Consider the following 144179-nt stretch of genomic DNA (forward strand, 5'->3'; position numbering starts at 1 on the left):
GAGGATTTTTGTATCTATATTCATCAGTGATATTTGTCTGTAATTTTCTTTTTTTGTAATATCTTTGTCTGGTTTTGGTATCAGGGTGATGGTGGCCTCTTAGAATGAGTTTGGGGGTGTTATTTCCTCTGCAAATTTTTGGAAGAGTTTGAGAAGGATGGCTGTTAGCTCTTCTGTAAATGTTTGATAGAATTCACCTGTGAAGCCATCTGGTCCTGGACTTTTGTTTGCTGGAAGATTTTTAATCACAGGTTCAATTTCATTACTTGTGATTTGTCTGTTCATATTTTCTACTTCTTCCTGGTTCAGTGTTGGAAGGTTATACCTTTCTAAGAATTTGTCCATTTCTTCCAGGTTGTCCATTTTATTGGCACAGAGTTGTTTGTAGTAGTCTCTTAGGATGCTTTGTGTTTTTGCAGTGTCTGTTGTAACTTCTCCTTTTTCATTTCTAATTTTATTGATTTGAGTCCTCTCCCTCTTTTTCTTGATGAGTCTAGCTAAAGGTTTATCAATTTTGTTTACCTTCTCAAAAACCAGCTTTAGTTTTATTGATCGTTGCTATTGCTTTCTTTGTTTCTATTTCATTTATTTCTGCTCTGATCTTTATGATTTCTTTCCTTCTACTAACTTTGGGTTTTGTTTGTTCTTCTTTCTCTAGTTCCTTTAGGTGTAAGGTTAGATTGCTTATTTGATATTTTTCTTGTTTCCTGAGGTAGGATTGTATTGCTATAAACTTCCCTCTTAGAACTGCTTTTGCTGCATCCCATAGGTTTTGGGTTGTTGTGTTTTCATTGTTATTTGTCTCTAGGTATTTTTTGGTTTCTTTGATTTCTTCAGTGATCTCTTGGTTATTTAGTAGTTATTGTTTAGCCTCCATGTGTTTGTGTTTTTTTTCAGTTTTTTTCCTGTAATTGATTTCTAATCTCATAGTGTTGTGGTCAGAAAAGATGCTTGATATGATTTCAATTTTCTTAAATTTACTGAGGCTTGATTTGTGACTGAAGATGTGATCTATCCTCAGAATGTTCCATGTGCACTTGAGAAGAAAGTGTAATCTGCTGTTTTTGGAAGAATGTCCTATAAATACCAATTAAATTTATCTGGTCTATTGTGTCATTTAAATCTTGTGTTTCCTTATTAATTTTCTGTCTGGATGATCTGTCCACTGCTCTAAGTGAGGTATTATAGTCCCCCACTATTATTGTGTTACTGTTGATTCCCCCTTTTATAGCTGTTAGCATTTGCTTTATGTATTGAGGTGCTCCTACATTGGGTGCATATATATTTACAATTGTTATATCTTCTTCTTGGATTGATCCCTTGATCATTATGTAGTGTCCTTCCTTGTCTGTTGTAACATTCTTTATTTTAAATTCTATTTTATCTGTTATGAGTATTGCTACTCCAGCTTTCTTTTGATTTCCATTTGCATGGAATAACTTTTTCCTTCCCTTCACTTTCAGTCTGTATGTGTCCCTAGGTCTGAAGTGGGTCTCTTGTAGACAGTATATATATGGATCTTGTTTCTGTATCCATTCAGCAAGCCTATGTCTTTTGGTTGGAGCATTTAATCCATTCACATTTAAGTTAATTATCGATATGTATGTTCCTATTACCATTTTCTTAATTGTTTTGGGTTTGTTTTTGTAGGTCCTTTCTTTCTCTTGTGTTTCCCCATTAGAGAAGTTCCTTTAGCGTTTGTTGTAGAGCTGGTTTTGTGGTGCTGAATTCTCTTAGCTTTTGCTTGTCTGTAAAGTTTTTGATGTCTCCATTGAATCTGAGTGAGAACCTTGATGGGTAGAGTAATCTTGGTTGTAGGTTTTTCCCTTTCATCACATTAAATATATTCTACCACTCCCTTCTGGCCTGCAGAGTTTCTGCTGAAAAATCAGCTGATAACCTTATGGGTATTCACTTGTATGTTATTTGTTGCTTTCCCCTTGCTTCTTTTAATATTTTTTCTTTGAATTTAATTTTTGATTGTTTGATTAATATGTGTCTTGGCATGGTTCTCCCTGGGTTTATCCTGTATGGGACTCTCTGTGCTTCCTGGACTTGATTGACTATTTCCTTACCCATATTAGGGAAGTTTTCAACTATGATCTCTTCAAATATTTTCTCAGTCCCTTTTTAAAAATCTTCTTCTTCTGGGACCCCTATAATTTGAACGTTTGTGTGTTTAATGTTGTCCTAGAGGTCTCTGAGACTGTCCTCCATTCTGTTCATTCTTTTTTCTTTACTCTGCTCTGTGGCAGTTATTTCCACCATTCTGTCTTCCACCTCACTTATCCATTCTTCTGCCTCAGTTATTCTGCTATCGATTCCTTCAAGTGTATTTTTAATTTCAGTTATTGTGGTGTTCATCACTGTTTGTTTGCTCTTTAGTTCTTCTAGGTCCTTGTTCAATGTTTCTTTTATTTTCTCCATTCTATTTCTGAGATTTTGGATCATCTTTATTCTCATTACTCTGAATTCTTTTTCAGGTAGACTGCCTATTTCCTTTTCATTCGTTTAGTCTTGTGGGTTTTTACCTTGCTCCTTCATCTGCTGCATATTTCTCTGTCTTCTCCTTTTGTTTAACTTACTGTGTTTGGGGTCTCCTTTCCGCAGGCTGCAGGGTCATAGTACCCCTTACTTCTGGTGTCTGTCCCTAGTGGGTGAGATTGGTCCAGAGGCTTGTGTACACTTCCTGGTGCCTGTGTTCTGGTAGGTGGGGCTGGATCTTGCCCCTCTGATGGGCAGGGCCACATCTGGTGGTGTGTTTTGGCTTGTCTGTGAGCTTAGTATGACTTTAGGCAGCCTGTCTGCTAATGGGTGGGGTTGTGTGTCTGTCTTGCTAGTTGTTTGGTATGCCCACGTGAAGTTACAACAGCCCGAGGCACGCCGTGCATTCTCCCAGGGAAGTTGGCCCAGGAACGTGGGATCCTCAGCAGTGGTGGGCTGCACAGGCTCCCAGGAAGGTGTGGGCAGTAACCTGCATGTGCTCATAGGACCCTTGGTGGCAGCAGCAGCTGTTGCACCCGCCTCTGGGGACCGAGATAACAGCCGTGGCTCGTGCCCACCTCTGGAGCTCGAGTAGGCAGTGCCCTGCTGTCTGTGAGCACTCGGAGCAAGAAGCTCCTATGGCGGGCCCGCACTTCTCCTTGCGCACCCACAATGGTCTCTTGCCTCTACACCAGGTCCAGACTTTTTCCCGGACTCCCTCCCGGCTAGCTGTGGCACACTAGCCCCTTCAGGCTGTCTTCATGCAGCCAACCCCAGTCCTCTCCCTGGGATCCGAACTCCAAAGCCCGAGCCTCAGCTCCCAGCACCCACCCACCCCGGCGGGTGAGCAGACAAGCGTCTCAGGCTGGTGAGCACTGGTCGGCACCGATCCTCTGTGCAGGATTTTAAGAGAGAAAATCTTGAAGTTCTCATCACAAGAAAAGAAAAATTGTAACTATGTGAGGGGATGGATGTTAACTAAACTTATTGTGGTAATCATTTTGCAATATAAACATAAATCCTCATGTTGTACATCTAAAATGAATACAATGTTATATGTCAATTATATTTCAATAAAACTTGGAACTATTATTTCACTATGTGCTGTTCTAAACTACATGTCACAACTCCTGAATCCAATTAGGTGATACGCAATTTACTTTGTCCCATTATTGATGATGATAACTTTGATTATGTGATCACAGTGGGGGCTGCTAGGCTCTGCTGGAAAAGTTACTCTTTCCCCCTTAAAAATTAAAAGGGTTTCATGAGAAAGTAATTCAAAACTATATCTGTGTCCTTAGCAAAATTTTAATTTTCTCATTTATTATGTCTGTAAGGACACATGGTGTCCTACTTTACTTAATGGTAATAATCTCATAAAAATATTTTGATGTTCAAATTGTCCTTAATTTTGCTGGTTGGAGCTCTTTCAAATTCATTCTTTGAACACACCACCATCATTCCTTGAGCACCTTCTTGATCTTCCATAAGTTGTTCAAGGCTTATCTTGTACTTTTCCTGGCTTCAACTCTGGGATCAACCATTTCTCAAAGAGCCCAGTTCAGGTAGAGAATGGCACTTAGAAGCCAAGAGCTAGGACTTGGGGGGCAGAATAATGACCTGAGATGTGATGATTTTCTTTTGTTCTTTTCAGAGTGAGAAGGACAGGCAAAGGGAACTCCTGTTCTGAATGAGTCCATGACCCCACGTCTCTAAGTCACATCATCCTGAGGGACAGAACCTCTGAAGTGGTAAGGTCTCTACACAAAGGCAGGCATAGGAAATGGGGTGCAAGGACACAATACTTTTATAGGATTTCTTTTTGTTCCTCATACTTTGATCCTTTAAATATCTGTGATTAAACAGTGCTGAATTGATTGAACCTTATTGATGAGGTAAGTAAAAATGAACTAGACTGTGGGAATATCATGGATTTTAAGGCACAGAAACCATTCTACTAAGGCCTAACAATGTCTCCCCTAGTGCAGATATATAATAATTGTTTTGTGAATAAATAATCATAGATAGGTATTTTCATGAATTTTTCTGATATATGATAAATTCATTCAACTAGAAGAGTACAGTCTGTTCTGACTGGAAATAAGTTTTCTTACTTATAAAAATTATTCTCTTGGTTCCATCTGATTTCTCCTTCTGGAATTCTGGTTGTACATAAATTGAAGTTGATATATCTATTCCTCAAAAATCATCTTTTCTCTCTGCACTTTGTTAGACTTCCTGGAGAATTTCTAAAATCTGTCTTCTTATTGTGTTATCTTTCTTCCATCATATGGATGATATGATGTGGTCATCATACTTTTCAACCTCGCTAACATTTTGCCACATCAAAATGTTCCCATTTCTCTATTGCCTGTTCCAGGAACAAATACATATGCAACATTCCCTGAAATCTCACTGAGATTACAAATTAAGATATTTATTGTAATTCCTGGTATTTTTCTCATTTAAATTTCTAATCTTTCATATTTGATCATTTTTCTCTTTATAAATATTTAATGAGAAGGTATTTGTCTAATATTTGAACTTAAATGGGTCCTGCAGATAGTGTGTGGTTTTCTGCTTAACTTTTCCTTGCACAGTTGAAGATAGAAGGAATTGCTCAGATTATCTGCAGTTTTACTTTGTATAATCAGAGACCCTGTGTCCCATGCAAGGAAAGGGGAGGAGGAAGCTGGGGAGGAAGGGGTGGGGGGAAATGAAAGCAAGATGCAGCTGTCACAGAGATAATGTCAGTATCCCTAACCTCTTTTTGGGTTGGTTGTGGTACCTGACAGCTGGCTTGGAAAGCCCTCCCCTTCTCTAAACTGGTATAACTAATGCCACTACGATCCAGCTGTGCAGGTACCTCACTTTACCTGGCATGCTGTCTGTACCAACTCTAAACTGAATGTGAATACCTCTGTTACATCTTATCGTTGTATTCTGGCATGTAGTGAATTATTTAGGCTAATGAAAGGTAGTCTGGACATCACTTTTCCTGCAGTTTCCCCGCAATCCCAATGTTCTCAGCATTAGCAGCTAGTGGTGTTGGAGTTCTGCTGCAGAAGAAAGGCAGTTTCTCCCATAAGCTCTTATTTCTTAAACACATGTCCTTTGCATGATGTAAATTGTGGGTTGGATATCTCACTCAATTCAATTTTCTCTACAAAACAGAGTTTAAAAATTCCTTTAACTTTCTGACAGATAGAAATGCTAGCTTCCAATACTGGTATTGATTTTACTAATGGTATCATATGCTTTTGCTCCTTTTAAAGAGATTTGAAAGAGAATGAAAGATACAGACTTCAGAATACCACCTGAACTGCTTGTTCACTGATTGTTTAAAAAAATCAAATATGCAAGGAAATATATCAATAATTTAAAAACCGGTTATTTGATTATTGGTACATTTAACACTAGGCCTATACTGAAGTTTATACCCTGCAAAGGAATATGTATATTCTATTAACACCTAGAGTAATATCAAGGTTACTGTGTTCTATAAACAATAGGATATAGGAACTAACTATTCCATGTGTAAATGGTTACTTCAAAAATTATAACAATACCCCAGTTTTAGAGTGAGTTTTTAAAATGTGTCCTTCTTTGGGACAGAATCAAAATCAAAACCATCAAAAATGGTAATTTACTGTCTTGTCAATATGAAGATTTTACTTACACTAGCAGATTAATTTATCAAAAAGTTAAATATAGTGTGGATTCCTGAATATAAAACAAACACATTTTACTTTTCCTTGATATCCATATTGAGTATTATTTGAACATAATTGTAAAGGATACTGAAATTATGTTAATGTTAACTCTTGAATATACAGTATTTGTAAAATAACATGAGTTGTTACATATGAAATAACTAGATTTAACAAAGTATAATTTTACATTATAATTCCTTTAATAAGTCATTAATTTTTGCTATAAAAATGGAAAATAAATCAGAGTATAATTTAAAATGGCTTTTCATAAGAAGTTTCATGTCTAACGGTAAAAGTCCTATGCATTTCTCCCAAATACAGAGCAAACATTCAAAGAAAATGTATAAAACATTTGTAGCCAGTGAACAGAAAATGAACCATAGTTTCAAAGTGAAATAACATTCTGGGACTATAGGCATTACAGAGTATTTCACATATGGTACAATGACTTTCAAGAGAAAAAAATGATGAGTTTTTCTTTTATACAGTCCCAATCAGTATAGACATCAAATTTTCTGATACTTTCATTAATCTGCTACCATGTTCCTGCTGTCAAAAGCTGAATGCAGCCATTGTTATCATAAAACATGAAATCCTAGATAAAAGCAAAAATACAGAAATGAATTTTCAACAGCAGAACAGAGATAATTCTGATGCAGAGATGCTGAGGGATCTGATAAAATACAGTAATATATCTATTAAACAAGAAACAAAAAACTGTAAAAAGTAAACCTGGAGCTAGTCTATAGCTGTATAAGCTCTACGTGCAACTTTCAATTTTAATAGCAATTAAATACTACAATTCTATTCATTTGTTGATAACTGCATGACTTTGATTAATCTTCTGGTAATTTCTCCATATTTCACTTTTTAAAAATCCCCCTTGGGATCCTTCTCTTTCAATCTTTCTCCTCTATGTTTTGTAGTCCTTCTCTCTCCTAACTTGTGATTAGAGTTCCATGTGCAATTTTTAGATTTGTTTTCCACAAGAATGACAGCCATCTCAAGAGTCAGAATGCACCTTAGAAATTTTTGTGTCGGTTTCATGATTTGTCTTCCAAATTTGCTCACTGTGTTCCCCAGCTTGTTCCATTTCATCATTGTGTATCCAGATGCCCTCCCCTATGACATTAGCTAAACCCTATAGAATGTTTCTCTCACATCTATTATTTTCCTTTATCCCTTCAACAGAAATAATTTAATCCTAATTGCTAATCACTTGCAGTTGCACTATTGCAATTTTACCTCTCAAATTCATTTCTTTCTAATAGACACCAGAATCTATCTTTCTAAAATTTATATTTATAATTTTTATATACATCTAGTTTGAAACTAACCAATTAACAAAAATTTTTTTAATGAATTACCAACAAAAAGTTGCCTAATCTTTAAAGGACTTTTAGAAGAAGGCTAAAGTCATTTCTAAATAACCCCACCATCACCCCCAGTCTCATTTCCCATCTATCCAGATACCCCAAATTGCCTCTCTTCCCTAAACACACCATATCTTTCACATTACTCTGCCTTTTGTTGAACCCTTCCCTTAAGGTTAAGGTTAGATTTTGCTTTTTATTTGAAATGAATACTTATTGAAAACACAATTTTTACACAGAACTCTGGTTATATTAAAAGTTATTTAGAAAATATTATGCATATCCCAAATTAGACAGAATTGTATAACATTGTCCCAAAAACCCCTCACCCTGCTTCAATAATTATTAACATGACCAATCTTGGTTCAGCAATTACTACATCCCCTAGACTCCCTGGCTTCACCTCCATTATTTTAGAGCAAAAACCCTGACAACATACCACATTATACTGAAATACATCAGTGTTTGCAGCTAAAAGATATGGACAGTGTTTTGCTTTTACATAACCCCTATTATCATCATCAGAGCTTAAAAAACCTTAATTAGTCATTATATCATCAAATAGCCAGTCAATGTTCAAATTCCCTGAATGTCTTGTTAATGTGTTTTTACACTGATTTGTTCAATATGCAAACATGGTCCACAAACTGGGTAAAGTTGATGTCTCTCTCCTTTTTTCATTTTATTTTTCTTTTTATCTTCCTTGACATTTATTTGTTGAAGGAACTGGGTCCTCTTTGCTGTATATCATCTCACCTTTTAGTTTTTTCTGATTGCATCTTCAAATGAATGTTTAAGGTAGTTATCTAATGATTGCAAATCTTGTTTGCATATTGGAATCACCTGGGAGCCCTAACCAGCTTAAAGACTTGGTCCCAGTTCCAGAGATTTTGGTTTACTAGATCTGGGTGCAGTCTTGACATAGGGAGTGTGAAAAGCTACCCAGGTGTTTCTACCCAGGTGTTTCTACTGTGCAGCTAAGGTTGAAAATCATTGTTCTGTCCCAGATGTCTTTGACTTTAGCTGCGTATAGAATCATCTGGGGAGTTACACAAACTTCTGATTCTGAGCTTCCGATTTAATTGAACTGGGGTATGATTTGGTACTTGTAGTTTTTGAAATCTCTCTAGGCAATAATGTGAAGACAAGTTCAGGATCATTGCTCTATTCCATGTATTTCCTCTCAACTGGCAGTTCGATCCAATGGCTTGATTGGGTATATACTCTTATTGCAGATTATACTCTTGTAATAGATGATTTAATTTAATAGTGAATCAAGAGGAAATCTACCTGTTTCACTGAGTTTTATCCTATGTAAGCCCATATTTAAAGTATTCCCCAAAGCACCAATTTTGATTTTTTAATACAAGCCCCAAAGACTAGGGCCCCTCCTTAACACCTAATGTCCTTCTATTGACATGTGAAACTAAGTAGACTTTCCAGAGAGAACTAGTCACCTATGAATCCACAGTATCAGGAGAAACTGGAATTTCAGAGCTAGGATTAAATAAACCCTTTTGAACAAAACCTATACATTTAAGAAGGTCATTCTAAAATATACAATTTACTGAATAATTTAAGCATGATACTAGAGAAACCATCTATACCCAAGATTAGTAAGAATAGACTTACAATGAGTAAACACATGCCAAGTATCACAGCTTTCATTTTCACATCAATGTCTGCAGGGAACTGGATGACAAAGTTACTGTAATGTGTAAATATTTCTCTCATAAGCCTAGTAAACTGCTTGGAAATCTTGCCAAGCACATTTTTTCCATCAAGAGATTTAATCTAAATTGAAAAAAAGGAGACAGGCTTAAAGAATTCTAGAAATTTTTAATTTACTTTCAAAGTTGGATTAAAATGAAACAAATATACTCTTAAAATTATGTGCCAGATGGAACTATGAACGTTATATGATTCAGTAGATGCATACAAATACCTGCATCTATCTATAGATACGTGAAAAAATTATTTCTTTGCCTTATGTAAAAGTTGTTTTGCTGAAATATTTAACATTTTTTATTCTACATTAAGATAGACTTAATAAATGAGTTGAATTGATCCAAAATAAAAGTTAAGTAGAAAAAGATACAAATATGAAATATTTCTTTGATGAAATTTCTAGAAGCCATGGGGGGGTGTAGTAAATGAAACACCCATCTGAATTCTGCTTTAAGACAAGCACAGAGAGTTTATATAGGTCTAGTGTTTAAAGGTGATGGGAAGCCCCATTATCACCCACTGTCAGTAGGAAAATGTGAAATGCCAAGAGCCTGGAGAAGAGGACTGGAAGTTTTGAGTGAAGTAAAGTAACCAATAAGTAACTTGATGGGATGCTCCAGGTCAAGGCTTGGGGTAAGGCTTGACAACAGAATGGGGCTGAACAACAAAGGAGGAAGCATGTATGAAACAAAAGAGCTCCAAAGTAAAATTTTTCTAATTTTACAATTCTGACTAAGGAAAGCTCAGGGCCATTATAAAGAGTTGAACAGATTGTGGCTGGATAAATGCACCTCACCAAGTGGACATGTGGGTCTGAATGTAGCCCACACTCACCAAAGTATGTGCAGGCAGGGTGTATGAAACCAGGAAGAGAAGTGTCCTTTTTGAATGTGTATAAGATACAATACGTGCTGCCAACAACCTTATGTTGACAATAACATAAATGTGGAGAAACTAAAAACAGTTGACCCATTTTGTTTGGATGTGGATGGTTAAATTATTGGGTTGCCAAAAAGTTCGTTTGGGTTTTTCCATAAGATGTTACAGGAAAACCCAAACGAACTCTTTGGCCAACTTTATATTAAAAAACCTGAAATAAACTTTTAATATGAACACTGTAATAGCATATATTACTGTTCATCAAATAGTCATTTCAATCCCCTCCCTCTGTAAGCCCAGTATACTTCCCCGCACATTGAAATTAGGATTGACCAGTGCCTTGTTTGACCAATGGAGTGTTAGTGGATGTGACACGAGCGGAGACCTTAAACATGGATGAGCAGTTTAGCCATGGTCTTGCTCTCCTGTGATCAGCCACTAGAAAAGCGTGATCCAGGCAGCTGCTGTTGCTACAGCTCTGGAATGAACATACGTGAAGCAGACCTGAGGGCAATTTACAGCCTAAATCAGAGCCATCTGTCTAAGCCTAGGTATATCCCCCAGACACTGTTGACCTACAGACCCATAAGCATGAAAATCAAATGCCTGTTGTTTTAAGCTACGGAGCTTTAGGGGTTGTTATGCATCGTTATTGTGGCAAAAACAGACACAAATCTCTTGTACAGTTTAGTGTTCCATCTTCTAATAGCTGCCATTTAAGCATTTGTACCCAGTAAGGAAATCTTATTTTATTTTTAAAATTTATTTTTAATTTAAAAATATTTTTTAAAATAAAAAATACAGAAGATAATTTACCAACCACCATAATCCTACCACTGGACATAACAGATAGTAACATTTCCCCATTTTGATTCCTATAGCAAGAAATTTTAAACTTCACCAAAAGTCATTCAAAAAGTAAAAATTATAATTCTTTATGGAAAGCTTCAAATATGAACAATGACTTACAACTGAAAAGTTATCAGGACTAGGTAATACTTACCTAAATTTCAGATAACCTTTTAAAAAGAGAAAATCCCTATAATAAAGTTCTTTCAACTTTGAAAAAATTAATTGGTATTTGTGACTCAAGAAGAAATATATATTTAGTTTTTCTGTCTGATTCCTGACATAGAGCTCTAAAACTCTTATAACTTTCTTAGTGATAGGAATTGTAGGAGAGTTTTAAAATTATAACATGTGATTTTTGTCCCAGGTTCCTGGCATACAGACGCTAAAAGCTTTGGAAACTTCTGAGTGATAAATCTTTTGTGGGCTTATGAGATGACTGGCTGTGGGCCACTGATTGATAGCTTCAGGATTGGGGCCGGTCACCAGAAAGTCCAAGCCAAGGATTAGAGACTTGGCAAGTGGAAGGGGAGTGGGGCTTGTGGGGGAGAAGCTGGGGAGAGGCTAGAGATTGACCGAATAACCAATGGCCAATGATTTAGTCAATCAAACTAAATGATGGGGTTCAGAGATCTTCCAGGGTGGTGAATGCATCCATATTCTTAGAGGCTGGTGCATCCCAGCACCATGAAGACAAATGTTCTTGTGTTCAGTACCATTTCAGACCTCACCCTATATACATGCATGCCTTGGGTATATTGCAGGTTTGGTTCCAGACCACTGCAATAAAGTGCATATCACAATAAAGTAAGTCACGTGAAATTGTGGCTTTCCAGTACATATAAAAGTTATTTGTAAATTATATTGTAGCCTATTAAGTGTGCAATAGCATTATGTCTTAAAAAACAATGTACTACCTTAATTAAATATACTTTATTGCTAAAAAATGCTAACTACATTCCAGCCATCAGTAAGTCATAATCTTTTTGCTGGTGGAGGGTTTGAAATATTGTAAGAATTACCAGTTTGTGACACAGAGACATGAAGTGAGTAAATGCTGTTGGAAAAATGGTGCTGATAGACTTGCTTCACTCAAGGTTTCCATGAATCTTCTATTTGTAAAAAGTGCAATATCTGCAAAGTGCAATAAAGTGAAATGCAAATAAAAGAGGTATGCCTGTACTTCATCTTGCTGTTCATCTGTATCCTGATAATATCCTTTATAAAACCCATTATCATGAATAAAATGTGTTTCTGAGTTCTGTGATCCATTCCAGCAAATTATTGCCTCTGAGAATGGAGTTGTGAGAACCGCTGCTTTATAGAAGGTTGGTCAGAAGTGCAGGAGTTCTGGGACTTGTGATTAGCATCTGAAGTAGGGGCAGTCTAGTGAGACTGAGTCCTTAACCTGTGGGGTATGCATCAGCCCCAATTAGTGTTGGAATTGAATCAAATTGTAGGACAACCAGTTGGTGCCTGGAGAGTTGGAGAATTGTTTGGTGTGAGAAAAAAATTCATACATTTGGTGTCAGAACTGTGGGTTAAAAATAGCATTATATATATTACATTTGAATTGAATTCACAAATCCATAAATTTAATACCAATAACTATTAAGATATTCTAAAAAGAAAACTATAGACTCACATAATATAAATATAAATGCAAAAATCCCAATAGAAAACTAGCACATAAAGCTAGGTAAGTATCAAAAGAATATACTATCATAAGTGTGAAATGCTAGAAAATTGATACAATTAAAAACAAATGATCATATCAGTGGTTGCTGAAAAGATATTATTTGCTAATTAAGCATTTATATAACATTTAGTATATGGATGGCATACAAAGGCTTTACAATTGTTAGGTAACTTAATGTACATAATAACCTTGCATGTTACATACTATTATTATATACATTTTCCATATATAAAAACTGAAGCAAAGAAAGGTTATTTGTCTAATGTTACACAGATAAGAAATTGTAGTCATGGGTTTCAAACCAAGGCATTCTGTCTCCAGGGTCTGCACCCTTGATCGTTATAACATTCTTCCTTTTAAAAAGTTGATACTTAACTTTTAAAATTCCTAATAAAAATCTTAGTCAGGAAGTAGCAAACAATGGTCAGTGGGCCACATCTGCCTGCCTTCTGTTTTTGTAAATAAAGTTTAATGGTACACAAACATGACCATTCATTTATATATTGCCTATGACTATTTTTATGCTACAACAGTAGAATTGAGTAGTTGTGACAATGAATACATGACCCACATAACCTTAAATATTTTCTATCTGGCCCTCTACAAAAAAATTTTTTTTTTCATTCCTGCCTTAGGTAGATAGGAATAGGAAAAATGGTATGAAAACAATAGTAATATCTTTCTAAATTATTAAATATTTGTTACTATTTCAACTGAAATAGTCAAATTGGTAGGTATTCCCACTATTGTCATCATCATTATTATTATTATTGATGTGTAGGTAGGCTGGAAAAAAATGAACAAACTGGTACATAAACATTAGAGGAGCTACCATCTCATTTGTGCTGTGATTTTATACCCAGAAAAACTAAGTAAATAAAGCAAAAACACCTAAATTTAATATTAGAATACAGTCATATGACTGGATGACGGTAAAGAAAAATATCTTTTCTCATCATTTAAAATAAGCACCTCAAAATGTAAATATTCCTTCTTAATAATGAGAATGGCTATACATTACTTAGGAATAACGTAACAGAAAAGGCAGAGGTTCTGTATGAAGAAAACTATATGGCCTTATGAAGAATACAAAATAAGATATGAATTAAAAGATATAACACTACTGGGATGGGACAGGTTTAGCATATCATACATGCTAATTTTAAAAAATGATGAACAGATTTTACACAATACTGATTAGATTGTAACCTCTGAAAAAGTGAATGAAAAGGTCTTACTGTTCATATAAAAGGAAATATCAGATAATTCAAGAAAATATGATAAAGAAGAATAATGAGTGATCATTTTGCTATGACTAGACAGAGGACATATCATTAAGGCATCATAAGCATATCATAAGGCATTGCTGTGAAAAGAGATAGGTCACTGCAACAGAGCATAGACTCTCTAATAAAATTGCTGGTGAGTTAAAGATTTAAATATAAAATATTTAAAAACATTAGATAAAACATAAGGTTTGAGATGTACCTTTATAATTAAGACAAGAGAACCAGAAGCTATGAAAATAGCCATACTTAACCACATTAAGTAAATTGATACAGCCACTATGGAGAACAGTATGGAGGTTCCTTAAAAAACTAAAAATAGAACTACCATACGACCCAGCAATCCCACTACTGGGCATATACCCTGAGAAAACCATAATGCAAAAAGATACATGCACCCCAGTGTTCATTGCAGCACTATTTACAATAGCCAGGACAAGGAAGCAACCTAAATGTCCATCAACAGAGTAATGGATAAAGGAGATGTGGTACATATATACAGTGGAATATTACTCAGCCATAAAAAGGAACAAAACTGTGCCATTTGCAAACGCGTGGATGGACCTAGAGACTGTCATACAGAGTGAAGTAAGTCAGAAAGAGAAAAACAAATATCGTATAATATCGCTTGTATATGGAATCTAGAAAAATGATACAGATGAGCATATCTGCAAAGCAGACATAGAGACACAGATGTAGAGAACAAATGTATGGACACCAAGGGGGGTAAGGGGGAGTGGGATGATTGGGAGATTGGGATTGACATATACACTACTATGTATAAAATAGATAACTAATGAGAACCTACTTATAGCACAGGGAACTCTACTCAATGCTCTGTGGTGACCTAAATGGGAAGGAAATCCAAAAGAGAGGGGATATATGTATATGTATAGCTGATTCTCTTTTCTGTACAGCAGAAACTAACACAACATTGTAAAGCAACTATACTCCAATAAAAATTAATTAAAAAATAAAAATAAAAAATAAAATTTCTGTATGGCAAATATATAAAAATAAAGTATGAAAACAAAGGGTAGATTTTTTGAAAAATTTGAAAATCAGAGAAGAGATGCAGGATCAATGTCTCCAATGCACAAATTATTTTTGTAAATTGACAATAAAATGTAAACAACCCAATAGATAAATGGATATTAATACACAATGCAAAAAGAGCAAATACAAGTAGCTAGTAAAGGTAGAGTAAAATGCTCAAAATCTTAATTGTAGGTATTACATGTTAAAGTAGAGATAACTTTCCCCCTTGTCACTTGCTGATTTTAGATTTCCATTTTTAGTTTGAAGTTTGCTGTTTATTTAAGCTGTACCTGAGTGTCATTTCTTTTTCTTACCCAGAACTTCTGGCAGTCTCTGAATTGGAGCATCATAGCATAAGGTCTGAAAGAATCTTAGCAATTTATCTCTTTAAATATTATTTAAGCACATTCTCTGTCTTGTCTTTCTTTGTATCTCCTCTTTGGCATATGCACAAGCATTTTTCTAGCTTCTATGTCCCTTCAATTTTATTTTTGTCTCTTCAAATTGATGTCTTTTTCCCACCTCCTCTTTATTTTCTTCATATGGATCATCCAGTTCACTAATTCTCTCTTTACTTGTATCTAATTTTAGCTCAACCTTTCTAATGCATTGTTGTTGTTGTTTTTTTTAATCAGTGACTGTTCCTTATTTCTGAAGGTTCTTCTGGCTTGTTTTCAAACTCTTTTCATTCTCCTCTTGTGATCTTCCTTGTTTCTTCTTTAGTCTCTTTAATATTTATTTAGGTATTTCTTATATGATTGATTGCTGACTGTTCTATTATATGCAGTTTATTCCTGGTGGATTAGTTCCTAGAGCAGTATGTAATTTTTGAATCTGCTCATGTGAAGATAGGCTTTTTCTGTAGGAATAGAGGTGCTGTTGATGAAAATCTTTTAGTGTGCTTTGCATCCAATCCTGACATCTGTATCACCACTCCAGGTCAATTTCTATGTTTTGAGATTCCTGAACTAAAATGGAGGTATGTATTCAGACTTCAAAGTCACAGAGGGTGCTGGATTGGTTTCAGTTTCATGTAGGCATATTTTTTCCCCCGCCAAGAGTCCTGGAAGAAGACAGATTTGCCTATCATCTCCATGGGACAGAAAGTCTACTTGGCTTTCTTCTACTCATTCTTGGGATAATCTTCTCATGGGTTTAACTACCATATGTGTGCTGAAAACTTCCCAACCTTCTCCTCTACATACCTAAAATCCAACATGACACAAATACAAATCATTAGCTTCCCACAGATCAACTGTTTCTCCTCCAATGTTCTTTTTTTAAAAAAATTATTTTATTTATTTTTATTTATTTTATTTTTGGCTGCACTGGGTCTTCATTGCTGTGCATGGGCTTTTCTCTGGTTGCAGTGAGCAGGGGCTACTCTTCATTGCAGTGCGCGGGCTTCTCATTGCGGTGGCTTCCCTTGTGGAGCATGGGCTCTAGCCACGTGGGCTTCAGTAGTTGTGGCACACAGGCTCAGTAGTTGTGGCTTGTGGGCTCTAGAGTGCAGGCTCAGTAGTTGTGGCTCATGGGCTTAGTTGCTCTGCGGCATGTGGGATCTTCCTGTACCAGGGCTCGAACCTGTGTCCCCTGCACTGGCAGGCAGATTCTTAAACACTGTGCCACCAGGGAAGCCCTCCTCCAATGTTCTTAGCTTGGCCAATGGTTCATTATTCATTCAGCTTCTCAAACATGAGACATCAGAATCATCTCCAAATTTTTTTCTTCCTCAAATGACATCAAATCTATGAATCAGTTTCACTCAGTTCACTTATGAAATATCTCTGAATTATTTTCTCCTTTAGAATAACACCTGCTCCTTCATGTTCAGGCTCTTATCCCTTTCTACTTCAACTTTCACAGACCATTGATACCATGATGGAGTCTATGTTCCATAGTGGTCCCTCATACTGATAAATCCAGCCTTAAGGTGTCAAACTTTCCATCAGAAATTGATTCAAGTCACTATTTCTGAATTCTCTGAAAGAATACCTAGTTAGCATCATTCTAGAAGTACAGGAGAGAAGTTAATTCATTACATTTAATGTATATTTTAAGGCATTCATTGGAAAGGATTGCTGGATGAAATCTAAATTTCTCAGCATTAAATATCAGAGTTTCAAAATGTTTTCTGTGTTTTCACTTATTTCCACCAAATAAACTATCTGTTAATACTGTTCCTTGAATGAATAATTATCTTTCCACTGCTCTGAATCTTTGATAGACATACCATCCTCTACATGGAGAACTGATATTATATATACTTCTATAAAGTCCGTTTACATACATATCACACACACATTATATGTATCTTTTTAAAAGAGCCTTTATAAAGTCCCTTTATACAATATTAGTTGTTGTTCTCTTAGGATTGCCCATCTCTGTCATTAGACTAGGAAGTCCATGTGAAGTGATTCATCTTTAAATAACCAGAGTCTAACACAGGAATTGAAAACTACTAGGGAAGCTAAGCAGATAATGTAAAAGAAACACGCTGGATAGTGGAAAATCTTAGGCAGTTAGGGGACAGTGGCAGAGTTCCCACATCTTATCATAAGGGGACAGTCCTGCTCAGTGTTAGGAGATTTTTGTCCGTTCTGTGGAAATGTCGATGTAGTTGAACAGATTTTATGATTTTCTAATAGAATCATGATATTAAGATTGAGTCATAAGACACCCAAACTTTATACATTTGCATCTAAATAATATAAAGGCTATAAGGCTAGACCACCTGTTGGAAAACTGCTGTGATGGAATTTCTTCATGTAGTAAATACACAGATATATTGTGATTTACAGTGACTCAATTAATGCAAAGACCAGGGCCATAGGGAAGCATATTTGCACAGTACGTCTTACACCATTTTTCTTAAAATTCTCTTTGTGTAAGTGAGCTTTTCATAGGAACTCAAAGATGTCAGAGCTTCTGAAGAGGGTCTAGAACACTGGCAGTCTGTGTTTCAGACTAAGGAAATACCATGTGCTTTGGCATTCAGATTTAGTGACAAGGTTAACGTTCTTTTTAAAATGATAATATCCAGTGCCTCCATACAAAACCCACAATATTTAAATGTTAGATGCTTTGCTTATGTTTTTTTGACTATAAGGCTCTGCTTCTCTTTTTCCCGTTTAATATAATCAACACTGACATTTAATCAGAGCAATAACTACCTCTGATCAAAGTTAAAAACATGAGCACATTATCTTCCTCTTGAGATATTGGTTTACAAATATTTATTTAATATATTTGTAACATTCTACAAAATTATATTCTCCTTATATTAGGAAAGCAAATCCTATAAATATATCACATCTCTTACCTTAAATTCAACATTTCCACAAGTGTTGCACACAAAATATGGGCCTATAATTCTTAGAACATCCTTTTTATTCTAATTTTGAATTGTAAACTTTGGCAGATATGGGTGCCAGGTCTGAATAACATAACCTATTGGTATACCAGGAGGAGCATAGATTTCTATCTACAAAAACAAAAGAGTATAGGTAATATGTAATCATCATCATCATCATAACAATGTCTGATAATAGCTCTCATTTACTGAATACTTTTTTTTCAATTAGTAATATTCTTTTCTCCCATCTTTACTGAGGTACAGTTCACATACAAAATTGTAGTATGTTTAAAGTGTACAATGTGATGATCTGGTATACATACACATTGTGGAAAGATTACCACTTTTAAGTTAAATGAAACAACCATCACATCATATAGGTAACTTTTTTTTTTTTTTTTGGTACGAACACATGAGATCTGTCTCTTAGCAAATTTCAATTTTACAGTATAGTATTATTAACTGTAGTCCCCACGCTGCACATTAGATCCTCAGAACTTATTCATCTTATCACTGAAAGTTTGGAGTGTTTGACTAGCATACCCCAATTCTCCCACCACCCAGCCCCTGGCAATTACCATTATACTCTCTGTATCTATGAGTTAGACATTTTTTTTCAGATTCAACTTATACGTGATACCATACAGTATTTGTCTTTTCTATCTGGCTTATTTCAGTTAGCATAATGCTTTCAGGTGCATGTATATTGTCACAAATGGCAAGATTTTCTTCTGTTTTTTGGCTGAATAATATTTTATGTGTGTATATATATATATACACGCATTTATATATACATACATATATATAAAGTTATTTATATATATCCACGCACACACACATCTCACATTTTCTTTATCCATTCATCAGTCAATAGACACTAAGGATGTTTCCATATTGTGGCTACTAAATACGTTCAATAAACACATGAGTGCAGAAACTTCTATGAAACCTGATTTTATTTCCTTAGGATATATACTGAAAAGTTGGATTGCTGGCTCATATGGTAGTTCTATTGTTAATTATCTGAGGAGACATGATACTTTTTTCCATAATGGCTATACCAATTTACATTCCCACCAACAGTGTACAGAAGTTCCCTTTTTTCTACATCCTTGCCAACATATGTCTTCTCTTTGTGATAACAGACATTCTAACAGGTGTGATGTGATATGTCATTGTGGTTTTGATTTTCATTTTTCTGATCATTAGTGATTTTGAGCAGCTTTTCATATATATCTTTTGGCCATTTGTATGTTTTCTTTGAAAAAGACATTTCTTTAATGTCTATTTAGATCCTTTGCTCATTTTCTAAGTGCAAAATACTGTTCTATGCACCACTTAATTCATAATACATTCTTAGCAGGTTGGTACTATTATTCCTATTTATAGAGGAACAGAGAGGTAAATTAATTTGTGTTAAGATTCCCCAGCTGCAAAGTGGAAGGGAAGAGACACAAACTGCATACACAGTCTCCACTCTGAAGTACTGCTCTACTGGCCTCCTATATTTTAAAATTTTCTCGTTTATTCATACTTATGAAAAATATCTAAATTATTAAAAACTCTTTTCTTAAACTCCTTTAAAAACAGTGGTTTAGATGTACGGACAGAGCTCTGATCACTGGGGCAATTTTCAAATATGAATGGTAATTGTGCTAGGATGGAAAGAAAATGGGGCCTGGAATCTTGGCTCTGCACCTTAGCTGGGTGACCTTGAGAGCATCTCAGCATGTTCATCTGTAAATAAGGACTTCTTAGGTCTATTTTTTTTAAGACCAAAAGTATAATGTATGCTAATGTGCTCTATAAGTTGTAGAGAATATTCCATCCAACTCTCAGTTTTTCCTCAGCTATTCTTAAGAATATTATTACATGTAAAGCAAGTGACATGGAAAACAAAATTTAGTATGAATAAGGTCAGTTATCCTTTCAAAATAAGTGCAGTATTAGACATCAAATCTCTATGTGCTTGTATCTCTGTGTGCCCTGCTCTCACAGCTACCCGTATGGATGGATGACTGAGTGACCCAGGCAGCGCTGGTCTCAGGCCAATGGAGATATAGGCAAAGGCCGACTTCCTATAAACATTCTGTGCCCTGGCATCTCCCCTGAGATCCATGTTCTCTCTCAGAGGGCTGTCAAGTACTATGAAAGAGACACCTGGTCTTCATGGAGCTCAAGGATCTAAGATCTTACCCCCACGGGGCACACTGCTCAGGGACATGGGGCTAACTGCTGAGTCTTTTCCACCTGCCTTTCTTCCTACAATTTATCCTCAAGCATAAACCAATAGCTGGCAGACCACTTTTCCTTTAAATCTCATTTGATTATATAAATTCAACGATAGGGTAAAAATTCTTACTGAACTACTTTACAAAGTAGCCAGGTAATTGCTCACCGACCTCCTGCAGGCAGCAGGGAAAACAACAGCTGGTACACCTTAGTGGTCTCTTCAGAGTTATGACTTCTTGGCCCTTAAGATCATGAATCCTCATGATAAAAGGCCTATAAGATCCATAGCAAAATCGCATGCACAAAGCAGTATCCTCTGCTGCATAGTATATCCTCTGTCCAAGGCTGTTCTTAATTTCATATTTGTTATTGGTTTCATAACTTATTATGACTAAAAACATAGAAGAGGAAACCATAATCACCAGTATGTTAAAACTATCTAGAATCTAAATATTTTAGACTTACATATTTTTGGACATTACTTTAGATTATATTTACCGAATAGATAGAAAAGGAAAGGTGTTTAGAGATGATCTTGACAGAGAAAAAAAGGCAAAGAAAAAAAGGAGGAAATGGTATTAAGGTACTGAGAAATTAAGAGCAGCAAAAATTGAAGTTATTTAAGGTTACTTTTAGTCAAAAGCATTGTACCACTGAAGATCTTAAATATATTCCCTCTAAAATGCTCTTTATGAGAATGGTGGGCGTGGAAACCATATTTTAGTGGTTTGCAGAATAAAAGGGAAAGCAGTGAAATTCAGACAATGTGTTTTGGATTTTAAAAAAAGTACCTATAATTCAAGCTTACTGAAAAGTAATTATAAGCATTTATCAAGATCACTAACCATGGAGATATAATTTAAAAAAAAGGGAATCACTTCATCAAAATCTATTAAACTAAACATTTATTAATAGACAACATAAGCTCTCCTGGAGTTATAAGGGATAACAAGAAAAGAGACACTTATTTAATAACACTATAAGAAAAATTTGAAGCTGTGTTAACCGAAGAACCTAATATTCAAATCTATTTGGCAAGGTAATATGTAGACTTAGTGGCATATATAAAAATAGCAAACTAATTTTACAGATTATAGTTGAGTGTTTTTATAAATTATCTGTTGTCTAATTACAAAGTAATAATACATAATTTGGTGAAATATGTAAGTAAAAAATATGCAAAAATACTAATAACTCTGCTGCAAATCAATGATCACTATATCACAACATATTTGTTCCCAGTCTTTTCTGTATGTGCACGTGTATTTGTATTTTTTTAATAAAATGAGATTCAGACTATTGATACAATTTAATATTGCTTTTAATTAATATATAGCAATTATTCTGAAAAATCTATTAAAAGTGTTGTATAATATTTCATCTAATAATCATACTATAATTTATTTAAACATTATTATGTATGTAATACTGTGAACAGCTTTGTACATCAAACCTGTAAACCTCTAGAATGTTTTGGGGGGGCTAGAGTCCTAGGTTTGAAATTATTAGGTTATCAGTGATATTTATTGTTGACAACAAGTACTTGCAAAAAACAGGACTAGTCTACATGCAGAATAAATATTCAGGCATTTGGTTTTGCATTATTTGATTGTAGATAAAATGTAGGAGGAAATATGCAGCAAGAAAAGCCTTTCTTATTTCAGCAGTTAGTTGGGCAGTAACGCTAATTTCAGGTAAAGTGTTGTACGGCATAGAGGGCTGGTAGTTAGCAGTTACATGCCTTCATGAAAGCTGTACTGATAGGTTGGACATTTATATTAGATTTTTACTGCTGCTATAACAAACTACTACAAATTTAACAGCTTAAAATTATACAAGTTTGTCATCTCACAATTCTGTAAGTCAGAAGTCTGTGTTAGCTTGGCTGCATTCTCTGTTCTGGGTCTCACAAGGCTGAATCAAGGTCTTGGCCCACTGGGGCACTTATCTGGAATCTCTGGAAAGAACCCACCTCCAAACTCATTCAGGTTGTTGGAAGAATCTGTTTCATTGTGGTTGTAGAGTGAGGTCCTAGAGACCAGAGACAGAGCTTGTGTGTTAAATCCTCCTCTCTCTGACCTTCATCTCTGCTGCATCTTTCTTACTGCCTCTTCTATCTTCCTCTTCTGCTTTTTAGGCCTCATGTGATTGCATTGGGCCCACCTGGATAATCCAGAAGACTATCCCTATCTTAAGGTCAGCTGATTAGTAACCTTAATAACTTTCACAGCAATACCTAGACAAATGTTTGATTAACTAACCAGGGGATGGAAAACTGAGGGAGAAATCTATAATTCTATCCATCCGAGCATCTATTCTGATTGCATCGGTCCTATGCCATACCAGTTATACGTTTGATTGTCATTCCTGAATATAATCTAATGCTGATAGCAGTGAGATGTGTCAGATCTTTGGTTGTCAGCCCTATTATTCTATTCACTATTCCTCATTGAGCTAGCACCACTTATTCCCCTGGCATGATGGGGTGGGGTGCATCCTTGCATTTACAGCTGTTTTATCATGTGGACCAGTCCTGATTCACTCTCAGTCCTCTACCAGAAGTTCTGCAAGGCTCACTCCCTCTCTGGGGGGCCAGCCTTTCAGGGATCATTCAAGTTAAACTTTACCATTTGTTGTGCCTATAAAAAATGTTTGCTATAAGTTTTGAGATTTGGAAAAATGCTGCTGCTTTTTTTAGGGCTTAACTTTGGCATCATAGATAATACATAGATACAAATCTGCGGTAACTCCAAGTGACACCAAAAGCTCTCAGTATGGTGTGTTATGGAGAGTCCTATTTTGAATTAGAGTTTATGAAAATTTAGGATCCATTCTTTGGAGAAGAACCGAGGCCTTGAATAACCATAGTACTGATATTTGGCTCAGTGAATAGGGATATGGAGCGATCTCTCAAAATAAGAGCACTGTGTCCTAATATGATGAATTGAGCCATTCTTTGCAAAATGATATTTTGAGGACTCTCCCACAAATTGTCTACAAGTCTTCAAAGAAGAGATGGACCATTTTATTTAAAAAAGAGTATTCATGAGCTGTGACACAGACAGCATAGATTCAGGAGACATGCTTCAGTTATTCCCTTCCCTTCACCCTCCCTTGCTCCTTGGAAAACAAACACACATACCCCATCCAGGTTAGTTTCCTCTGGACCAGAGCACCCTGGTGTTGCAGTGAGTCAAATGCTGGTAGCAAACGTTCCTTCTCTTTTGCATGCCCAAGGTAAACCTGAGTTCCTCTCCTAAGAGGGTGTTCAGATTCACATTTCTCTTTTATTCCCATTCTCTCCATGCACTCTTCCCCCTCTCATTCTCTTTCTTCTCTAGTTTCTGCCTCTGAATTTTTTGTTTAAAATTCTGAGAGAATATCTCATTTGGTATTTCATATCTTAGTTTAAAATTTTACTATCCTATTTTTAGCTCCTGTCCTCCCCAGATGTTCTTTCTTATACATACTTTCCTATTGTTGTTCTGTAGATTGTGTTTTTAGTCTGAAGTATTTTATGGGGTGGGGCGGCTCTTCAGTTTTCTCTGCTACCAGTAATTTCTCTGTTTTTCACATGTTTAGCTTTTCTTTTGTTGATTATTGTCTCTTTGCCTGAGACCTTGCTTAAGTGTCTGGTGATTCCTAGATAGTCTATTTGTATATATGCCAGAGGCAGTAGAATAGCAGATTTCAGCAGCAGGCCTTGTTGATTGGTTTGCCTCACTGTATGGTTAATGGGGAGAAAGCTGCATTTTTTTCCCTCCAGGTACCCCAAAATCTGGAGGTTTTTAAAAAAATTTGACTATCCAGTTTCTCCAGGGAACAATTTTCCGACCACCTGTATGGAAGTTGTTGTGAAAGTATTGTCACTTTGTGCATCTCGGATGAGAGAAAGTAATTAGAAAGCTCAATGTATTTATCATATGAGACAGAGAGAGGAAGGGAGAGAGAGAGGCTGAGAGAGGGAAGAAAGAATGAAAATGAAAAAGAAAAGTGAACTTGAACAACCTATTAGTAGAGGTACACAGGTTTACCTTGTTCATTAAAAAAGGAGGTAACCATTGCAACCAATGTTAGACTCATGGACACACTGGTCTATCTAGTCTAGAGGGAATGGAATTATGCATCTCAGGTTACTAACCTCTTTCTTCAGGAAGCAGTTAAAAGTGGCTAATAACTAACTTCCATGCAGTGTCTAATCATTGAAATCACAGCCAATAGAGCTGCCCAGAAACACACCCTCAGTCACACAGTGCTTTGTCCTGTGTTGGCACTTCTGATTGAAATCCTCTCCTTTCCTAGGATAGGTATCTCCAATACAAGCTTTTGTCAGACATTTACTAGGTCCAGGGTTATTTAAAATGAAGACAGCCATAGAATCTCTCTCCAACATCTGGCTAGCATAACAGGATTTTTAGAGAGCTGTCACTCCACGAACAGTCTCAATTTGTATTGCATACTCCTACAAATACTCTCCTCTGAGTATAAGGAAAACACATCCTTCTCTTCCAGTTTAAAAGGATTCCACAGATTCTGTTTCAGGGTTTAAACTTTACATCAGGACTAACTTGAAAGCTAATAACAGACACAAACAGAAATAATAGGACACTATATTTTTATTCTAATGTCATACTTTTATAAGTCTCTAGACAGCAAGTTCTTGGATCTAGCTGAGTGAACAGACAGAGTCTTTACAAAGGTTAAGAGATTAGACATGCCATTAAGAAACAAGTCTGCATATTTTTATGGATAAAACAGCAGTTGAACACTTCTTGTATGCCAGGCCTTGAGTGCTTCCTGTATTGAATATAAAAATACTCACTTAATTCTCTGTGCTTTAGGTTAAAATTTATCCCAACTCTGTGATGAATGTTTTCACAGAGTTAGGGAATGTGACCACAGCTGATAGAATTGAAGCCAGGCAGTATACCAACAGGGTTAGTATTCTTTTATCTTTTTGTTTTAAAGATTTATTTATTATTTATTTATTTTATTTATTTTTGGCTGCGTCAGGTCTTAGTTGTGGCGTGGAGGATCTTCGTTGAGACATGCGGGATCTTTCGTTGCGGTGTGCGGGCTCTTTGTTGTGCGCGGGCTTCTCTCTAGTTGTGGCCTGCGGGTTTTCTCTTCTCTAGTTGTGGTGTGCTGGATCCAGGGCACGTGGGCTCTGTAGCTGTGGCACGCGGGTTCCAGAACGCATGGGCTCTGTAGTTTGAGGCACGCAGGCTCTCTAATTGAGGCATGCGAGCTCAGTAGTTGTGGCGCATGGGCTTAGTTGCCCCATGGCATGTGGGATCTTAGTTCCTTGACCAGGGATTGAACTGGCGTCCCCTTCATTGTAAGGTGGATTCTTTACCACTGGACCACCAGGGAAGTCCCCAGGGTTAGTATTCTTAGGCATTATGATATTTTGCTTCTTAGCTTGGATGATATCAAATTTATCCATTTAGAGATTTAGCAGCTCAACTTTCCCCTTGTTTTACTAAGGAAAGTAGCTATGATTCCAACACATGAAATTCTTGATTTAATTGGGGTTTTGTATGTGTTCACTTGAAAGGCTCATTCTCCAACAAAATATTAGAACTCTTCTTTATGATACCACACTATGAGAGATAAATTTCTGTATGAGATACATGTAGTCCACCTTCTTGGCACAGCTGCTTTGCCTTTTCCTTAGCCACATGGGGGCATGTCATGGAGAAAAGGAAAGGAAAGGCTGAGGGCAGATCAGTCAGTGGATGCCTTAATCTCTATAATGCCACCAGGAACGAGATGGCATCATCAGTGCTTCTCCACCCTCATTCTTGAAAACAAAACAAAACAAACAAACAAAAACTTTCTAAGTTGAAAAACCCCATACATACATGAGTACACACTCATGCACATATATGTTTTGATGTATGTATATTTACAGCTACATTCACTGAACTAATTGGTCAGTGGGCCATGACAACATTTTAAACTTCTTAACATTCACTGGTTGTTCACGTACAACTAGTATAAGGCGTGGGCATGACTGACACAGTGCTGACTCAATTGTAAACTCCACAAAGATGCTGTGTGCTATCTCCACCACTCTGCACACTTTCCTCATCTGCTGCCTCATCTCTAAAGTGGAGATAATATACAAATATTAGAGTCAAATAAGTTAATATATAGTCTTAGTACATGTCTTATATGTACTAAATGCTCAACATATGTTAGGTATTGTAATCGTTATTACCTACAAGGTGTAGATAATATGCTTTGATTTATTGCTAATGTATTCTTTTTTTCTCACCCTTTTACATTTTTTTATTAAGCTATACCTTAGCATAAGATTTGGCAGATTAAATGAGAAGTTTATATCAGTGGGAGGACTTATAGTTAACCAGACAAACTAGAAGATTAATTTATCACCTTGGGGAGATGAACACTATGCACTAACTAGCTACATTTCTTACATAGAATTTAAATTATACTACCTGCAATCTTTATTTAGGGCTGAAAATATCATATTTACAATTGGAAGGTGCTTTTCATTTCCACCAGTTAAAAATCTGAAAGATTTGGGAAGTTTATATGTGAAGTCAGGTTGCTCTTTGATGTTAATCTATTTCTGTTTATTTACTGCCTGTACCCTCTGGGATATCTTAATTTATTTATTGATTTCATTAAAACTGGCCACTGTAAAGACAAACATGAATGCTATTTATTTATTTATATTTTGCTGTTACTGTTTCTTTGAATTTAGTTGCTAAGAAATTAACTTTAATCAAGCAAGGCTAACAGGCTAGAAATTTTCTAAATTGCCTCTATATAAGTCTTGAAGAATTAACTTGAGATAATATATACGTAACTCTTATAGGTATAGCTCTGTTAAATCATAACAGCAAAATTTATTCATAGGTATTCAGAGTTAGATGAGGATTACCAAATATATATATATCCACTATTATATAATCCAGATAAATATATCTGTGGGATTTATTCCATCTGTATTCACAATGGGTAAATACAATATAATGAGAAATTTGGCACATATGTTCTGAGTTGGAGGTTAAGATTGACTTTCATTCAGTAAATATTTATCAGGCTTCTATGATATCAAGTACTGTGCTTTGCACTAGGGAAGGTAAATTGAACAGACTGTGTTTTTCTTTTTAAAGATTTTTTTTTTTGATGTGGACCATTTTTAAAAGTCTATAGAATTTGTTACAATATTGCTTCTGTTTTATGTTTTGGTTTTTTGGCCTCGAGGCATGTGGGATCTTAGCTCCCTGACCAGTGATCGAACCCACACCCCCTGTGTTGGAAGGCAAAATCTCAACCACTGGACCACCAGGGGCATCCTAAGACTGTTTTTCTGAAAGTAGTACAGTCTAGTCACCCAAGTTGTATGTCTGTAATGGCTATGAAATGTATATTATTATTTTAAAGTCTTACTAACTTTTAAAAATGTGTGTAAGTTAGTATTTTTGTTTTGTTTGTTTTTCAGTATGAGAAATGTAGCCTTCTAAATTAGCTACATCTTTAGAGCTTTGAAATTATAAATGTATATTTATTATTTCAAGCAGAATTTATAAAAGAAGTTGTTTTCTTTTACATGTTTTAGCAAAACCTCATCTAAGCTTCCACCTTGGGAAATTAAAAAGGAAGAGCAGATTAAAGTAACCAGAAGAAGAGAAATAATAGGAATTAGAGCAGAAATCAATGAAATTGAAAGCAGAAAATCAATAGAGAAAAATCAATGAAACCAAAAGCTGGTTCTTTGGATACATCAATAAAATCAATATGCCTGTAGATGGCTAACTAAGGAAAGAAAGAAGAGAGGACATAAATGACTAATATTAGAAATGAAAGAGGGAACACAGATCCCATGGACATTAAATGCATTATAAAGAACATTCTGAACTATTCTATGCCCATACATTTGATAACATAGATGAAATGGACCAATCCTTTGAAAGACACAGTCTACCAAAATTCACACAAGAAGAAATAGCCAATCTAAATAGAACTATATCAATTAAAGAAATTGAACCATAAATTAATAAGCTTTCAAAACAGGAAGCACCAGACCCAGATGGGTTCACTAGTGATTTCTATCAAATATTTAAGGAGGAAATTATACCAATTCTCTACAACCTCTTGCAGAGGATAAAAGCAGGGAAAATATTTCCTAACTCATTCTATTAGGCCAGTATTACCCTAACACCAAAACCAGGCGAAGACATTAGAAGAAGAGAAAACTACAGATCAATATCACTTACGAATATATATGAGAAATCCTCAACAAAATATTAATAAAATGAATCTAACAACATATGAAAAGAATTACACACCATGCCCAAGTGGGATTTATCCCAGGTATGCAAATCTGGTTCAACATTTGAAATCAATTAACATAATTCAGCACATCAGCGGGTTAAAAAAGAAAACTCACATGATCATATAAATACGTGTAGAAAGAGCATATGACAAAATCCACCATCCATTTATGATTAGGGGAAAAAAACTCTTAGTAAACTAGGAGTAGAGGGGAAGTTCCTCAAATTGATAAAAAAAAAAGTCTACAAAAAATGAGAAAGAATCACAACAAAAACATACTGGAACTAATAAGCAAGTATTAATGTTGTAGGACATAAGATTAATATACAAAAGTCAGTCATTTTCTTATACCAGCAATGAACAAGTGGAATTTGAAATGAAAAGCATAGTACCATTTATACTGGCACCCCTCAAAATGAAGTATTGTGATATAAATCTAACAAAGTATGTATAAGGTCTAAGTCTATTATCAGTAAAAGTACAACAAACGTCTGATGAATGAAATCAAAGAACTAAATAAATGGATGGATAATACATGTTCATGGACAGGAATAGTCATTATTGTCATGATGCCAGTTCTTCCAAACTTGATCTATAGATTCAACTCAATCCCAATTAAAATTCCAGGAAGGTATTTTATAGATACTGACAAACTGATTTTAAAGTTTATATGGGGAGACAAAGACCCAGAATAGATGACACAGTATTGGCGGAGAAGAACAAAGTTGAAATACTGGCAGTACTCGACATCAAGACTTACTGTAAAGGTACAGTAATCAAGACAGTATAATATTGGTGAAAGAGTAGACAGATAGATGGATAAAACAGGATAGAGAGCCCAGAAATAGACCCACATACACATAATCTGTCATTTTGTTTGCTTTTTGTATACCTGTTTTTCTGTTATCTCTCCTCTTACCAGAGTAGGCCTGGGAGTTCATGTATGAAGAATGCTTACCTCCTTTAGGGTATGTAGAGGGGAAACCACTCCTTGGATGCTAAAATGGGGAAACCTTTACTCTGTTTCACTGAAAGCCATTCCAGCAACTTTAGAAATCTTAATTATGCACATGCAGTTAATTAAAATTATTTAGGAGTGCTATTTTTGGGTGCCTAGAGCTAGTGCTGGGCTGTTTATGCCTAATGTGCATGGGGAAAAGGAATGGATTAGAAGTGGGCTGAGTGTGGGGCAATCTGACTGGCACAATATTTCAGCAGACAGATTTTCAATTAACTCTGTCTTTAAACATTCCTCCTACTCCCACTTTGCATGACATTGCTATCTTTGAGCCAGTTACCACCAAGGGATAAAGGCTTTTCTCCATTTTAGACTGTTCATGTGTGTTTTGGACTGCCTTTGCTGGTTCTGATTTATCCATCAATATCTTCACTTACTATGATTTTATTATAGACTTAGCAGATAGGAGAACTATGTTTTGAACTGGAAGAAACATTTGAGACACTTGTTTTAAAAAGTCAGTGTATTGAAAAAAATGTAGACATTTTTCCAAAGAAGACATACAGATGTCCAACAGGCACATGAAATGATGCTCAGCATTACTAACATCAAGGAAATGCAAGTCAAAACCACAATGAGCTATCTCCTCACACCTGTCAGAATGTCTGTTATCAAAAAAGACAATAAATAGGTGTTGGTAAGTATGTGGAGAAAAGGAAACCTTCATGCACTGCTGATGGGAATGTAAATTGGTGCGGTTATTATGGAAAACAGTATGGAGATTCCTCAAAAAATTAAAAATAGAGCTACCACATGATCCAGCAATTCCACTCCTGGGTATTTATCCAGAGAAAATGAAAACATTGCTTTGAAAATAAAGCACTAATCTGAAAATGAACCCCTATGTTCATTGCCTCATTATTTACAATAGTCAAGATATGGAAGCAACCTAAGTGCCCATCAATAGATAAACAGATAAAGAAGATATGTGTGTGTTTGCGTGTGTGTGCGTGCGTGTGCACGCGTATGCATATATACAATGGAATATTACCCAGCACTGAAAAAAGAATGAAATCTGGCCATTTGTGGCAAGATTATGGTGCTAAGTGAAAGAAGTCAGAGAAAGAAAAATATCATATGATCTCTCTTATATGTGGAATCTAAAAAAAAAATTCATTGATAACAGAACAGATTGGTGATTACCAGAGGCAGTGGTTAGGGGTTTGTCATAATGGGTGAAGGTGGTGAAAAGGTACAAACTTCCAGTTATAAGACAAATGAGTTCTGGGATGTAATGTATAGCATGGAGAGTATAGTTAACAATACTGTGTATTTGAAAGTTCATAAGAGTACATCTTAAAACTTCTCATCACAAGTGAAAATTCTAATTATGTGAGGTAAAGGATATTGACTAAATTATTGTGGTAGTCATTTTGCAATATATACATATTTCAAATCATTATATTGTACACCTAAAGCTAACACAATGTTATGTGTCAATTGTATCTCAATAAAACCTGGAAAATTATTACTTCACTATGTGCTGGTCTAGACAACATTTTCAGGATCCCTGTGATGCTGTGTCTTACTGCACTCTATCAGACAATACTCAATTGCACTTTATTCAATTACTGAGGATGATCACTTCGATCACTTGATTATGGTGGTGGCTGCTAGGCTCTGCTTGGAAAGTTACTCTTCCTGCCTCTAAAGTAAAAGGATTTCATGTGAAAGTATATTGAAAGTATATATATCTTTTTCTTCATAAAACTTAATTTTTGTTTTTATTATATCCGTAGGGATGCATAGTGTTCTATTTTATTTAATGGTAATAGTCTCTTATAAAATATGTTGATGCTCAAATTGTCCTTAATTTTGCTGGTTGGAGCCCTTTCAGTTTTATCCTTTTGACACGCCACCATCATTCCTTGAGCACCTCCTTGCCTTTCCATAAGTTGTTCAAGGTTTATCTTATATATTTCCCGGCTTTAACGCTGGGAGCAACCATTTCTCAAAGAGCCCAGTTCAGGTAGGGAATGGTATTTAGAAGCCACGAGCTAGAGATTGGTGGGCAGAATAATGACCCGAAATGTGATGCTTTTCCTTTGTTCTTTTCAGGGTGAAAAAGACAGGCAAAGGGAGCCCCTGTTCTGAATGAGTCCATGACCCCACATCTGTCTAAGTCACATCATCCTGGAGGACAAGCTCTGAAGGGGTAAGGTCTCTACACAAAGGCAGGCATAGGAAATAGGGGATAAGACCACAATACCTTTATAGGATTTCTTTTTGTCCCACATACTTTGATCCTTTAACTGTCTGTGATTAAATGGTGCTGAATTGATTGAACCTTTTTGATAAAGTAAGAAAAAATGAACTGGACTGTGGAAATATCACGGAATCTAGGCCATAGAAATCATTTTACTAAAACCTCACAATGTCTGTAATATTGTTTTGTTAATAAATAATCATATTAGGTATTATTATTTAACAACATAAATAGATATTTTCATGAATTTTTCTGTTATATGGTAAATTCATTCACCTGAAAGAATACAGTCTGTCCTGATTGCAAATAAGTTTTCTTACTTTTTTTTTTATTATTCTCTTGGCTCCATCTGAATTTTCCCTTTGGATTTTCTGTCGTGCATAAATGTAAGTTGATATATCTGTTCCTCAGGAATCACCTTTTCTCTCTATACTATGTGTTTATCTGACTTCCAGAAGAATTTGTAAAATCTTTTACCTTATTGTGTCATCTTTCTATGTTATGCAGTCTACTGTTCCATTGTCTCCGTCATACTTTAAAATGTAGTCAGCATAGTTTACAACTTTAGTAAAATTTTTCCGCATCAGAATATTCCTTTTTCTCTGCCTGTCCAGAAATGAATATGCAACATTCCCTCAAATCTCACTGAGATTACAAATTAAGACATTTGTTGCAATTCCTGGTATTTTTCTTATTTAAATTTCTAATTTTTTATGTTTGATCATTTTTCTCTTTGTAAATATTTAAAGAGAAGGTATTTGTGTAATATTTGAACTTAAATGAGTTCTGCAGATAGTGCGTGGGTTTCTGCTCAAATCTTCCCTGTACAGTTGAAGAAGGAAGGAACTGTTCAGATCGGTTGCTGTTTTACTTTGCTTAACCAGAGATCCTGAGTCTTATGCAAATAAGTGGGAGAATGGAGTCAGGGAAGCTGAGGAGGAAAATGAAAGCAAGATGTAGCTGTCACAGAGGTAATGTCAGTCTTTTAGCCTCATTTTGGGTTGGTTATTGTACTTGACAGCTGGCTTGGAAAGCCCTCCCCTTCTCTAACTGGCATAACTAATGCCACTAGGATCCAGCTGTGCAAGTACCTCAGTTTACCTGGCATGCAGTCTGTACCAACTCTAAACTGAACGTGAATACCTCTGTTACATCTTATCATTGTAGTCTGGCATCTGGTGAATTACTTAGGCTAATGAAAGGTGGTCTAGACATTACTTTTCCTGAAGCTCCACTGCCCTCCCAGTGTTCTCAACTAGTGGTGTTGGAGTTCTGCTGAGGATGAAAAGTCTCTCCCCTAAGTTCTTATTTCCTAAGCACACTTTTCCTTTCCATGAGGTAAACTGTGGGTTGGACATCTCCTCTCACTCGATTCAATTTTCTCTACAAAACAGGGTATAGAAATTCCTCTAACTTTCCGACAGATAGAAATCCTAGTTTGTAGTACTGGTATCAGTTTTACTAATGGTATCATATGCTTCTGCTCCTTTTAAAGGTGATTTAAAAGGGAATGAGAGGTAAATGTACAGGGTTCAGAGTACCACCTGAATTAATTATTCATAGTTTGTTTAAAAATATCAAATATGCAAAGAAATATATCAAGAATTTTTTATCAGTTATTTGATTATTGGTATTAATATAAATAATAATAGACCATTATTGAAGTTTATGCTCTGTGAAGGAATATGTATGTCTGTGAACACCTAGAGTGATCTCATAACTACTATGTTCTATGAATGATAGACTATGTGAGGTAATAATTCCATATTAAAAATTACTACAAAAATTGTAACAATGCCCTAGTTTTAGAGTGAGTGAGACTTTAAAATGTATCCTTCTTTTGGGATAGAGTCATATCTCTCTTTGTTTACTGAAGAGCATCAGATATTGGTAATTTGTATTCCTGTTAATAAGTTTTATTTATAGTAGCAGGTTAGATTATAGGTGAATTTTATATAGAGTGAATTCCTGCATATAAAACAAATACAGATATTACTTTTCCTCGATAATATGCATGTTAAGTATTATTTAAACATAGTTATAAAAGAAATTTAATATATATTAGTGTTAACTTTTGAATATACAGTATTTGCAGAATAACATTAGTTGTTACAAATGAAAAAACTAGATTTAATTAAGTATATTTTATATTGTAATTTCTTTAATAGTCTTTAATTAATTTTTGCTATAAAATGGAAAAAACAGACTATAATTCAAAGCAGTTTTTCATAAGAAGATTCATGTCTAAAGGTAAAAAGTCCAAAATAATTTCTTTCAAATACACAATGAACATTCAAAGAAAATGCGTAAAAACATTTATAAGCCAGTGAACAGAAAACAAACTATATAGTTTTGAAGGGAAATCATATACCTGCACTACAGGCATGACAGAGTATTTCACATAGGGTATAATGACTTTCAAGGAAAACACACTGAGGTTTCCTTTTCATAGTCCCAATCAATATAGACACCAAATTTTCTGAGACTTTTAGGAGATTGTTACCACAATCCTACTGTCAGAAACTTAGTGCATCCAGTGTTTTCATAAAACATGAAATCCTAAATCAAAAGAAAATACAGATATGAATTTTCCGCAGCAAAACAGAGATAATTCTCTGATGCAGAAATGCTAAGGGATCTGATAAAACATAGTAATAGATCTGTTAAACCAGAAAAGTTAACTGTAAAAAATAAATCTGGGTCAAGTCTATAGCTACATAAGTTCTACCTTCAGCTTTTCATTTTAATAGCAATTAAATCCTATTATTCATTCACTTGTTGATACTTGCATGAATTTAATTACTCTTTGGTAATTTCTGTATATTTCACTTTTTCTAGTCTCCCTTGGAATCGTCTCTGAGTTTTTCTTCCTCAACTTTTTGTAGTCCTTCTCTAGCAATATAGCTTGTGACTAGAGTTGCATGTACAATTTTTAGACTTTTTTTCCCATAAGAGTGACAGACATCTCAAGAGTCAGAATGCACCTTAGAAATGTTTGTGTCCGTTTCATGATTTGTCTTCCAAATTTGCTTCCTGTGTTTTCCAGTTTATTCCAGTCCATCAGTGTCTATTCAGACCCCCGCCCCTATGACCTTAGCCAAGTCTTATGGAATTGATTTCTCTCACGTCTATATGTTTTTCTTTATCCCTTCAATAGAAATAATTTAATCCTTATCGCAAGTCACTTGTAATTACACTATTGCAATTTTACCTCTCAAATTCATTTTTCACATCGACACCAGGATTTATCTTTCTAAAATTTGGATTTATAACTTTTATTTACACCTAGTTTAAAACCAACCAATTAACAAAACAATTTTCAATGAATTGCCAATCTCTACAAAATGTTGCTTAGTCCTTTAGAGGAAGGCTAAAATCATTTCCTAATAATCCCATCACCACCCTCAGTCCCATTAGCTATCTAGCCAAACACTGCAGATTGCCTCTCTTCCCTAAACACACAGTATCTTTCAATTATCCTGCCTTTGGCTGAACCATTCCCTCAAGGTGAAGGTTAGATTTTGCTTTCCATGTAAAATGAACACTTATTGAAAACACAATTTTTACATTGACCTACTCTGGTTATATTAAAAGTTATTCTAGAAAATAAAATAAGCATATCCCAAATTAGACAGAATTGCATAACAAAGTCCTAAAGACCCCTCACCCAGCTTCAGTAATTATTAACATGACCAATCTTGGTTCAGCAATTATTCCATCTCTTAGATCCCCCTACCCTCACCTTTATAGTTTCTAAGCAAACCCTGATATCATACCATTTTATACTGAAGTACTTCAGGATTTGCCTATAAAAGATATGGATGGTGTTTTCTTTGATATAACCACTATATCATCGTCAGAGATTTTAAAAAGCCTTAATAATTCATTAATATCATCATTTCCCTGAATGCCTTGTAAATGTGTTTTTACATTGATTTGTTCAAATCGTTATCCAAACATGGTCTACAAACTGGGTAAGGTTGATGTGTCTCTCCTATTTTCATATTATTTTTTATCTTTTTATCTTCCTTGACATTTATTTGTTGAAGGAACTAGGTCCTCTTTGCTATATATCCTCTCACCTTTTAGTTTTTTCTGATTGCATCCTCAGATGAATGTTTAAGATAATTACCTAATGATTCCAAATCTTGTTTGCAAATTGGAATCATCTGGGAGCCCTAATCAGCTTAAAGACTTGGTCCCACTTCCAGAGATTTTAGTTTACTAGATCTGGGTCTTGACATAGGGAGTGTGAAAGCTACCCAGGTGTTTCTACTGTGCAGGTAGGGTTGAAAATCATTGCTCTGTCCCAGATGTCTTTGACTTTGGCTGCATATGGAATTATCTGGGGAGTTTTACAAAGCTCTGATGCTGAGCTTCTGACTTAATTGAACTGGGGTATGATTTGGCACTTGGGGTTTTTGGAATCTCCCTAGGTGATTTAATGTGAAGGCAAGTTTAGGATCATTGCTCTATCCCATGTATTTCCTCTAAATTGGCAGTTCATCTAATGGCTTGATTGAATATACTCTTATTGCAGATTACTCTTGTAATTAATCATCTTGTAAATTAGTAACTCTTGTAATTAATCACCTAATACACTCTTGTATTAGATGATTTAATTTAATAGTGAATCAAGAGGAAATCTCCATGGTTCACTGAGTTTTATGACATGTTAAGCCCATATTTAAAGTATTCCCCAAAGCGCCAATTTTGATTTTTTAATACAAGCCCCAAAGACCAGGGCCTCTCCTTAACACATAAGGTCCTTATACTGACATGTGAAATTGAGTTGACTTTCCAGAAAAAAACTAGTCACAGTATCAGGAGAAAATGGAATTTTCTCCACAGTATCAGGAGAAAATTCACAATATCAGGCGAAAATGGAATTTCAGAGCGAGGATTAAATGGGACGCCTTTGAATAAAACCTATGAATTTAAGAAACTTACTTTTAAAATGTGAAATTTAATAAATCATTTCAGAATGATACCAGAAAAACCATCTATGCCCAAGATTAGCAAGAAGAAACTTACAGTGAGGAAACATGCGCCAAGCATCACAGCTTTCATTTTCACATCAACATCTGCAGGGAACTGGATGCCAAAGTTACTGTAATTTGTACCTATCTCTCTCACAATCCCAGTGAACTGCTTGGAAATCTTGCCAACCACATTTTATCCATCAAGAGATTTAATCTAAATTGAAAAAAAGGAGGCAATCTTAAAGAATTCTAGAAAACCAATAATAAAACTACCTCCAAAATTGGAATAAAATGAACACTCTATTAAATTCTGTGCCATAACGAACTTTGAAAATTATATCACTCATTAGATGCATATGGATTCCCATATGTGTTTATAGATATGTGAAAAAACTGTTTCTTTGCTATAGAGAACTTATAAGAAAGTAGCTTTGGTAAAATATTTAATATTTTTTATTTTACTTTAAGACAGACAATAATAAATGAGTTGAATTGATCCCAAATAAAAGTTAATCAGGAAAAGATACAACCGTGAAATGAATGAAATGTTTCTTTGATGAAATTTCTAGAAGCCATCAGGAAGGTAGTTTAAACTCCCATCTGAATTGTGCTTTAATACCAGCACAAAGAGTTGGCATAGGCCGAGTGTTTAAAGGTGATGGGAGGCCTCATTATCACCCACTGTCAGTAGGAAAATGTGAAATGCCAAGAGCCTAGAAGAGAGGACTGGCAGTTTTGAGTGAAGTAAAGTAACCAATAAATAACTTGATGGGATGCTGCAGCTCAAAGCTTGGGGTAAGACTGGACAACAGGAGGGGATGGGGGACAGCAAAAGAGGAAGTATATGAAACAAAAAAGCTCCAATAAAATTTTTATAGTTTTACAGTTCTGCCTGAGGAAGGCCAAGGGCCATGATAAAGAGATGAACAGCTTATAGCCAGAGAAACGCTCCTCACCAAGTGGGCATGTGGAGGCTGAAAGTAGTCCACACTTGCCAGGGTATGTATAGGCAGAGTTATGTCAAACCAGGAAGAGAAGTGTCCTTTTCAGATGTGCGCAAGGTACCACACATGCTGGCAACAACCTTTGGAGCCCTAGCTCAGGTTGGGACTAGCTACATAAATGTGGGCAAACTAGAAACAGTTGACTCATTTTATTTGGATTTGGGTGGTTAAGGTCTTTAAAAACCTGAAATAAACTTCCAATGTGAACACTGTGATATCACGGATTACTGTTCATCAAATAGTAATTTCAATCCCCTCCCTCTGTACGCCTAGTATATACTTCCTTGTACATTGAAATTAGGCTTGGCCATGTTCCTTGTTTGCCAATGGAGTGTTAGTGGATGTGACACCAGCAGAGACCTTAAACATGGCCGAGTGGTTTTGCCTTGGTCTTGCTCTCCAGTGATCAGCCACTAGAAAGCATGATCTGGGCAGCTGCTGTTGCTACAGCTCCAGGATGAACATACCTGGAGCAGACCTGAGACCAACTGGCAGCCTAAATCAGAGCCATGTGGTTGAGCCTAGGTATATCCCCCAGATGCTGCTGACCTGCAGATCCATAAGCATGAGAATAAATGCCTATTTTTTTAAGCCACTGAGCTTTAGGAGTTACATGTTATGTAACACTATTGTGGCAAAACAGATTAATACAAATCTCTTTCACACCTTCATTTTTTATCTGCTAATAGCTGTCATTTAAGCTTATGTAGCTAGTAAAGAAATCTTTTTTTAAAATTTATTTTTAATTTTTGAGATATTTAAAAACTTAAAAAATACAGTAGATAACTTACCTGCCACCATAATCTTACTATTAGATATTAACATTTCCCCTTCTTGATTCCTATAGCAGGAAATTTTAAACTGTACCAAAATTCATGTAAGAAATAAAAATTATAATATTTTTTAATGAAAAGCATCAGAAATAGGAATAATGACTTCCAACTGAAAAGTTATTAGGACCAGGTAATTTTTAGCTAAATTCTAGGTAAATTTTTAAAAGGAGAAAATTTTTATAATAAAGTTATTTCAACCCTGAAATAATTAATTATTTGTGACAAGAAGAAATACATATTTAGTTTTTTTATAGAGCTCTAAAACTCTTGTAACTTTCTGATTGATAGGGATTATAGGAGAGTCTTTTGTCATAATATGTGGTCTTTGTCCCAGGCTTCTCAAACATCAGACATCAGAATCATCTCCAAATTTTCTTTCATCTTTAACACAAATCAAATCCATGAATCAGTTCCACTCAGTGCACTTATAACAAATCTGAATTATTTTCTCCTTTAGAATGACATCTGCCCCTTCAGGTTCAGGGTGTATTTCTTTTCTACTCCAAGTTCCCATGACCATTGAAGCCGTGATGGAGTCCATGTTCCATAGTGGTCCCTCATACTGTTAAATCCTGCTTTAAGGTGTCAAACTCTCCATCTGAAATTGATCCAAGTATTTCTCATTCTCTGAAAGATGGTACCTAGTTAGCGTCATTCCAGAAGTACAGGAGAGAAGTTTACTCATTACATATAATGGGTGCTTTAAAGTGTTTTAACCAGCTTCCCCCAAACAGAATATATGCTGCCTAAACTTTTGTTAATATTATTCCATAAATGAATAATTGTCTTTCCATTCCTCTGAATCTTTGATATGCCGTCCTCTACATGGAGAAGTATTATTATTTATATACCTTTATATAAATTTATTATACATACATATTACACACACATATTTTATATATATATCTCTATAAAAGAGCTTTATAAAATCTCTTTACCTGTGTTTTCTTAGAATTACTCATCTCTTTTATTAGACTCTGAAGTCTATGAGGGGAGTGATTCATCGTCATATAACCAGAGTCTAAGAGAGGAATTAAAAACTATGTGATTAGGGAAGCCAGGCAGATAATGTAAAAGAAAGATGCTGGATAGTGGGAAACCTTAGGAAGTCAGGGGACAGTGGCAGAGTTCCCACATCTTATCATAAGGGGGCAACCCTGCTCAGTGTTAGGAGAATTTTGCCCCTTTTATGGAAATGAGGGGGTCCAGTTTAGCAGATTTTATGATTTTCCAAGAGAATCATGATATCAAGATAAGTTGTAAAATGTCTCAACCTGTAAACATTTGAAAGTAAATACTTTGGACTGTGGGGCTAGGCCTCGTCTGTTTGGAAAATTGCTGTGATGAAATTCTTCTGTGTAGTAAATACACTGATATATTATGGTTTATAGAGATCAATTTAATACAAGGACAAAGGAGAGACTATAAAGAAGCATAATTGGGTAGTACATCTTACATTATTTTTCTTAAAATTCTCTTTGCATAATCGGGCTTTTTATAGGAACCCAAAGATGTCAGAGCTTCTGAAGAGGGCTTAGAGCATTGGCAGCCTGTGTTTCAGACTAAGGAAGGAACATATGCTTTGGCAGTAGCACTTTGATGACAATGTTAGCATTCTAATTTCAATGGATAATACACAGTACCTCCATACAGAAAACACCATGTTTAAATGTTAGATGTTTTGCTTATATTTATTTGACTATACGTTTTTTCTCTTTTTTCACATTTAGAATAATTAACACTGATGTTTAATAAGAGCAAAAACCGCCTCTCTAACCCAAGTTAAATATATAAGCACATTACCTTCCTCTTGAGACCAGTATACAAATATTTATTAATATATTTGTAACATCTTACAAAATTATAATATCCTTATATTAGAAGAGCCAATCTTATAAAAATTATCACATCTCTTACCTCAAAATCAACATCTCCACAATAGCTGCACATACAACATGGACCAATAATTCTTAGTATATCCTTTCTATTCTCATTTTGAATTCTAAACTTTGGCAGAAATGGGTGCCTGATCTGAGTAACGTAACCTATTGGTATTCCAGGAGGAGCATGGATTTCTATCTAAAAAAACAAAAGAATAAATATAATATATCATCATCATCATTGTCACCATATATCTAATAAGAGCTCTCATCAGTATATTATTTTTTACCAAGCCTACTGAGGTATAATTAACAAATAAGTTGTAATATATTTAAGGTGTACCATGTGATGATTTGATGTACATGTACATTGTGAAATGATTACCACAATCAAGTTAACACATCCATCACCTCATATAGTCACTTTTTTCCGGTGTGAATAATTGGAGTCTACTCTTAGCAAATTTCAAGTATACAGTACACAGTGACCCTTGAACAATGCAGGGGTTAGGGGCACTGACTCCCCTGACCCTCCCCCACCCTCCCCCAGCACAGTCAAAAATCTGCCTTTACAGCTGGCCCTCCATATCCAAAGTTCTACATCTGCGGATTCAACCAACCACAGACTGGGTAGTACTGTAGTACTGTAGCATGTATTTATTGAAAGAGATCCATGTGTAAGTGGACCTGTGAAGTTCAAACCCATGTTGTTCAAGGGTCAACTGTAATATTATTAACTACAGTCATCATGATATACATCAGATCCCTAAAACTTATTTTATAACTGAAAATTTGTACTGATGACCAGAATCTCCCCATTTCCCCCACCCCTAGTCTCTTGCAACCACCATTCTAATCTCTGTTTCTAGGAGTTAGATATTTTTTTAAATTTTCACATTTAAGTGATACCATACTGTATTTGTATTTCTTTGCCTGACCTATTTCACATAGCCTAACACCCTCTAGGTACATGCATATTATCACAATGGCAGGATTTTTTCCCCTTTTTTTGGCTGAATAATATTCGATTGTGTGTGTATTTATAGATATGTATATAAATGCTGTCTGTCTAGATCAATCTTATATATATATATTCTTTATCCATTCATCTGTCAACACACACTTAGGTTGTCTCCATATCTTGACTTTTGTGAATAATGCTGTAATTAACATGAAATGTAAATATCTTTGAAAGCCTGATTTGATATCTGTTGGATATATACACAAAAGTAGTATTACTAGATCATATAGTTGTCCTCTTTTCAATTATCTGGGGAAACTCCATACTGTTTTCTATAATGGCTGTACCAATTTACATTCCTAACAAGAGTGTACAAAGGTTCCCTTTTCTTTACATCCTTGCCAACATATATTTCTTGTCTTTTAAAAAGAGCCATTCTAACAGGTGTGATGTGATGTGTCATTGTGGTTTTGATTTGCATTTCTGATGATTAGTGATATTGAGCACCTTTTCATATATGTGTTGGCCACCTGTATGTATTCTGTGGGAAGACATCTATTCAGGTCCTTTGCTCACTTTTTAAAGGCAAGATATTGTTTTATGCACCACTTAATTCATACTACATTCTTAGAAGGTTGGTTCTATTCCAATTTATAGAGGAAGTAACTAAGGAACAGAGAGGTTAATTAACTTGTATCAGATTCCCCAGCTGCAAAGTGGAAGAGATGAGACACAAACTTGGGGAGGCTGCATGCACAGTCTCCACTCTGAAACACTGCTCTACTGGTCTCGTATATTTTAAAATTTCCATACTTAAGAAAAATGTCTAAATTATTAAGAGCTCTTTACTTAAACTCCTTAAAACCCAGTTGTTTAGATGTATGGACAGAGCCCTGATCACTGGGGAAATTTTCAAATATGAGTGGCAATAGTGCTAGGATAGAAAGAAAATGGGGCCTAGAAGCTTCGTTCTGCTATACAGTTGGGCGACTTTGAGAGCATCCCAGTATGCTCATCATAACTGAGGACTTCCTAGGGCTGTTTAAGATCAATAATATAACATATGTTAATGTGCTCTGTAAATTGTAGAGCATATACCATCAAATTCTGGTTTTCCTCAGATACTCTTATGATAGATATACATGGAAAACAAAATAACTCGGTATGAACAACTTCAGTTATCCTTTCAAAATAAGTGCAGCATTAGACATCAAATCTCTATGTGCTAGTATCTCTGTGTGCCCTGCTCTCACAGCTACCCATATGGATGACTGAGTGACCCAGGCAGTGCTGGTCTCAGGCCAATGGAGATACAGGCAAAGGCCGACTTCCTATAAACACTCTGTGCCCTGGCGTCTCCCCTGAGATCCGTGTTCTCTACAGAGGGCTGTCAAGTACTATGAAAGAGACACCTGGTCTTTATGGAGCTGACGGTGCTCACAATTCGCATACCCCTATTACAGGGACTCAAATATATTAACTTTTTTTTTTCAAATGGAGAACTGAAAACACAGGAGTTGAGATTTCTCAGAGGGGGCCTCTCCTAGGTTTGCTCCTTGTAGGTTGGCTAAAATAATGAGATGAACATATGTGTTCTTTCCTCACTCTTCTGTCCACTTGCCTCTGGGGTGGCATTCAAGGAGATTCTCTATGGGGCCCTCGTGGTCATTTCAGGTGAGGGACTTGACCGAGGTGACCTACATTCTCAGCTCTCCCTGAAGATCAAGAAGTCTGGTCTCTGAGATCTCTGATCTCACCCCCGGGGGGCACACTGTTCAGGGACGTGGGGCTAACTGCTCACTCTTTTCCACCTGCCTTCCTGCCTACAATTTACCCTCAAGCAGAAACCAATAGCTGGCGGACCACTTTTCCTTTAAATCTCATTTGATTCTATAGGTTCACTGAAAGGGTGAAAATTCTTGCTGAACTACTTCACAAAGTACCCAGGTAATTGCTTACTGACCTCCTGAAGGCAGCAGGGGATACAACACCAGTTAAACCTTAGTGGTCTCTCCAGGGTTATGACTTCTCGGCCTATAAGATCAAGAATCCTCACGGTAAAAGGCCTAAAACCCCCAAAGCAATATCGGGTACAGCAGTCAGTATCCTCTGCTGCAAAGTAAATCTTCTGTCCAAGTCTGTTCTTAATTTCATATTTGTTATTTGTTTCAATGTGTATTATGACTGAAAACATAGAAGATAAAATCATAATCATCATATGTTAAAAACGTAGATTAGATTGAAATATTTTTAGATACTTCATATTACATTGGGCAAGATGTTCAGAGATGAACTAGAGTTAGAAAAAAGGGAAAGAGAGAGAAGGAGGAGAGGGTATTAAGGTACTGAGAAATTAAGAAAATCTATGTGAGACATGGAAGAGAAAACAGTATCCTCTGCTGCAAAGTATATCCTCTGTCCAAGGCTGTTCTTAATTTCATATTTGTTACTGGTTTCATAACTTATTATGGCTAAAAACATAGAAGAGGAAACCATAATCACCAGTATGTTAAAACTATCTAGAATCTAAATATTTAGACATATTTTTAGACATTAGATTATACTTATCGAATAGGTAGAAAAGGAAAGGTGTTTAAAGATGATCTAGACAGAGAAAAAAAGGCAAAGAAAAAAAGGAGGAAATGGTATTAAGGTACTGAGAAATTAAGAGCATCTATGCAAGATATGGAAGAGAAAACAACTCGTATCTTCCTAATTCCATGGACCCATGTCAGAAAGGGAGACTTTGCTGTGAGGGATGGTCCCGTGCTGTCGATGGTCACAGTCGTGCTAAGTGAATGCAGAAAATGTCTACTTGTCATGTATTCAGCTATGGAGGGGAAGATAGGATGATTGCTATGTTTATGCACCATATAGTATTATATTAAGTAAATTGGCTTGAGATACAGTTTTATAAACCACAGTCATGGCTTCTCTTTCTGCACTGTTTGAGGAAGGTGTGAGAGGGCTTTCTCTCAATGCACACATGTGAAGAGGGAGAGAGTGAAAATGGAAGGTGAGGTAGGACGTCACCCTGGGCCCAGAGCACCCTTGTTTAGCTCAGCAGTGGTTGTTCAGAAGTGGGAAATGGGTATTAGACAAGGGGAAAGGCGCTTGGCAACCAAGGCTGTAAGTAGGAGGATATCTAGACCACTGGCATCCTAAGTGAACTCTGTACCTTAGCGGGGGCTAATCTCTTCACGGGGGAAACAGAGATGTGCTGACATCTGACACCCACGTGGTATCTTACCAAAGGGCTTCCCACATTGAACCACACTTTGGAAACCTCTCCTTGCTTAAAGCCAGGAGGGAGCAATTCATGGTCCCACTTGTCCACAGCCCTCATTAACATGGGTCATAGGATGTCAGAAGCCACCAAAAGTGGCTAAAAGTGATTAAAAGATATGTATGGAGACGAAAACCACTCTCTAATATCGGTGTGGATAGACTTTTAGTCAGATGGAGATGTTCACGAATTTTATCACAATGACCTCTCTTTAAGTGTCTTTACTCTGATTTAGACAGGGCTTTACTCTGCCTTTAAAAGAACCATTCTTGACATTGCCATCTCCCAGTCAAAGTCTAATGAGAAAAAAATTAAACTGATTCATGAGATGGGATCTATTACCTAAGTGTTTCATTAAGTAGCTTAATCTCAAAAATCTTCAGTTTTTTTTGTAAAATGAGATCAATGGGCTTACATAATCTCTATGTTTCCTTCTAGTTACTTAAAAAATGAAAAGAAAACAAAGAATCTATGGTTATGTCTTTATGATGTATTAAATTTTTAACTTGGGAAAGGAATAAGTGCTGGTCATAGCCTCAGATGCTAAAAATAAACTGAATAATCATCATCACTTTATACTACTTTTAAGGTTATAATGTAGACTTCCATTTAGAAACAAAAAGAAAAGAAGAAAATTAAAGACATTCCTTTTAAAAAACTGAAGAGTTATCAAGCAGTAAATTTGTTAATTTATATTTAATGATAAAGACATATGTATATTTCACAAATACATATAAAGTTTTAAAACCTAAACTATAAATGGAGTGCTGTATAATGTAAGTATCTGTATTTGGGGGTTTTATAATCTCAATAATGTGTGCTTTAGAATAATACATTTAAAAAAATCAGAATACAAATTATCAAACAGCTCCTTTTGAGAGAAAACTGTTTCAAGAAACTAAACAAAACCAAGAACATTATAAATATCTAATACTATGCATTATAAATAATGTTTATTGAAAATGATACTTGTAATTTTTTGTTGAGATGCTATTGACATATAACATTGTATTTATTAGTTTTAGGTGTACCTCATAATGATTGATATATCTACTTATAGTGTAATGATTAGCACAATAAGTTAACATCCATCACCACACCTAGATAAAAATTTCTTTTCCTTGTGAACTGATTATTTAAGATTAGCAACTTTCAAATGTATAATACATTGTTGTTAATTATATTCACCATACTGTAAATCACATCCCCAGGACTTAGTTTACTTAAAACTGGAATTTGTACCTGTTCACCCCCTTCCCTCATTTCACCAACCCACTACACCCAAACCTCTGGCAACCACCAATCTGTTTTCTGTATCTATGAGTTCAGTTTTTTTTTTAATTCCACATATATTGAGATAAGACATTATTCGCCTTCTTTTTCTAACTTATGTCATTTAGCATAATGCCCTGAAGGTCCATCATGTTGTTGCAAATGGTAGAATTTCCTTATTTTTCTGACTGAATAACATTCCATTGTGTGTGTGTATGTGTGTGTATAACTATATCATATTTTCTTTATCCATCTATCTGTCAATGGAAACATAGGTTGTTACCAAGTCTTGGCTACTGTAAATATGCTGCAGTGAACATGGGGGTGCAGTTATCTCTTGGAGATAGTGATTTTGTTTCCTTTGGTTAAATACCAAGAATGGAAAAAAGGGAACTGATCATATGGTAGTTCTGTTTAATTTTTTGAGAAATCTCCATACTGTTCCCCACAGCAGCCCCTCCACTTTACATTCCCATCACAACAGTATGCAAGGGTTCCCTTTTCTCCACATCCTCATGAACACTTGTTGTCTCCTCTCTTTTTGATAATAATCATTCTAACAGGTGTGAGGTGATATCTCACTGAAGTTTTGATTTGCATTTCCCTGATGATTAGTGCTGTTGAGTGCTTTTTCATGTAATTATTAGCCATTTGTATGTCTTCTTTGGAAGATATCTTATCAGATCCTCATTTTTAAATCATTTTTAATCAATTTTCCTTTCTACTAAGTTGTATGAGATCTTTATATATTTCAGTTATTAGTCCCTTATCAGAGATGATTTGCAATATTTTTTCCCATTCCATGTGTTGCCTTTTCGTTTTGTTCATGGTTTCCTGTGCTGTAAATAATCTCTTTAATGTAGTCCTTCTTGTTTATCTTAGTTTTTGTTATGTGCTTTTGTAATTTATCCAAGAAAACATTGCCTAGACCAATGTCAAGGAGCTTATTTCCTATGTTTTCTTCTAGGAGTTTTATGTCTTACTTGCAAGACTTTCATTTATTTTGAGTTGATTTTTGTGTATGGTATAAGATAGTAGTCCAGTTTCATTCTTTTGCATGCGGCAATCCCGTTTTCCCAACACCATGTATTGAAGAGACTGTTGTTTCCCGTTGTATATTGTTGTTCCTTTATCATAAATTAAATAACCGCGTGTGTGCAGGTTTATTTCTGGGCTCTCTATTCTGTTCCCTTGAGCTATGTGTCTGCTTTTATGCCAATACCACATTGTGTTGATTATTATAGCTTTGTAATATGGTTTGAAATCAGAAACCATATTACATATGATATAATGCCTCCAGCTTGTTTTTCTTTCTTGACATTGCTTTGGTTATTCATGTCTTTTGTGGTTTTGTACAAATTCTAGGCTTGTTTTTCCACTTTTGGTGAAAATTGCCATTGGAATTTTGATAGGGTTTTCATTGAATCTGTAGATTGTTTTGGTTAGTAAGGACCTTTGAACAATATTAATTTCTTCCAATCCATGAGAATATCTTTCCATTTATTTGTGTCTTCTTCAGTTTCTTTCACCAATATCTTTCTGTTTTCATTGTACAGATCTTTCACCTCCTTGGTTAAATTTATTCCTAGATATTTGATTCTTTTTGATGCAATTGTAAATGGGATTGTTTACTTAATTAATTTTTTAAGATACTTCATTGTTAGTGTATAGAAATGCAACTGATTTTGTATATTGATTATGTATCCTGCAACTATACTGAATTTGTTTATTAGTTCTAACAGTTACTGGAGCAGTCTTTAAGGTTTTCCATGTAATATCATGTCACCTGCAAATAGAGTTTTACTTCTTCATGATTTGGATGCCTTTTATTGTCTAATTGCTCTCTCATGGACTTCAACTGAATAAAAGTGGATAGAGTGGGCATTCTTTTATTCTTCTTGATCTTAGATGAAAAGCTCTCAAATTTTCAGTGTTGAATATGATGTTAACTCTGGGCTTGTTATATGTGGTCTTTACTATGTTGAGGTACGTTCCTTCTATAGCCAGTCTTTTGAGAGTTTTTTTTTTATAATGAATGTATGTTAAATTTTGTCAAATGCTTCTTTTTTAGCACCTATTCAGAAGATCATATGATTTTAATCCCTCATTTTATTAAGTGTTGTATCACATGGCTTGATTTGCAGATGCTGAACATCCTTGCCTCATTGGAATAAATCCTACTAGACCATGTGTATGATTCTTTGAATGTATTGTTGAATTCCATTTGCTTATGTTGAGAATTTTTGCATCGATGTTTTTCAGGGATATTGGACCATAATTTTCTCTTCTTGTACTGTCCTTATCTGGTTTTGGTATTATGGTAATGCTGTCTTTGTAAAAAGAGATTGGAAGTGTTATCTCCTCTTCTGTTGTTTGGAAGAGTTTGAGAAGGATGACTATTTTTAAATTAATTTTTATTGGAGTATAGTTGATTTACAGTGTTGTGTTAGTTTCTGCTGTACAGTAAAGTGAATCAGTTACACATTTACATATATCCACTCTTTTTTTAGGTTCTTTTCCTATAGAGGCCATTAGAGAGTATTGAGTAGAGTTTGCTGTGCTATACAGTAGGTTCTTATTAGTTATCTATTTTATATACAGTAGTGTATACTTGTCAATCCCAATCTCACAATTTATCCCTCCCCCCCTTCCCTGTTGGTAACCATAAGTTTGTTTTCTACATCTGGGATCCTATTTCTGTTTTGTAAATAAATTCATTTGTACCATCTTTTTAGATTCCACATATAAGTGATATCATATGCTATTTCTCTTTCTCTGTCTGACTTACTTCACTCAGTATGGCAATCTCTAGGGTCATCCATGTTGCTATAAATGGCATTATTTTGTTCCATTTATGGCTGAGTAATATTCCATTGTATATACATACCACATCTTCTTTATCCATTTCTCTGTTGATGGACATGTAGGTTGCTTCCATGTCCTGCCTAGTGTAAATAGGGCTGCATTGAACATTGGAGTGCATGTATCTTTTTGAATTATGGTTTTCTCTGGGTATATGCCCAGGAGTGGGATTGCTGGGTCATATGGTAGCTCCATTTTTAGTTTTTAAGGAACTTCATACGGTTCCCCATAGTGGCTGTACTAATTTACATTCCCACCAACAGTGTAGGAGGGTTCTCTTTTCTCCACACCCTCTCCACCATTTATTGTTTGTAGAATTTTTGATGATGGCCATTCTGACTGGTGTGAGATGATACCTCACTGTAGTTCTGATTTGCGTTTCTCTAATAATTAGTGATGTTGAGCATGTTTTCCTGTGCTTCTTGGCCATCTGTATGTCTTCTTTGGAGAAATGTCTATTTAGATCTGCCCATTTTTTAATTGGGTTATTTGCTTTTTGATATTGAGCTTCAGGAGCTGTTTATGTATTTTGGAGATTAATCCCTTGTTGGTTGCTTCATTTGCAAATATTTTCTCCCATCCTGAGTGTTGTCTTTTTGGGTTTTTTAATGATTTCCTTTGCTATGCAAAAGCTTTTGAGTTTAATTTGGTCCCATTTGTTTATTTTTTTTTTAATTTTTATTACTCTAGGAGGTGGATCAAACAAGATCTTGCTGTGATTTATGTCAAAGAATGATCTGCCTATGTTTTTCTCTGAGAGTTTTATAGTGTCTGGCTTTACATTTAGGTACTTAATCCATTTTGAGTTTATTTTTGTGTATGGTGTTAGGGAGTGTTCTAATTTCATTCTTTTACATGTAGCTGTGCAGTTTCTCCAGCACCACTTATTGAAGAGACTGTCTTTTCTCCATTGTATATTCTTGCCTCCTTTGTCATAGATTAGGTGACCATAGGTGTGTGGGTTTACCTCTGGGCCTTCTATCCTCTTCCATTGATGTATATTTCTGTTTTTGTGCCAGTACCACACTGTTTGATTACTGTAGCTTTGTAGTATAGTCTGAAGTCAGGGAGCCTGATTCCTCCAATTCCGTTTTTCTTTCTCAAGATTGCTTTGGCTCTTCCAGGTTTCTGTGTTTCCACACAAATTGTAAGATTTTTCATTCTAATTCTGTGAAAAATGCCATTGGTAATTTCACAGGGATTGCATTGAATCTGTAGATTGCTTTGGGTAGTATAGTCATTTTCACAATATTGAGTCTTCTAATCTAAGAATATGGTATATCTCTCCATCTGTTTGTTTCATCCTTGATATCTTTCATCAGTATCTTATAGTTTTCTGAGTACAGGTCTTTTGCTTCCTTAGGTAGGTTTATTCCCAGGTATTTTATTCTTTGTGATGTGATGGTAAATGGGATTGCTTCTTAATTTCTCTTTCTGATCTTTCATTGTTACCATATAGGAATGCAAGAGACTTTGTGTATTAATTTTGTACCCTGCAACTTGACCAGATTCATTGATGAGCTCTAGTAGTTTTCTGGTAGAATCTTTAGGATTTTCTATGTATAGTATCATGTCATTTGCAACCAGTGACAGTTTTAGTTCTTCTTTTCCAATTTGGATTCCTTTTATTCCTCTGATTGCTGTAGCTAGGACTTCCAAAACTGTGTTGAATAAAAGTTGCGAGAGTGGACATCCTTGTCTTGTTCCTGATCTTAGAGGAAATGCTTTCATTTTTTCACCATTGAGAATGATGTTTGCTGTGGGTTTGTCGTGTATTGCCTTTATTATGTTGAGCTAGGTTCCTTCTGTGCCCACTTTCTGGAGAGTTTTTTTTTATCATAAATGAATGTTGAATTTTGTCAAAAGCTTTTTCTACATCTGTTGAGATGATCGTATGGTTTTTATTTTTCAGTTTGTTAATATGGTGTATCACATTGATTGATTTGTGTATATTGAAGAATCCTTGCTTCCCTGGGATAAATCCCACTTGTTCATGGTGTATGATCCTTTTAATGTGTTGTTGGATTCTGTTTGCTAGTATTTTGTTGAGGATTTTTGCATCTGTGTTCATCAGTGATATTGGTCTGTAATTTTCTTTTTTTGTAGTATCTTTGTCTGGTTTTGGTATCAGGGTGATGGTGGCCTCATAGAATGAGTTTGGGAGTGTTCCTTCCTCTGCAATTTCTTGGAAGAGTTTGAGAAGGATGGGTGTTAGCTCTTCTGTAAATGTTTGATAGAATTCGCCTGTGAAGCCATATGGTCCTGGACTTCTGTCTGTTGGAAGATTTTTAATCACAGTTTCAATTTTATTACTCATGATTGGTCTGTTCATATTTTCTATTTCTTCCTTGTTCAGACTTGGAAGGTTGTACCTTTCTATGAATTTGTCCATTTCTTCCAGGTTGTCCATTTTATTGGCATATAGTTGCTGGTAGTAGTCTCATGATTCTTTGTATTTCTGTGTTGTCTGTTGTAACTTCTCCTTTTTCATTTCTAATTTTATTGATTTGAGTCTTCTCCCTTTTTTTCTTGATGAGTCTGGCTAAAGGTTTATCAATTTTGTTTATCTTCTCAAAGAACCAGTTTTAGTTTTATTGATCTTTGCTATAGTTTTTTGCATTTCTATTTCACTTATTTCTCTTCTGATCTTTATGATTTCTTTCCTTCTACTAATTTTTGGTTTTGTTTGTTCTTCTTTCTCTAGTTGCTTTAGGTGTAAGGATAGGTTGTTTATTTGAGATTTTTCATGTTTCCTGAGGCAAGGTTGTATCAGTATAAACTTTGCTCTTAGAACTGCTTTTGTTGCATCCCATAGGTTTTGAGTCATCACGTTTTTGTTTTCATTTGTCTCTAGGTATTTTTTGATTTCCTCTTTGATTTCTTCAGTGATCCATTCGTTATTTAGTAACATTTTGTTTAGCCTCCACGTGTTTGTTTGTTTTTCAATTTTTTCCTGTAATTGATTTCTAATCTCATAGCATTGTGGTCGGAAAAGATACTTGTTATGATTTCAATTTTATTAAATTTACCAAGGCTTGCATTGTGGACCAGCATGTAATCTATCCTGGAGAATTTTCCATGTGCAGTTGAAAAGAATGTGTATTCTGTTGCTTTCACGTGGAGTGTTCTATAAATTTCAAATAAGTCTATCTGGTCCAGTGTGTCATTTAAGGCCTGTGTTTCCTTATTGCTTTTCTGTCTGGATGATCTGTCCATTGATGTAAGTGGGATGTTAAAGTCCCCCCCATTATCGTGTTATTGTCAGTTTGTCCTTTTATGGCTGTTAGCATTTGCCTTATATATTGTGGTGCTCCTGTGTTGGGTGAATCTGTATTTACAATTGTTATATCTTCTTCTTGGGTTGATCCCTTGATCATTATGTAGTGTCTTTCTTTGTGTCTTGTAACAATCTTTATTTCAAAGTTTATTTTGTCAGATATGAGCTTTGCTACTCTGACTTTCTTTTGATTTACATTTGCATGGAATATCTTTTTCCGTCCCCTCACTTTCAGTTTGTACGTCTCTCTAGATCTGAAGTGGATTTCTTGTAGGCAGCAGATATATGGGTCTTGTTTTTGTATCCATTCAGCCAGTCTATGTCTTTTGGTTGGAGCATTTAATCCATTTACATTTAAGGTAAGTATAAATATGGATATTCTTTTTGCCATTTTGTTAATTGTTTTGGATTTGTTTTTGTAGGTGTTTTTTTCTTCCTTTTGTCTTTTGTTCTCTTCTCTTGTGTTTCTGCCTAGAGAAATTCCTTTAGCATTTTTTGTAAACATGATTTGGTCGTGCTGAATTCTCTTAGCTTTTGCTTGTCTGTAAAGCTTTTGCTTTCTCCGTCAAATCTGAATGAGAACCATGCTGGGTAGAATATTCTTGCTTGTAGGTTTTCCCCTTTCATCACTTTAAATATATCCTGCCACCCTCTTCTGGCCTGCAGAGTTTCTGGTGAAAAATCTGCTGATAACCTTATGGGGATTCCCTTGTATGTTATTAGTTGCTTTTCCCTTGTTGCTTTTAATATTTTTTCTTTGTATTTAATTTTTGTTAGTTTGATTAATATTTGTCTCGGCCTGTTCCTCCTTGGGTTTATCCTGTATGGGACTCCTGCCACTTCCTAGACCTGGGTGACTATTTCCTTTCCCATGTTAGGGAAGTTTTCTACTCTAATCTCTTCAGATGTTTTCTCAGGCCCTTTCTCTTTTTCTTCTTCTTCTGGGACCCTTATAATTCTAATGTTGTTGTGTTTAATGTTGTCCCAGAGCTCTCTGAGACTCTCCTCATTTCTTTTCATTCTTTTTTCTTTATTTTATTCCACAGCACAGATTTCCACCATTCTGTCCTCCAGGTCACTTATCCATTCTTCTGCCTCAGTTATTCTGCTGTTGTTTCCTTCTAGTGTGTTTTTCATTTTAGTTATCATTTTATTCATCTCTATTTCTTTGTTCTTTAGTTCTTCTAAGTCTCTGTTAAACTTTTCTTGTATCTTCTCGATCTGTGCCTTTATTCTTTTTCCGAGATCATGGATCATCTTTACTATCATTACTCTGAATTCTTTTTCAGATAGATTGCTTATCTCCTCCTCATTTAGTTCTTGTAGGTTTTTATCTTGCTCCTGCATCTGCAACATATTTCTTTGTTGTCTCATTTTGTCTAACTTACTGTGTTTGTGGTCTCTTTTCCACAGGCTGCAGGATCGTAGTTCCTCTTGCTTCTGGTGTCTGTCCCCCAGTGGGTGAGGTTGGTCCAAAGGCTTGTGCCATTATCCCTTTGCTAGGGGGTTTGATTAGTGTTGTGGTGATCAGAGCCTGCCCTAGATATTGAGTGGGGCCTCCCCTTTGCTCTGTGGTTTTCACTGCTCTGTCAGGGGTGGGGTCTGCTCCCTACTTGTTGGAGTAGAGGCCCCCAGATCTGTTTATTAGCTGTGATTCTGATCTGTGGTGTGAGGTAGGTGGGTTTGGAGCATTCCCACTGGGAGAGAATCCACTGAGTATTACTTTTCCAGAGCTGTTCATCTTTAAATATGCTCTGTTGCGTCCCCTTTCGCCCATTGTGCGGGCTCACAAAGTATGCTGTTGTTGGCACTGCTCTCGGTCTAACCTTAACTGTGTGTATGCCTGCAGTTGGCCCTGGTGACTCTCATGCATTGTTTTCATGCAGCCACTGGTGCAGGTCCACTGAGGTCAGGTCCCAGGACTGCAGTAGTTGTGGTCCTGTGGGAGCTAAGGAGGCAGCTCAAACTCTGGTCTGGCCCAACCCCTGCATGTATGTGCCCACAGAGCCCACAGCTGCTAAAGCCAGACCCGTCTCAGCTGCCATCTCAGCTGCAAGAACACTTGTTGTACTTTCGGATGTTTCGCAGGCACAGAATTTAGGAGGCCGTCAACAGAGCTGTAACTCCTTAGTTGGTGTAGCTGTAAGGAGAGATTTCAGCTCTTCTTCCTTAGTCACACAGCCCCTGGGTCTCAGCTGGGGTTTCAGCCACTTCTCTGGGCATATTTCCTAGTAGTAGGAGTTATCTGCACCCTCCCGGGACATTGAGTCAGGTCCCAGGACCCACTGATGGATTTCCTAGTAGTGAGAGCTATCTGTGCCCTTGTGGGACAGCGTGGGCAGGTCCTGGGGCCCACTGGTGGAATTCCTAGTGGATGGATCTATCCACACCCTTCCAGGTCAGCAGGGGTGGGTTCTGGGGCCTGCTGCCATGATTCCTAGTGGATGGAGCTGTCCGTGCCCTTCTGGGTCAGCAGGGGTGGGTCCTGTGGCCCGCTGGTGGATTTTCTAGTGGAGGAAGCTGTCTGTGCCCTTCTGAGTCAGCGGGGGCATGTCCTGAGGCAGGCTGGCAGAATTGTTAGTGGCTGGAGCTGTCTGCACCCTTCTGGGTCAGCAGGGGTGGGGTCTGGCATCTACCTGTGGGTCTGGAAGAGGCAGCCAGTGCCGGCCTCTGAAGCCCAAGATGGTGGCGGTGACTTGTGCCCACCCCCTGAGTTCCTGTAGGCAGTTTCCTGTTGCCTGGGAGCGTTCACAGGGACAGAAGTTCTTATGGTGGTCCTCCCCTGTCCTCATGCACCCAGTAATGGTGTCTTGCCTCTCTGGCAGGCCCAGGCTTCTTCCTAGTACACCCTCAGTTGCCACGGCCCGACCTCTTCAGGGTGTTTCTGCACCTAACCCTGGTCCTCTCCCTGGAACTGAGCTTTGGAGTCTGAATGACTGACCACCCCCCGCCCCACCACCAACAAAGGAGTATCTCAGGTTGGGGAGTGCAGGGTGGCGGTGCCAACCCTCTGTGCAAGTTCGTCTCCATTTTGCCTTGCACAGATTGATTGCTGCTCTCTCCTCTTAGGCTCTGAATCTCCCTCTCCATCCAGTCTAATTTCTCTGCTGGTGAGAAGCCCTCCCAAGGTGCGGGAACCTTTCCTCCTTCACAACTCCCTCCCTGGAGTGCAGGCCCTGTCCTCATTCCTTCTTTTTCTTTTTCCTTTTGTCGTACTGGGTTACTTGGAGGTTTCTCTTGTCTTTTAGGGCATTTAAGGTCTTCCGTTGGCACTCAGTAGCTGTCCTGTGTGAATTGCTCCACTTGTAGATGTATTTTCAATGTTTCTGTGGAGAGAGGTGAAGTCTGCTTCCTATTCCTCCACCATCTTGATCTCGACTCCCCAGATTCCAGTATTTTTTATCAATGGTTTTTCGGCTGTTTGTTGTGATTGGTGTACTCATGAAAGGAGATCCTCCTACTCTGCCATCTTGTCTTCTCCTAGAGACTGTCTTCTAAAACACAAATCTGTAGCCCCAACTCTTCTCAATAGACAAAATTAAGATATGTAAGACAAGTCTAAAAATGAGAAACGAAATAAGTATAGTTTTTAATTAACACTGAATATGTAAGAAAAAAATACATATATATTTTTGGTATAAACTCAAATATGTTTTAAAAAGTTAACTTTTAAAAAAATAATGTGTTTTTGGGAGTGTCAGCTAATTTTCTAAAGTAACTAGTGCCAAGACTATGCTGCATAAAAGTCAGTCAATGTAGCTAGTTTGTAAGAACAGGAGCAGAGTAATTTGCCCTTTACTTAGTTCTGTGGTGGCAGGTAACAACCTTTGACTATGCCCAAACATGCTGAAATCTAATGTTATCACATTGTATTACAGTGGTAATATAAGTTTGCTTCCTCCCTGCCAGCATAGTCTGTGAACTTCTGAGAGACAGGACCATATTTTAATTACCAACAGAACCACCGGCCAGGATCTGCCGAGAAGGCTCGTTCATGAAGCCGAAAGCGGGCTTGGCTGACATCTTAGCAAGCCCAAGGACCACGGTATGGGCTGAGATGTGTGGGTGAGCTTGTGGACCTGAATGCCAGCCTGCAGAGCCTCTCCTGAGAGAGGGAGCTGGGGCTGGTTGGTCCTTGGGCCGAGTGGCTCCCTCACTCTGTGCTACAGTGCCAACAGCCAAGCTTATCATTCCCAAGCAGCATATTAGAGGCTCATTCTCTTGATAAACTAAATTGCTACAGAGAAAATAAGTAGAAACACTGACATGTGGGGGACCAAACCCACACCTTAAACCCACAAGCTGGTTGATGATGTCTTTCTGAGAAGGATGAATGTTAATTCATCTTTAAATGTTTGGTATTAATCACTATACCATCTGGTATATAATCACCATGTGGTCCTGGCTTTTGTCGAGAGGTTTTCAATTACAGATTCAATATCCTTACTAATAACTGGTCTGCTCAAATTTGCTACTTCTTCATGATTTATTCTTGATTTGTTGGATGTTTCTAGGAATTTATCTATTTAGATAGTCCAATTTGTTGGCATGTAATTGTTCATAGTTGTCTTTTATGATCCTTTGTATTTCTGTGGTGTCAGCTGTAACGTATTTTCTTTCAGTTTTTATTTGTTTGAGTCACCTTTGTTTTTGTAAGTGTAGCTAAATATTTGCCTATTTTGTTTATGTTTTCAAAAACCAGCTCTTAGTTCTATTGATCTTTTCTATTGCCTTTTTAGTCTCTATTTCATTTATTTTTGCTCTAAGGTTTCTTATTTTTTTCCTTCTACTAGTTTTTGTCTTAGTTTGTTCATTTTCTAATTCTTTGATATGTAAAGTCAGGTTGTTTATTTGAGATCTTTCTTATCTTTTAGTGTTGCATTTATTGCTATGAACTGCCCTCTTATAACTGCTTTTCCTGCATCCCATAATTTTGGTATGTTGTATTTCCATTTTCATTTGTCTCAAGATATTTTCTGAGTTCTCTTCTGATTTCTTCTTTGACCCTTTGGTTGTTCAATTTTCCACAAGTTTGTGAAGTTTCTAGTTTTCTTCTTGTACTTGATTTCTAGTTTCAGACTATTATGTTTGAAAAAAATGCTTCATGTGATTTCAGTTTTCTTAGATTTATTAAGGCTTGTTTTGTGACATAATGTATGATGTATCCTGAAAATATTCCTTTTGCACTTAAGAAAAATGTGTATATTGCTTCTTTTGGATGGAATGTTCTATAAATGTCTTTTAAGTCCACCTGGTCTAAGGTGTTGTTTAAGTCCACTGTTTCCTTATTGATTTTCTGTCTGGATGATCTATCTGTTGATGAAAGTGAGGTATTGAAGTCCCCTACTATTATTTTATTGTTGTCTATTTCTCTCTTTAGTTCTGTTAATATTTGCTTTATATATACAGGTGCTCCAATGTTGGGTGCACAAATATTTACAATTTTATATCCTCTTGGTGGATTGTCACTATTTAATAATCTTTTTTGCCTCTTATTACAGTCCTTGTCTTAAAGTCTATTTTGTCTTAAATGAGTATAGCTATTCCAACTTTCTTTGGTTAAAATTTTCTTGGAATATTTTCTCCATCCCTTGACTTTCACTTGTGTGTGTTCTTAAAGCTGAAGTGAGTTTCTTGTGCCAACATATAGTTGGATCATGTTTTTTGTTTTTTAAATCCATTCAGCCACTCTTTTTTTTTTTTTTTTTTGGAGAATTTAGATCATTTACACTTAATTACTGATAGTTATGGATTTAATATTGTCATCTTGTTAATTGTTTTCTGGCTGTTTTCATTGAACAATTTCATTGTTCCGCTCTTCTATTTTTATCTTCATTTATGCTTTTATAATTTTTGTAGTAATATTCTTATATTCCTTTCTCTTTATCTTTTGTGTATCTATTATATGTGTTTGTTTTGTGGTCACCATTAGGCTTACATAAAACACCTTACAGCAGTTCACCTGAGTTGAAAAGAACTTGAGTTTAAACATATTCTAGAGACCCACGTTTTTACTCTCTCTGTTGACCATGTTTTATGTATCTGATACCACAATTTACATCTTTTCACTTTCTTTCCTCTTTCTTGGATCCCTATAATGTGAATATTAGTCCACTCGATGTCGTCCCTTAAATGCCTTAAGCTATCTTCAGTCTTCTTCATTCTTCTTTTTTGATCCTCTATTTGAATGAATTCCACTGCCTGTCTTCAGATTTGCTGATCCACTTTCCTGCTTCATCTATTCTGCTGTTGAACCCCTTTTGAAATTTCCGCTTCATTTCCTTTATTCTTTATCTATGTTTGGTACTTTCTTATATTTATCTCCCTTGTTGAAATTCTCACTTTGTTTAAGCATTCTTCTCCTAACCATGGTGAGCATCTTTATAACCATTATATTGAATTCATTATCAGGTAAATCACTTACCTTCATTTAGTTAATGTATTTTCTGAATTTTTATCTTGTTCTTTTGTTTTTAATATATTCCTCTTTTTCTTTATTTTCTTGACTCCCTGTGTTGGTTTCTGTGCATTAGATAAAACACTCACCTCTTTCAGTCTTGAGTGGCCTTTTGTAGGAGGTGAAACTTCTCATTCAACCCTGCCCTAGTCTTGGTTGTCTCTCAGACTTTTGTGATTTCTTTATTCTTAGTGGTTAACAGTGGTTGAGGGTATGCTAAGATCTGTCAGTGTCCTAAAGAAGATGATTTCAGTCAACACCTAGATGAAGGCTGATTGGAAGCTGGACTTTCAGGCTATAGCTTTTGTAAAGTATATAAATATATTTCCTTCAGGAGAAGACTGGGAGATGGATATTTCTCTCTTTTCCTATGCACTGAGCCATGGGATGGGGGGCAGGTAGCCAGTTAAGACTGTTTCTTTGTTTGTTACCAACCTGCTGAACCTATGGACACAAGCCCTGCTGGCCCCCCGAGGCCAATCTATCAAGGGATTTGTCCTGTGGATGGCAGCCACAAAAGCTGGGGATGCCACACATGTGTATAAGCTCCTTTTTGAAGACATCAGTGACCTCAGAGTGTAAAGTAGGTAAGTAGGTTTCCACTGGCCTCCATGGTCTCTGGAGAGTATTATAGTAGGGCCCTACATGTGTGTTAAATTTTAACCTGCACCCAAAAATAAAATTTTTTTTTTTTTAAATTTTATTTATTTATTTATTTATTTATTTATTTATGGCTGTGTTGGGTCTTCGTTTCTGTGCGAGGGCTTTCTCTAGTTGCGGCAAGCAGGGGCCACTCTTCATCGCGGTGCGCGGGCCTCTCACTATCGCGGCCTCTCTTGTTGCGGAGCACAGGCTCCAGACGCGCAGGCTCAGTGGTTGTGGCTCACGGGCCCAGCTGCTCCACGGCACGTGGGATCTTCCCAGACCAGGGCTCGAACCCGTGTGCCCTGCATTGGCAGGCAGATTCTCAACCACTGCGCCACCAGGGAAGCCCAAAAAATAAAATTTTTAAAAGGTGTTTTTTTTAATTTAAGGAAATAGGGTACTTTCACAGAAAGATGGGGCTTGTTTCAGTCTGTTGCCTGTGTATTGGGCCTAGAGGGATTAGCTATAGTGAGTCAAGTGAGCCCCTAAAAACTGTCTCTGAGCTCTCTGTAGCCTTGTGGGTCTCATGGATGTAGGTCCCATTGGTTTTCAAAGTTAGAGGTTTTGGTGGCCCCATCTCTCTGGTAGAAATCTTAAAAGTTGGAGCACCAGGTGTGAGGTCAAACCCTCCATTCCTCAGGGAGAAGCTGGGAGATGTGAGTTCCCTCCTGGTCTGTGTTCTTATGCCAGGAGTGGGGTTTATGGCAAGACTGTGTCATAGTGTCTCCTACCCGTTTCAGTGTTTTAGTTTACTTTTTTTCCATTTGTTCAATATGTAGAGTCATTCAGCTAGTTTCTAGATTTCTTTCAGAGGGAATTGTCCTGTGTGTAGCTGTAGATTCATTGCATTCATGGGAGGAGGTGAGTTCAGGGGCCTGCTCTGACACTATCTTTAACTGGTCCACTATAAGTAATTTAAATGTAATAGGTGATAATTGTATATTTTAACCAAATCCATTACTCTGCTAGTACAATTCAGGTTCTAAATCTACTACTGGAAAGGAACTGTCCAGAGATATAAAGGTGGATTTACGGATACATTCTACAACTAGCAGTTTTCACTAAACTCCTCATATCTGGAAGGAAGACACTCTGGTTCATGAATCTACCCAGGTTCTCTTTCCCCTGGCAGCAGTCCGGATCTAGTGGCTTCCTAAGTTTATTCTTGCACATGGAGAACACTGAAAACATCTGGTAGAGTCAAAGGAGTCATTTAGCACAAGCGGAGGTGCTCTTCTAGGAAGCCAGGCTACTGGGACTGCTGGTCAGCACTCTCCAACATGGCAGTGTCCCTTCGTCTGAGCTGGTAATTCATAGTCTGTGGAACAGAGCCCGTGGAACACAGGTTTTATAGGGTTCACCTGAGCTCCCAAGAGAAACTGTGAGCAGGAATATGATTTTCCAAAACATCCCCATCCAAAGTCAAAAAGTTCACTCTCTGGAAATGTATTAAGGTAACTGTTAGTACATGGTAATAAGTTAACATGAACCATTGCCGGTGGCTCTGTGCCAATGTCAAGGTTGTCAGAAACTGGGGAGAAAACAGCTGAAGTCATAGAAGTCAGGTAAAAAGACAGATTCCCTGAAGAGATGTCTAGAGAGAAGAGGGAACAAAAGTAAATTTTGATTGTTTTCTTTCTAAGTTAGAGTCCTTATCATGAGGACAGATACCCAGAGGAATAGTATTTTACCACTTGACGCCTAATTTCAAGAAATGAGCTGCTGATAATCCTCATCAATTCATTACAAAGAGAGACATTTGTAAATAACCAGGCTTAATTGTCCAACATCACTGAAAGTGTTATATTTGTGGTTGGTGACATGCCTCTATCTGCATAAACGTACCCTCTTTCTAAAAGAAATGTAATCAATACAATGAATACATACCTTCCGTAAGTTCAACTTGCTGATGAATCTGGATTTGATTTAGCTATTATAGTAAACAAAAAAATTAAGCTGTAAGCATATATCAGTGTAGAGAGTGCAAGAGACACAACTAATTTTTTGAAAAATGGTTGTGATGTCACAGGAATATTTATTTTTGTATAGTTTGGACACATAGAACTTCCTATTCTACTTTACCTATGAGATTTCTAACATCAAACAAATGTAAAACCTCATGTTGCTGAGATAAGCTATCATGTAGTACATTAAAATGTAGGACTTTTTTTTCCCTTTACAGTTGCATTTATAAAATTGGGTCTTCAAAAGAATAAAAGCAACATGAAATGTAATTTTATTAATTATGATAAAAAGTTGCATAATATTATACACAAAACATTATTCCATTTTGGTACCACTTGTTGAAACTGAACACTAAGTTTTATTTGATGTTTGTTTCTAACTCCTAGGAAATTATTCAGTCTTGGGATTAAAGGGCACAGGATCCAGAACCAAGGTTCCAGAAGTAAAAAGCCATTCCTAACTTCCTGTGCATTTTGATGCTGAGCAAATTATGTAACTTTCTCTAGGCCTCAGTTTCCTTTTTGATAAAATGGTGATAAGTCTAGCATGTATATATCATAGAGTTTCTAAAGGATTAACTCCGTTAATACATGTATTATACTTAGGAACAAAGCCTGGAAAATAGTGCTTAGTAAAGGTTTCCTATTGATTATTATTGCAGATCATATTCAAGATCATAGAACACACAATTTCCTAAGACATTTATATTTTGCTTTACTAGTAAACCTTGCCTAGAAGAATTAGAGTAATTTGTTAGCAAAAAGTGTTGTTTTACCATTTCAGACTTTTGTGAATTAGTCATTTGTTAATGTCATTAAGTAAACTGGAAGCACATTTTTACTTGAGTCTTTTATGTATTTGAAATTACCTGATTTAAATATTCCAGCCCTGGTGGACTGTCTGATGAAGGTGTTAGCTCTGGAATCCGTAGTAGCCTTGCAGGCACACTTGTCTGAAGAGACACTGGCTGGTATAGGATAGGAATGCCAACTAGGCCAGCCCCTGTATCACCAACTGGTAGGACTAGATAGTCAGTCTGGGTTCCAGTGTAGCCAGGCTGGGGACCAGGATATTCAGCCTGGATTTCAGGATTGCTAGCCTGGGGGGCAGGACAGCCAGTATGTCCTGGAGATGCTAAAATATGAACAAGTGAAATTATTTGTAACTGCACAGAAAAGTGAAAATATCAGTTCTTTTAGTTATCTACAAACTAAAAATTTCTGCTCAGAAATCCTGATCCTGTGAAGCTTAAGGTTTGTGTTTTTACCATTTAACAATTTTTCAATCAAATATCTGTTGTTTCATATCCACTTCTATTTTGAGGGTTTTGGGCTGCATATAGAGTTGGTGCACATCCTTACACTTACTCTTCAAAATTCAGATGAAAATATGCTTGAAACCTAAGAAAGTGAAAAAAAAATTAACAGCATCACATACATATTCTGGAATGCCTTCATGGAAATGAGATAAGGCATTGGGTAGAGGGCCCACAATAGAGGTGTTAAGCCAGCATTTCCAGATTCAAATCACCCTGCAAGAAAATGATAATTACGGAAATCTGACAAATGGAACTTCCTGTATGTATAGAATTGGTAGTGGTTTTGTCCACCAAAGGAATATTTGTCAAGGTCTAGAGATATTTTTGTTGTTCCTACTGCAGATGAGAGTGATACTGGCATATAGTTGATAGAGGCCAGGAATGCTGTTAAATATCCTAAAGTGCTCAGAACAGCACCCTGAAATAAAGAATTATCCATTCCCAAATATTATAGTGTTGCTTTTGAGAACCCTGGTATAGAGGTAAAGGCTTGTCATTCTATCTAGTACTGTCCAGACACTCCTCTGGGTTAACAGTTTGCCTGGGGTTTTAATCAATGGTTTATCCCTTTCCTAAGACCCTGTCATCAGAAAAAAAAGTTGACTATGATACGTATGTTACAAATTAAATTTCACAATTTTGTACCCTCAGCTCTCTGGAAAATACAATTTGAGAACAAAAGAAGGTAAAAAGTATAAGAGGCAAAATTGTCTTAAATATTAAGCATAGTATGAGAAAAACTTAGTAAGTGTATATTCTGTGTTCCATGAAAATTTGTAAACAGTGAAGCTTCATAAGCTTATATGTACAGTACACAGAATAACAATTCCATAAAAATGTAATATAATTTGAAAGGACTGTGTCCCAAAATATTTTAACTGCAAAGGCTATGCAAAATTTAATACTAAGAATAGGCCATTTATAAACACATTTAAATAGAACACAGATGACAAAACACATACCTCATTAAAGAGTAAGACTTAAAAGACTTTTTCAGAGGGAGATCAATGGAGTAAGAGGACATGGAGCTCACCTCCCACCACAAACACATCAAAAATACATCTACATGTGGAACAATTCTCATGGAAAACTAACTGGAAACTGGCAGAAAGACTCCTGTACAACCAAGGCTGTAACAAAGGTACACGTGTAATCGGGTAGAATGTGAAGAAGAGCGATTGGGTCAGGACCTGTGCCCCTGGGAGGGTAGTCAGAGGAAAAGGGAGATCACATGGGTGGACACTTGCCCTGGGGAGTGAGCAGATTGAGCCATAGACTGGGTGTCTTAGTTCTGAAGGTCTTATGTATGTTAGGCAAGCCTCCTTGGCTACTTGGAGAAATGCTGGGGCAGATAGAAAGGGTGGAGAAGCTTAGATTCCGCTCAAGAGGAGTGTGTAGTGCTGGCTTGCCCCCAGGAAGGGTGAACAGTGGTCTGCCCTAGTGGCCGCCACCTCACCACACTCTCCAGTCTGAGGCAAGTGAACACCCCAGCCCCACTCACTCCACACCACAGCTTGGAACTAGATCTAGGGTGGCCAGGACCAGGGAAAATACTTGACCTAGGAACAGAGACTACCTGGGTCCCCAGAGGATAGCTCAGGTGGGATGGTGGCAGCCATTGTGTTTACTCAAGTGGCACCCCAGAAGCAGCCCAGACTTCTGACAGCAGCTGCAATTCCTGTGACCTTCATATTGTGTGCCTCAGCCTCAGCTGAGCAAACACTGCAGCCCAGCCCACTCTATGCAACAGTGCAGCTCTAGGTTGGGGTGGGGGCGGGCACAACCAGGGAAAAAGCCACTATGGGCTGTATCTGAGCAGAGCCACAGGTGCCTAAACAGGCAGAGCATTGGACCTCAGTAAGCACATGAGTCCCACTTGCTTCACCAGTCCCCACCTTTGGAGCAAAGAACCTGGTGTGAGGAGAAGGAAAAACACACAGCTAAAGAGAACAGAGCCAGCTCGAGCCTGACCTTCAGGGCTATTGCTCCAGCAAGGTGGGAGCAGACCCCACCATTGACAGGGTGATGATGGCCACTGAGCATAGAGGAAGTTCTTCCTCATAGCTTGCTCAGGATCTAGCTCCTCCATCAACAACCACACCTCCTACTAAGGTGATAGCTGCCAGCACACACTGAGGAAACATGTGACTGGTGTCCATCATATCCAGCCCTCCCACCTGCAGAGGGATGCTCTCATACAAGAACACCCCTTTAAGACCACAATAGGTAACTGTTTCACCTAAATTAATAGAGGCAGAGAAAGTTAAGAAAAATGAAAAGGCAGAGGAACTACTCTGAATTGAAAGAGCAAGAGAAAACACCTGAAAAATAAATAATAAAACAGAAATAAATAATTTACCAAATAAAAATTCAGAACATTGGTAACAAATATGCTAACTGATTTAGGGGAGATAATTGATCTAAACACAGATCATCTTAACTATGAATTAGAAAATATAAAAAGCCCCAATCAAAACTAAATGATACAATATATGAAATGAAAAAAACCCTCTAGAAGCAATGAGTAGCAAACTAAATGAAACCGAAGAATGCATAAGTGATCTGGAAGATAGAATAATGGAAATCATTCAGTCAGCACAGCAGACAGAACGACGAATGAAAAAAAATGAAAGCAACATATGAGATGTCTGGGATAACATTAAATGTACCAACATTTGCCTTCTAAGGGTTGCAGAAGGAGAAGAGAGAAAGAAGGGTATCACAAATGTATTTGAAGAATTCATAGCTGAAACTTCCCAAACCTAAAGAAGGAAACAGGTATCCAGGTATAGGAAGCAAAGAGGGTCCCCAACAAGATGATCCACACACAAAGACATATCAAATTAAAGTGTCAAAAGTTAAATATAAAGAGGGAATTCTAAAGGCAGCAAGAAAAAACAAAAGAGTCATATACAAGGAAATGCCCATAAGGCTATCAGCTGATTTCTCTGCATAAACTTTGCAGGCCAGAAGAGAGTGGCATGATATTCAGAGTGCTGAAAGGGAAAATCCTGCAACCTGGGATACTCTACCCAGCAAGATTATCATTTAGAATAGAGAAAGAGATAACTTCTCAGACAAGCAAAAACTGGAGGAATTCAGCAGTAATAAATCTACCCTAAAAGAAATTTCAAAGGGTCTACTCTGAATGGAAAATAAGTAGGAATCTATAGAAAAGGGTAAATTCCACTAAGAAAAGCAGTGTTACAGTAAGGATTGAGGATAACTCAAATAAGCCAGTAGGTAGATTTAAAAGACAAAACATTGTAAAAGTAACTAGAACTACAATAAACAGTTAAGGGATATGCTTGAAAATGTAAAATATGACATCAAAAACACAAAATGTGATGGAGGGGAGTAAAAAAATGTAGATTTTTTGAATGTGTTTGAATTATAATGACTACCAGTTTAAATCAAGTAGATATAATCATATGTCAATATATATGAACCCAATGGTAACCAGAAATCAAAAACCAACTATAGATTTGCAAAAACCAAAACGAAAGTAGCCCAAGCATAATACTGAAGAAAATCATCAAACCACAACTTGAGAAACAGAAGAAAAAGAAGAAATGGACAGAGAACTACAAAAACAATTGGAAAACAAGTGATAAAATGACAATAAGTGCATACCTATCAATGATTACTTTAAATGTCAATGGACTAAATACTCCTATCAAAAGACACAGGGTGTCTGATTGGATTAAAAAACAAGACCCTTCAATATGCTGCCTACAAGAGCCTAACTTTAGGGTTAAATACACACAGAGACTGAAAGTAAGGGGATGGAAAAAGTTATTGCTTGCCATCAGAAATGATAAGAAAGTGGGGGTAGCAATACTCATATCAGATAAAATAGACTTTAAAACAAAGCCTATAACAAAAGGCAAAGAAGGGCATTATATAATGATAAAGGGGTCAATACAAAAAGAGGATATTATACTCGTTAACACATACATATCCAGTACAGGAACACCTAAATATATAAAACAAATACTAACACACATAAAGAGAGAAATGGACAATAATACAACAATAGTAGAGGAGTTTAACACCCCACTGACATCAGTGGACACATCATCCAGACAAAAAATCAATAAGGCAACAGGGGTCTTAAATGACATAATAGCCAGTTGGATTTAATAGATACCTACAGGACATTGCATTAAAAACCAGCAGAAAACATTCTTTTCAAGTGCACATGGAATGTTCTCCAATATAGATCACACAGTAGGCCACAAGACATGCCTCAACAAATTTAAGAGGATAGAAATTATATCAAGCATTTTTTCTGACCATAACAGTATGATACCTTAAATCAACTACAGAAGGAAAAACGTGAAAAGAACAAACACATGGAGACTAAACAACATGCTACTAAAAAGCCAATGGATCAATGATGAAATGAAAGAGGAAATCGGAAAATACTTTGAGACAAATGAAAATGAAAACACAACTTTACAAAATCTCTGAGATGCAGCAAAAGCAGTTAAGAGTGAAGTTTATAGTGATACAAGCCTTCCTCAAGAAACAAACAAAATCTCAGATAAACAACCTAACCCACCACCTAAAAGAATTAGAAAAAGAATAACAGACAAAGCTCAAAGTCAGCAGAAGGAAGGAAGTAGTAAAGACCAGAGAGGAAATAAACAAAATAGAGATTAAAAAATGGAAAAGATCAATGACACCAAGAGCTGTTTTATGAAAAGGAAAATAAAATTGATAAACCTTTACCCAGGCTCACCAAGAAGAAAAGAGGACCCAAATAAACTAAGTAAGAAATGAAAGAGGAGAAATAACAACCAATACCACATAGGAACAAAAAATCAAAAGAGAGTACTATGAACAACAAATTGGAACCTAGAAAATATTGACAACTTTCTTGAAACATACAGCCTGCCAACACTAAATAAAGAATCAAAAGACAATTAGAACAGCCCAATGACAAGAAGTCATTGAATTTGTAGTTTAAAAAAAAAAAACTACAAAAACTACTACATTGAATTTGTAGTTAAAAAAAACTCCCAGCAAATGAATGTCCAGGACTGGACAGCTTCATGGGGAGAATTCTACCAAACATATAAAGAAGAACTAATACCTGTCCTTCTCAAACTATCCCAAAAAGTTGAAGAGGAGGGAACACTCCCATATTCATTCTATGAGTCCACCATTACCCTGATATGAAAGACACTAGAGACACTATAAAAAAAGAAAATTACAGGCCAATATCTTTGATGAATACAGATGCAAAAATCCTCAACAAAATATTAGCAAACCAAATCCAACAATATATGAAAAGGATCATACACCATGATCAAGTTGGATTTATTCCAGGGTCACAAGGATAGTTCAACATTTGCAAATCAATCAATGTGATATACCACATGAACAAAAGGAAGAATAAAAATCACATAGTCATCTCAATGGACACAGAAAAGGCATTTGAGAAAATTCAGCATCCATTCATGATAAAAACTCTCATCAAAGTGGGTATAGCAGGAACATATCTCAGTATAATAACAGCCATTTATAACAAAACTACAGACAACACTATACAAAAGGGTGAAAAGCTGAAAGCCTTCTTTCTAAATTCATGAACAAGACAAGGATGTGCACACTCCCTGCTTCTATTTAACATAGTATTGGAAGTCCTAACCATAGCAATCAGACAAGAAAAAGAAATAAAACATATCCAAATTGGAAGGGAAGAGGTAAAACTGTCACTATTTGCAGATGACGCAGTACTTTATATAGAAAATTCTGATGTCTGCACCTAAAAACTGTTGAAACTAATAAATTCAGCAAGGTTGCAGGATACAGGATTCATATATACAAATCTGTTGCATTTCTACACACTAATAATGAAATTTCAGAAAGAGAAAGTTTAAAAAATCCTGTTTAAAATCACATCAAAAAGAATAAAATACCTAGGAACAAACTTAACAAGGGGGCTAAAAGACCTATACTCTGAAAACTATAAAATGGTGATGAAAGAAACTGAAGATGACACAAAGAAATGGAAAGCTATCCTGTGCTCTTGGATTGAAGAATTAATATTGTTAAAGAGGCCATACTACCCAAGGCAATCAACAGATTTAATGCAATCCCTATCAAAATACTCATGACATTTTTCACAGTAGAACAAATAATTGTAAAATTTATATAGAATCACAAAAGACCCTAAATTCCCAAGGCAATCTTGAGAAAGAAGAACAAAGCTTGTGATATAACCATTTCAGACTTCATACTGTACTACAAAGCTAGAGTCATCAAAACAGCATGGTATAGCATAAAAACAGTCACATAGATCGATGGAACAGAATTGAGAGCCCAAAATATACCCACATATCTATGGTCAATCTACAACAAAGGAGTCAAGAATATACAATGGAGAAAAGACAGTGTCTTCAATAAGAGGTGCTGGGAAAACTAGACAGCCACATGTAAAAACACGAGATTAGAACATTCCCTCACACAAAATATAAAAATAAATTCAAAATGGCTTAAAGACCTAAATGTAAGAATGGAATCCATAAAACTCTTAGAAAAGAACATTGGCAGAACACTCTGACATAAATTGTAAAAATACATTTTTTGGATCAGTCTCCTAAGACAAAAGAAATAAAAGCAAAAACAAACAAATGGGACCTAGGTAAACTTAAATGCTTTTGCACAGCAAAGGAAACCATCAAGAAAATGAAAAGACAGCCTACAGAAAGGGTGAAAATATTTGCAAATCATGTGACTGACAAGGGGTTAATATGCAAAATATCAAATAGCTCATACAACTCAATATCAAAAACCGAACAACCCAATCAAAAAGTGGTCAGAAGATCTGAATTGCTGTTTTTCTAAAGAAGACATACAGATGGCTAGTAAGCACATGAAAAAGTGCTCAACGTTGCTAATTATTAGAAAAGTGTAAATCAAAAGAAAACTGAGATATCACCTCACACCTGTCAGGATGGCTATCATCAAAAAGTCTACAAAAAGCAAATGTTGGAGAGGATGTGGAGAGAAGGGAACCCTTGTACAGTGTTCGTGGGAATGTAAATTCAGGCATCCACTATGGAAAACACTATGAAGGTTCTCAAAATACTAAAAATAGAACTACCATATGATCCAGCAATTCCACTCCTAGATATATATCTGGAAAAAAAGGAAAACTAATTTAAAAAGGTACATACATCCCAATGTTCACAGCTGCACTGTTTACAACAGCCAAGACATGGAAGCAACCCAAGTGCCCATCAACAGATAAATGGTTTAAGAGAATTGGTAGTTGTGTGCATATATATATATATATATACACACATATATATGTATATGATATATATGCAGTTGAATATCAAATATTTCAGCCATAAAAAAGAATGAAATAATGCCAATTGCAGCAATGTGGATGGGCCTAGAGAATATTATGCTTAGTGAAATAAGTCAGAGAGAGAAAGACAAATAATCTATGATATCATTCATATGTGGAATCTAAAAAATAATACAAATTAATGTACATGCAAAACATAAACTCACAGATACAGAAAACAAACTTGTGGTTAACAAAGGGGAGAGGGAAGGGGGGAGGGACAAATTAGGGTCATGGGATTAACAAATATAAACTATAATATATAACATAGCTAAAGGATATACTGTATAGCACAAGGAATTATACTCCTATAATGGAGTATAATCTGCAAAAATACTGAATCACTATGCTGTACATCTGAAACTAATATAATATTGTAAGTCAACTATACTTCAATTAAAACAAAAGTAAGACTTAGAAGACTAAACCTCACACTAATACCTCTTTAAATATAGCATTATAATTCATCTGTTGAAGAGACTACCTTTGTTCCATTGTATTGCCTTGTTCCTTTGTCAAAGATCAGTGGATTATATTTATGGGTATCTAACTATGGGTTCTCTGTCCTGTTCTGGTGACCTATATTTGTCTATTCTTTTGCAGCTGCCACACTGTCTTGATACTGTAGCCATAGTAAGTCATTTCGATTTTGGGTAGCATCAGTCCTCTAACTCTGTTCTTCTCAGGATTTTGTTCTTGATATTTTCCCCTAATATATATTGTTTTTCTCTTTAGAACCTTAAAATTTTAAAAAGAGAAGGTCTTTTATTACATGCTTGATAAATATCCATCTTTTTTAGAATTTTCTTGAGAGAAAAAGAGCCCAAACATAATATTGGTATTTATTTAAACCTATGTGCTTGTGTGTGTTATGAAATATATATGTCAAGGGATATAGCTGAGGATTTTACACTATGAACTGACATATTAAATTCATTATTTATTAATTAGTATGATTTGAATAACATATATATATAACATAACACAGAAAAGGGCAAACTGATCTGGATGGAATATAGTATAAATTATATATTTCTCAATAAGCCTAGAATTTCTTAGGTTTCTCTAAAATATCTTTTTATTTTTTAAGGGGAAAATAGGCAGTATTGGATATCTGTCTACATCTTCTCTGTAGTATAAATACTGAACTACACACTGAATTCTGAAACATAATTAACACAAAACAAATGTGTCCTTTCTGAAACTGAATAAAACATTATGACAAATAACCTGTTAACAACAGAATTAACATTATAGGGTGGAAAGTAAACACAACAAATTACTTACTTTGGTTGTCCATGATTTAAAGAGTTCTGAAAAAGACCTCATATTAATACATTGTCTACAAATTTATAAGTCAAATATGACTGCTGAAGCAAGACACTCTGAAGCTATATAGTCATACTCATGGAATATTCCTCTTTATTCATCAAGTCTAGCCATATCTGGCCATTTAAACCCTTTGGGCTTGACCCCTTCCCCACTGCTATGTTTTTGAGTAGGACTTTAGAAATGGTTGGTCAGCCCAGGATGGTGGACAATTTCTAAAACCCTGAGGATCCAATGACGCAGAAAGCCATGAAGAAAAGCTGTGAGCCTAAGACCCCCCCACATGGTAACCAAGTTAAAAATCAGAGCCTTCACAATGCACACAGCCTGCGGGGAGCATGCAATCCAGCATCCAGCCTCAGGGCTGGGCTCCAGGCATGAGAAGGAGAAAGGTTAACTGTCAGGTCACACTATTGCAAATATCTCTGGAAATTCCAGGTCCTGAAGACATGTTCTGCCCAGCTTCAACAGCAAATTTGAGAAGACCTTGACCCCATTTTTTATATCAGTATATGCTTTTACGAAAAATGTACGCCCAGGGCTTATAGGAACTGTAACACCATGATAATCCAACTGAAACTTTGCGTTGGTCATTTCTACAGAAAACAAACAAACCCTTTGTACTCAGAACCTCCCTTTTCTAGTGCCTTGATCCCATTCTAGTTTTCTCCAGTACTGTCCAGTCACAATTTTTGCTATCTCTCCACTTTAAATCCCAACTCCCTATATGCTTGTTAATTACAGTTAACATATGAGACAAAAACTATGTTATCTGATTGGTTTATCTTGAACTATACCTGAATGTGAATCAGTCCTCCCCCTTCCCAAACTCTCTCCAGTCTTTCCTGCCCTTTACTAGAGCTTCCTACTGTGTGATCGTAAATGGTAAATAAAAAACAAATAATTCCTCCAGTAAGTGTCTGATATCCAAATTATATAAAGAAATCATACAACTCAGTATCAAAGAAAAACAATCTGATTAAATAATGAGCAGAGGACCTGGAAAACATTTCTTCACAGAAGACATACAAATGGCCAGTAGACACATGAAAAGGTGCTCAATATCATTAATCATCAAGGAAATGCAAATCAAACCCACACAATATCTCCTCACCTTTGTTAGAGTGGCTGTTATCAAGAAGACAAGAGATAACAAGTGGTAGTGAGGATGTGAAGAAAAGGGAACACTTATACCCTGTTGGTGGGAATATAAATTAGTGCAGTCACTATGGAAAACAGTATGGAGGTTCCTCAAAAAATTAAAAAATAGAACTACCATAGGATCCAGCAATTCTACTTCAGCATACTTACCTAAAGTTAACAAAAACACTAATTCAAAAAGATATATGCACTACTATGTTCACTGCAGCATTATTTACAATAACCAAGATATGGAAGCAACCTAAATGTTCATCAATAGATGAATGGATAAAGAAGATGTATTTACACACTTATAAACACCCCCCCACACACAGGAATATTACTTGGCCATAAAAAGAACGAAATCTTGCCATTTGTGACAAGAAAACATGGGTGGATCTAAAGGTTTTTATGCTAAGTGAAATAAGTCAGAAAAAGACAAATACCCTGTCATCTAACTTATATGTGGAATCTTTAAAAAACAAATGAACAAATAAAACAAAATAGAAAAAGACTTATAGATACAGAGAACAAACTGCTGGTTGCCAGAGGGGACAGGAGTATGGGGTTCGGCAAAATGGGTGAAGGGGATTAAGAAGTATAAACTTCCGGACATAAAATAAAGAAGTGGATGAAATATACAGCATAAGGAATTTAGTCAATAACACTGTAATAATTTTGTATGGTTATATTGGTTACTAGACTTATTATGGTGACCATTTTGTAAAGTTTTTGACTGTCAAATGCTGTACACTAGAAAGTAACATAATATTATTTGTCAAGTATATTTCAATTAAAAAAAGTCAGCGAATCCCTAATACCCTTAACTAAAATTTAAGGGTTCCCAAGAAGACCCTCCTCTTCATTTAAAAATCATAAGCATGCAATGCCATATACTAGGCAGTAGAACAAAAATGGAGAAATGGGTAATTAAATGAAATTAAGTACCATATTATAAGTACTTTAAATGCTGTAATTAAAAATGATGGTCCTATAAGAAAGAGAGATGGATGCACCATTTTAGATGGTGGTGGTGCTAGGGTTGTCAAGAAAGTCAGATCTGAGAGCCAAAGGAAGTCTAAAATCAACCAGGCCATGGAGGTGTTCTTGGGGGGGGATGGGGTGGGACGGGGTGAGGCATTAGAGGCAGGGGAAACTGTGTAGGTAGCAGTCCTCAGGCTGAGCAGGGAGGGAGCTTGGCTCATTCGAGGGAATAAAGATCTGTGGGTTACAGAGCAAAATGGAGAGGTGGAAAGGGAAAGTTCTTACAGGCTTACTGTCTCTCTACCTGCTCCCCAAGCTCTCAAAGGCCAGAGCATGTCTGTCTTGTCCAAGACAAGACACTTAATTGGTGCTTGTTGATTCAGTAGTGTGTACAGTATTATTTCACTCTCTTCAGTCAGAAAAAACAGCTCCCTTATAGATGTGAAGGCTGGCTAATCTGTGACTCAGCCGTTTTTTGTGCCACTTCTATCTAACTGCAGAAACCCACTCATTTCCCTTTTTATTTCCTTGTGTTTGTTCAGTGTTCAAGGGCCTACAATTGTCACACTTGCCCGGGTGGTATTAAGAGAAAGTTCTGTTGTTAAGAAAGTTCCAGGAAGAACAAGGGGACACTGAATTGCCTGACACTTGACAGTAAGCAAATCATACATGGACTAACCATGTATCTCAAATTGCTAAACTAAGAGAAACATTGACTGCCTGTTCCTGGAGCTGGGAGGTGGCCATGCCAGGACTTGCATCACCACATGGGAACCAGACAGTGAGCTTGGAGGAGCAGGGACTTGGCCAAATATTAAAAATAATAAATCTAACATTTACTGAGTACATTCTGCAGTTCCAGGCACTGTTGAACAAAGTTACACTAGTACACGTCATACTCTAACTCTTGTTAACTTTTGATCATTACCCAACTTCAGAGATGCTTAAGGAAGGAACATGTAGGAAGAAAGCGGCTCGGAATCCACAGATATTAAGTAGTAGAGGCAGGTTCAAGTCAGGCAGGTGGACTCCTGAGCTAATGGCTTTAGCCTCTATGTGATAAAACCGCCTGTCTTCCCAATTCTTCTGGTGTTCAGTGTGTCTAGCATAGTTTTGGCTCCAGCCACACTCCTCATTAATACTGACTGTTCAACAACAGCTAGCAGGCTCTATTAATCGTCCCTTCTAAGACCCCCAAATGCTGTCAGATACCCCTGAGCCCAGATTCTGGCCATGATCCAGCGCTGCTCCGCGCTGTGAAGAGATGGACTAAGCTAAGCCCAGTCTACCAGGCGGCTTCAGGCAGGAAACCACTTGGCATTGGAAAGGTCTGGGGCTGGCCGGGATAGGACTGGGCCATATGCGCGGCTCTCTAAGTCCCCCGCTGTGCTTCTGGGGTCGATTCCCAAGGCTGCTGGATGCCAGCCCCCACTCTGTGAAGCCAACACTACGCTCTGCCCCCTGCCCTCCCCGCCCTTCCTCCCAGCCGCCCCAATCCTGCGCGTGCGCCTTGCTTCTGCGTTGGTCCTGGGCAGTCGGGATACAGCGAACTGAGGTCAGGGGTCCTGGGCGCTTGCTGTGGTTCTCCTCCCCTGCGGCCCCGTGTCGCTACTGGAGGGCCTGAGACTTGGAGGTGAGACCATCACCTGGGTGAGGCTCAAGGAGCGAAGAGGCTGCCTCCCTTTCTTGCCCCTGGAGAGGCTCCAGAAACATTGGTTCTGAGGATCAGGTCGCGAGGAACTAGGACGTGGCCACCAGCTGGAACTTGGAAGTAGTTAAAGGGGAGTAACCGCCTGCGGGGTGGGCTCTCAGCGCTGGCTCAAGGGAACTTCCTTGATTCTGGCCTTGACCTCCATCTCTTACGTTCCTGTTGCTTTTAAGCCAGGAAGCAGGGGGCGGTAAACGGTAAAAATGAGGATGGGCCAAGCTCATTTTCTTTACGGTCTCTTTTCTCTCTAGCTCATGCTCTCTGCCTCTTTCTGTCTACCAGATGAGGTTTTAAAATAGTTGAAGAGTCAAAGCGACCAGGTGTATAGAATGTTTAATTTTCTGGCCCTATATTGGCACACAACCATGCATAAATACATACTGGTTAAATTGGACTGAAATGTGTTCATTGATTTTTTTTTTCCTTTAACAATTTTTATTTACAAAAGTAACACGTGATCTTCTAAACAGTAAGGCTGAATATGGAGAAAAAAGTGAAACCTTACTCTCTCCACTCCCTGTTTTTTTCCTATTCCACTGTTAACCATGGTTAGCAGACATTTGAAGACTTAACTAAGAGCAGCAAGTGGGAGGAGAGAAGGGGATTGGAAGGGAGGGGAATAGAGAGAGAAATTGACAAAATAAGATGGAAAAAGAAAGGAGACCAAGGCACTTTAGTTTGGATCCCTTCTCATTCACTTTCTGTCTCTGTGACGTTGTGAAAGTTACCTGACCATCTCTGTGCCTCATTTTTAATGTGTAAAATGAAGGTAGTAATACTATCTATCCATAGGGTTTTTATGAAGATTAAGGAAGATAAATATGTAAAGGGTTTAGAATGGTGCCTGCCACAGAGTAAGCACTCAGTACATGCTACACATACAAATATACGTATACATATGTATACGCATCTACACAGTGCTTTTTATTAATTTTTTTACATAAATAGAATTATTTTTATACAAATTATTCCCTGATGCATCTTGGAAATGCATCTTGAAAATCTCCAGGCCTTTAATGCAGAACTGCATCATTGATCTAATAATGTATGTGTACTCTATTTTCAGTTTTTCACAATTAGAAATTTTGTTGTCATCATCATCTTTGTACATATCTTTCTATACAAACTACAGAAAAACATTCTATTCTTCTGCCAATCCAGTCTGAGAATGCTAGTTTTTTCACATTACTCCAGTGCTGTAATTTCAATTATGTTTGCTTCTCTGCTTGGCAGTTTTTATCTTTTTCTTGCTTTTGTTTGTAATATCTAATTGGTAATAGGGCTGAGTACTTTTGAATACAACTACTGGTCATTTACCATTTTATTATCTGATATATCTGATATTAATATCCATTTTTCTGTGGAGTTAGCATTTTTTTCCCCTTGCTGACTTATTGGTGCCCTTTTTTAATATTGCGAAGTTGAATCCCTCATCTGTTAAATAAGATACAGTTCTTTTGCTCAGTGGGTCTCTGGTTTTTAACTTATTTAAACTTGCTTTCATGATTTGTAAGTTTTTGTTTTTAATAATTTTTAATTTTGTTTATTTTGACTTCTGTGCCTGATTTTAAAAAGCCTATTGTGCCCTAGGCTATTTATTATGGCTTTCTCCTTGACACCTGTTTATTTCCTAATTTCCAAGGGGTGGGAATTTCTAGTTTTATTTTTTATTATTTGTAATTGTAGTCCAAGAACATGCTATGAATGGTTTCAGTCATTTGAAATGTTTTGAGACTTGCATTATGGTCCTTTGGTACACAGACAAGTTTTGTACTTATTTTATAATTACTTGAAAAATAGTGGTGGTCTTCAATTGTGGGTACAGTGTTCCAGATTTTAAATTGACTCAATTTGCTAATTGTATGGTCAGTTTATTTTGTTTGCTTGTTCTGTCATTTATTCAGAGGGATTTTAAAATCTCAACTATAATTATGGATTTATTTGTTTCTTCTTGCTTTGATTTTTTTTCATTCATTTTGAGGTTATGTGATTAGGAAATAACTGAAAGTTGTATATTCCTGATGAGTTGAACATTTATCATTATGTAGTGGTTCTCTTTCTGTTTAATATGCCTTTCCTTTATACATATTTTGTGTGAAATTAATGTTTAATTAATTCATAAATATATTCATATATATATTTACATATATATACACACACATATAGATATAGAAATATTCCCTTATCTGGAAATATGTCAAGAGGGTGTACTATGGACCTCACTTTGAGAACCACTTGGTAAAGGAATCTTGTTTTGGTCAGGTATTGGGGGAGCAATGTGTTCATGGAAGGAGGGTCCTAACGCTAAGGATGAATTTTCATTAGTAGACAACCATAGTGGCAACAGCCTCCTTTTCCTGGAATTGGTGTACATGTGGGCATATTATCCAGATTTGGCTAAGGAAGAATCTTCTTGAGGACTTCTAGGAAAGCATTTCCTGCCTACTTTTACATACGTATATGTGTGTATGTATGCGCACGCACACACACACACACACACACACACATACATACATAGATGCTTGTATATGTCTCCTCCTTTGTATATGCAGTGATATGTAGAGTTGTGACAGCATCTTGAGACATTATGAAAAGTCTTGAGGTTTGTAGGATTGAATTGTGGAAAGAGCCCAAGAACTTGATGACACAGATGAGTTGCAGCACTAACCCTGACATATGGTTCCCCATGACTCGTTAAGTGAAGTCTGGCTTATGGCTATGAACACTCAGGAGATATTTATTTTTGTTCTTCACGTGATTTCATACTCAAAGCAGATTTCCTTGTTCTCCTGTCTGAATGGTAGGGTTTAAATCTTTTTAATTTTGTACTATAGTTGTAGCTCTCCTGATTTTGGCTCTTTGTTATTTAGGTTATTTTTAGTCAAAAGCATTGTATCACTGAGGATCTTAAATATATTCCTTCTAAAATTCTCTTTACTGCTCCTACGTCTTTTTTTTTTTTTTGGTCTTGGCCAACTGCTGTAGTCAGTAGCCCCAAGAGTCCCTTAACCCCAAGGTGGAACTGGCATAATAGGGTTTCATGGGAATCAGCAGGAGAAGGTAGGTCCTGACATCTGGGTGTCTCAAGTTCACCTGATGTAGGGTAAAGTTTTCTATTTTGATAAAATTGACTTAGTAGGGCATTTTAATTTTCAATTAGGTTACTAACACTAATTCTTTAATCATCAAGGTTGGGCTGTAATTCTAGGGGTATTACTGGTAGCATAAGCAAACATAAAGCTTCTATAGCATAGCATAGGCTTTTTAGTGTTGTTGTTCTTTCATGACATAACAGCCAAATGGAAATGTTACCCTTTGGTGCACTGGGGCTCTGCTTTCCAGAATTATTCCAAGACCCAGGTTAGTGGAAGCACTGGCTTCTTTAATATGTGATTTCCAAAGTGTTCTGGACTTTGAGTCTGCAGAAAGGAGAAGGGAGAAGAGAGTTGCATATGGAAGGTTTTTATGGGCCCGGCCTGGAATTAACACACACATCACTGCTTTTCATATTCTGTTGGTCAAATCTAAATTGTATGGTAACTAACATCAGCTGTGTTCCTTCTTCCGTGGTATAGAATTGTTGTTGAGAATTGGATGTCTAGCTTAGAACTGCAATTCCTTGCATCTAGATGAGACCATGTGACTGAATTTCTGGCAACAGACATGAGATGAATCAAGTATGTTACCTCCAGGCCAAGGTTCTTAGAAGTAGATGAGCCTTCATCATGCTGTTCCCCCCACCCCCCAGCTGCAGTTGGCTTGATGCAGATGAGATGTGAAGAAACAAAGAACTACAAAACAGAAGGTTATTGTGGTCCTGAAACCATGCGGATAAAAGCTGCCTACAGATCAGAAACCCACTTTGATAGTTTTTAGTTGAGAAATAAAATGCTACTGGGAGAAACCATTGAAATTTTCTAATCGTAGCTACCACTATCCGAAGTAATCACTCTTGGAAAAGTTGGACAGGCAACATTTATAAAAGGCCATACACTACGCTGGAGAGATTGAATTTTATTTTGGAGGATGGATTGAAGAATGATATTCTTTCTGGTGTGAGAAAGACACTATTAGACTCTTGCTTTAGAAAAGCTAAATTAGTGACAGGGTGCAGGATGATTTGTAAAATAGCAGCTGGGAAATCATTTAGTGACAATTCCAGACACAAAATAATGTAATCCTAAAAAGATAGGTATTGTTTAGTAAAATTAGAAGGGGGGGGGCGTTCAGAGATGAAGAAGGAGGAGGAGGAGGAGGAGGAGGAGGGAAAGAAATTGGAGTAGAAGAAACATGGTGTTTGGTGAGTAAACAGATTTGGGAGAGGGGAAGGGAAGACGATTATTTTAAGAAGGTTTCCAGCTGAGCAGTTGAATGGGTGGCAGTGCACACATATAGAGAGGGATCACAGGATGAGATTTGGGGTAAAGTCCAGTTAAATTAATGAATTTAAGATGCCTATGGGACATCAAAGTAGAGACAACTGGTAGGTAAAGAGCACTGGTTCTTCATCTATTGCCTAAAGAAGATTGAAAGGGAGGGCAAGAAGAAATTTGTAAAACAGAAGTGTGATGGTTCTGAAACTCAGGTGGGAGAGACTTTGAATGAGGTGATCAAACGAGGCACAAGATACAGGAAGTAAAAGAAGTTGTGGCTGTGGTGGCCTAGTCCTGCTACTCAGGTCACAGGGTCATGTCCTTTTGTTTGTACCTAATGACAAGGAAACAGTGCCCACACATACCTTCTGGTTAAAAACAATGTCTAATTCATTGTGCCCTTCTCTCCCCCAGTTCCAGAAGGGAAGGGAGATCACCAGTCAGAAGACATTATCTTACAGTCTTATCTACAATCTGAAGCATGGTAAGTAGATGGTATCAGTGTGAAGAAAGTAAGATTTCACTCTTTAGAATTCTAACTACCTCAGCATTTATTCTGATCACTTTGGCCCCATGACATACTAGTTGTGCTTTTGATTGTCATTCTTGAATGTAATCTGATGCTGGTAAGCAGTAAAATGTGTCATATCCTTGATTCTCTGTTCACTACTCCTGGTTGAGGTAGCACCAGTTATTCCCCTGGCATGACTGGGTGGGGTACATCCTTGCATTTACACCTGTTTTATCATGTGGGCCAGTCCTGATTCTCTCTCAGTCCTCTACTGGAAGTTCTGCAAGGCTCACTCCCTGTCTGGGAGGCCAGCCTCTCAGGGTCATTCAAGTTAAACTTTACCATTTGTTGTGCCTATAAGAAATATTTACTTTAAGCTTTCAGATTTGAAAAAGTGCTGCTGCTTTTTTCAGGGCTTAATTTTGGCATCATAGATAATAAATAGATACAAATCTGCTGTAACTCCAAATGATACCAGAAGTTCTCTGTGTGATGTATTGTGGATAGTCCTATTTTGAATTAAAGTTTGTGAAAATTTAGAATCCATTCTTTGGAGAAGAATTGAGAATTTGGATAACCATAGAATTTGGCTTAGTGAATTGGGATGTGGAGCAATCTCTCAAAATAAGAGCATGTGTCCTAATATAATAATGAATTGATCCATTCTTTGCAAAATAATATTTTGAGTGCTTTCTCACAAATTGTCTACAAGTCTTCACAGGAGAGATGGACCATTTCATTTAAAAAAGTGTTCTCATGAACTGTAACACAGAACACACAGATTTAGGAGACATGCTTCAGTTATCCCTTCTCACCCACTTTCAAAGGCTCACCTCAGACCCCAATGTTTGACACAGATAATTGGAGAGTAAGAGAGATAACAATCCACATTTGTAGATTTGGAAATGGCAACAATTAAATTACTTCTTCTGTTATGGCTACAGTTTCCATGACTACTGTTTTTTTTTTATTGGAGTGTAATTGTTTTACAATGTTGTATTAGTTTCCGCTGTACAATGAAGTGAATCAGCCATATATATACCTATATCCCCTCCCTCTTGGACCTCCCTCCCACCCCACTGGCCATCCCACTCATCTAGGCACCGAGCTGAACTTCCTGTGTTTTACAGCATGTTCCCACTAGCTAGCTATTTTACACATGGTAGTGTATATATGTTAATCCTAATCTCCCAATTCGTTCCACACTCCCATTCCCCCACTGTGTCCACATGTCTGTTCTCTACGTCTGTGTCTCTATTTCTTTTTTTTTTTTTCCACACACACACACTGTATTTTATTTTTTTTTATTTTTTATTTTTATTTTTTTTTTTTTATAGCTACTTTATTTATTTATTTATTTATTTATGGCTGTGTTGGGTCTTCGGTTCGTGCGAGGGCTTTCTCTGGTTACGGCAAGTGGGGGCCACTCTTCATCACGGTGCGGGGACCGCTCTTCATCGCGGTGCACGGGCCTTTCACTATCGCGGCCCCTCCCGTTGCGGGGCACAGGCTCCAGACGCGCAGGCTCAGTAGTTGTGGCTCACGGGCCCAGCTGCTCCGTGGCATGTGGGATCTTCCCAGACCAGGGCTCGAACCCGTGTCCCCTGCATTAGCAGGCAGATTCTCAACCACTGCGCCACCAGGGAAGCCCTGTATTTTATTTTTACAAGAGATAAATAGACTGACACCAAGCATTGTACATGGATGACCACAACAAAAGCAACAGTGATTGCAATTACCAAACATGAAACACACTCATACTATGTCATAATATTGACATTCAGTCCAGTAATCCTCCACTGTAACAGCTCCTTTACTTTGCAGTGAAAATTGATTTGTATATTCTTTGCCTCTGAGTCCTTGTGGGATTTTTTTTTTTTTAATTCAGACAGAAAGTCACAAAAATTATACTCATCCTCATCAGTTCACTCAGTCCCATGTAATTAATTTTTTTTTTCATCTTGATCTTTTGTTAGCACTTTTATGAGTTCATCAGTTTTTCATTAGAGTTCTGAAAATGCTTATTCATTCAGTTCAGCAGTACAGTCAGTTACCAGAAACCTGTACTTGTCAGAGTCTTTTCCATGAATTTCTTGAAGATGAAACCCTTTTATAGGAACATATTTGCAAAATCATCAGAGTACACCCAGAACTGTCTGTAAATGACAAAAGACTTAAAAATGACCATGGTTAAAGATTTGATGAAAGTTCATAATAATGCAGTTGACAAGAAAATTAGTTATTTCTGAGATATACATTTTAAAGTAATAACTAGGATTATTACTTATAACATTATACCAGAACATATAAGATTTTTAGAAGTTTCCTGTAATGTCTGAAACATTTATATTAACATATTTCCATACATATTTCCATACAAATACAAATATAAGATTTTTAGAAATTTCATGTAATGTCTGAAACATTTATATTAACATATTTCCATACATATTTCCATACAAATACAAATATAAGATTTTTAGAAATTTCATGTAATGTCTGAAACATTTATATTAACATATTTCCATACATATTTCCATACAAATACAAATATAAGATTTTTAGAAATTTCATGTAATGTCTGAAACATTTATATTAACATATTTCCATACAAATAACCCAATGAAAGTTTAGTATTAGTTGTTTTGTTTGTTTTTTTATACTGCAGGTTCTTATTAGGCATCAGTTTTATACACATCAGTGTATACATGTCAATCCCAATCGCCCAATTCAGCACACCACCATCCCCACCTCACCGCCGTTTTCCCCCCTTGGTGTCCACATGTCCATTCTCTACATCTGCGTCTCAACTTCTGCCCTGCAAACTGGTTCATCTGTACCATTTTTCTAGGTTCCACATACATGCATTAATATACGATATTTGTTTTTCTCTTTCTGACTTACTTCACTCTGTATGACAGTCTCTAGATCCATCCACGTCTCAACAAATGACTCAATTTCGTTCCTTTTTATGGCTGAGTAATATTCCATTGTATATATGTACCACATCTTCTTTATCCATTCGTCTGTTGATGGGCATTTAGGTTGCTTCCATGACCTGGCTATTGTAAATAGTGCTGCAATGAACATTCGGGTGCATGTGTCTTTTTGAATTACGGTTTTCTCTGGGTATATGCCCAGTAGTGGGATTGCTGGGTCATATGGTAATTCTATTTTTAGTTTTTTAAGGAACCTCCATATTGTTCTCCATAGTGGCTGTATCAATTTACATTCCCACCAACAGTGCAAGAGGGTTCCCTTTTCTCCACACCCTCTCCAGCATTTGTTGTTTGTAGATTTTCTGATGATGCCCATTCTAACAGGAGTGAGGTGATACCTCATTGTAGTTTTGATTTGCATTTCTCTAATAATTAGTGATGTTGAGCATCTTTTCATGTGCTTCGTGGCCGTCTGTATGTCTTCTTTGGAGAAATATCTATTTAGGTCTTCTGCCCATTTTTGGATTGGGGTGTTTGTTTTTTTGACATTGAGCTGAATGAGCTGTTTATATATTTTGGAGATTAATCCTTTGTCCGTTGATTCATTTGCAAATATTTTCTCCCATTCTGAGGGTTGTCTTTTCGTCTTGTTTATGGTTTCCTTTGCTGTGCAAAAGCTTTGAAGTTTCATTAGGTCCCACTTGTTTATTTTTGTTTTTATTTCCATTACTCTAGGAGGTGGATCAAAAAAGATCTTGCTGTGATTTATGTCAAAGAGTGTTCTTCCTATGTTTTCCTCTAAGAGTTTTATAGTGTCCAGTCTTATATTTAGGTCTCTAATCCATTTTGAGTTTATTTTTGTGTATGGTGTTAGGGAGTATTCTAATTTCATTCTTTTACATGTAGCTGTCCAGTTTTCCCAGCACCACTTATTGAAGAGACTGTCTTTTCTCCACTGTATATCTTTGCCTCCTTTGTCATAGATTAGTTGACCATAGATGCGTGGGTTAATCTCTGGGCTTTCTATCTTGTTCCATTGATCTATGTTTCTGTTTTTGTGCCAGTACCATATTGTCTTGATTACTGTAGCTTTGTAGTATAGTCTGAAGTCAGGGAGTCTGATTCCTCCAGCTCCATTTTTTTGCCTCAAGACTGCTTTGGCTATTCGGGGTCTTTTGCGTCTCCATACAAATTTTAAGATGATTTGTTCTAGTTCCGTAAAAAATGCCATTGGTAATTTGATAGGGATTGCATTGAATCTGTAGATTGCTTTGGGTAGTATACTCATTTTCACAATGTTGATTCTTCCAATCCAAGAACATGGTATATCTCTCCATCTGTTGGTATCATCCTTAATTTCTTTCATCAGTGTCTTATAGTTTTCTGCATACAGGTCTTTTGTCTCCCTAGGTAGGTTTATTCCTAGGTATTTTATTCTTTTTGTTGCAATGGTAAATGGGAGTGTTTCCATAATTTCTCTTTCAGATTTTTTATCATTAGTGTATAGGAATGCAAGAGATTTCTGTGCATTAATTTTGTATCCTGCAACTTTACCATATTCATTAATTAGCTCTAGCAGTTTTCTGGTGGCAGTTTTAGGATTCTCTATGTATAGTATCATGTCATCTGCAAACAGTGACAGTTTTACTTCTTCTTTTCCAATTTGTATTCCTTTTATTTCTTTTTCTTCTCTGATTGCCGTGGCTAGGACTTCCAGAACTATGTTGAATAATAGTGGTGAGAGTGGACATCCTTGTCTCGTTCCTGATCTTAGAGGAAATGCTTTCAATTTTTCACCATTGAGAATGATGTTTGCTGTGGGTTTGTCATATATGGCCTTTATTATGTTGAGGTAGGTTCCCTCTATGCCCACTTTCTGGAGAGTTTTTATCATAAATGGGTGTTGAATTTTGTCAAAAGCTTTTTCTGCATCTATTGAGATGATCATATGGTTTTTCTTCTTCAATTTGTTAATATGGTGTATCACATTGATTGATTTGCGTATATTGAAGAATCCTTGCATCCCTGGGATAAATCCCACTTGATCATGGTGTATGATCCTTTTAATGTGTTGTTGGATTCTGTTTGCTAGTATTTTGTTGAGGATTTTTGCATCTATATGCATCAGTGATATTGGTCTGTAATTTTCTTTTCTTGTAGTGTCTTTGTCTGGTTTTGGTATCAGGGTGATGGTGGCCTCATAGAATGAGTTTGGGAGTGTTCCTTCCTCTGCAATTTTTTGGAAGAGTTTGAGAAGAATGGGTGTTAGCTCTTCTCTAAATGTTTGATAGAATTCACCTGTGAAGCCCTCTGGTCCTGGACTTTTGTTTGTTGGAAGATTTTTAATCACAGTTTCAATTTCATTACTTGTGATTGGTCTGTTTATATTTTCTGTTTCTTCCTGATTCAGTCTTGGAAGGTTATACCTTTCTAAGAATTTGTCCATTTCTTCCAGGTTGTCCATTTTATTGGCATAAAGTTGCTTGTAGTAGTCTCTTAGGATGTTTTGTATTTCTGCGGTGTCTGTTGTAACTTCTTTTTCATTTCTGATTTTATTGATTTGAGTCCTCTCCCTCTTTTTCTTGATGAGTCTGGCTAATGGCTTATCAATTTTGTTTATCTTCTCAAAGAACCAACTTTTAGTTTTATTGATCTTTGCTATTGTTTTCTTTGTTTCTATTTCATTTATTTCTGCTCTGATCTTTATGATTTCTTTCCTTCTGCTAACTTTGGGTTTTGTTTGTTCTTCTTTCTCTAGTTTCTTTAGGTGTAAGGTTAGATTGTTTACTTGAGATTTTTCTTGTTTCTTTAGGTAGGCTTGTATAGCTATAAACTTCCCCCTTAGAACCGCTTTTGCTGCATCCCATAGGTTTTGGGTCGTCGTGTTTTCATTGTCATTTGTCTCTAGGTATTTTTTGATTTCCTCTTTGATTTCTTCAGTGATCTCTTGGTTATTTAGTAACGTATTGTTTAGCCTCCATGTGTTTGTCTTTTTTACGTTTTTTTCCCTGTAATTCATTTCTAATCTCATAGCGTTGTGGTCAGAAAAGATGCTTGATATGATTTCAATTTTCTTAAATTTACTGAGGCTTGATTTGTGACCCAAGATGTGATCTATCCTGGAGAATGTTCCGTGCGCACTTGAGAAGAACGTGTAATCTGCCGTTTTTGGATGGAATGTCCTATATATATCAATTAAATCTATCTGGTCTATTGTGTCATTTAAAGCTTCTGTTTCCTTATTTATTTTCATTTTGGATGATCTGTCCATTGGTGTAAGTGAGGTGTTAAAGTCCCCCACTATTATTGTGTTACTGTCGATTTCCTCTTTTATAGCTGTTAGCAATTGCCTTATGTATTGAGGTGCTCCTATGTTGGGTGCATATATATTTATAATTGTTATATCTTCTTCTTGAATTGATCCCTGGATCATTATGTAGTGTCCTTCCTTGTCTCTTGTAACATTCTTTATTTTAAAGTCTATTTTATCTGATATGAGTATAGCTACTCCAGCTTTCTTTTGATTTCCATTTGCATGGAATATCTTTTTCCATCCCCTCACTTTCAGTCTGTATGTGTCCCTAGGTCTAAAGTGGGCCTCTTGTAGACGGCATATATATGGGTCTTGTTTTTGTATCCATTCAGCCAGTCTATGTCTTTTGGTTGGGGCATTTAATCCATTCACGTTTAAGGTAATTATCGATATGTATGTTCCTATGACCATTTTCTTAATTGTTTTGGGTTTGTTTTTGTAGGTCCTTTTCTTCTCTTGTGTTTCCCACTTAGAGAAGTTCCTTTAGCATTTGTTGTAGAGCTGGTTTGGTGGTGCTGAATTCTCTTAGCTTTTGCTTGTCTGTAAAGCTTTTGATTTCTCCATCAAATCTAAATGAGATCCTTGCTGGGTAGAGTAATCTTGGTTGTAGGTTCTTCCCTTTCATCACTTTAAGTATATCATGCCACTCCCTTCTGGCTTGCAGAGTTTCTGCTGAGAAATCAGCTGTTAACCTTATGGGAGTTCCCTTGTATGTTATTTGTCGTTTTTCCCTTGCTGCTTTCAGTAATTTTTCTTTGTCTTTAATTTTTGCCACTTTGATTACTATGTGTCTCGGCGTGTTTCTCCTTGGGTTTATTCTGTATGGGACTCTCTGCGCTTCCTGGACTTGGGTGGCTATTTCCTTTCCCATGTTAGGGAAGTTTTCGACTATAATCTCTTCAAATATTTTCTCTGGTCCTTTCTCTCTCTCTTCTCCTTCTGGGATCCCTATAATGCGAATGTTGTTGCGTTTAATGTTGTCCCAGAGGTCTCTTAGGCTGTCTTCATTTCTTTTCATTCTTTTTTCTTTAGTCTGTTCTGCAGCAGTGAATTCCACCATTCTGTCTTCCAGGTCACTTATCCGTTCTTCTGCCTCAGTTATTCTGCTATTGATTCCTTCTAGTGTAGTTTTCATTTCAGTTATTGTATTGGTCATCTCTGTTTGTTTGTTCTTTAATTCTTCTAGGTCTTTGTTAATCATTTCTTGCATCTTCTCAATCTTTGCCTCCATTCTTATTCCGAGGTCCTGGATCATCTTCACTATCATTATTCTGAATTCTTTTTCTGGAAGGTTGCCTATCTCCACTTCATTTAGTTGTTTTTCTGGGGTTTTTTCTTGTTCCTTCATCTGGTACATAGCCCTCTGCCTTTTCATCTTCTCTGTCTTTCTGTAACTGTGGTTTTTGGTCCACAGGCTGCAGGATTGTAGTTTTTCTTGCTTCTGCTGTCTGCCCTCTGGTGGTTGAGGCTATCTAAGAGGCTTGATGGGAGGCTCTGGTGGTGGGTAGAGCTGACTGTTGCTGTGGCGGTCAGAGCTCAGTAAAACCTTAATCCACTTGACTGTTGATGGGTGGGGCTGGGTTCCCTCCCTGTTGCTGTGGCGGTCAGAGCTCAGTAAAACCTTAATCCACTTGACTGTTGATGGGTGGGGCTGGGTTCCCTCCCTGTTGCTGTGGCGGTCAGAGCTCAGTAAAACCTTAATCCACTTGACTGTTGATGGGTGGGGCTGGGTTCCCTCCCTGTTGGTTGTTTTGCCTGAGGCAACCCAACACTGGAGCCTACCCGTGCTCTTTGGTGGGGTTAATGGCAGACTCTGGGAGGGCTCACGCCAAGGAGAACTTCCCAGGACCTCTGCTGCCAGTGTCCTTATCCCCACGGTGAAACAGAGCCACCACTTGCCTCTGCAGGAGACCCCCCAACACCAGCAGGTACGTCTGGTTCAGTCTCCCCCAGGGTCACTGCTCCTTCCCCTGGGTCCCGATGCACACATTACTTTGTGTGTGCCCTCCAAGAGTGGGGTCTCTGTTTCCCCCAGTCCTGTCACAGTCCTGCAATCAATTCCTACTAGACTTCAAAGTCTGATTCTCTAGGAATTCCTCCTCCCGTTGCCGGACCCCCATGTTGGGAAGCCTGATGTGGGGCTCAGAACCTTCACTCCAGTGGGTAGACTTCTGTGGTATAAGTGTTCGCCAGTCTGTGAGTCACCCACCCAGCAGTTACGGGATTTGATTTTACTCTGATTGCGCCCCTCCTACCGTCTCACTGTGGCTTCTCCTCTGTCCTTGGACGTGGGGTATCCTCCTTGGTGAAGTCCAGGGTCTTCCTGTCAATGATTGTCCAGCAGCCAGTTGTGATTCTGGTGCTCTCGCAAGAGGGAGTGAGAGCACGTCCTTCTACTCCGCCATCTTGGTTAATCTCCTGTGTCTCTATTTCTATAGGTGTAGGTTTGCCTGTACCATTTTTCTAGATTCCACATATATGCGGTAATACACGATATTTGTTTTTCTCTTTCTGGCTTACTTCCCTCTGTATGACAGACTCTGAGTCCATCCACATCTCTACAAATATCCCAATTTCATTCTTTTTTATGGCTGAGTAATATTCCATTGTATGTATGTACCACATCTTCTTTATCCATTCATCTGTCATTAGACATTTAGTTTGTTTCCGTGTCCTGGCTACTGTAGATAGTGCTGCAGTGAACATTGGGGTATATGTGTCCTTTTGACTACTATTATAACTATGACTACTTCTCCTACTAACAACTCAGTTCGGTAGAAGTTCAGAGGGCCTATCTTAACTGTATACAATGAAATTAGAAATGTTATCATTTTTCTCACACTATTATGACAAAAAAATTTTGGATTCTTAATCTAGAAAAGAACTCTAGTGAAATTAAAATGAACCTTTTTGAAAAATTAGAAACTGAAAAATGGATAATTTGTGCTTTGGCACCAAACCAAAGGGGCTTTGGTTCACATATTAGTTAGATCAGACTTCAGTAAGTAAGAGCAAAGCCTCTTCAATTGGTCTCCAACATATAAAAAGCTTTTTCAGTCTCTACAAAATAAATGCTGGGGTGCTTGAATAATTATTTGAGGATTGTTTGATTAAAATATAGATCACTCTTTGTTCTTTATAAACTTAATGACAAAGTAATAAAAAATAAAATGTTTTAATAAAAGTCAATAATTTAAAAAATTCCCAAACCACTATTTTGGGAGTATGTCTAAAAGTTTTTTTATAATTCAGCAAGATCAAAGGTGCTAATATTTATCTTTGACTCCTTCATAATAAGTCTGGGATGGAAAAATGTAAGTAGCAATTCTGTGATTTAGTCTTTCACTTTACCATCTTGGCCCTCAAGAAAAAATGTGACCTGGTCAACTCTTCATGTAAAAATACTAATGACCAATCTTCTGGCTAAGGAACTACAAGTATTTGCTAGTAGGAAAGATTTTATCCGTTTATGCTTACAATAGGATGGAGCTGTCTTGTCTAGGATTTATACTGTGAGCAAATCTGGAGTCTGTGGATTTAGGGAGCACTTCTCCCTGGAAAATGTCAAATGAGCTGTTTAACTGTCTGGGTATAAAATGGAAATGTTTCAGACCAAAATAACTACCTTCTGTTAAGTAATGTAGGTGCATAAATTATTTAGCAATCTGTTACATTAATTTTGACCAGAATGTGTCCTGAAATGGAAAGATAGGACCCAAGGAGTTCTGTCAGTGTTCCTGGGCCTCCTCCTGAAGTTTCACCTCTGTGTGGCAAATAGACTATTTATATCTTGAAAAATTCTAGTAAAGCTTGATACTGGATAAAATCTCTTGTTTGTGTGAGTTTGATTTTACATTTGGATTCCTCGTGTTATCTCACTTATTATAATTAATATCTATATATCTGTAGTTTAAATGAACATAGTCTGTCATCTGACTACTCATATTCCAACTTATACCACTTAAAAGTAACAATTCAGGGCGTCCCTGGTGGCGCAGTGGTTGAGAGTCTGCCTGCCAATGCAGGGGACACGGGTTCGAGCCCTGGTCTGGGAAGATCCCACATGCCGTGGAGCAACTGGGCCCGTGAGCCACAATTACTGAGCCTGCGCATCTGGAGCCTGTGCTCTGCAACAAGAGAGGCCCACGCACCGCGATGAAGAGTGGCCCCCGCTTGCCACAACTAGAGAAAGCCCTCGCACAGAAACGAAGACACAACACAGCCAAAAATAAATAAATAAATAATTTTTTTAAAAAAAGTAACAATTCAGTAAGTTTTTCTTTATCAATATGTCAATTGATGGACATTTAGGTGCTTACATGTCTTGACTATTGTGAATAGTGTTACAGTAAACATGTGAGTGCATATACTTTTCAAGATCCTGATTTTGTTTTCTGTGGATATATAGCCAGGAGTGGAATTGCTGGATCATATGGTAGTTCTATTTTTAGTATTTTGAGGAACCTCCATACTGTTGTTTATAGTGGCTGCACCAGGTTACATTCCATGAACAGTGTACAGATGTTCCCTTTTCTCCACATCCTTACCAACACGTGTTATCTTTTGCTTTTTTTGATTATAACCATCCTAACTTGTGTGAGATGATAGCTCATTGCGGTTTTGACTTGCATCTCCCTGATAATAGTGATGTTGAGCATCTTTTCATGTGTCTTTTGGCCATTTGTATGTCTTTTTTAGAAAGGTGTCTATTCAGTTCATTTGCACATTCTTTTTTTTTTTTTTTTGGTGCTATTGCGGTGTACTTTGTATATTTTGGATAGCAACCCTTTCAGATACACAGCTTACAAATACTTTTTCCCTATTCTCTAGGTTTTTTCATTTTTTTTAATGGTTTCCTTTGCTGTGTGGTAGCTTTTTAGTTTGACGTAGTCCCATTTGTGTATTTTTGCTTTTGTTGCCTCTTCTTTTGGTGTCACAACCAACAGGTCTTTGCCAGGACCAACCTCAAGAAGCTTTTCCCCTATACTTTCCTTAGGAGTTTTATGGTTTCAGATTTTGTGTTTAAGTCTTTAATCCGTTTTGAGTTGAATTTTGTGTATGGTATAATAGAGTCCAGTTTCATCCTTTTGCATATCGATATCCAGTTTTCCTAACATCATTTACTGAAGAGACTGTCCTTTCCCCTGGGTTCAGATTCCATAGCCAGACCTAAAATATCATAAGATATTTTAAACTTGCAAATTAACATCACATTTTAATATTGCTCAAACCCATTTTATGTTCTACCATATGTGTTATACTTGTTTATATGTTCTAAAACTAAAGTTTATATATTTTCTATTGAACTAAAAATTTCTTTGAAAAAATCTAACATGTCATTTGAGTATTGAAAATGCCCTACCCTTGACATATTTTAAGCCGAGTTTGCTGAAAAGTCTTTTAAACATTAAAAATTAATGCTGCCATGTAAAATCAAAGGTAATCTACATAATATTTTTCTTACAGGTTTCAAAAACATTACTCTAGATGGGTCATCATAAGTTGATCATTTCTAATAGGTGTAATATCTGATAACTTCTCATAGATATACCTTGGTAACTGTTGAACCATTTGTCTTTTTCAGAGTCTTCCTCTGATAACAAGAAATTGAACAAATAGGCTTTCTTTCTGGAATGCTGAGACTGTGCAAGGGCATTTGAGTGCTTATGCGGGTCACCTTCATTCCCCAAGATATGGCCTTGTAAGTGTTGAATTTGTTAAAAAAAAAAAAATGGGTAAGCTTGATATAAAGAGTTCCCCAAATATAAGTACCTAAATTTTAACAGTGAGGTCTTCCTCAGTAGCAATGTAAGCACATGTGTAAAAAGGTATTGACAAAGCATGAATCTGGTATTCTTTTAACCCTATGCGAATGGAGAGACTTAAGAAAGTAAAGTGCTAAGAACCAAGGCAGAAGAAAACACAAAATAGACATGTGTCTTTATTTCTTAGAAACGTCTTTTATTTTCCAAACATTTTTATAGCTCTTTGTTAGTGTATTCTGTTGTGTGTTCTTGGTTTTGTTCTGTTTTGTTCTTTTTCATTATTTTTTATGTGAAATTAGTTTTAAAAATATTTGTTAAAAGATCCTTTGTTGTAGATTTTGGTGAATGTTTCATATGTGCTTCAAAACAATATTCTTCATTCATTGCACATAGGGCAGGAGTTCTCAAAGTGTGGTCAGAACTATTTACTATATCACTAAGATGTTATTTGCTTTTTTCACTCTTTCTCCTATGAGTGCACAGTGGAAGTTTCCAGAGGTTTGTGATATGTGGTGATGACATCACTGCTCTGACAGCTATTGGAGTGTGAGTCTGTGTTTTAACAATACCTCAGTTTTAATTTCTAATTCTGGTAAATATCACTAGATATAATGCATATAAACAAAAGCTTTTTGGGGGTCTTAACATAATCTGCCTTCTACTATTACATTTTCAGATTCCTTTAATAGCAGCTCTATGTCCAATCCAGGCTTTATAGCTACATTAAGTGGTTGAGACAGAGAGCAGTGTACTTACTCCATCTCACCTGGATCTGGAATCTTTGCGTTTTTTTTTTTTTTTTTAACATTTTTATTAGAGTATAATTGCTTTACAATGGTGTGTTAGTTTCTGCTTTATAACAAAGTGAATCAGTTATACATTTACATATAACCCCATATCTCCTCCCTCTTTCGTCTCCCTCCCACCCTCCCTATCCCACCCTTCTAGCTTGTCACAAAGCACTGAGCTGATCTCCCTGTGCTATGCAACTGCTTCCCACTAGCTATCTATTTTACATTTGGTAGTGTATATATGTCCATATACAAACTACCACTCTCTCACTCTGTCCCAGCTTACCCTTCCCCCTCCCCGTGTCCGCAAGTCCATTCTCTAGTAGGTCTGCGTCTTTATTCCCGTCTTGCCCCTGGGTTCTCCATGACCATTTTTTTTTTTTGATTCCATATATATGTGTTAGCATACGGTATTTGTTTTTCTCTTTCTGACTTACTTCACTCTGTATGACAGAATCAAGGTCCATCCACCTCACTACAAATAACTCAATTTCGTTTCTTTTTATGGCTGAGTAATATTCCATTGTATATATGTGCCACATCTTCTTTATCCATTCATCTGTCGATGGACACTTAGGTTGCTTCCATGTCCTGGCTATTGTAAATAGTGCTGCAGTGAACATTCGGGTGCATGTGTCTTTTTGAATTATGGTTTTCTCAGGGTATATGCCCAGTAGTGGGATTGCTGGGTTGTATGGTAGTTCTATTTTCCGTTTTTTAAGGAACCTCCATACTGTTCTCCATAGAGGCTGTATAAATTTACATTCCCACCAACAGCGCAAGAGGGTTCCCTTTTCTCCACACCCTCTCCAGCATTTATTGTTTGTAGAATTTTTGAAGATGGCCATTCTGACCGGTGTGAGATGTTATCACATTGTAGTTTTGATCTGCATTTCTCTAATGATTAATGATGTTGAGCATTCTTTCATGTGTTTATTGGCAATCTGTATATCTTCTTTAGAGAAGTGTCTAGTTAGGTCTTCTGCCCATTTTTGGATTAGGTTGTTTGTTTTTTTGATATTGATCTGCATAAGCTGCTTGTAAATTTTGGAGATTAATCCTCTGTCAGTTGCTTCATTTGCAAATATTTTCTCCCATTCTAAGGGTTGTCTTTTGGTCTTGTTTATGGTTTCCTTTGCTGTGCAAAAGCTTTTAAGTTTCATTAGGTCCCATTTGTTTATTTTTGTTTTTATTTCCATTTCTCTAGGAGGTGGGTCAAAAAGGCTCTTGCTATGATTTATATCAGAGTATTCTGCCTATGTTTTCCTCTAAGAGTTTGATGGTGTCTGGCCTTACGTTTAGGTCTTTAATCCATTTTGAGTTTATTTTTGTGTATGGTGTTAGGGAGTGTTCTACTTTCATTCTTTTACATGTAGCTGTCCAGTTTTCCCAGCACCACTTATTGAAGAGGCTATCTTTTCTCCACTGTATATTCTTGCCTCCTTTATCAAAGATAAGGTGACCATATGTGCGTTGGTTTATCTCTGGGCTTTCTATCCTTTTCCACTGATCTATATTTCTGTTTTTGTGCCAGTACCATACTATCTTAATTACTGTAGCTTTGTAGTATACGCTGAAGTCAGGGAGCCTGATTCCTCCAGCTCCGTCTTTCTTTCTCAAGATTGCTTTGACTATGCGGGGTCTTTTGTGTTTCCATACAAATTGTGAAATTTTTTGTTATAGTTCTGTGAAAAATGCCCGTGGTAGTTTGATAGGGATTGCACTTAATCTGTAGATTCTTTTGGGTAGTAGAGTCATTTTCACAATGTTGATTCTTCCAATGCAAGAACATGGTATATTTCTCCAACTATTTGTATCATCTTTAATTTCTTTCATCAGTGTCTTATAATTTTCTGCATACAGGTCTTTTGTCTCCTTAGGTAGGTTTATTCCAAGATATTTTATTCTTTTTGTTGCAATGGTAAATGGGACTGTTTTCTTAATTTCACTTTCAGATTTTTCATCATTAGTATATAGGAATGCAAGAGATTTCTGTGCATTAATTTTGTATCCTGCTACTTTACCAAATTCATTGATTAGCTCTAGCAGTTTTCTGGTAGCATCTTTAGGATTCTCTATGTATAGTATCATGTCATCTGCAAATAGTGACAGCTTTACTTCTTCTTTTCCGATTTGGATTCCTTTTATTTATTTTTCTTCTCTGATTGCTGTGACTAAAACTTCCAAAACTATATTGAATAATATTGGTGAGAGTGGGCAACCTTGTCTTGTTCCTGATCTTAGTGGAAATGGTTTCATTTTTTCACCATTGAGGACGATGTTGGCTGTGGGTTTGTCATATATGGCCTTTATTATGTTGAGGAAAGTTCCCTCTATGCCTACTTTCTCGAGGGTTTTTATCATAAATGGGTGTTGAATTTTGTCAAAAGTTTTCTCTGCATCTATTGAGATGATCATATGGTTTTTATCCTTCAGTTTGTTAATATGGTGTATCACGTTGATTGATTTGCGTATACTGAAGAACCCTTGCATTCCTGGGATAAACCCCACTTGATCATAGTGTATGATCCTTTTAATGTGCTGTTGGATTCTGTTTGCTAGTATTTTGTTGAGGATTTTTGCATCTATGTTCATCAGTGATATTGGCCTGTAGTTTTCTTTCTTTGTGACATCTTTGTCTGGTTTTGGTATCAGGGTGATGGTGGCCTCATAGAATGAGTTGGGGAGTGTTCCTCCCTCTGCAATATTTTGGAAGAGTTTGAGAAGGATAGGTGTTAGCTCTTCTCTAAATGTTTGATAGAATTCGCCTGTGAAGCCATCTGGTCCTGGGCTTTTGTTTGTTGGAAGGTTTTTAATCACAGTTTCAATTTCAGTGCTTGTGATTGGTCTGTTTATATTTTCTATTTCTTCCTGGTTCAGTCTCGGCAGTTTGTGCATTTCTAAGAATCTGTCCATTTCTTCCAGGTTGTTCATTTTATTGGCATAGAGTTGCTTGTAGTAATCTCTCATGGTCCTTTGTATTTCTGCAGTGTCATTTGTTACTTCTCCGTTTTCATTTCTAATTCTATTGATTTGAGTCTTCTCCCTTTTTTTCTTGATGAGTCTGGTTAATGGTTTATCAATTTTGTTTATCTTCTCAAAGATCCAGCTTTTAGTTTCATTGATCTTTGCTATCGTTTCCTTCATTTCTTTTTCATTTATTTCTGGTCTGACCTTTATGATTTCTTTCCTTCTGCTAACTTTGGGGTTTTTTTGTTCTTCTTTCTCAAATTGCTTTAGGTGTAAGTTTAGGTTATTTATTTGAGATGTTTCTTGTTTCCTAAGGTAGGATTGTATTGCTATAAACTTCCCTCTTAGAACTGCTTTTCCTGCATCCCATAGGTTTTGGGTCGTCGTGTTTTCATTGTCATTTGTTTCTAGGTATTTCTTGATTTCCTCTTTGATTTCTTCAGTGATCTCTTGGTTATTTAGTAGTGTATTGGTTAGCCTCTATGTGTTTGTATTTTTTACAGATTTTTTCCTGTAATTGATATCTAGTCTCATAGTATTGTGGTCAGAAAAGATAGTTGATACGATTTTGATTTCCTTAAATTTACCAAGGCTTGATTTGTGACCCAAGATATGATCTATCCTGGAGAATGTTCCATGAGCACTTGAGAAGAAAGTGTATTCTGTTGTTTTTGGATGGAATGTCCTATAAATATCAATTAAGTCCATGTTGTTTAATGTATCATTTAAAGCTTGTGTTTCCTTATTTATTTTCATTTTGGATGATCTGTCCATTGATGAAAGTGGGGTGTTAAAGTCCCCTACTATGATTGTGTTACTGTTGATTTCCCCTTTTATGGCTGTTAGCATTTGCCTTATGTATTGAGGTGCTCCTATGTTGGGTGCATAAATATTTACAATTGTTATATCTTCTTCTTGGGTTGATCCCTTGATCATTATATAGTGTCCTTCTTTGTCTCTTGTAATAGTCTTCGTTTTAAGTCTATTTTGTCGGATATGAGAATTGCTACTCCAGCTTTCTTTTGATTTCCATTTGCATGGAATATCTTTTTCCATCCCCTCACTTTCAGTCTGTATGTGTCCCTAGGTCTGAAGTGGGTCTCTTTTAGACAGCATATATATGGGTCTTGTTTTTGTATCCATTCAGCCAGTCTATGTCTTTTGGTTCGAGCATTTAATCCATTTACGTTTAAGGTAATTTTTGATATGTATGTTCCTATTATCATTTTCTTAATTGTTTTGGGTTTGTTATCGTAGGTCTTTTCCTTCTCTTGTGTTTCCTGCCTAGAGAAGTTCCTTTAGCATTTGTTGTAAAGTTGGTTTGGTGGTGCTGAAAAAAAAGGAAAGAAAGAAAGAAGAGAACAACCAAAACAAAAAACAAATCCACCAATAATAACAAGCGCTGAAAACTATACTAAAAAGAAAAAAAAGAGAAAGAAAAAAAAATGGACAGACAGAACTCTAGGAGAAATGGTAAAAGCAAAGCTATACAGACAAAATCACACACAGAAGCATACGCATACACACTCACAAAAAAAGAAAAAGGGAAAAAATACATATATATATCGTTGCTCCCAAAGTCCACCTCCTCAATTTGGGATTATTCGTTGTCTATTCAGATGTTCCACAGATGCAGCGTACATCCAGTTGACTGTGGAGATTTAATCCGCTGCTGGGAGAAATTTCCCTTTCTTTTCTTTGTTTGCACAGCTCCTGGGATTCAGCTTTGAATTTGGCCCCGCCTCTGCGTGTAGGTCACCTGAGGGTGTCTGTTCTTCGCTCAGACAGGACGGGGTTAAAGGAGCAGCTGATTCGGGGGCTCTGGCTCACTCAGGCCAGGGGGAGGGAAGGGTACGGAGTGCGGGGTGAGCCTGCGGCGTCAGAGGCCAGCGTGACGTTGCACCAGCCTGAGGTGCGCCGTGTGTTCTCCCCGGGAAGTTGTCCCTGGATCCTGGGACCCTGGCAGTGGCGGACTGCACAGTCTCCCGGGAGGGGAGATGTGGATAGTGACCTGTGCTTGCACACAGGCTTCTTGGTGGCTGCAGCAGCAGCCTTAGCATCTCATGCCCGTCTCTGGGGTCTGCGCTGATAGCCGCAGCTCACGCCCATCTCTGGAGCTCCTTTAAGCGACGCTCTTTATCCCCTCTCCTCGCGCACCAGGAAACAAAGAGGCAAGAAAAAGTCTCTTGCCGCTTCGGCAGTTTCAGACATTTTCCCGGATTCCCTCCCGGCTAGCTGTGGCGCACTAGCCCCTGCAGGCTGTGTTCAGGCAGCCAACCCCAGTCCTCTCCCTGGGATCCGACCTCCAAAGCTAGAGCCTCAGCTCCCAGCCCCCGCCTGTCCTGGCGGGTGAGCAGACAAGCCTCTCGGGCTGGTGAGTGCTGGTCGGCACCGATCCTCTGTGCGGGAATCTCTCCGCTTTGCGCTCCGCACCCCTGTGGCTGCGCTCTCCTCCGTGGCCCCGAAGCTCCCCCCCTCTGCCACCCACAGTCTCCGCCCGCGAAGGGGCTTCTAGTGTGTGGAAACCTTTCCTCCTTCACAGTTCCCTCCCACTGGTGCAGGTCCCACCCCTATTCTTTTGTCGCTGTTTTTCCTTTTTTCTTTTGCCCTACCCAGGTGCATGGGGAGTTTCTTGCCTTTTGGGAGGTCTGAGGTCTTCTACCAGCATTCAGTAGGTTTTCTGTAGGAGTTTTTCCACATGTAGATGTATTTCTGATGTATTTGTGGGGAGTAAGGTGATCTCCATGTCTTACTCTTCTGCCATTTTGAAGCTCCTCCTGGGTTTTTTTTTTTTTGAATTCTCCTATTCTTTTTCGATTATACTGAATATTGTGGATATATGTTCATATTTGTATGAATATTATGATATGTGCATCATGTGATGTATTTAATCAGGATTAATTACAATTACAGATATGTTAAATATTTGAATTTGTAGGCAGTTGTACTTTGATGATCATTTTTTGGTATGCAGACTACATACAAAGACAATAGATACAGGGAAACTAGTGGACTGTTGAAAAAGTATTTAAAATTGGTTTCCCAATAAACCTCATATTTCATTGGCAGTATTTCTAACGAGTTCCTTGATGTAAATGTTAATTTAAATCCATATATGAAAGATGTCATCTGTGAGTTCCAAAATGAAAAAAATGCAATGCAATTATATTATTTTATTAAAAAAGTGAGTTGTAAATATATGATATTGAGTCTTAGGTATCAAGTAGATATCAAAGTAAATGAATTCACAGATTCTCTTTCAGGGTTTAGACTTTAATTATTTCAGGATAACTATGGAATGCTAATAGCAGACACAAATAGAAATAATATGAACTTCATAGTTTTCTACCTGTGTCTCACTCTTATAAGTCCCCAGACGTAGTAAGTTCTTGGATCCAGCTTAATGAACAGTCAGAGCCCTTACAAAGGTTAAGAGATTAGAAATGCTGTAAAGGAAAGAGTTTGCATATTTTTATAAATAAAATAGCAGTTAAGCACTTACTGCAAATCAAATCATTTGATTTGAGTGCTATATTGATTATAAAAATTTAATTCTCTGTGTTTTAGTTAAATGTTTTTTTAAAATATTTTTAAATTTAATTTTATTTAGTTTTGGCTGCGTTGGGTCTTCGTTACTGCACGCGGGCTTTCTCTAGTTGCAGTGAACGGGGGCTACTCTTCATTGCGGTGTGCAGGCTTCTCATTTCGGTGGCTTCTCTTGTTGCAGAGCATGGGCTCTAGGCTCGTGGGCTTCAGTAGTTGTGGCTCGCGGGCTCTAGAGCACAGGATCAGTAGTTGTGGTGCACGGGCTTAGTTGCTCCGCGGCATGTGGGATCTTCCCGGACCAGGGATTGAACCCATGTCCCCTGCATTGGCAGGCAGATTCTTAACCACTGCACCACCAGGGAAGCCCTGTTTTAGTTGAATTTTATCACGATTTGACAGGTAATGGATGTTTATAGAGAGTTAAGGAATGTGACCACAGCTGATAGAATTGAAGCCAGGCAGTACACCTTCCAGGGCCAACATTCTTAACCATTGTATGTTCCTTCTTGGCTCAAATGACATCAAATATATCCATTTATGAGACTTACCAGTTCATCTTTTCCCTTGTTTTACTGAGGAAAGTAACCATGATTCCAACATATAAAATTATTGATTTAATTGGGTTTTGGGATGTGTTTATTTGATAAGCTCATGTGCAACAAAATATAAAAGAAACCCCCTTTCATAAAATCAGTCAGGGAAAATAATTTCAATATGAGATAAATGTCCACCATCTCAGCACAGCTGCTTTGCCTTTTCTTTAGTCACATGAGGCACGTCACACAGGAAAGGAGAAGAAAGGATAAGAGCAGGTCATTCAGGGGATGCCTTAATCTCTGTAATTGCCCCAGCAACTAGATGGCATCATCAGTGCTTCTCCACTCTCATTCTCAAAAAAAAAAAACTTTTTAAGTTGAAGATCCCATACATACATGAGTACACACTCATGCACATATATGTATAGATGTATGTATTGCAAGCTACATTTACTGAACCACTTGGTCAGTGGGCCATGACAACATTTCAAACTTCTTAACATTCACTGGTTGTTCATGTACAAGTAGCATGAGGTATGAGCTTAACTGACTCAGTTCTGTCTCAATTGTAAAGTCTACAAAGATGCTGTCTGCTAGCTCCACCACTCTGCACACTTTCCTCATCTGCTGTCTCATCTCTACAGTGGAGATAATATTATAAAAATATTAGAGTCAAATAAGTTAATATATAGTCTTAGTACATGTCTAATACATACTAAATGCTCAGTATCTGTTAAGTATTATCATCATTATTATCTACCAGGGGTAGAAAATGTGCTTGGATTTATTGCTGATAGGTTCTTTCTTTCTCACCCTTTTTCATTTCTCAGTGCCGTGTTTGTAGAATAAGGTTTGCCAAATTAAATGAACAGTTTATATTAGTGAGAAGAAGTACAACTGACTAGACAAAGTAGGAGGTGAATTTATCACCTTGGAAAGATGAACACAATGCACTAAGCAGCCACATTCCTTATCTATAATTTGAATTATACTATCTGCAATCTTTGTTTATGGTTGAAAATATCATATTTACAATTGGGAGATGCTTTTCATTTCCACCAGTTAGAAACCTAAAAGATTAGGGAAATTTATATGTGAAATCAGCTTGCTTTTTAATTATAATCTGTTTCTGTTTAGTTACTGCCTGTACCCTCTGGGTTTTCTTAATTTGTTTATTGAGTTCATTAAAACTGGCCATTGTAGAAAACAAACATGAACACATTTCTTACATTTATTTACTTATTAATTTATATTTTGTTGTTACTGTGCTTTAGAAATCAGTTGATAGCAAACATACTAACTGTAGTTAAGCTGGGATAACAGTCTAGAAATTTTCCAGATTGCCTTTCTGTATTAAATTGAATTCTGAAGACAACTTGAGATAATACATATGTAACTACTAATAGGTGTGGCTCTATCATAATACCAGAATTTATTCATAGGTATTCACAATCAGATGAGGATTATAAAATATATATATCCACTATTACATAATCCAAATAAATCTATCTGTGCTATTTATTCCATTTATATTTATAGGGAGTAAGTATAATGGAAATTTGGCACATATAGTCTGAGTCAGAGGCTTTCATTCTGAGTCAGATTGACTTTCATTTGGCAAATATTGATATTTATCAGGCTTCTTCTATCATATCAGGTACCGTGCTTTGCACTAGGGAATAAAAATTGAAAGGGACTCTGTTCTTGACTGAAAGTAGTGCAGTCTAGTGGCAGGGATGCATAAGTTGTATGTCTATAATGACTATATGTAACATATATTACCATTTTAAACTCGGTAATTTAAAAAATGTGTGAAAGTTAGTATTTTTGTTTCTTGTTTGTTTCTCAATATGAGAAGTTTAGCCTTCTAAAATAGCTACATCTTTAGAGGTTTGAAATTGTAAATGTATTGTAAGTTAATAAGGCTTTTAATGTTGTTTGAAAATTTCAAGTTTTCACAAGTCATTATAATTTTGGAAAAGCAGACAGTTAAGATACTTTAAAAGTACATAAAACAACCATTGCTGACACATGTAAAAGAAGACTTCTTTTACAACTTCTGCTTGAAATAACATGTACAGAATTTTCTTTCAAGAACCAAAATTCAGTCTTTATGATTCTGATTGCTAGTGAGATTGAATGTTTATTTGTAAATATACTGGATACTTAATGATTGTTATCATATATTTCCTGTTTATTTATTTTGACTTGTATTTAACTTTTATATATTTCTGGGAAATTTAAATAGCTCATTGATACCAATATTTTCTTTAAACTTTTTGCTTTTAATTTAGGGCATTTTGTGTCAACAATATAAGATTCTAAATATAAAATTAAAAATTTTCAGTATTTTCCTGAGGTTTTTGTTGGGACATCTTCATCAAAAGAGTGATTATAAAAAAGTAATCTCTTTTGGTTTTTCTACTCTTTTTATAAAGTTTTGTTTTTTGCATTTTGTTTTTCATCTGATATTTACTTTTCTATGTGACACATACAAGGATTTTAACTTTTTCTTTCTTTTTTCAAATATTTTCTGATTATCCTAATGTCATCTTAAAAGTAGTTGACTTCTCACCACTGCTTTAAGATGGCATTTTTATCATATGTGTAATGCCCGTATTAAATATTACTTGATTATTATTTTCATTATGGTGTCTACCAAGTGTAGGATGGGAGAGAACTTATTTGACATCTTTCCATGTGCAAATAACTGAATGGTTTGAGACAGTAGACTTTAGGGTAACATAAGTGGAATTAATGACTTCAGTGTAATTACTGAGCTTATGACATGAACTATTTCCTTTATGAAGAATTAGGGCTCACTTTCTTAGTGCTGAATTGAATCCTGGTGTCTCTCATGTCATCCTTTTTAACAACAGAATAAGTAATATGGAAAAAGAACATATTCTGTTCATAGTTCTTCTTAGTAACCCCAGTACACACACACACACACAAATGATGGACAACAGCACATAGCCTGTCCTCTACATGACTGTGGATTTTCTAGGTAGAAATAAAACACTGTTAGGTACTCTAGTTGGCTGTCTCCTGGATGATCAGAGCACTCCAGGCAGATTAGGGACATTATGCTTTCAATGGCATATTCTCCAACTAATGCCTTTGCTTAGCCTCTATAAAAAAGGTGTACTTTAGAGTGTATTTTAGAGACATGAAGTAGACACCTTGTCAATGCCTGACTTTTTCCTTCTGGCTTTCTCTTAAACCCATACTCTCATTGTTCATTATGTCTAAAGAATCCTAATTTTAGTGTTCTGTTCATATGGTCATAAATCTCACCATGAAAACATACTTACCAATATGAAGACATCGCTGACTGAAAGCATAAGTAATTGCAGCTCAGCGCTGGGAGGGGAACATGGAACGCTCCAGACCATCTTGCAAACACATACAGAGTGCTCACTAGTGACTTTCCAAGGCACTTGTCACTTGTGGTTACAGCTGCATTCAGCTCACTGTAGTCCCTACATAGAGTCTGGGAGGCTGTGCAGTCTGACTTCTTCCCAAGACTAAAATACTCTAAGTTTCTGACCTAGAAGCATTTAAGTTGAAAGTTGAACTGTTTCACTATTTTGAGAGGTTGGAAAATTCTAATTATGATGAAGCACTTTCTTATACAAAGAAAAATCTGTCTATGTATATCATTGGTCCTTGTTCAACACTTTGGAGGAATAATAATGGTAATAGTAGCTAACATTTTTATAGTGTTTACAATGTGCCAGGAACTATTTTAAGAGCTTAACATGTAGTGACTTAACTCTCACAACAACTCTATGAGGATTATACAATTATTGTATCAGTTTTATAGCTGAGAAATCTGGGGCATTACAGAGCAGTTAAGAATAAACTTATCCTAGAGGGGTGGGATTGGGAGGGTGGGAGGGAGACGGAAGAGGGAGGAGATATGGGGATATATATCTATGTATAGCTGATTCACTTTGTTATACAGCTGAAACTAACACACCATTGTAAAGCAATTATACTCCAATAAAGATGTCAAAAAAAAAAAAATAAACTTATCCCACTTCCGTAGTTCAGTACCCACATTTTCCCTCCTTGAGGCTGTATACCATTAGTCATTCTTCAAAGAACATGGTTTCCACACTCTTCATCCTTTTAATCGTATTTTCTCAGGTGCCAGTGTTCTAAGAGCTTGGATACTCTTATTACAGTATTATTATAGTATTTATAACACCCAGGATGATGATTATAGACACATCCAATGCTATAGCTACCAATCTTGTTGTGCACATTATATTTATGTCAGTTCATCTTTAAAAACTGTAGTTTTTTTGGAGGTTTCTTGGGTTTGTCATTAAATAAAGTCCTGTTCTCCTGTTACATGAAATGCTGATATCTCTCAATTTCAAAATTTTGATGATTTTCAGTCAAGTCTGAGATGTTACATGTATCTGTTTAAAATTTTCATTTGTTCCACAACAAGAAGAGAAATATTTATTGAAATTAACTATATGCCAGTCACAGTGTTTTGGCATCCTTGGGGATAGGTACAAAAATGATTTTGAGGCAGAGTCTGCCCAGAAGAAGTACACACTGTAGTAAAGAAAATAAATTATAAACAGAAGATACATAGCTATAGTATAGGGTAAAATGTGCTCATATTCATAATAAAATTACCATTTTATTTATGGCATGAAAAGAAGAAATACAGACTGAAAGAAAATTAGAGAAGAATTTTGATGTAGCAACAATTTTGACATTAAAAAAATGAAGAGAACTGCTGACTCTAGTTCCACAGGTAAGGAGCTTGGAAGTCGCCTCTCCATCCTAACAAGTAAAAAGCTGAACTGACTGAAAAGTTAACAGCTCTTCTAGGATCTGTAACAGAAGTGAGGACACGAGGCCAACTGCTGCCCCCAAGATTGGAGAGACAGGTGAACACAGGGAGTCACGGCTTACTGGAGCTAAGGCTCAGGAGTGGAAACCACCACAGGAACCAGTGCCAGAAAAGGAAAATGTACTGACGTACTGACACTCAGTGTGCACAAGTCAGTGAGTTAGAAACTCTACAAGGACCCTGTCATTGGTGGGTGTGGGGAGATGGGGGACACAATTTTGTGAGGTTCTCCCTCAGGAGCCCGATCAGGTTCTCACAGTAAATTAAAAAGATAAAATCCCCTGGTGCTTCCTGCAGGGGGAGGAGAAAAGGTATCATTCTGAAACACACCAGAGCACTCTGTTCTTAACAAGGTCTGCCCTCAGGAAAAAGTACTTAACCACAGCCTAAATGACCTGGTGGAAAGGAGATACCCAGCTCCAGTCAGCTCTAGCCTTACATGTGATAGAAGGGAAATACCCAGCTCCAGCCCACTCTAGCCATCCTGTTCCATCAAAGAGGGGAGAAAAAAATACTGAAAAAACACTTGTTTGGTTCCCAGTCCAGAAGGGAAAGCTCAGTAAAAGACTGAGATGTAATCAGCAGAGTATAGAACACTTCCCACTCCCCTACATCTCACCGCTACATTATGAAAAGCCCTATCTACAGCATTCCTTTTATCCCATATATCATGCCCAGCTCTCAGGAAAAAATTACAGGGAATACCAAAAGTCAAAAAACCCAATTTGAAGAGACAGGCATCAGAAATAGACATGGAAGGGGTGTTGGAATTACCAGACCGGGAATTTGAAACAACCGTGATTAATATGCTAAGGTCTCTAAGGGATGAAATAGACAGCATGCAAAAATAGATGGGCAATGTAACAAAGTGATGGAAATCCTAAGAAAGAACCAAAAGGAAATGCTATAGGTAAAAAACACTGTGACAGGAATGGAGAATGCCTTTGATGAGCTCATTAGTAGGCTAGACACAACTGAAGAATCTCTGAGGAGGATGTCTCAATAGAAACCTCCAAAACTGAAAAGCAAACAGAACAAAAACTGAAAGAAAACAGAACAGAATATTCAGGGACTATGGGACAAATACAGATGTGTAACATAAATGTAATGTGAATACCAGAAGGAAGAGAAAGAGAGGAACAAACAGAAGAAATGTTTGAAACAATAATGACGGAGAATTTCCTCATACTGTCAGGCACCTACCCACAGGTTCAGAAAGCTTAGCAAACATGAGGCAGGAAAAAAATGAAAAACAAACCCTACACTAGCATATTATTTTCAAGCTACATAAAATCAAAGATTAAAAAAAAATTGTGAAAGGAGACAGAGGAAAAAGCACCATACCTATAGAAGAACAAAGATAATACCTGACTTCTGTTTGGAAACCATGCAAGCAAGAGGAGAGTGGAGTGAAATATTTAGAGTGAGAGAAAAAAACCAACCACCCAGAATTCTGTATATGGTGAAATTATTCTTCAAAAGTAACAAAGAAATGGGTCATTTTCATTAATTTTGTCTGGTATGTGATATATCCATTCACCTAGTGATGGCAGCCTGTTTGGAAATATTCTCTTGACCCCATCTAATTTCTGCTTGTGGAATTTCTGTTGTGCATAACATGAAGTGAATGTATCTGTTCCTCAGGAATCACCTTTTCCTCTCTATACTTTGTGTTTATCTGACTTCTGGGAGAATTTTTTAAAATCTCTTTTATTGTGTTATCTTTCTACCTAAATCAATCTACTATACCAGTGCCACCATCATACTTTAAAGTGTGGTTATCATACTTTTCAACTTTATTAAAATTTTGCCTCATCAGAATGTTCCTTTTTCTCTACTGCCTGTTCCAGAAATAAATATGCAACATTTCCTCAAATCTCATTGAGATTACAAATGAAGATATCTGTTGCAAGTCCTGGTATTTTTCTCACTTAAATTTCTAATTTTCCATGTATGATGAGCCTTTTCTTTGTAAATATTTATAATGAGAGCACATTTTTCTAGTATTTGAACTTAAATGGATTCTGCTGATAGTATGTGGGTTTCTGCTCAAATCTTCTTTGCGTAGTTGAAGAAGGAAGGAGCTGTTCAGATAAGTTGCAGTTTTGCTTTGCTTAACCAGAGATCTTGAGTCCTATGCGAAGAAGGAGTAGGAGTAGGGGAGATTGGGAGGAGGAGGGGGAAAGTGAAAGCAAGATGTAGCTGTCACAGGGATAACGTCAGTCTCTTAGCCTCATTTTGGGTTGGTTGTGGTACCTGACAGCGGGCTTGGAAAACCCTCCCTTCTCTAACTGGCATAACTAATGCCACTAGGGTCCAGCTGTGCAAGTACCTCGCTTTACCTGGCATGCTGTCTGTACCAACTATAAACGGAATGTGAGTGCCTCGGTTACACCTCATCATAGGAATCTGGCATCTGGTGAATTATTTAGGCTAATGAAAGGTGGTCTGGACATCACCTTTTCTGCAGCTTCCTGCCATCCCAGTGTTCTCAACATTAGGAGCTGGTGGTGTTGGAGTTCTGCTGAGGATGAAAGGGAATCTCTCCCCTAAGTTCTTATTTCCTAAACACACTTTTCCTTTCCATGAGGTAAATTGTGGGTTGGACATCTCCTCTCACTTGATTCAGTTTTCCCTACAAAACAGGGTATAAAAATTCCTTTAACAACTTTCTGACAGGAAGAAAACTTAGTTTCCAGCACAGGTATATATTTTGCTAAAGATTATCATATGCTTTCGCTCTTTTAAAGGAGATTCGAAAGGGAAGGGGAGGTAAATGTGTAAAGTTCAGAATATCATGTGAGTTGACTGTTCACAGTTCGTTTAAAAACAAAAATCAAATATGCAAAGAAATATATCAGCAATTTTTTATTTTAGTTATTTGATTGTTGGTAAAAATAATCTAACAGACCATTGTAGACATTTATACTCAGAATATATATGTTCTATTTAATTAACACCTGAGTGATCTGAAAACTATTATGTTCCATGAATGATAGAATACAGAACAGGAGCTAACCATTCCATATATAAATAATTACTTCAAAAATTATAACAATATCCCAGTTTTAGAGTGAGTGAGTCTTTAAATGTATCTTTCTTGGGGACAGAATCATTCTTTTTTCACGAAAAATCATTATCAAAAATTGGTAATTTATAGTCTTGTCAAAATGAAAATGTTATTTATAGTTGCAGATGAGATTATAGGAGAAGTTAAATGTAGTGTGATTTTCTGATCAAAAAAATAATTTTACTTTCCCTTGACATATGAATATTGAGTATTATTTGAATGTAATTGTAAAAAAACACTGAAATTATGTTCATTTTGAATTCTTTTGAAAATACGGTATTTGCAAAATAACATTGTTACATATGAAATAAATTATAACTAGATTTAATAAAATAATGTATAAGTTTATATTAAAATTACTTTTAAAAGTCATTAATTAATTTTGCTATACAAATTGAAAATAAAGCAGAGACTGTAGTTCAAAGTAATTCATCATAGGAAGTTATGTTTAAATGTAAAAATTTCTATATCCTTTCTCCAAAATACACAATGAAAAAGAAAATGTATAAAAGACAATGTATAAAAACATTTATAAGTAAGTGATATTAAAAATAAACTCTTTAATTTGAAAAGTAAAATCATATATCTGGAGCTTCAGGCATCACAGTGTAATTCACATATGCTATAATAAGTCATTTACATAAAGAGAAAAATCCACCCAGTTTTCTTTTACATAGTCCCAATCAATATAGGGACTTCAGATTTTCTGAGGAGATGTCAACGAATGCATTACCACACTCCTGCTCTCTGTTCACTTCTAGTCATTTCAAAAAACATGAAGTCCTAGATAAAAACAAAATACGGAAATGCGTTTTCAGCAACAGAACAGAGATCAGCTCTCAGATGCATAAATGCTAAGGGATCTGATGAAACACAATAACATATCTGCTAAACAAGAAAAATCAACTAATAGGTAGATCTGGGAAAGGTTGATAGCTTCAGCTTTCCATTTTAATGGCAATTAAATCCTGTAATTCTATTCACATATTGATACCTGCATGAACTTAATTAATCCTCTGGTAATTTCTCTAAATTTCACTTTTTTCATGCCTCTTAGAATGTTCCTCTTTCAATCTTTCTTCCTCAACTTTTTGTACTCCTTCTCTAGTAGTATAACTTGTGTTGTGACTGGAGTTCCATGTACAATTTTTAGATTGTTTCTGGAGAATGACAGCCATCTTAGAGTTAGAATAACACCTTAGAATTTTTTGGCCCAGTTTTATGATTTCTCTTCCAATCTTGTTGTCCACTGTGTTCCTCAGCTTGTCTTACTCCATCAGTTTCTAACCAGACCCTCTCCCTTATAACTTCCGTCAGATCCTGTGGATTGTACCCTTCTCACATCTATCATTTTCCTTTTTCTCTTTACAAAGAAATAATTGAATCTTTATCACCATTCACTTGCAATTGCACTATTACAATTTTACCTCTCTTCAATCCATTTTGTACACAGTCGCCAGGATTTATCTTTCTAAAATTTGGGTTTATAACTATTTTATTTATACCTAGCTTAAAATTAACCAGTTAACTAAACAATTTTCAGTATCTTCCCAAGGTCTATAAGATTGGGAAGATTGCCCAATCTACCCCATATTCACTTCCTAATAACTGCACCACCACCACCCCAATCCCATTTCTCACCTATCCAAACACCCCAGACTACTCTCTCCACCCTGTACACACTGTATCTTTGGTTATGGTGTGTAAACCTTTGGTTAAACAGTTCCCCAAGTTAAGGTTAAAATTTTCTTCTCATGTGAAATAAACACTTATTGAAAACACAGTTTTTAAACAGAACTGTGGTTATATTTAAAACTTTATATAGAAAATACTGAGCCTGTCCCAAAGTAGATAGAATAGTATAATAAAGTCCCAATGACCACTCACCCAGCTTGGTTCACCAATTACTCCATCCGCTGTGTCCCTCTTCCCTCACCCCCATTATTTAAAAGCAAATCTATGATACCATATCATTTTATACTGAAATACTTCAGTATGTGCCCTTAAAGAAAATGGACTGTTCTGTTTTTGTATAACCACAATAACATCATATTCTTTTAAAAAATCCTTAATAATTCATTAATATCATCAAATTGCCAATGTTCACATTTCCCTGAGTGTCTTGTAAATGTCTTTTTATATTGGTTTGCTTAAATCAGTATCCAAACATGGTCTACAAACTACATTAAGCTGATGTTTCTCTTTTTTTTTTTTAATTAATTAATTTTTTTAAAAAATATTTTTTATTTTTTGGCTGTGTTGGGTCTTCGTTTCTGTGTGAGGGCTTTCTCTAGTTGTGGCAAGTGGGGGCCACTCTTCATCGCGGTGCGCGGGCCTCTCACTGTCGCGGCCTCTCTTGTTGCGGAGCACAGGCCCCAGACGCGCAGGCTCAGTAGTTGTGGCTCACGGGCCTAGTTGCTCCGTGGCATGTGGGATCTTTCCAGACCAGGGCTCGAACCTGTGTCCCCTGCATTGGCAGGCAGATTCTCAACCACTGCGCCACCAGGGAAGCCCTCTCTCTTTTTATTTTATTTTTATCTTTTATTTTCCTGATATTTATTTGTTGAAGTAACTGGATCCTTTTTCTGTATGTTCTTTTACTTTTAATTTTTTTTCTGATTGCATCCATATGCCAATATTTAAGGTATTAATCTAGTAACTCCAAACCTTGCTTGCTTTGGAATCATATGATAGCTCGAACAGCTTAAAGGCTTGGATCCACCTCAGGAATTGGTTTACTAGATCTGGGTACATAGTCTTGACATAGGGAGTGTGAAAGCTACCCAGGTGTTTCTACTGTGCAGCTAAGGTTGAAAACCACTGCTCTGTCCCAGGAGTCCTTGACATTGGCTGTATATGGAATCATCTGAGGAGCTACACAAACTTTTAATTCTGAGCTTCTGATTTAGTTAAACTGGAACATAGCCTACTACTAAAAGCTCCCTAGGTAATTTAACGTGAAGACAAGTTCAAAATCATTGCTGTATCTCATATATTTCCTCTTAATTGGTAGTTCTGTCTAAGGCTTGATTGAATGTAGATTCTTATTACAGTTTGTATTTCTGTATTAGATGATTTAAGTTAATAATGAATCAGGCAGAAATCTCTTTGTTTCACTGAGACCTATTCCATTTAAACACATTGGAAGATTCAGACTCTTTTCCAAAGCACCACTTTTTTTTTTTTACTAAAACCAGAGCCTCTCCTTAATATATAAGATCCTCTTGTTACAATGTGAAACTGCATAGACCCTCCAGGAAGAAGCTAGTCATCTGTGAACCCAAAGTAGCAGAAGAAAATGGAATTTCAGAGCTAAAATTAAATAGGACCACTTTCAATAAAACCTACAAATTTAAAGGCGAAAGATTTATGCGATATGAAGAGAAACGAGAGTATAAAACCTACAAATTTAAGATCATTTAAAAATGTAAAATTTACCTAATTATTTCAGAATGATCCTAGAGAAACCAACTATACCCCAGATTAGCAAGAATAAACTTACAATGAGGAAACATGCGCCGAGCATCACAGCTTTCATTTTCACATCAAGGTCTAACGGGAACTGGATGCCAAAGTTATCGACATCTGTAAATAACTCTCTCACAAAGCCAGTCCACTGCTTGGAAATCTTGCCAACCACATATTTATCATCAAGAGATTTAATCTAATTTTAAAAAAAGACAAAGAATTCTAGAAAACTAATAATAAAGCTGCTTTCCAAGTAGGAGTAAAATAAAACAAATATTATATTAAAATTATATGCCATTCATATCTATGAACATTATATCACTCATTACATGCATGTAGATTCCTATATCCATTTATAGATTCATTTTAAAAAAACTGTTTCTTTGGTACAGAGAACTAATATGAAAGTAGCTTAGCTGAAATATTTAACATTTTCTATTCTCCATTAAGACATACAGTAATAAGTTAGTTGAATCGAACCAAAATAAAATTTAAGCAGGAAATATTTCTGTGATGAAATTTCTAGAAGCCATCAGGAAGGTAGTAAGTGAAACTCCTATCTGACTTCTGCTTTAACACAAGCACAGAGAGTTGATATAGGCAGAGTTTTAAAGGTGATGGGAGGCCCCATTATCACCCACTGTCAGTAGGAAAACATGAAATGCCAAGAGCCTGGAAAAGAGGATTGGCAGTTTTGAGTGAAGGTAAGTAACCAATAGTAACTTGATGAGATGCCTCAGGTCAAAGGTTGGGGTACGACTCGACAACAGGAGGAGGATGAACAATGAAAGAGGAAATGCGTATGAAAAAAAAGGCTCCAAAGTAAAGTTTTTCTAATTTTACCGTTCTGCCTGAGGAAGGCCAAGGGCCATGATAAAGAGTTGAACAGCTTATAGCCAGAGAAATGCACCTCACCAAGTGGGCATGTGGAGGCTGAAAGTAGTCCACACTTGCCAGGGTATGTATAGGCAGAGCTATGTCAAACCAGGAAGAGAAGTGTCCTTTTCAGATGTGCACAAGGTACCACACATGCTGGCAACAACCTCTGAAGACCTAGCTTAGGTTGGGACCAGCTACATAAATGTGGGCAAACTAGAAACAGTTGACTCATTTTATTTGGATGTGGGTGGTTAAGTTCTTTAAAAACTTGAAATAAACTTCTAATATGAAAAAACTGTGATAGCATGGATTACTGTTCATCAAATAGTCATTTCAGTCCCCTCCCTCTGTAAGCCCAGTATACTTTCCTGCACACTGAAATTAGGCTTGGCCTTGTGCCTTGTTTGACCAGTGGAGTATTAGTGGATGTGACACCAGCAGAGACCTTAAACATGGCTGAGTGGTTTTGCCTCGGTCTTGCTCTCCAGTGATCAGCCACTAGAAAGCATGATCCAGGGAGCTTCTGTTGCTGAAGCTCCAGGATGAACATACCTGGAGCAGACCTGAGACCAACTGGCAGCCTAAATCAGAGCCATCTGAGCCGAGGTATATCAGTTGACCTTCAGACCCATAAGGATGAGAATAAATTCCTGTTTTCTTAAGCCACTGAGCTTTAGGGATTATTTGTTACGCTCTTGTGGCAAAACAAACTAATATTGCACACCTTCATGTTTTATCTGCTCATAGCTGTCATGTAAGGATTTGAAGCTGGTAATAAAACCTTACATTTTATTTTTTAATTCAATTATTTTTAATTTTTGAAAAAAAATTTTTAACAAAATATACAAAAGATAATCAGCCATCATAATCCTACTACTACACTTACCAGATATTAACCCTTCCCCTTTTTGATTACTATAGCAAGAAATTTTAAAATTCACCAAAACTTTATGTAAGAGGTAGACATATAATTTTTTAAAGGAAAGGAACAGAAAAGTGAATAAGGATCTACAACTGAAAAGTCAACAGGACTAGATAATTTTTAGCTAAATTCTAGAAAATATTTTAAAAACAGAAAATCTACATAATAAAATGCTTTCAACTTCTGGAAGCAATAAACTGGTATTATATTACTATTAAATTTATAAACCTATAAATTTAATACAAATAATTGATAAAGGTGTTCTAAAAAGAAATCTATAGGTTCATCTCACAACATAAATATAAATACAAAAATCCAAATAGTACATTAGCACATAGAGCCCAGTATAAAAAATACTATAATAAAGTATAAAATACTAAAAAAAAATCATATAATTCAAAAACATGAGTGTATCCATAGGTCCTGAAAAGGTATTTTATTTACTTACTAATTAAGCATTTATATAACATTTAGTATATGCTAGGCATATAAATGCTTTACAAGTCTTATGTAATTTTTTCCTCATAATTTCTCTATAGGATATATAGTATTATTACACACAATTTTCATATGAAAAAATCAAAGCAAAGAGAGGTGAGTCACTTGTCCAAGTTCACACAGATAAGAAGTCATGGAAATGGATTTCAAACCCAGGTGTTCTTCTCCAGAGTCTGTATTCATGACTGTTATGATGCTCTGCTGTTTAGAAAGTTAATTATCAATTCGTAATAAAAATCTAGGTCAGGGTCAGCAAGCAAGGGTCAATGAGTCTGCAGCAAATTTAGTCTGCACCCTGTTTTTGTAAGTTTTATTTGGACACAGTTACACCCAATATTTGTGTATTGTGTATGACTACTTTCATGCTAAAATGGCAGACTTGAGTAGTTGTAACAATGACCATATGGCCCAAAACTCTAAAATGCTTTCTATCTCTTCCTTTACCAAAAAAAAAGAAAAAAAAAAAAAGTATGCTGATTCTTGCTCTAGATAAAACAGGAATAGAAAAATACTATGAAAAATAGCCAGTATCTTTCTAAATTATGAAACATTTGCTGCTATTTCAATTGAAATCATCAACTTAGTAGGTGTACACAAAATTGGCAAATATTATTCAGTTTTGCTGTAAGAAGTAGGCTGGAAAAGAAAATAAGCTAATTGGCAAATTAGAAGAGTTTCCATGATTTCATTTGCTATGTGATTTTATACCTAGATAAACCAAGTAAATATAGCAAAAGTGCCTTCCAAATTAAATACTAGAATATAGTCACAAGGCTGAATAAGAGGTAAACAAAAATAAATAGCTTTTCTCAATATTAACAATAAGTACCTACAAATAGAAATATTCCTGATTAGTAGTGATAATGCCTGTAAATTACTTAGGACAAATTCAACAAAAGAGATAGAAGTTCTATATGGTCTTATGAAGAATACAAAATTAGATATAAATGAATTAAAATACATTACACTTTTGGGATGAGAGGTTTAGCATCATAAATATATTAATTTAAAAAAAATCATAAACAGACAATACAATACTAATTGGATTCTAACTTCTGAAAAATTTAATGAAATGATCTTAAGTTTCACATGAAAGGAAACATCTGACAATAGCAAGAAAATATGATAAAATAGAATGATCAGTGACTGTGTGGCTATGACTAAATATAGGATACATCATTGTTACCATAACTGAATTATAAGGCACTACTGTAAGAAAAGTGGTAGCAATGCAATAGAAGAATGAATCTAGAAATTGCTTGTGGAAATTTAATGTATGTCATTTCAACTTAGCAAGAAATGAGTAGTTTACTTAATAAATTATGATGACACAGTTGTCCAGCCAACTGAGATATATATTTATAAAACAATGTACAAAAGGGGTAGATTTGTGGAAAATATTTGCAGATCAGAGGACAGAAATACAGATGCAGGGTCAATGTCTTCAACACACAAACTACATTTATGAATTGACAAGAAAAAAATAAACAACCCAATAGAAAATACAGGCAACGGATATTAAAAGATAATTCAAAGAGCAAATACAAGTAGCTAGTAAACTTAGAGAAATGTTCATAATCCCTAATGGTCAGAGAATTACGTATTAGAAATAATCTTCCCCACTCCCACTTGATGATTATAGATTTCCTATTTTAGTTTGCAGTTTGCAATTTATCTAAGCTGTATCTGGGTGTCATTTCTTTTTCTTACCAGAATGGCATCAAGTCTGCAAGATTCTTAGCTATGTATCTCTTTGAATATTATATCAAAACATTCTGTCTCCTCTTTTTTTGTAATTCCTCTTTGGCATATGCAATAGTTTATTCTAGCTTCCATGTCCCTTCAAATTTATATCTTTTCCCCACCTCCTCTTTATATTCCTAATATGGGTGATCCAGTTCACTAACTCTCTCTTCACCTGTGTCTAATCTGTAGCTCATCCTTTCAAACGAGGTTTTATCAATGACTGTTCCTCATTTCTGGAGGTTCTATTTGGCTTGTTTTTATATCCTCCTGGCCTTTATTATTTGTTTCATCCTCCCCTTATGACCCTTTTTATCTCTTTCTTAGGCTTTTTAATGTCTATTTAGGTATTTCTTGTATGATTGATTACACACTGTTCTATTATATGCAGTTTGGTTTTGGTAGATTAGTTCCTAGAACAGTATATTAATTTTTTAATCTGCTCATGTGGAGATAGGTTTGTTCTGTAGGGATAGAGGGTGACCTTGGTGATCAGTCTCCATCTAGTATGTTTTTGCATTCAATTCTCCCATCTGTATCACCACTCAAGATCAGTTTCTATGTCTTAAGATTCATGAATCATACTGGTGTTATGAATTCAGACCTCAAAATCATGGAGGGGGCTAGATTGGGATATCAGTTTCATGTAGGCATATTTTTTCCTACTCCTAATAGTCCTGGAATAAGACAGATTCCCTCATTATCTCTAAGGGATACAAAGTCTGCTTGTCCTTCTTCTACTCACCCGTGGGATAATCTCATGGCTTCAACTACCATCCGTATGCCAAAAACTCTAACATTTTCCCTTACACACCTAAAAACCAACATGACTCAAAAACAAATCATTAGCTTCCCACAAATCAACTGTTTCTCCTTCAAGATTCTTACCCTGGTCAATGGCATCATCATTCAGCTTCTTAAACATCAGACATCAGACCAATAAGACTTTAGAATCATGTCTCAGTTTTCTTTTTTCCTCCACTGACATCAAATCTATGAATCAGTACTGCTGGGTACACTTATAAATGTCTCTGAATTATTTTTTCCTTTAGAATGACTCTTCTCCATGTTCCTTCCATAGTGGTCCCTCATACTGATAATTCCTGCTTTCAAAATTTCTATTATCTAGTATATAGAAAATGATTCAAGGTACTATTTTCTCAATTCCCTCAAAGATGTTATCTAGTTAACACCATTCTAGATGCACAGGAGAGAAGTTAATTCATTGCCTATAATAGATGCTTTAAGGTATCCACTGAGGAGGGTTGCTGAATGATTTCCAACTTTCTTATCATTAAATATAAGAGTTTCACACTCCAGTATGACTTACTTCACCAGTATTTTTACTTATTTTACATAGATAAAATATATGTCAGCAAAACTTCCATTAATATTCCCTGAAACAACAATTACCTTTCAATCCTCTGGATCTTTTATGGGAATGATAACCCCTACATAGAGAACTATTATACATAAACCTATAAAATCTTTAAACATACATAGTTTATATCCCCCCCACACACTATGCATTCTTTGTAAGAGTCTTTATAAAGTCTCTAATTACATCATATGGACTTTTCTTAGAATTGCCTGTCTGCCTCATTAGACACTGAAGTCAGTGAGGAGTGATCCATCTTTATATATATAAACAGAGGAATTAAAAATCATATGACTAGCAAAGCCAGACAGATAATATAAAAGAATGAAGCTGGATAGTGGAAAACCTTGGCAAGTCAGGGGCAGTGGCAGAGTTCCCACTTATTTATCATAAGGGGGCAGTCCTGCTCAGTTTTAGATTTTTGTCCCTTCTGTGGAAATTGTCCAGTTTACCAGATTTTATGTTTATACAAGAGAATCATGGTATCAAGATTAAGTTTTATAATCTCTCGACTTTTAAGCATTTGCAACTAAATAATTTGGGCCATAAGTCTGGGCCCCATTTGTTGGAAAACTGCTGTGATGAAATTCCTCCAGGTAGTAAATACACAGATATATTGTGATTTCTAATAAATGAATTTAATACAAAGATAAAGGAGAGGTCATAGAGAAGCATGATTAGGTAGTACATCATATATTTGTTAAAATTCTCTTTGCATAATTGGGCTTTTTGTAGGAACTCAAAGATGTCAGAGATTTTGAAGAGGGCCTAGAGCACTGGCAGCCTGTGTTTCATGCTAAGGAAGAACCATATACTTCGGCAATCAGACTTTGATGACAAGGTTAATGTTCCACTTAAAATGGATAACATACGGTACCTCTATACAAAAACCACCAATGTTAGATGCTTTGTTTATATTTATTTGACTACAAATCTCTGCTTCTCTTTTCTCCATTTAGCACAATCAACACTGATGCTTAATCAGAGCAATAAGCATCTCTCTGACCAAAGATAAATATGAGGGACACTGAGTCCCTCTTGAGGTATCAGGACATACGTATTCATTTAATATATTTGTAACATCCTCCCAGCTTATGTTATTCTTATACTAGGAAAGCAAAACCCATAAACGTTATCACACCTCTTACCTCAAAATCAACATCTGCACAACAGCTGCAGACAATACATGGACCAGTAATTCTTAGTACATCCTCTCTCCTCTCATTTTGAAGTGTAAACTTTGGCAGGCATGGGTGCCAGGTCTGAGTAACATAACCTACTGGTACACCAGGAGGAGCTTGGATTTCTATCTACAAAAGCAAAAAGAATATATAAATTGTAATCATAACAGTGTCTAGTAAGAACTCTCATTTACTGAATACTTTCTAAGTGTCAGACACTGTTCTAAGCACCACTTAACTCACTCCACATCCTTACCAAGTTGGTACTATTATCCCTGTTTATACAGGAAGTAACTGAGGAACAGAGAGGTTAATTAACTTGTATCAGATTCCCCAGCTGCAAAGTGGAAGAGATGAGACACAAACTCGGGGAGGCTGCATGCACTGTCTCCATTCTGAAGCACTGCTCTACTGGTCTTGTATATTTTAATATTTCCATACTTACAAAAAATGTCTAAATTATGAATAGCTATTTCCTCAAATTCCTTTAAAAACAGTGGTTTAAGTGTATGGACAGAGCGCTGACCACTGGGGCAGTTTTCAAATATGAGTGGCAATAGTGCTAGCATGGAAAGAAAATGGGGCCTGGAATCTTGGCTCTGAACATTAGCTGGGTGACTTTGAGAGCATCTCAACATGTTTATCTGTAACTGAGGACTTCCTAGATCTCTTTATTAAGACCAACTGTATAATGTATGCTAATGTGCTCTATAAATTGTAGAGCATATTCCATCAAACTCTCAGTTTTCCCTCAGCTATTCCGATGAATATTATTACATCTAAACTAATTGACATGGAAAACAAAATAATTCAGTATGAACAACTTCAGTTATCCTTTCAAAATAAGAGCAGTATTAGACATCAAATCTCTACGTGCTTGTATCTCTGTGTGCCCTGCTCTCACAGCTACCCGTATGGATGACTGAGTGACCCAGGCAGCTCTGGTTTCAGGCCAATGGAGATACAGGCAAAGGCCAACTTCCTATAAGCACTCTGTGCCCTGGCGTCTCCCCTGAGATCCGTGTTCTCTATCAGAGGGCTGTCAAGTACTATGAAAGAGACACCTGGTCTTTATGGAGCTGACGGTGCTCACAATTTGCATACCCCTATTACAGGGACTCAAATATATTACTTTTTTTTTTCAAATGGAGAACTGAAAAACACAGGAGTTGAGATTTCTCAGAGGGGGCCTGTCCTAGGTTTGCTCCTTGTAGGTTGGCTAAAATAATGAGATGAACATATGTGTTCTTTTCCTCACTCTTCTGTCCACTTGCCTCTGGGATGGCATTCGAGGATATTCTCTATGGGGCCCTCCTCTGGCTTTGGCCAGGCCCTCATGGTCATTTCAGGTGAGGGACTTGACCGAGGTGACCTATGTTCTCAGCTCTCTCTGAAGATCAAGAAGTCTGGTCTCTGAGATCTCTGATTTCACCCCCGGGGGGCACACTGCTCAGGGACATGGGGCTAACTGCTCACTCTTTTCCACCTGCCTTCCTTCCTACAATTTACACTCAAGCATAAACCAATAGCTGGTGGACCACTTTTCCTTTAAATCTCATTTGATTATATAAATTCACCAATAAGGTGAAAATTCTTGCAGAACTACTTTGCAAAGTATTTGTAAAAATTACCCTGGTAATTGCTCACTGACCTCCTGCAGGCAGCAGGGAAAACAACAGCTGGTACACCTTAGTGGTCTCTCCAGAGTTATGACTTCTCGGCCCGTATTATCAAGAATCCTTATTGTAAAAGGCCTAGAAGGCCCACAGCAATTTCGGGTACAGCAATCAGTATCCTCTGCTGCAAAGTAAATCCTCTGTCCAAGGCTGTTCTTAATTTCATATTTGTTACAAGTTTCAAAACCTGTTAAGACTAAAAACATAAAAGAGGGAATCACTATGACTATTGTGTTAAAAGAATAATCAATCTATCCTAAGATACTACAATATCTAGTTATACCATTTTAAGATGATACTTCATATAACACAGGAGGAAGAAAAGGAAAGATGTTTAGAGATGATCTAAACAGAGAAAAAAAGGCAAAGGGAATGGAGGAGAGGGTATTAAAGTACAAAGAAATTAGGAATTCCTGTATGAGACATGGAAGAGACAACAACTCGTATCTTCCTAATTCCATAGACCCGTATCAGAAAGGGAGACTTTGCTGTGAGGGATGGTGCGTGCTGCCGATGGCGACAGTCGTGCTAAGTGAATGCAGAAAATGTCTACTTGTCATGTATTCAGCTATGGAGGGGAATATAGGATGATTGCTATGTTTATGCACCGTATAGTATTGTATTAAGTAAATTGGCTTGAGATATAGTTTTATAAACCACAGTCATGGCTTCTCTTTCTGCGCTGTGTGAGGAAGGTGTGAGAGGGCTTTCTCTCAATGCGCACATGTGAAGAGGGAGAGAGTGAAAATGGAAGGTGAGGTAGGACGTCACCCTGGGCCCAGGGCACCCTTGTTTAGCTCAGCAGTGGTTGTTCAGAAGTGGGAAATGGCTATTAGACAAGGGGAAAGGCGCTTGGCAACCAAGGCTGCAAGTCGGAGGATTCCAGACCACTGGCATCCTAAGTGAACTCTGTACCTTAGCAGGGGCTAATCTCTTCACAGGGGAAACAGAGATGTGCTAAATACTGACACCCACGTGGTATCTTACCAAAGGGCTTCCCACAATGAACCACACTTTGGAAACCTCTCCTTGCTTAAAGCCAGGAGGGAGCAATTCATGGTCCCACTTGTCCACAGCCCTCATTAACATAGGTCATAGGGTATTAGAAGCCACCAACATAATGAGCAATTAAAAGAAACATAGAGACAAAAATCACTCTCTAATATTGGTGTGGATGGACTTTTAGTCAGATAGAGATGTTCTTCACATATTTTATCGCCATGACCTCCCTTAAGTATCTTTGCTCTGACTCAGGCCCTGACCCTGCCTTTAAAAGAACCACCCTTTACCTCAATATCAGCCAGTCAAATATTTCATGTGAAAAAATTAAACTGATTCATGAAATGGGATCTATTACCTAACTGTTTCATTAAGTAGCTTAATCTGAAAATTCTTCAGCTTGTTTATCTGTGTAATGAGATCAGTGGGCTTACACAATCTAAGCTTCCTTCTAGTTACTTAAAAAAGGAAAACAAATAAAACAAGAGAATTCTATGGTTATGTCTTTATTGTCTATTAAGTTTTGAATTGGGAAATGTTAAGTGCCTGTCATAGTCTCAGGTGCTAAAAATGAACTGAGTAATCTTTATTTCTTTATACTGCTCATAACATTAAAATATAAACCTTCAGTTGGAGACAAAAAGAAAAGAAAATTAGACATCCTTTAAAAAACTGAAGAATTTATAACTACTAAATTTGAAATTTATATTTCATGATTAATACATATATATTTCCAAATATATACATAAAACTTATAAATCTTAAAACTATAAATGGAGTGCTATATAATGTGTAGTGTCTGTTTTTTTGGTTTTTATAATGTCAAAAATAAATTCCCTAAAATGAATCATTAAAAAAGTTGAGAATATAAATTATCATATTATGAAGAGTTCCTTTCCAGAGAAAATGTAATGTAAACAAACTAATAAAAATGAGAACATCCTAAATATCGAAGTGTACATTACAAGTAATTTAAGTGTAATAAGCAACAATTATATATTCTAACCAAATACCAACCATATTTCTACAGTAGTACAATTCACATTATAATTTCTATCAGTGGAAAAGAACTTTGCAAAGATGTGAAGAAAGAGTTAATAGATATATTCTAAAATCTATTAGAGTTTTCACTGAACTCTTTATACCTATAAGGAGGATACTGTAGTGCATGAATCTACCCAGATTGCCTTTCCCCTGGCAGCAGTCCTGAAACATCTAGTGGCTTCTTAAGTTTACTTTGCACCTGACGAGCACTGGACCTAAGGAAACAGCTGTAGGAGTCAGGCCCCATCCATAGGAGCACCAGTGGCGTTCTAGGAAGTCAGGCCTCTCGGCCGGCTGGTCAACACCCTCCAGTGCAGTGTCCCTGTGCCCAAGGTGATAATCCACAGCCTGTGGAACAAAGGGTTTTATAGGGTTCCTCTGAACTCCCAAGAGAAACTGTGGGCAGTAATGCAATTTTCCAAAACATCCCCATCCATCCAAATTCAGAGTTCACTTGCTTTGGAAATGTATTTACTAAGGTAACTGAACTACTGCATGTGGCTCTGTGACAACTGCAAGGACATCACAAACTGGGGAAAAAACAGTTGAAGGGATAGAGGTTAGGCAAAGTGACAGACTCACTGAAATGATTTCTAGAGAGAAGGGGGAACAACAGTAAGTTTTTGTTTTGTTTTTTTTAATAAAGGGTATGTCTGTATTATTTTACATTTTTATTTATTTATTTATTTATTTTTGGCTGTGTTGGGTCTTCGTTTCTGTGCGAGGGCTTTCTCTAGTTGTGGCAAGCGGGGGCCACTCTTCATCACAGTGCGCGGGCCTCTCACTGTCGCGGCCTCTCTCGTTGCGGAGCACAGGCTCCAGACGCTCAGGCTCAGTAGTTGTGGCTCACGGGCCTAGTTGCTCCACGGCATGTGGGATCTTCCCAGACCAGGGCTCGAACCCGTGTCCCCTGCATTGGCAGGCAGATTCTCAACCACTGTGCCACCAGGGAAGCCCAACAGTAAGTTTTGACTGGTTTCCTTCTAAGTTAGGGTCTGTATCAAGAGGAGAGATGTCCAGCATAATAGTATTTTACCACTTGACTCCTAATTTCAAGAAATGAGCTGCTGATAATCCTTATCAATTCATTATCACAAAGAGAGACATTTGTAAATAACCAGTTTTAATATCCAGCATCACTGAAGGTGTTATATCTGTGGTTGGTGATATGCCTTTATCTGCATAAATGTCCTCTCTTCCTAGAAATATGATAAATACAATGAATACATACCTTCCAGAAGTTCAATTTGCTGATGAATCAATAGTTGATCTATCTATTATAATAAAAAAAAATTAAGCTGTAACCATGTATCATGTTATTAAGCCAAACAAATTAACATGAGTGTTCTTATATTTTAAAAGAATGTATATAATCACTTATCAACATTTATCAATATTATCGATATTTAATAATTGTTTATATTACTTCTAGATATAAAATTAAAGTTAATATATTTTTAACTGAAAAAAAAATATTGAACGTGTTCACTATTTTTTTTTTTTTTTTTTTTGAACGTGTTCACTATTAATGTGGGCAAATTCAGGTCAAACAAAATGGACTTACACTGGAATCCCTATAAAAATTAGAAAAAAATGTACCTTCCAGATGGGCCTAAGAAATATTAAGACCTTTTCAGCCATTTAAAGAGCTTTTTTCTACAAATCTAAACATTTTCTTTTTCTTTCTTTTGATATCATTTGTAGTAGGTGATAACTTCCCCGAACATTTTGTAAGGGCCTAATTTAAAAAAAAAAAAATCTGCTTAGGGTATTTCTTAGAGAATTTAGGAACTACCAGAATTCTTTTTTTTCTTAACATCTTTATTGGAGTATAATTGCTTTACAATGTTGTGTTAGTTTCTGCTATATAACAAACTGAAGCAGCCATATGTATACATATATCCCCATATCCCCTCCCTCTTGCGTCTCCCTCTCACACTCCCTATCCCACCCCTCTAGGTGGTCACAAAGCACCAAGCTGATCTCCCTGTGCTATGCAGCTGCTTCCCACTAGCTATCTATTTTACATTTGGTAGTGTACATATGTCCATACCACTCTCTCACGTCGTCCCAGCTTACCCTTCCCCCTCCCTGTGTCCTCAAGTCCATTCTCTACATCTGCGTCTTTATCCTGTCCTACCCCTAGGTTCGTCAGAACCATTTTTTTTTTTTTTTTTAGATTCCATATATATGTGTTAGCATACGCTATTTGTTTTTCTCTTTCTGACTTACTTTGAATGACAGACTAGGTCCATCCACCTCACTACAAATAACTCAATTTCATTTCTTTTTATGGCTGAGTAATATTCCATTGTATATATGTGCCACATCTTTTTTATCCATTCATCTGTCGATGGACACTTAGGTTGCTTCCATGTCCTGGCTATTGTAAATAGAGCTGCAATGAACACTGTGGTACATGACTCTTTTTGAATTATGGTTTTCTCAGGGTATATGCCCAGTAGTGGGATTGCTGGGTCGTATGGTAGTTCTATTTTTAGTTTTTTAAGGAACCTCCATACTGTTCTCCATAGTGGCTGTATCAATTTACATTCCCACCAACAGTGCAAAATTCTTATATTATAGGCTGCCCAAGTGCATTGTGGTAAATTAAATTAGTGCAGAGAGTGCAAGAGAGACAATTCATTTACTGAAAACTAATCTACCAGATTTCTAATGGCAGACAAATACTAAATCTCACATTGCTGAGATAAGCTATCATGTAGTTCATTAAAATCCAGGAATTTATTTTTTCTTATTGGTAGCATTAATAAAATTGGGTCTTCCAAAGAACAAAAGGAACATAAAAATGTAATTTTCTTAATTATAATGAAAGGTAGGTCACATTATGCACAAATCAATAACTCCTTTCTTGGTACCACTTATGGAAAATCAACACTAAATCGAGTTTGATGGTTCTTTCCAACTCCTAGGAAATTATTCAGTATTGGGATTAAAGGACACAGGATCCAGAACTAAGGTTCCAGAAGTAAAAAGCCATTCCCAGTTCCTCTGCATTTTGATGTTAGGCGAATTATGTAACTTCTCTGGACCTCAGTTTCTTCTTCTGTAAAATGGTGATAATTATAGCACTTGTATATCACAGAATTTTTTAAAAAGAATTTAAATGAGTAAATACATGAATTATACTTAGGAACAAAGCCTGGAAGCTTAATAAAGGTTTGCTATTAGCTATCATTGCAGATTATATTCAAGATCATAGAAAATACAATTTCCTAATACATTTTCATTTTGCTTTAAAAGTAAACCTGACCTAGAAGAATTAGAGTGATCTGTAAGCAAAACATGTTGTTTTACCATTTCAGGCTTTTGTGAATTAGCCAATTGTTAATCTCACTAAGTAAACTGGAAGCACAGTTTTGTTTTTAATGAGTCTTTTATGCATTGAATTACCTGAGTCAAATATTCCAATCCGGGTGGACAGTTTAATGGAGGTGGTGGTGCTGGCATCCATGGTACCCCTGCAGGCACGCCTGGCTGACTAGTCACTGGTTGGTATGGGACAGGAAAGCCGACTGGGCCAGCACCTGAATAGCCAGCTGGCGGGACTGGATAACCAGCCTGGGTGCCAGGATAGCCAGTATATCCTGGAGGTCCTGAAATATGAACATGTGAAACTATTTGTAACTGCAGAGAAAAATGCAAACTTCAACTCTTTTAGGATCACCCCAGCTATCTACAAACTACAATTTCTACTTAGAAATCCTGTTTCTAAGAAGCTTAAGGTTTGTGTTTTTCTCTCTCAGTGATCTTTCAATGAAATACCTGTGGTTTCAGGTCCACTCCTATTTTGAGGGTTTTAGGCTGTGTTTGGAGTTGCCCCACAGCCTTACCCTTATCATTCAAAACTCAGGTGAAAATATGCTTGAAATCTAATGAAGTGAAAGAAAGTCAACGACGATCTAGGGTCAGGTACATAAAAATTCTGGAATGGCTTCCTGGAAAAGAGGGATGGCATTGAGTAGAAAGCCCAAAATAAAGGCTTTGAGTCAGCATTTCTAGGACCAAACCACCCTGTAAAAAAATGATAATTCTAGAATTCCAACAAGTGACATTTCTTATCTGTATAGAACTGCTAGTGGTTTTGTCCCCTCATGGCATATTTGGCAAGGTCTGGAGACCCTTCTGGCTGTCATAATTGAAGGGAGGGGGATACTGGCATCTGGTGGGTAGAAGCCAGGAATGCTGCTAAATATCCTACAAGGACCAGAACAGTGCCCTGAAAAAAAAAAGAATTATCCATCCTGAAATATTGTAGTGCCTTTGTTGAGAAACCCTAGTACAGCGGTAAGGGTATGTCATTCCTTCCAGTACTGCCCAGATACTCCTCTGGGTTAACAATTTGCCTGAAGTTTTAACCCATGGTGTATTCCATTCCTAAAACCCTCCACATGAAAAAAAAAAAAAAAAGTTAAGTTATGATATTAGGTTACAAATGTAAATTTCACGGTTTGGCACCCTAAGCTCTCTGGAAAATACAGTTTGAGAACCAAGGAAGGTAAAACCTTATAGTAGGCAAAATTGTCTCAAGTACTTATTAAGCACAGTAGAGGAAGAAATGAGTATATACTCTATTCCACATGAATTTGTGATCACAAATATGAAGCTTCATAACTTTACAACTTAAATGAATAGTCTGCGGAGTAGCTGTTCCATAGGAATGGAGGATGTAGTTGCAAAGAACTGTGTCCCACAACATTTTAAGAGTTAAGGCTATGCAAAATTTAACTTAGAGCAGGAAAATTGTGAATACTTTTAAGTGGAATACTGACAACAAAATACATACACCAATAAAAAGTAAGACTCGGAAGACAGACTAAACCTCATAGCAATGTCTTTTAAATATAGTTTTATAATTTATTCCCTCTTAAATGAATAAATATTTACAGACGATCTATAATGTGATTGGGTCTAGAATCAGAGGATACAGCTATCAACAAGACAACCTGCTCTCAGGGAGCTTAGAGGAGACAGAAAATAAATCTTAAAAAAAGATTTCAGATTGACCTGATGGAGAAAATACATGGGGAAGAGGGCAAGGTATCAACCAGTTACTTTAGATAGATAAAATTTACAGTTGACACCTAAAAGTTGAGAAGGGAAAAAGTGTGTGTGAAGATATGGTAAGAAATATTCCAGGAGGCAGGAATACCAAATACAAAATCTCTGACTTTAGGAATAAATCTGACATGTTTGAGAAAGAGAGGGACATTATAAGGGAAAGGAAGAACAGAAACAGCTGTCAGTAAAGAAATAGGATCAGTTCATCTTGGGAGCCCCTTAATAAGGAGTTTGGATTTTATTCCAAGTGTGACTGACAGGCTTTAGGGATTTTAAACAGAAGACTGAGTTCCATGATCTGTGTGATATCTTGCAAAGTTTTTAGGAGTACCAAGCACTGGGATTTAAAATGGGAAATGCAAATGCAACCCCTGCCCTCATTGCCTAATGGGAGAGAGAATTTTACACTCACCCTTATTCTAGGGATCTACAACACCAGTGTCAGTAAGTGATTAACTAAAATCAGAGACAAGCGCTTTGAAGGGAGGGACCAGGGTTTTATGTGCCAAAGGAAGGTGTTTAGATGGGGAGAGACAGAGGGAGGGAGTTGGGACAGCCTCCCTGAGGACCACCCTCAGCTGAGATCTGAGGGATACAAAGGAGTTGAGTAGGTGGGTGACAGGGAATGAATATTTCAGAAAGAAGCCCTGGGATAGTAACAAACACAGGGCATTTAAAAATCTGCAAAAAGGCCAGTCTACCTGAACAGGAGAGACAGTCGTAAGAGACAGACAAGGAGAAGGCAGGGGAGCCCCTTGGGTTTGGTGGACCAAACTAAGCATTTTGGTCTTTATCCTGAAAGCAAAAGGAAGCCAATGATGTACCCATTGGGTACTGTCTGTAATATTAACAGATAACTATTTTTAAACATCATTGACTACAGTGCAAAGATGAAACCATAGGCAAGCCAGTGAGGGGGAGGAGATGTGAATTAATTGGTTGCATTATTAGCATTATTAAACCTTCACGAGATTCTTGGAGAGGATAATTATTTCCCAAATCAATGGATTAAGCATATAGAATTACCTGAAATTTAGGTTAATATTTCATTTACCTAAAGCCCAATTGATTTAATATATTAATATAATAGTCAGCAAATATTTGTCATTTATTAATTGTAAAGCATTGTGCTAGTTGCTTTACACATACTCTCATTTAATCTCCAAAACGCCTGAATTAGAAAATATTATGCCCATTTTATAGATAAGAACTGAGGCTTGGAGGTACAGAAACTTGCTTAAAACCACAACACAACTATTAAGTACAGAAGCCAGAACTTGAAGCCTGATCCAGCCTCTCTATGCCGGTTTTCCCACTTGCATAATGGGGATAATTAATAGTATTTACCCCATAATATTGTCTGAGAATTAAATGAGTTAATTCACATTAGGCACAATAAACTCTCAGTTTTAATCTATCACTATTGTTAGCATCATTGTCATAAAAAACCTGTGCTATATTGGCCTTCGACTTGAGAAATAAATTTGAGCTATTTTTCTCAGAAACTCTCAAGTCCGATTATAACTTAATTATGTATCACCTACTATTATTTAGCCATGGGTGGATTAAAATATCCTCCAAGTGCCTTGGGTGCATACTATAGACTTGCTAATAATTCTTCAAACACCAACCATTTAAAAATTGAGAGCAGCAGTTCTCAGCCCTGGCTGCACATTAGAATCACCTGTGAAATTAAAAAATTACCAATCCTGGGGTCCCACAACCAGAGCTTCTGTTTCAGTTTTCCTGGGATAGTGCCCTGGTACTAGTGTTTTCAGCAGTTTACAAGTAATACTTAAGTATAGGCCCCTTTGAGAACTATCATCTTAGAGCCTTGGGAGTCTTTCTACCTCGCATTCGTTTAAATGCAAACATCTGGATGAGATCCAGGCTCCACTGAGAGGTTTCTGGCTAGACAACTAAACAAGCTATTCACCTCCTAAACAGATTTGTTTGCTCAGAGTAGAATAAAAATGCATACACCCTCTGGCCAAACAAGACTCCTTTTGATCCACAGTCCTCAGGATGGTCTCTCAAGATGTGGGTAGCCTGCCTACTTGCAAATGTAGGTGCATCATGAACTCTGCCATTTGGTAAAGTTCTGGTAACATTTTTTATTTTATTTTATTTTATTTCTGGCTGCGTTGGGTCTTTGTTGCTGCGCGCGGGCTTTTCTCTAGTTGCGGAGAGCGGGGGCTACTCTCCGTTGCGGTGCGCGGGCTTCTCACTGTGGTGGCTTCTCTTGTTGTGGAGCACGGGCTCTAGGCGTGCGGGCTTCAGTAGTTTTGGCGCACGGGCTCAGTAGTTGTGGCTCACGGGTTCTAGAGCGCAGGTGCAGTAGTTGTGGGGCACGGGCTTAGTTGCTCCGCGGCATGTGGGATCTTCCCGGACCAGGGCTCGAACCCGTGTCCCCTGAATTGGCAGGAGGATTCTTAACCACTGAGCCACCAGGGAAGCCCAAGTGCTGGTAATGTTGATAACTGCATTTGTCTAAATGAAAATCTCTGAAGTCTTCTATGCAGTGGTTCAAAAGAAATAATATATTACTTGGTATGTAGCGATATGACTCAGTTACTTTTCTTAGAAAGGCAAGGCATGATTGAGCATGTATATAAAAGCAAAGCTTTCACATTTTTGTATGTTACAAAATAAAAATGAGAATTATCCCAGGTAGCTATGTTTCTATTGCTTGAAGCTTCCAGGCTTAAGCAGTCATCTCTTTTGCATGACAATCACTGAACATAATTAACCCCAGACAATAAATGACTCAAAAACACCCAGAGATAAATCTCCTAAATGTAGCATGACCATAATTTTCAGAATGAATGGAGAATCGATAAAATCTGTTACTTAATATGTGTATTTTGGGGTTTAATTTATGTGCAACCTTATATCTTATTTGCTAAATGTCAATTCATTACTGTTTTTATTAACACAACACTTTTGCTATTCTGTATAAATAAAAAATATTTTAATGATATTTATGATAACATATAGTCAAAGAAAAAAATCCAGGACTAGGCTGCAAATTTCATTATTGAACTTTTAGTAAAAGACACTACTAAAATACACACAGAGACAGACAGACACAGACACACACACACACACACACACACACACACACACACACACACCCTTTGGAGAATATCAATAACTGATAAATTTTGGTTTTTTATTCTTTAAGCCAGTGTTTTACCTGGGAAAGCTGCCGGAGGATATTCAGGGGGATACCCACCTGGCAACTGTGTTCCTGGGTGAGGATCATTCATTTGCACATCTGCAATTCAAGGAAAGGTAAACATATATCTTCTTAAAAAAATATATATCAGAAAAAAAATGCATTGTTCTTAGATAATTTCATTTATATGCTCCTGTGTTGTATTGAAACAGTGAATTCTTCACTTAACAAAAGCTATGCCTGTTATCAGAGTTAATCTACAGTAGAATCCTGTTTCAAACAAATTCCCTTCTGATAAAATAGGCAGCTAATTACTGGGGCTGAGTTTCTAGTTTTCGAATATGCCTGATGAGTGTTCTCTCCCATACACTGATTTTGTTGTTACTAGGAAAAATAGATTGTTTCAAAACTACATAGACTCTTTTTGAATTATGGTCTTCTCAGGGATAGGGAGGGTGGGAGAGAGGGAGACTCAAGAGGGAAGAGATATGGGGACATATGTATATGTATAACTGATTCAATTTGTTATAAAGCAGAAACTAACACACCATTGTAAAGCAATTATACTCCAATGAAGATGTTTAAAAAAAAAACAAAAAACTACATAGACTGTGAAGAAGGAGATAAATCAACCTAGTTGGATGTGGGTTTGGTAATGGAAGGATAATGGGTGATTTTAAAGATATCTATAATTGTTGCTATAAGAATTATGTTTTAAATATTTAAAATAATACATGCAATTCAGTGTTTAAATATCCTTTTTATGCTTATTCTGGAACTACCCCATTAAGTTTGAACTATAGGAAATTCCCAGTATTTGACTGATTTTGAACTACAAAAATCATAACTGACTTAGTTACAATAAATAAACATATTAACTTTTGTTATCTGCTAATCAATGTAGTTTGAATAATCTTTAATATGTATGTATAAATGGTTCAGTTTCCTAGTTCTTCATATTCGTGTTTCTCTAATCATTCCTTTAGCAACCACCCTGGCCAGAAAGTAAATATTTAGTACTAGCATCTCCTGTGTCACGCCTCAGTTAGGCTCTCTGGCTACACTGGCTCTGCCTTCATGGAATTTATGGTCTAGTGGACACTACACTTACACCATATTCTCCTCTCTTCCCTATGGCTTATTAACTGTAAATTCAAAATAGTTTATTTTTGAATAATGGGGACATGGCAACAGTGTAGAAGAAAAAGTTGACCAAACTTTCAATCTGACACATTTCCTGTATGTATCATGGGTCTTGAAAGACAACTCAAGTCATATGATCTCAGCAGGAAGGCTGGGTTGTGCCCACCTCCACCCCCTTTCTTCTCCATTATTGGCTTCATAATAACTTCAGCAGAATGGAGTCCATGGACACTGCAAATTCAGGCAACAGAGAACCCTCTACTTGAGTCAGGGCTTTTCCCCGTACAGACACCACAGCATACCCCGAATTGTCACACATCTCTGCAATATCACAAGTCATTCCATCCCAACCATCCCTTCAGTTGAGTGGCCGAGCTCCTAGTTCTCTAGCTCTTGAGGCTCTATATCCACGGCCCCCACTCCCAACCTGAGTTGGAAGCAACAGGATCAGACTCAACAGATCCCAAGGAAACACACTGCAAGTGTGACTTAAAGACCCATCCTTAAATGATATGTCACATTTTGGCACCTCTTAACAGGTATCACTGTTTAAACAATAGTAAATAAATACACACACATATCAAGGAGTTGACAGATTCAAGAAATTAGGAGCTCATAATCCCTGGGGTTTTGGTACCAGAGCAATGATCCTGGTTTCGGGAATTCCAGGGGAATTTATACAAAGAGAAAATAAATGCATGGGCAAGTGCTCACATAGATCAGAGAGCATATGAATTATGGATGGATTTCTGCATTTGTGAAATGCAACTTAGAATAACTTACAAAAATCATAGGACTTTCATATTGTCAACAAGTTATTGTTATTTCTCTCTCTATATATATTTATATACATACATACATTCTATTTCTATTTATGCACACATATACATACAAACACATGCATTTGTATATAGGAAGCTGAAGAGTTAAAAGGTAATTGTCACCAGGACCCAATGATTTTTTTTAAGTGATCTGAAGCATCCTATTTTTGTAGCAAAGAAAATAGCTTAATACTATATAAATTTACATTTAAAAAGTAAAGTAAGTATTGTTAATAAAATTAAATTAGTATAGCAAGCATTAAGAAAAATCATGAAACTTCGTGAATGAAAGTCAAGGTTTCTGGTCCTAAAGAGTATCTAGTATATGTAACAAGGCTGGCATTGTGGTAGAGATAAACATCTCTTTGGCTATCTAAACAAACATAGAGAATAGAGATCCTTCAGAAAACAGGATTTTGTTTTCCCTATTTTTCCCATAGGATTTTTTTTTTTCTCCTCAGAAACTTGGATTTTTTAAAAGACAAAGGCTTTTATTACATGTTTGGTTAATACTCATCTTATTTAGAATTTTCTTGAAAAAAAAAAGCCATAAAATAAAGATTTGTATTTATTTAAACCTATTCACATGTGTATTTTATGAGATATATATTGGGGATGTATCTGAGCATTTTATTACAATGTCCTGGCATATTAAAGTCATTGTTAAACAATATGATTGGAACAGTCTTTTTGTATATAAAATGCATATAGAAAAGGGAAACTTGATTCAGATGAAATGTTATATAAATTATACAACATATTTCCCAGTAAGCCTAAAATTTCTTAGGTTTATCTAAGGCTCTTTTATTTTTAAAGGAAAAATTAGTGGTCATGGATATTTGTGTACATCTTCTCTATAGCCAAAACACTGGCCCAGACTTAGGATTCTGGAACATAAACAACACAAAGCAAATTATATCCTTTCAGAAACTGAATAGAACATTATGACAAATAACACATTAACAAGAGATTTAACATTATAGGTGGAAAGTAAACACTTAAATTACTTACTTTGTTTGTCCATGATTTAAACAGTTCTGAAAAAGAAGACCTGATATAAATATATAATTCAAATATGACAGTTGAAACAAGATACTATGAAACTATATACACATGAGATATTCCTCTATTCATCTAGTCTTCCAGAATCTGGTCATTTAAACCCTTCAGTCTTGACCGTATTCCCTGCTGCTATGTTTCTGAGTAGGATTTTACAAGTTGTAGGTCAGTCCAGGATGGTGAACAATTTCTAAAAATCTTGGGAAGAGAGGATTCAATGAGGGAGAAAGACAGAAACACTGTGAGCCCAAGGCCCTCCAGTTAAAAACTGGAGCCTTCCAACCTACACAATCTACAGGGAGCATGAAATCCAGCATCCAGCTGCAGGGCTGGGCTGCAGCCGTGGTCCAGCAGGAGAAGGAAAAAGGTTAGCTATCAGGTCACACTGCTGTAAATATCTCTGGAAACTCCAGGTCTTGAGGACATGTTCTGCCCAGCTTCAACAACAAATTTGAGAAGGCCTGACCCCTTGTTTGTGTATCAATACATGATTTTAGCCTAAAAACATATACTCAGGGGTTATAGTAGCTGTAACACCATGATAATCCAACTGAAACTTTGTCTTGCTTATTTCTACAGAAAAATAATGATAAAAAACATTATACTCAATACTTCTGCCTTCTACTGCCTTGATCCCATCCTAGTCTTTCCCACAATTATCCAGTCACTACTTTTCCTATCTCTCCACTTTAAATCCCAACCCCTATCTGCCTGTTAATTACAATTAACCCATTAGGCAAAAACTTGCTACTCAGTTGTTTTATCTGGGACCCACACACTAATATGAATTGGCTCTGCCCTTCCCAGGCCCTCTCCAGTTTTTGCTGCCCCTTTACTAGCTCCTTCTACTGTGTTATCCTAAATGGTAAATAAAAGTCAACGGATCCTTCCATATCCTTAACTAAAATCTGGTGTTCCCAAGAAGAAACCATATCCCTCTTCTCCTTTTCTAAGTTATCAATTTATCATTGCCTGGTATAAGCATAAAATTTAATAATATAGTAAAACTTTTAAGACTATTCCAATTACAGTCACCTCTTAATTATATATACTCAAGGAGTTCAGTAATGGGTTTTCTTGGCCCTGGAATAAATTTAAAAATATGTTTTTTGTTACAGATTTGACTTCCTGGATTTTTGTAGTACAATACTACCCCCTGTTAGCATTAACTGGTCAGAAACCAAGTGCTATGGACCTGCTCAGGACAAAAGAACAAAAAGATTAAAATTTATGTTTTTCTGCAATTATTCAAGAAGGTGAACAATAAGCTAGTAAACACATGCAACAAAAGCATACCAAAAGTTTTCAAAGGCCATTATTGTGTTTTATGTTCTATCATATGAAGGACAACTAAGAAAGGAGACTAAATTCTTATATACAATAGGCCATGATTACTTTTGTCAACACGCAGTTCTGTGATCAGACTGTATATTAAAATTCATACCCATTCTCTTCAGTACCCTAACATACATAAAACATTTAAAAACGACTCCATTTCTGGAGTAGAAATGGGTAGTATCCCTTAGTTAACAAACTGGACTAAACAGCTCAAGTTTTTACTTAACTACTGTTTCTCATGGGATCACTTCATAATATGATTAGTTTTTCTAAAAAATGTTATATGGCCCTTCAACCAACTTAGCAATTTTAAGGGACTACTGTTTCAGTCATTCCTGCCTTGCCTAAAATGTCAGAAGGGCACTCAGTTCAAGGAAAAATCCTAAATAATACCTGGAGGTCTAATTTTTAGAATTAAACAATTTATTTTCGTGAACAAATCACTGAATTGGCAAAAAAATTCCATAGTTTCTGGAGGGCAAGTCTATACATCTGAGATGGAAAAAAAATTTAGTTTTAATTTAAAATATATTTCTTCTTAGCATTTAGTTGTTTGAGCCTGGGAAATTCAGTGCCAGTCAGAAATTAAAAATGTGCTATGAAGAGAGGGAATTCATACACGGATGCTATGCATCACATTAGGAACAGGGGGAGGTTCTTAAGCAATCGAGCAATAAGTTCCCAAGTCCTTGCAGAATGAGTACCAACTACGAATATAAGAGTATTTACTTTTCATGAAGCCAGAGACAATTCTCTCCTTGCACAGAAATCGAAGGAAAGGAAATGAAACAGACTCAAAACAGAGCTCATTTGTTCATATTTACTCTTTCCTTCCTACTTGGTCACGTTATTTTGAGTCTTAAACTATAGCTTTGTGAGGATGAGTACCTGTTGGCAAAACTACTGCAGAATATAATCTGGGTCCTCATTTTCCTGTAGGTTTTAGAATTTTCACAAGTTCCTAATATCTCAAGCATGAAAAAGGTTACGTCATAAGCTCCGGTGCAAAATGTGAAGTGACAGTTGAACCTGTATGTGTGCCAGGTAGAATAACGCACTTGTGGACTAAAGACATCCCCCGTGTTCATCCCTGTCCGCTCCCCTTTGCTGTTTTAAGGATGTTTTGGTTTTCTCAAACTTAATGGCTCTATTACAAGACATAACATCACTCAGTTTTGGGAATGATCGGGCTGTGTGTCCTGGATGAATTAATTTATTAGTTAATTAATTTAATATGATAACTTTTAAATAATGTCTTCCACTACTCCTAGTAAGAAACAAAGCACAGAAAGACTTGCAAGAAAATCATATTTATGCTGTACTAAAAGAAGAAGATCTCTAATGAAGCAATATTATACACTGTACCACTGGAATCATAATTACTTCAGGACAAATACAGAATTCCAAATTATAATCTGATTACTACACACTTATCCTAACTTGTTAAATGAGAGCTTCTGAGGAAATTAAGGCATCATATACTATATACATGTAAGCATATATCTGTTAAATATATTCTATCAGACACCATTAAGACCTATTCTATTGGTGCTATGGGATACTAGATAATCATAAACCTCTACCACCCGGGAGAAGGAGAAATAGTGCACATGATATCCAGTTATGGCTCCACAATTCATATTACAGGAAACCCTTTGACCCATCTCTTGGGGTCCTGAAATTTCTATCTTATTTCGTCAAAAAAATTAAAGTGCAACCCAAAGGGGAAACATCCCTAATTCTGAAAGATCCTGAAACTACTAAGCCTATGAACTAGGCATAAACTAGATTTGGATTACTTATCCAATTTTACTTCTTAATTGCCAAAAACCAAGCCAGTTAACATTTTTCTCAGAGTCCCAAGATGGAGATACATGTCCTTAATTATTTTAACAAAACATTACTGCTCTAAACACAATCCCAGAATTCTATATCCCTAACTTCCTATGAATAAATGAAAATGAGATACTAGACTGGGGGAGGGGAGGAATTAGACAGAACTAGCTGAGAACCCAACCCTTGCTGAGGTTAAGTCACAAATCAAGCAATTTCCATGTTGTTCAGCTTACATTGGTATGTAAATTTTATGCATTTAGAAAGGTTAACACCTAAGGTCAAAAGCACTTCATCTGTTGAACCGTGGTTTTGGTAAAAGACAAGCAGAGCAAAAACAGATGGGTTCACACAAATAGGTGGCCAAGATGTTGGTGAGGATTTGAGTATACCAGTACACGTATGTCCAAGACAGGGAACGGAAGTGGGTGGCTGAGGCCATCATCAGTGCAACGAACCTGATAAGAGAGACTCTGCCTATAAAATACCACTTCTGTATTTTAGATTCAAGAAATCAAAACGAATATGCTCAGAACCACATTGGGATAGCATTTCATAGTAAACCTTGAAGAACAACGTAGACATTTCATCAACTGGGACCAACTGAGAGAGAGGTGGTCAAGTGTTGTACAAAACTAGCAACTAAACCAAAGAGACCAAAGACACATAAACTAATCTTTATGTCAGCTATCCTAGTTTGGTTGCTTTATTACTCCTGAAAAGCCTTTCCTGACAACTCAGAGCTCCCTCACAAATTTGTGTTGTTTCCTTTCCTCCTTAAAAATGAGGAAACTAAGGCCAGAGAGGTTAATGGTTACTTAATGTTATACAGCTCACTAACTAGCTCATATGAATGATTCACGATTCATTTCCTTTGCAGTCATGTCCTTGATTCACTGGAAAAAAAAAAAAAAAAAAGACATTATCCCAAATCACCAATTTTCAGTGAAATTTGTTAAGAGACTATCTTTATGGTGTCTTTCTTATGTAAGGCAGAGAGCAGGAATTTCAAATTTACTCCTGGCTATTTGTTTTTTACTAGGCCAGGCAAGAGTTTTTTGTAAGTACTTAGTATTTTCAAAATTTGAAATGTAAAGCACAATAGTTAGCACTGCTTAACTGCAATGCTTTGGTTTTTTAAAATTTAGCACTATTAAAGAAAATGCAATAGAGTATACACACTCATGTACACATATATAAATGCACATATACATATATAAGTATGTCTGTAAATAGTGACTCACTATAAAGTTTGTGCCTCTTTCCAAGGAATATTGCTTGAAGGCATAGAGCATATAAGGCACTATAACAATCACTAGAACAGAATGGCAGACAATTAACAATATATTATTACAAATACTAGTGCTATGAATAAAAATAATGGTTCTATAAAAAGAGTTATGGAGGCACTAATTGAGATAGTGAAGGGGGGTTGTCAGAAAGTCAGATCTGAGAGCCAAAGGCAGTCTAAAATCAACCATGCTACGGAGGTGTGTATTTGCACGGGGTGAGGCATTAGAGGCAGGGGGAACTGCATAGGTAGCAGTCCTGAGGCTGGAGGGAGGGAGCGTGGCTCATTCAAGGGAATAAAGATCTGTGGGATACAGAGCACAGAAGGAGAGAGAGATCACTGGACCAGAGGATGGAGAGGTGAACAGGGAACAGTTCTTACAGGTTTCCTGTCTAAGCTCTCAAAGGCCAGAGCATGGCCTGTCAGGACAAGACACTTAATTGGTGCTTGCTGATTCAATAGTTGTGTACAGTATTATTTCACTCCCTTCAGTCAGAAAGGACAGTTACCTTACAGATGTGAAGGCTGGCTAATCTGTGACTCAGCTGTTTCGTGTGACACTTCTATCCAACTGCAGAAACCCACTCATTTCCCTTTTCATTTATTTTTCATTTCCTTGTGTTTGTTCAGTGTTCAAAGCCCTACAATTGTCATACTCGCCAGGGTGGTATTAAGAGAAAGTTCCGTTGTTAAGAAAGCTCCAGGAAGAACAAGGGGACCCTGAATCTCCTGATACTTCACACTAAGCAAGTGACACTTGCACTACCCATGTATCTCAAATTGCTCAACTAGGAGAAACACTGACTGCCTGTTCCTGGAACTGGGAAGTGGCCATTCCAGGACTTGCTGGAATAGCTGTCTAAATAAAACCACATGGGAACCAGATGGTGAGCTTGGAGGAGCAGGGACTTGCTCAAATATTTAAAGTAATAAATCTAACGTTTACTGAGTACACTCTGCAGTGCCAGACAAAGTTATATGTCACACTCTAACTCTTGTAACTTTTGATCTTTACCCAGTTTCAGAGATGAGCCAAGGAAGGCACATGTAGGAAGAAACTGCCTGGGAGTCCACAGATATTAAGTAGCAGAGGCAGGTTCAAGTCAGGCAGGTGGACTCCTGAGCTAATGGCTTTTAGCCTCTATGTGATAAACCACCTGTCTTCCCAATTCTTCTGGTGTCCCAGGGTGCCTAGCATAGTTTTGGCTCCAGCCACACTCCTCATTAATACTGACTGTTCAACGACAGCTAGCAGGGTCTATTTATTCATCGTCCCTCTGAATACCCCTAAATGCTCGCAGATACCGCTGAGCCCAGGTTCTGGCCATGATCCAGCGCAGCTCCGCGCTATTAAGAGATGGACTAAGCGCATTCGAACCTACAAGGCGGTTTCAGGCAGAAAACACCTTGGCCTTGGAAAGGTCCTGGGATGGGCCGGGATAGGACTAGGTCAGCCGGGCCCCCTGCTGAGTCCCCGGTCGGCTTCTGCGGTCGCTTCCCGAGGCCGCTGGGGCCCAAGCCCCCCACCCCCCACCCCCCCCCTGCCCCCAACCTCCAACCTCAGCGCAAACGCAACCCGCCGGCCCTCGCGCCCCTCGCTCCCAAGTAGTCCCCAGTGCCCCCCGCCCAGCCTGGGAAGCCGCGCCAGCCCCGCGCCCGGCGCCCGCGGGAGGAGGCCGAACACGCCGCCCACCCACCTGTGGCCGCAGCAGCTCCGGCGCTGCCTGCGGTGAGACGAGCTCGGGGAACCCGGGCGCGGGGCCGATGCTCGGCTTCCGACCCTTGGCGGTCGAGAGTCCTCCTTACACAGCCTTCCCTGAAGGTACCAGGAAAGAGGCCTCCGAGAGACCTCGGTGACGAAACCCGTCGCTCCTGGTTTCGCTTCCTAGATCCTGAGTTACAAAGGGGCTTCCCGCCCTCGTCCCCAGGCTGGCGCTTCCGCGTCGCTGCCGGAGGCTTGAGACCTGGAGGCGGGGCCGCCGCCCCGCTGCGGCGCGGAGAGACTGTCAGCTCCCTTTCTGACCCCTGGAGAGGCTCCAAAAACGTTGGTTCTGAGGTTCAGGGCCTTGAGGAACTGGGAGGTCGAAACCAGCTGGAACTTGGTCATTAGCAGGGGAGTGGCCGCCTCCGGGGTGGACTCTGGCTGCTCCTCTAGCAGGGGAACCTCCTTTACCTGGGTCTTGACCGACTTCGGTCCCTTAGATTCCCGTTGCTTTCAAGCCAGGAAGCAGGGGGCGGTACAGAGTACAAATGAGGGCGAGTCAAACTTGTTTTTGTTAATGGTGTCTTTTCTGTTTCTCTCTCGCTCTCTCTCTGTCTCTCTCTTTCCACTAAACGACGTTAACTCCTTTGAGGAGTCCAGTCAGCCAGATGTGTTTAAAATGTTTACTGTTTCCAGCGCCCCTACTGGCAAACTGGCGCAGTAAGAAAATATTTGTTGAACTGAAGGATTCATTGTTGTTTTTCTAGTAAAATTTTTATTTACCAAAGTAACACATGATCTTCCAAACAAAGCTGGATATGGAGAAAAGAAGTGATATGTACCTTGCCGTTTAGCTTTCTGACTGCTGATATCTGCTGCAGAAGGAATAGGAAAACTGTAGAGATCCAGTACCTTCCATTTTCAATGTTTTTTTCCAACTTCTCCTCCTCCATGAATATTGTTTTTGAATCTCTAGACGTTTCTGTTATCTTTTAAACAGAAGAAAGCTCCTACACCTTGCTTACGGTGGTATATACCATTGCCACATTCTCTCCATGGCGATAGTGAATGAGGGTTGGTGAATAGACCTGTGAATATAGACTTTCAAGCATTTCTCATTTTGATCTTTAATTTTCAACTTTATTCTCCCTTTCATTTGAAGTCACTAAGTCCTCAGTCTCTCTGGGATTCTGTGGTAGTAAGTTGGATCTCTTTATTCTTACATTCGTCTATACACACGTTATAACTTCCTGTTATAAAATAGTTACCACATCTGCCTCTTTCCATTTTCTCAAACATGTTAAGATTTTATTCCCCTCTGTACATTAACATTTTCTTGTTCTTCTTTTGCTTTTTATATCTTTGGTTTTTTGTTTGTTTTGTTTTAACTGTATTTGCTTTCATTTTATTATGATCTCTAAAGAAAAGTACCTTTAATTAGAAAATATCTTTAATTAGAAAATATCTAGGCATAGCATAAACCATAAGTTGCCTACCCAAAATTCAGTATCTGCTTTTATATGGTAAAGTAGTGGGTCTCAAATTTTAATGTGCATCAGAAGCACCAGAAACTCTTGTTAAAACTCAATTTGTGAAGCCCTATCTTCAATTTTTCTGAATCAGTAGGTTTGGGATGGAGCCTGAGAATGTGCTTTTCTGATAAGTTCACATGTGGTGCTGATAATGTTGGTCCATGGACTTCACTTTGAGAACCACTTGGTAAAGGAATCCTATTTTGGTTACATATTGGGGAGCAATGTGTTCATGGAACAAGGGTCCTGACCTGAAGTATGAATTTTCAGTGGTAGACAATTGTATTGACACCGGCCTGTCTCCTTTGCCTGTGATTGGTGCACACGTGGGCATATTTCTCAGATTTGGCTGAGGAAAAATCTTCTTGAGGACTTCGAGAAAAGCATTCCTGCCTAATTTTATATATGTATGTGTATATATATATATTTCTGTATATACACACATACAAATGTACGTACCTACACACATACATGTATACACACTTACACACACATGCACACACACATACATATAGGAATTGTGGAACGATCTCAAGAACATAATGACCCCTTTGAGCCTCAGCACTGACCCTGACTTACATAGTTCCAGATGACTTGTTATGTGTAAGTTGGCTTGTGGTTATGGACTCACCAAGAGTATTTATTTTTGTTTTTCATCTGATTTCATACTAAAAATAAACAGGATTCTGTATTGCTGTCCTTTTCTGCATGGTGGGGTTTATGTCTTTATAATTTTACACCATGGTTATAGCTCTTTCTGATTCTTTCTTTTTGTTTAAGCTATTTAAAGTTATTTTAAAAATAATCTTAGCATTGTACCACCGAGAATCTTAATATATTCTTTCCAAAATCCTCTTTTTTGCTCTTTGTTTTCTTGTTTAGGCCAACTGCTGTAGCTGATAGCTCCAAGAGAGTCCCACATCCCTGAGGTAAAATTGGTACAATAGGGTTTCGTGGGAAGCAGCAGGAGAAGGTCCTGACATCTGAGTGCCTCAGGTTCACCATTGGTCAGGCAAATTTATCTATTTTGAAATATTAATGTTAGCAAAGATTTTTAATTTTCCAGGAGATCACCAAACATGAATTCTTTAGTCATCAACACCGGGCTGTATAATTTGGAATAATGCTGGTGGCATTATCAACCTCAAAACTTCAATGACATAACATAATAAAATTTGGTTTTGGTTTTTTTTTTTTTCACGACATAACAGCCAAATGGAAGTGTTCCCTTTTGGTAGGCTGGGGGCTCTGCTTTACAGCACCACTCAAGGACCCAGGCTCATGGAAACACTGACATCTTTAACATATGACTTTCGAGATTTTTCTGGGCTTTGACACTAAGTCTGCAGGGGAAAGAAGTTGGTTGCATATGAGAGGTTTTTATGGGCCAGATCTGAAATTGAGACACATCATTTCTGTCCACATTCCCTTGGTCAGAACTCAATTGTATGGCCACACCTAACTGCAAAGGAAGCTGAGGGATGCTGTCTGGTGTCTCTTCAGAAAAATAAGGAAGTGAGTGTTATTAAGCGAAAGATTTTTATACCATCTTCTACAGGTTTTCACTTAAGATTAAAAACACACAAAAAGCTCCTGTTTAGCAAATTGTATATTACCAGTTGTATGATAACAGCTATGTATAAAATCATAAATCCTTTTACTTTACCAAAAATATTTTCATAAATTTGTAATAAGAATCACTCCAAATGAGTCAGGTTTCATTTTCAACGCTCATATTTTTCAGGTCCCACTGAGAAGAGAGATGGACATTTTTGAACTTATCATGTACATAACTGAGTCTATCAAGATCTTCCAAGCACCTATTGCAACAAAAAAATATAGAACACATAGGGAGGATATTAATCCAGAAATAAGAGTTCTGTAATGGCTTTCTACACAAAAAGATTTCTTAGCTGCATTTTTAAAGATGAGCAGAAAGCAGCAACATATGCCAAGGGATGCCATAGTGTATTTCAGGAGTATGAGGGTTAAGTATGGCTGCCATGCAAGAGGGAGCAAGATAGGGAATAGAAGGAGACTTTTGATGTTAACACAGAGAAAATGAACTGTTTGCCAAAATTTGTGTTCCTTCTTCCTTGGTATAGAACTACTGCTGACAAGTGGCCAGCTACCATTTGGCCATATGACTGAATTTCAGCCAACAGAGTGTGAGAAGAAACAAAGGTATTACTTCCAAGCTAAGAATCTTGAGCACTAAGTGAGCCTTCACCATACTGTTTCCTTCCCATTGGCTTGATGCAGAAGATGCTGAGACCCTAAGGGATGACAGAACTACAAAACAGAGGCTTTTGTGGCCCTGAAACACTGTGTGAACGAAAGCTGCCCAGAGACTAGAAACTCTCACCTTGATAGTTATGGGAAAGAAAAAGAAAGTTGTATTAATAAAAGCCATTAAAATTTGTTATAGGAGCTATCACCATCCAAACTAACCAATTCTGGAAAGGTTGGGCAGGAGCCATAAGTAAAAGGTCATACACTGTGCTGAAGAGATTGGGTTTGATCTTGGGGACTGGATTGAAGTATGATATCATTTTATGTATGAAAAAGACACTATTAGGCTCTTGTTTTAGAAAGACTGAATTGTGACAGGGAGAAGAATGATTTGTAGAGTGGGAGAAGAATGTTTTGTAGAGTAGGAGAAGAAAGGAGATCATTTTAGTAACAAAGATACTATCCTGAAAAAAATAGTGAGATGGTGTTTAGTGAAGTTAGAAAGGAGGAGATGAATTCCAAGGATGGGAAAAAAAATAAAAGGACAGGTGCTGCTTGGTGACTACAGATTTTGGGGAGAGAAAGGGAAGGGGATTATTTCCCCTTCCCTTTGGGGGAATGGGGTATGTCTCCATTTTGAACAATTGGATAGATGCTAGTGCATACATATAGACATCACAGAATGAGAATAGGAGTAGAGTTTAGCTAGATTTGTTGAGTGTGAGATGCCTGTGGGACATCAAAGTAGAGACAATGGGTAGGTAGTTAAGGTAGATAGTTAAGATATTCCTACCTACCTGTTGAAAGAACGTGAAATATGCACAGTAATTGATGTTATAGAAACAGACTCACACCATTGAATTTGCAGCATGAGGAATGGGTCAAGCATGGAAATGAGAGACACCTGCGGTATTTAATGAGTGTGGGTACTGTATCCTTCCCTTAAAGAAACTGAAAGGGAGGAAGGACAAAGAGCGCCGTGTAAAGCAGAAGTGTAATGTTCCTGAAACTAAGGAGGCAGAGACATTTTTTCTTTTTTAATTAATTAATT

General features: G+C 36.9%; 2 protein-coding genes and 1 pseudogene across 7 annotated transcripts; all 3 read right to left on the bottom strand.

Annotated features, from left to right (window-relative positions):
* Positions 1 to 6735: 6735 nt before the first annotated feature.
* On the bottom strand, positions 6736 to 21055 carry LOC102998926 (phospholipid scramblase 2-like; annotated as a pseudogene).
* Positions 21056 to 34672: 13617 nt separating this feature from the next.
* LOC102999201 (phospholipid scramblase 2-like) lies at positions 34673 to 64534 on the bottom strand. Its single transcript, XM_007188170.2, is given in 7 exon segments — positions 34673 to 34732; positions 37208 to 37369; positions 40910 to 41071; positions 43797 to 44017; positions 61520 to 61562; positions 62466 to 62731; positions 64492 to 64534. Coding segments are annotated over 7 exon segments (957 nt in total).
* Positions 64535 to 107912: 43378 nt separating this feature from the next.
* Positions 107913 to 139996, bottom strand: LOC102999026 (phospholipid scramblase 2). 6 transcript variants are annotated; one of them, XM_007188099.3, is made up of 9 exons: positions 139360 to 139994; positions 133153 to 133178; positions 130196 to 130276; positions 125332 to 125534; positions 123149 to 123191; positions 119850 to 120070; positions 118166 to 118327; positions 111632 to 111793; positions 107913 to 108912 (listed from the first exon to the last, which is right to left on the bottom strand). In XM_007188099.3, the coding sequence occupies exons 2-9, from the start codon at positions 133163 to 133165 to the stop codon at positions 108859 to 108861; spliced, it is 939 nt and encodes a 312-aa protein (XP_007188161.2). In that variant the 5' UTR covers positions 133166 to 133178; positions 139360 to 139994; the 3' UTR covers positions 107913 to 108858. The 6 variants fall into 6 exon arrangements, with proteins under 6 accessions (XP_007188161.2, XP_007188162.1, XP_007188163.2 ...); XM_007188100.3 differs by having other exon boundaries at positions 130235 to 130276; positions 139360 to 139992; XM_007188101.3 differs by lacking the exon at positions 111632 to 111793 and having other exon boundaries at positions 139360 to 139996.
* Positions 139997 to 144179: the final 4183 nt, after the last annotated feature.

Source organism: Balaenoptera acutorostrata, chromosome 4 (assembly GCF_949987535.1).
Source record: "Balaenoptera acutorostrata chromosome 4, mBalAcu1.1, whole genome shotgun sequence".
In the NCBI taxonomy this organism is placed as follows: Eukaryota; Metazoa; Chordata; class Mammalia; order Artiodactyla; family Balaenopteridae; genus Balaenoptera; species Balaenoptera acutorostrata.

What these genes read in the sequence shown, in the direction of transcription:
- LOC102999026 (XM_007188099.3), bottom strand. An exon ending in TCCTCCGGCAGCTTTCCCAG is followed by an intron (nt 125,535 to 130,195) that starts GTAAAACACTGG and finishes TTCATATTTCAG; the next exon opens with GACCTCCAGGATATACTGGC. An exon ending in GCAAATTGAACTTCTGGAAG is followed by an intron (nt 120,071 to 123,148) that starts GTATGTATTCAT and finishes TTATGTTTTTAG; the next exon opens with TCTTAACAGGTTTTGAAACT.